This window comes from Meriones unguiculatus, chromosome 1, assembly GCF_030254825.1.
Source record: "Meriones unguiculatus strain TT.TT164.6M chromosome 1, Bangor_MerUng_6.1, whole genome shotgun sequence".
Classification (NCBI taxonomy): Eukaryota; Metazoa; Chordata; class Mammalia; order Rodentia; family Muridae; genus Meriones; species Meriones unguiculatus.
In genome coordinates, this window is record NC_083349.1 from 134,763,848 (window position 1) to 134,869,069 (window position 105,222).

General features: G+C 43.8%; 2 protein-coding genes and 2 pseudogenes across 3 annotated transcripts; 2 read left to right on the forward strand and 2 right to left on the reverse strand.

Moving 5' to 3' along the window:
- Positions 1-1,547: 1,547 nt before the first annotated feature.
- LOC110557179 (protein transport protein Sec23B-like) lies at positions 1,548-3,403 on the reverse strand (annotated as a pseudogene).
- A 10,640-nt stretch (positions 3,404-14,043) lies between these two features.
- Positions 14,044-65,091, reverse strand: Bzw2 (basic leucine zipper and W2 domains 2). The gene is made up of 12 exons (XM_021651376.2): positions 64,935-65,091; positions 46,248-46,312; positions 41,672-41,848; positions 36,776-36,879; positions 34,010-34,075; positions 32,457-32,592; positions 27,637-27,746; positions 26,032-26,202; positions 23,815-23,961; positions 22,779-22,917; positions 15,646-15,768; positions 14,044-14,479 (listed from the first exon to the last, which is right to left on the reverse strand). Exons 2-12 carry the CDS (start codon positions 46,303-46,305, stop codon positions 14,451-14,453), a joined length of 1,260 nt encoding a protein of 419 aa, XP_021507051.1. The 5' UTR covers positions 46,306-46,312; positions 64,935-65,091; the 3' UTR covers positions 14,044-14,450.
- A 320-nt stretch (positions 65,092-65,411) lies between these two features.
- Ankmy2 (ankyrin repeat and MYND domain containing 2) lies at positions 65,412-99,982 on the forward strand. Of its 2 annotated transcripts, none has more exons than XM_021651377.2 (10): positions 65,412-65,687; positions 71,553-71,617; positions 77,197-77,335; positions 82,199-82,297; positions 86,648-86,808; positions 90,146-90,360; positions 91,149-91,284; positions 96,400-96,528; positions 97,626-97,755; positions 98,935-99,982. In XM_021651377.2, exons 1-10 carry the CDS (start codon positions 65,621-65,623, stop codon positions 99,117-99,119), a joined length of 1,326 nt encoding a protein of 441 aa, XP_021507052.1. In that variant the 5' UTR covers positions 65,412-65,620; the 3' UTR covers positions 99,120-99,982. The 2 variants fall into 2 exon arrangements, with proteins under 2 accessions (XP_021507052.1, XP_021507053.1); XM_021651378.2 differs by having other exon boundaries at positions 98,938-99,982.
- On the forward strand, positions 78,589-80,458 carry LOC110557177 (non-POU domain-containing octamer-binding protein-like; annotated as a pseudogene).
- Positions 99,983-105,222: the final 5,240 nt, after the last annotated feature.

Sequence of the window (105,222 nt, forward strand, 5' to 3'; positions counted from 1 at the left end):
ATACATCAGAACAACTAGATAGCCACAAGCAAGACTTCAGAACAACCATTGAGAGGAGTTGAGAGAAGAAAAGAGGCCAAATACTCCTGTGGTTATGAGCAGTTTGTGTGTATGTTGTATTTGCAAATCAAAGCCTTAAAAGAATAAGACTACAGGACATGACTGTCTGGAATGACTGAAACTTTTTTATCTTCAGTTGTCTGGATGAACATGACAGGGCCAGTGATGTCACAGATCACAAGACTGGTGAGGAACTTCACCCTCGACAAATATCATTCACGCCGTAAGCAAACAAATACAGCTCTCTAAAACAAATACTGGTTCCCACAAGCCAAAATGATTCTAAGGTCAGCAATACGCAGAGCCTAGCTAATAAAAACCAGTGCTGATACATATGTGAGGAAGACAAAACTTTAGAGCCAGGAAGGAGCCCCTGTCTCTCCCCGTAAACAGGCTAAGACCCCCGAGTTTAGGAAGATGGAAGCTAACCAAGGGCCAAGCCGCCTCATTCTTCTCCCTTGCCTCCCTCTGGGTGGCTGACCTGGGCTCTGCCTGCTCAGGGTCCAGTGTCTCAGCACTTTCAGTTTGCCCTCAGAATCCTTTGCCTGAGGGGTTTTTAGCTTTAACTTAATCAAAGCTGATATCAAATTCCCAAGGCTTATAATTCCGTTGCCTTCTTTTGCTGTGAATGAATAAAGCTGTTGTGTATGTGTGTTGCATATGTGCATATGCATATGTGTGCACTTTGTTCTTAAGCCAGAGGGCAGTCTTCACATGTGCTATGACACACCTGCTCTACCAGGCTTCTGTTTATTCTTATTAGCCTTTGGATAACTGTATGTGTCAAGATAGTCTCAGGTGTTCGCATCCCAATCCTGAGCCCCCGTGAGCATCAATGGCTTTGCACAGGTGATCTAATGAGAAGCCTGAGATGGAGAGAGTAGGTGATGTCCTGCTGGTGGCCTGCAGCAGCCACTTAGGTCTTAGGAGAGAGGGCCAGGGGGAGCAGAGGTCTTTATGCTGGCATGAGAGATGGAGGGAGGGCTGGAGCCAAGGGTGCAAAGCGCCCTCGGAAACCAGTGATTCAGGGGCTTCGTAATCTACCTGGATCTTGTGGAAGGAGCATGGCCTGGGCAGCCCATTTCATACTGCAGCCTCCAGAACTGTTAAATGATAAACGGCTATGGCACTTCTTCTGTGGTAATTTGTTCTCACAGTGCCGACAGAAAACTTACATGACCACGCTGTGTAATGGGCCTTCAGGAGCCCTGTTTGCACAACCTGTGCATTTAGACTGGGATGGTGCCTTTCTGTGTGCTGGTGAGGCTGCCCCTGTCCAAACCACTGCCTGGTGCCGAAGGTTATTGCCCTGAAAGACAGCTGGAGTCTGCAGTGAACTGTGTTTGCCAAACTGCCTTGTGTTCAGTAGCCGTCTCTTCTCATCTGATTCAAGGCACAGGTTCGAAGGCATATTTGACATAATGAAAACACCCCCATGTTAGTGTTAAAGATAGGTAATTTGAAAGAGCATTCAAACACTATTTTCTTTAATTAAATATTGATCTGTGATGGACCAATGGCTCCTGCAATTTCAGTTCTCTAGAGGTCTTTACTTCCAATGTAGTACGAAACACCATTCTGAAATCTCCGTCGAAGTCTTTACTAAAAATTCTTTGGAGTGTCTCATGAAAGAGAAGTGTTGAAAGAATCTCCCGTCACCGTGCGGCCTCCTCTAAGATTTGGACAGCATTTCACCTCCAGTCTGATCAAGAGCACAAGCATAAGAATCCATGCAGTGACCATTTGTAGCAGTTCGATTAGCAAGCCTCTCTACAATGCTTGGTTGCTTTTTTCATGAATCTTTCTCAATATCGTGCCAGGAATGAAGAGGAGTCTTCAGTTCATCTCCAACTACCATGCCAGCTCCTTGGGTGAGAACCCCTCCAGTGAACAGCATGATCCTGGCTCCGGTATTTGGGAAAGTACCCTCCCACATGCCAATGGCAATGGACAAAGCAACACCAATGGATCTCATCCGTCTCTTCCTGAGTTACTGGCCGTGGTTCCCACGGAAGCTCTCCCAGAGGATCTGTGAGGTTCGTGTCAGTTTTGTGAATGGGCTGGAGGAGTCTGCTTGTTGTTGTAAATAAAGACTTTGGCTATATAAAGTTTATTATTAGCCCTACGATTATCACGGTGGTATTATCTAACCCACTATCACAAAAAGTAAGGCACAGATACCTGTTAGATTTTGTAAGTGTCTTATTTACTTTGGGCTGGACAGATATTTCTACCTATGCTGGCTGTCTCGATAACCTCACCATTCACCTCCCAGCCCCCATCCAATGCCATCCTTCTTAATCCTCCTCATCTGAACTATCTTCCATCCATAATCTTATAAATACTTGCTTTTATTTTTCATCTGGGTCTTTCTAAGCCATTATTGGTGTTCTTTCTCCTTGCCCTTGTAGTTTCTTCTCCATGCTAACCCATCGTGGCATCCTCCTTCCCCCTTTCTTCCTGTCTGTCTGATTCCAGTGATTCTCTCTTGAACCCAAAAGTGGGGGAGAACCTTAGCCATGCCTTTCCCATTCTGCCCTATCTAGGCATAGGTCATTTAATCAACTAATCAGGAACATCTTAGGCAGGTTTACAAAACAAGGATAGGCATAACTAGATTTTGAGGGCCAGTAACACTATCAGACCAACTTCCAACATGGGCTGGAAACAAAAGGCTGCTCCTGAGGTTGAACAGGTCTTGCTTGTTGCATGGGCATAGTTGGCTTGGTCAGTCCCAGCCTCTCCTGAATTTGCTTGCAGTTAGATCCTTGGTCCCTCGGAAGACATAACTGTTAGGGATTCTTTTATAGCTTAGCTCGTAATCCTGCACCATTCTCCCAAATGTGATAAGATCAACCAGGAGGAAGGAGGAAGGAGGAAGGAGATTCAGGGATATCTGCAGAGACTCTTTGAGTGTATGAAGGTCATCTTCCTCCAAACACAGGTAAAACATAAAGATTGGAGGGGACAGAGTACCTTGCTGGATCATGTACTCACTTGTGGAAAACTGGGGCACCAGTTCAGCAGGCTGATTCACCTCAGATATGCCCGTGGATGATGAAGGAAACTGATTTCTTTGAAAACAGAAATTACAGGCCCAGAGTTTTGCTCAGTAATCAAATTGACAAAGCGGCTTGAGAATAGCTTTGCAGGTTGGCCTGATGCAAAGCACAGGTTCATACTGTACAGGAGGTAAGGCTGGGAGTTCTTTTAAAGGAGTGAGGAGACAAACCAAGGGAACAAGCATTCTTGTGGCTTCAAGGCAGCTGGAAGGCCACCCGCTCCAACTAAAACGCATACCATCTTGTTCTTGATCTTGAGTGAACTCTGGATATGTTGCCATGGTCTAAAAGGAAACTGGACAGAGCCTTCCACATGCCACAGACACCCAAGACAAGTGCTCTTAATTGCTGACTTATTAATATCTCTGGGACTCTTCACCCAATATTTATTTATTTATTTATTTTTGAGAAGGGTCTTACCTTGTAACTGGCTGGTTTGGAACTCACAGAGATCTGCCTGCCTCTACCTTCTGGGTATTGGGATTAAAAGTCGTCTACATCTTTGCTTGACTCCTCAACCTCCTTTGAAATTGTTTATTTAATTGTGAGTGTGAGCATGTGCTAGAGGACAGCATTCAAGAGTTGGTTCCTGTTTCCCACCATGCTGAGGCAGGTACCACTTTGGTGTTACAAAGACATGGAGTAGATGAAGGCAATGGGTAAATTACAATTATTAGTAGCATCATTATTATTGTTATTCTAAGATGTCGTCTCTGTATGCAGCAATCTGGCCTCAGACTCACTACATAACTTAGTCTGGCCTTGAATTAGAGATTCTCTTGTTTCAGCCTCTCAGTGCTGGCATTATAGATGTAAGCTGCCACACAAACCTAAAATGAAATTCTGAAGAATCTTCAGGTAATTTAAAGAGAAGGCAGGAAAGGAGAGATGGAGGAATAAATGTAGCGGGGGACAAGGAAAGTGTACATTTGTAGATTTAAATCCAATGGTTTAAGATCATAGAGATTTTAATATATTTTCCCCAGCATTGCTATAACTAGGCAGGGCATTTTCACTCACCCAGGTCTTGGTGATATTTATACAACACCCCACCTGTCCTCCTCAGCCTTGGCAACTCAGCATAGCCTAGAATCAGGAGAGGAAAACATCAATGGACAACTTGCCCAGTTTAGACTGCTTCCCTGGAATGTCTTAATTGCTTACTGATACTTGAGGGCCCAGCCCCACCTGGGCAGCCCTATCCCCTGGACAGGTGGTCCCAGGCTGCATAAAGCTAGCTGCACGTCAGTCCAAGCGAGAAATCAGCACAGTCCCGCAGTCTCCGCTGTACTTCCTTGGCCCTGAGTTCCCTAGAGTAATGCTGCATGGAAGAGCAGGCAGATTAGCTTTCACAATCCTGCCCTGACTTCCCTCAGCACTGTGACCTGGAACTAGAGACCAAATAAATCTTCCCCTCCGAGTTGCTTTTGGTCTTATTGACAGAGAGCATGTTAGACCTTCCTTCAGAACTGCGCAATGCATGTATATAGTACACAAGGTGCCTTTATCAACCATGTGGTGGGATATGAGGTAAGTCTCAGTACTTTGAAAGCACTGAAATTATACTGTGTGTGTTTTCTGGCCACAATGGAATTAAACTAGAAAGCAATAACAGTGATATATTGGAACCCCCCTACATATCTCCAAAGTAAATAACGTGGGCCCTTGTCATTACTCACAATGGTTAGAAGTTATTCAGCCTGTACACACTATAGTGTGATACGCAGTTTGACTTGAGGCAAACACCACAGGCTGCATGGGTAAAGGAAACTGCCTCTAAAGCCCATGGGAAAACTCTGAGGTCGGACCACAAAAAGAGATGCATTATCAAACATTTGTGTTTTAAACATTTCTTACTGATGATTGCCACACGTGTGCACACACACCACGGCATATAGGTGAAGGTCAGAGGACCACTTTGCGGAGTCGGTTATCTGCTTCCAGTTTTACACGGCTTCTGGCGACTGAACTCAGGCTGTCAGACAAGTGTGGTAGGTGCTTTGCAACCGCAGAGCCACCTCCCTGCCCCAAATACCTGATTTTTGGAGTTTTACTTATTTTTATTTTATTTTTATTTTATCGTGCTCGGCATTGTGCTGCGTTAAAACTGTGTATGGGTGTGCATGCACGTGTGTGCATGCGCTATCCAGAGACTGAGGCTGGATGTCTTTCTGCCTCCCGCCTTACTTGTTGAGGCAGTGTTTCTCACTAACCTTGCAGCTGAGTTTGCCTAGACTGGCTGGCCAGCCAGCCCAAGGCATCTGCCTGTCTACACGGCTCCCTCACCCCTCCTGCCACTGGGGTTAGACTGCGCCATGCCTAGCTCTTCCTTGTGTGGGTGCTGGGGACCCGCTCTCAGACGCTCATGATTGTGAGCATGGCGATTGACCAACAGTAGTTATCTCCCACGGCCTGCAGAAGAAGGCTTAGAGCTTTCGTAATCCAGGTATACTGTGCTCCACGGCCTCAACTCCATATTTGAATCTGCATATAAAAATCACCTGTCCTTCACTCGTGTTCCTCTCTGTCGTTATCTGAAGTTTCTTTGCAATATGTTGTAAAATATTCATCAAAGGGTCACTGTGTTTTGAAAACCTGCTGTTATGAGTGGTGGTTGAGGCTACTGGATAGAGGAAGAAGAAAGATGAAGATGAAGGAGGAGAACAACAACAACAACAATAATAAGCCTGAATATATTATCTTCTTGTTCAATAATAATTAAAAAGTTGGTCAGGCAGTGGTGGTGCAGGCCTTTAATCCTAGCATTTGGGAGGTTGAATCAGGTAGATCTCTGAGTTAAAGGCCAGCCTGATCTGCAAAGGGAGTTCCAGAACAGGCAAGGCTACAAAGAGAGAGCTTGTCTCAACACCCACCCACAAAACAACAACAACAACAACAAAAACCCAAAATTAAAGTTGAGAAAACCCAGCGTTTGGAAGGTGTTCCCACACACTTGAGGATGAGGTCATAGCAGCTAGCAGCTATTTCTGCAGCTCAGGCTGAGTCATACAGCCACAGGACACTGACCTCTATTTTCTGACGTCAGGTAAGAGCTACTGAAAGATGCCAGGTCACCTTGTCCCCAGAAACATTTCTTGTTTTCCCCTGTCTGTCTCCTTTAGTCTGTCCTTCGGCTTTTACGAGGAAAGTGAAATACACCATCTCCCCAGTCCCTTACCTTGTACCAATGCCTGATCCTCTCTCTAGTCTCATTGTCCATTGCTCTTCGGCCTCTTTAGGGATATGTGTGTCAAAGACAGGTTGACATCGGAGGCCTTGTTCTCAAGCCAATCGTACCTCAGAGACCAGGAGAGCCTGAAACTGGCTGGTGTGGCTGCAGTGTCTGCTGGCAGCCTGAGTTTTTAGCTAGCTTCTAGATGGCTGTGATACTGCCCACCTGGGACCTGTCCTCAGAAAACCCACAGTGTCTCCTCACTAACAGGGAAAGAGAAGGCTGACACGGGGCCTAGGATGTAGTCAAAGAATTTTGCCTATTGTAAGAAGTTGAGATAGTTCCAAGTCTGTTCCTCTTGAGATCATTTTAGAGACAGACAAATTGTAGAGGAGGCTGAGGCTGGCTGTCCTAGAGTCAGAGACTGGGATTTAGAGCAAACTCTAAGAAAGAGTTTGGAAGAGCTAAACCAGAAACTGCAAACAGTCTCATTGTTGGGAATCAAAGTTGCTCCAGTGTGGTTTTCCGGTAAAGGATTAAGAAGGCTCTGTCCCAGTGGTTCTCAGCATGTGGTTAGTAGGCCAGAAGCGACAGCATCATTTGGGAAGCTGTTGGCGCGGTGCGTCCCCAGGCAGAGGTTTCCATGTCAGACACCATGGGACTGTTGCCAGCGGTCTGTATCTGTAGGCCCTCCAGATGATTCCAGGTACAGTGTGGAGAGCTCAGTGACACGCTTTAGAGCATAAGGGGTAAACTCAGGACCTCGGTGGATGACAAAGGTATTAGCTGGTACAGAACCAGGTGAAAACACATGACATGTAAAATAGCGTTGGGATGATATTAAAAATACATGATGGAAACACTGCAGTCTATTTCAGAGCACAACAGTAAAGCAGTTTGCCTCCATCAAAACACTAAGCAGTGCTCTGGTTGTGGTCCCGATACTTTCAAGCTGGTATAGGAGCATTTTAGGATAAACCAGTGTTCAACCTTTCAGAAAGGAATTTTTAATCCACATTTGCTCATTTACTCATTCAGATATTTACTGAACACCAACTTCCTGCCAAACTATGAGCTGTGCCATATGCCAATCAAAAATACAGAGCTGATAGCAGGTGTGGTGGCACAAGCCAAGAGCATCTGCCGGCACTCTGGAGGCGGCAGCAGAGGGATGATGAGTTCAAGGCCAGCCTTGGCTATCTGACAACCCCTGGTCACTACTAAAGAAATAGACAGAGTTTTGCAAACACAGTGCCCCCACCCCCACCCAGGTTTGCTGGCATGCTCTCCTCCTAGGAGCTACGATTTCATCCCTAACCCCTTTGGCTGAAGTCATGAGGACTTCAGAAGATCTGCACAAAGCTGGGTCTCGGAGGCTATGGAACACAGAAGAGATGAGCATGCAGCAACACCCCAGAACTTGTTAGAGAAAGGGAACCCCGAGGCCTGCCCAGGCAGACTGAGTCAGACTCAGGACCTCAGGGCACTCAGCTCAGGATGAGGCCTGAGGAGCAGCAGTGCAGCCTGACCAGATCTGACCCATCGGCCTCTGCTCTAAGAACACGAGGCAGACACTGTTTGCATGCTGCCTTCTGGGGTTCACAGTCACGGTTTAAGGACGGATCTTCTCTAGGCCCTTATTTTACAATTAAGCAAAGTAAATACCAAGTGTTAAGCGACTTAATAATTATCGAAACAACTAATTAGAGGGCCGTCTTCAAGCCCAAGGCGTGCAAATCCAGGCTTGTCTCCCCTCTCCATCACTCACAAGCAGCAAATGTCAGAAGGAATGCAAACAGCTGAAGCAACAGTAAGCTGTGCTTTCTTTCATTTTTACAGTCTGTTTTGCTCATACACAATCCATATAAATTATGAATGGCTTTTCAGAGAAGGGAACAGGATTTCCTTTCTTCCTTCCCATCTCCTCTCCTCCCCTCCATCTCCTCCTTGAGATAGAGATGGTTTCCTTCTGTAGATCTGACTGGTCTGGAACTCGCCATGTAGTTGGGCCTGGTGATTCTTCCTGCCTTAGCCATCTGAGTGTCAAAATTATAGGCATGAGCCACTAGGCTGGGCTATTTCATTTTGTTTGTTTTAATGACTAGTAGAAAGGAAAGCACACGCTCCAAAATTATCTCTGAAGACCAGCCTCATGTCTCACAATTATTCTTGGTCCCAAAGAACATTTAAGATAAAAAAAAAACACACACAAAAACAAAAACAAATAACAACAACCCAACCCAATATTCACAATGGAGTATAGGAGGCTGAAGCAAGAGGATTAAAAGCTGAAAGTTGGCCTGAGCAACTAAGAAAAGTGTGGTCTCATGATAAGCGTGAGCTGGTGAGATGGCTCAGCCTGTTGCCAAGCCTGATGGCCTGAGTTTGATCCCATGGACCAACACGGTGAATGAATGAAGAGAACTTACTCGCACAAGTTGTCCTGAGACCTCCACATATATGCTATAGGCCTCATGTGCTTCTTCCTCGTAATTAAATAAATGTAATAAAAAAATGTGAGTGAAAAGGGATGGGGCTGTAGCTCAGTGGTAGAGCACCTGTCTAGTATATGCAGTCTTTGGGTTCAACCCCTAGAACTGAAAAACTTAACAGCATTTTTTGATTTATGTATCCATGTTGAAAGATCTGGCTATTATGGCTGGTAGAGCAATTATGTTCACTTAAATCATATACCAGGAAATAGCTAGACATAGAGAACAGCAAAACAAGGTGTCATGAAAAAAAAAAACATAACAAAATAACATTATCTAGTCATGTATCTCAGACAAGGATAGAATCAATGCTGTCAGAGATCAACCTAATGATTGCCCTGAACTGGGAGGGCCTAGGTGTGGCCTGAAGGAGCCTATATTGGGGATCTTCATTTAATTACTGACAGAACGTTTCATTTTTCCCTAAATAATTATAGAACAAACATTTAAGTATAGAAGCAAAAGTTATACAGTTCCACATATAGAACAGAATGATAATTATATCCTATTCATACCAATAGTAACTATCTTCTACTGATGTTTTCGAAGAATACTGTATTGATACGATAAAATATTACAGAGTACTGTTAATGGCAGGATATAGAATAGACTTAATTCTTAAAGACTCAAGCAAAACCTTGTTTATAGCTGGGAGTGGTAGCATATGCTATTAATTCCAGCACTCAGGAGACAGATGGTTCTGTTTACAGGGAGAGTAGGTTCTCAACCTGTGGGTCATGACCAAACACAGACTTTTATATTATGATTCGTAACAGTAGGTAAGTATCAACAAAAATTATTTTATGGTTGGGAGTAACCAGAACATGAGGAACTGTATTGAAAAGGTCAAAGCATTAGGAAGCCTGAGATTCACTAAAGTTTCAAGCAACAGCCAACTCTATTCAGAGTACCAGAGAATTTACACTCTGAGGGTTAAGAAGAGCCACCAGAGGAAAGTACACAGCACAGGATGGCAAAAACATGTTTTTCCATAGAGGCTTAAAAATAACAGCTGAAGTAAACTCACTCCTATCCGCTTCACCTGGGTGGAACACTAAAACGCATTCCAAGAACAATTTTTCATGTTCTGAGGAAACTGAGGTCAGAGGACTCTCGTCTGTAGCCTTGGAATTTTCTCAAAAGCAAGCACTCAGAATCCTCACAGACTCCATTCTTGGCCTGTGAGTTCCAGGTCAGTGTGGTTTATACAGTAAGTTCTCGGGCAGATAGGACTGTACAGTAAGAGCCTGTCTCAAAGCAAGCATGACAATAAGCAAAACAATATAAACATATAAAAATATGAGAACATGTTTCTCTCCAAGGTTTCCAATCTATTCCCTAATAAACATTTTCAAATAGGCATACAGAAGAAAAAAGAATTTGTGAGCTGCTCCATGTATGCCAGGAACCAACACAGGGCCTCTGTGAGGCCAAGTGCTCTTAACCACTGACCAGCTGTCCACCCTCTTCAACATTCCTTTCTACATGTTTAGTAAAGTGACCTCTTTCGTTTGCAGAAGCCTCATGCCATCTGTCATTTTCTCAGTCTGTTGAACTCCAGGGATTTCACAAATATATGGTGTTTATCATTCAGGTACTTTTCAGTGTGCAAAAGTTGCCGAAGTTATAAAGCTTTCTCTATGTATTTTTTGTGCTTTTATTACTTTATATGTGTATCCATATATAAATATTACATATCTACATACGTAGAGCTAGGTCACTGTTCTGCAACTGAGCTGTACCCTAACCCTGTTTTTATTATTTGAACATTAGGTAGATTTTAATATCTAAAAGTTAGTTTTGTCTGCCCATTTTCCTATAGCAGCCAGTCTCTCAGATAACTACATTATTCCTACTTCCTGGGATTTGCATCCCAGTGTATTGTACAGGTTTTCACATTCCATAGGGTTGGCCTTGAAGAGCAGAGAAAGGATGCAGCCCTTTCTAGGATTGGGTTATTAAAGATTGCCTTCTTCCTCAGGCTCCCCCTGTAATCGATTAAAGTTGGGGGAAAGGCAGATTGTGCTGTGAGGGCATTCAGGTATCCAAGAGGAGGGTCTGGTGGGCAGGGGACTGAGGCATCCGAAATAGTGAGTCAGCCTGGGAGCAGCTCCTACAGCCTCCAGAGGAGGGCAGCCCCAGCCAACTGTTTGACCGTAGCCATGGGCGGGTCTAGGATAGTCTGGGAGCAAAGCCACTCCCAGATAAGGGCCCGAAGAAACGGGGAAATTGTAAATGTGTACTTAAAGCTGCTTAGTATTAGGGTGATTTATTAGCTAATTAAGTTTACCACTTTTATCATTAGTTTGAATTCTACTTTAAAAAGGAGAACAGGGCTGGCTATAGCTGTTAATAAAGTATTTGCCTGGCATGTTCAAAGTCCTAGCTTTAACTCACAGCACTCCACAACTCCTGGGTGGTGATGCCTGAGCATAATCGCAGTACTTGGGAGGTGAAGGTAGGGACAGCATATCAAAGTCATAATCAGAGATTCAATCAGTAGAGTTCAGGCGGGTCTTGCAATCCCAGGTGAAAGGTGTCCATGAGGGAGAGTCGCCACGAGGACACGGATGAAGCAGGAGCAGCCGGGATGATATTAAGATGGCTGGTAATGGGACGTGTCTGGGAAGTAGGCTGGGCCAGTGTAGACATTGCTGAGTATCTGCTCAGCTTTATTAAAAGCTATAAGCTTTTAAATAAATGTAACAGGTCTCTGTGTCACTACCAGAGTGGACATAGAAAAGCCCATACTTATAATTTTAGTATGTAACTCTTTTTCCAGGTGATCTGACACCCTCACAGACATGAATACAGGCAAAACACCAATGCAAATAAAAAAGCAAATAAATTATTTAAAAAAAACCCCAAAGCAGTAAATGTGAGATGCTACAGATGTAACATCTAGCTCCATCTTGGTCACTGAAGACCTCAGATTTTCTGTCTGGCTACTTCTGAAAAAGGGAAAGTCAAGTATACTGCAATTCCAGTGAGCTTCAACTTTTAACTCATGTTCCCCTAAAATGAAGGGAAAACTTTTTAAAATAGTGATATAAAATTAAATGTGAAACATTTAGTATGGAATATATGAGTCAGCATAAAATATTCTGTGGTAAGGTCTGTGTACTATGTAATATTTTATGTTAGATTTATTCAAAATGTTTTTTTAAAAATGCATATATTAGAGAAACAAATTTAATTTACTGTTTATGAAGCCTGCCTGCTGTGTATTCTAACTAGCAGTAAGCACCTATCAAGCTAGTTGACCAAATTTATTCTTCTTCTTCCCATGTAGCCCAGGCTGGCCTCAAACTCACAATTCTCCTGCCTACACCTTTTGAATGCTGAGATTAGCATGTGGCACTACATTGTTCTGGAATTAATATTATTTTGGTTAAAACAAACACAGCAATACAGGCTCTATGATGTGACTACAATTTAATCCCACAGTTCTCATTTTCACGTAGGTGGGAAGGAAGCTAGATAACAGACCTATGTAAACAGACGGTCTAGAAGAAATCACATACTTTCTTCCTTGCTTCTTTTTCCTCCTCAAAGGACTATCTGAAAATATCAGATTCTAGGGCAAGATGGCTCAGTGGGTACACCTCCCATCAGGACTGTGACCTCATTCAATCCCTGGGACCAACATTGGTGAAAGCAGAGAAGTGAGTGCTGCAAGCTGTCCCTGAGTCCGAGATGTGAGCACCATTCGCATTTGTATGCAGGCACATACATAACACACTCACTGAGTAAATGTAGTTAAAAAAGAACACGCCAGGAACTGAGACATGGCTTACCAGTTAAGAACACTGGAATCTCTTCCAGAAGACTGGTTGGGGTTCAGTTCCAAGCACCCACACGGTGGCTCAGAATTGTTCATGATTCCATTTCCAGCGACTCTGATACTTTCCACTGGCACTGCGACATTGTGACACGTGCAGAGGAACGCACACATATAAAAAAACGGACTGTCACATCATCCTACACAGTACCACACGCTTCTCATCTCCAATGCAGTCATTTTTTTAGTTTCAATGTCCGCTTGCCACAAATTAGCATCACCTGAGTAGGGTGCATCACCTGAAGACCAGTCCTGACTGATGCGGGAAGCCCCACCCCAGTTGTGGGCGGGACCTTCTGCGGGAGCCGGGATTTGCAAAGGCCTGCTGCTGCCCTGCTGCTGCTGATTCCTCCTCAGCCGAAGCCTTCAGTGACAGAGAGCTGTTCTGTAATGGCTCCAACTGCGGGCATCGCAGCCTCACAGGCTTCTCCACATCTCAAGCGTGATTTGGACCCTGCTCCTGTCTAAAAACCCACTTAATAAATTATATCCATACAGCCTACATACATACATATACATATTCATTCCCTTGGTTCTGTTCCTCTAGGGGACCTAAGTGAAACAGCAGCGAATATACTGCCTTAACTCAAAGGGTCTGCAATTTTTCTTATCCGGACCTTGGGGAATATTACTTAGCCACGTTCCCTCCTTTTGTTTCAGCTGTCTAAGTAAAACTTTAGCTTTCTTGAACCTTACCACTGCCCTGACAGCAAGAGCATGTCATGGTTTCCAAGGATCCTGGAAAGGAGAATAAATTCACCCGACTATACAGAATACAAACAGACCCTTTAAAACGCACACTTCTTTATGCTCTCAGGAAAAATAAGACACAAGGAAAGCACAAGTAGTATGGCTCCATACGTTTACTTGCTTAACACTTACTTGTTCGTAACTTTGAGGTGTCACTGGCAGCAAACACACATATTGAAAGTTAATTTCTACTTTACCACAAAGATGACCAAAATAACAGAGTAAGGTATCTCCCCCTCCCCCACTAAAATTTTCAAAATAGGGTCTTACACTGTAGCCCAAGCTGGCCTGAAGTTCATTATTATTGTGGCCTGAAGCCACAATCTTGCAGCAAGCCTCCTGCCTTAGCTCCCATAATGCTGGGACTTTAGGTTTGAGTGACCGTGCCCCACCACAGCAGTAAGAAATGAAACCGTTTAATGTTTGAACTAGAAAAAAAATAAAAAACCAACCAACCAACCAACCAACCAACCAACCAACCTCTGGGGCCCTAGAGATGGCTTAGCAGATAAAAGAGCTTGTCTGGTCTCAAGTCCAAAGCCCAGAGTTTGATCCTCGTTGAAGAACTGAACTGAAATCCTCTGACCTCCATGTCTGGGCCTACTCTCACATACCCCACCACATACTATACTAATAAATAAAAAGAGCTTTGAGAATATACACGAGGATTTTTAAAAAGCCATTTATTTTAAAAAACTGGTTTGTCAAATCACAGACACGAGCAGAAGAAACACAACTATTGAAATGGCCCTGTCACGGACACCAGTGGGCGTTCACACAGTACCTGAAAATACAGCTAAAAAAAGGGGTCAGCGGAGTATGAAGCTTCAGGTTTCTACCCGACCCCTTGTTGAATGGCTTTAGTTAGCATACAGTGAGAGGTAGAGGCCCAAGTGTATTAGCTGATGCCTCAGGGCTCCGTTTAAACAAAACAGAAATGAAAACCCCTTCCCTTCCGAGCAGGGAGGTCTATCGTTTATTTCCTCGGTGCAAACAGAAGCCAAGTTTCCCTCCCCAAACGCTTCAGCATTCCCAACCGCAAGTGTGGGTGTTAGGCAGTGTGCTTGTGACAGTTAGTTTTCTTCACCTTCTGACTCAGATTCTAGGAGAAAAGAAAGAAAAATCAGGTGTTTTTATCAGGCTCCTTTAAATGAGATCACAAACAAGCTTGTAGCAGCCCAATGCTGTGGTCAGCCTGGCACACTCTTTGCTTTTTCTAAACCACAAATTAACTAGGCAAAACAGTTACACATGACAGCGGATCAAAATCCCTCCCTCAGTTTTACTTCCCAGTGAGCCTTGGCCTTCTAACAAGGCCACATGTCCACATAGGTTACTCGTTCCGGGCTTCTACCTGAAGCACCACTCATACGCAGAAGGCGCTGAAGTCCCCTCCAACCCCACCACACGTGGCCAGCCACATCCTTTCATCCTCGTCATCTTCCACCAAGTGGATAATCTGAATCTGTTCTCATTTTTGTTTATTTATTTATTTTTCTTAAAAATTGTGTTGTGGACGTAAACATATTTTTATTTTGGTCCCAGGTATGGGATATGGGACTGATTCAGATGGTCCACAGCAGCAGACTATTTGTCTCATGTGGGCTCTGAAGGAAGCTCTTTGCCAGCTGCAGATAGTTTGAATCTAAGGACTCTGGAGAGAGAATAAATGCCAGAGCCCAGAAAGTGTGGAACCAAGAGAAAGAATAATGCTGCTCCTCTTGCTGTTGTGAGACAAGATGTTGGCAATCGGATTAGACAGCTCCAAGTAACCTGACGACCCTAACCAGCAGAAAGCAGCTAAGAGAACTGCGGCCTCCATTCTCCCACTAGCCCTTTCTCTCTCCTACCTGGTGTTGGAAGGGACTGGAGTAGAGTAGGGGGAAAAGATAAGAAATGTAAATAAAAGAGTTTTTAAAAATAGTAAGCCCACAAAATTGTATTACCCTGTTTTCAGAAAGATGAAGGCTGGATAAAATGTTTGTGTATAAGCACGGCGTGGTAGCACACGCCTGTGATCCCAGCACTCAGGAAAGCATAGGCAGTCGGATCTCTGTTTCTCTGAGTTCGAGGCCAGCCTGGTCTACAGAGTGAGTCCAGGACAGCCAAAGCTACATAAAGAAACACTGCCTCGAGAGAACAAAACAAAACAAAGAGGTTGTGCACAAAGACACAGTAAAAATTTTAAAGAAAGTGAGAGGGAGAGGAGCTGAAATAAAGTGATAAGTATCCATCCAGTGACTACCAGAGTTGTTAAATGGAAGGTACCTTCTTCAGCATTTTGTAGCCACTCGACAAATTTCTTCATCTGGTCAAGAAAGACACTTTTGCCTTTGGCGGCGTGTGCTTCTTTATACCACTTCAGTATCGCTTCTTCGCTCAGAACATCGGCTGCAGTTAGAAAGCAAGGTTGCCAGGTTACCGCAAGAATGTCAGGTTTTAAAATAAAGCCTCTGGGTGTGGGGGTGGTTCTGGAGAGGTGGCTCAGCAGTTGTTTTATAAGCATTTTCTGTATCATGACGAGGACAAGAATTCAGACCCAAGCATGGATCTGTGTCCAGAATATGCCTACAATCCCAGCTCCAAGGGTGTGTGTGTGTGTGTAAAAGATGGGAGGATTGTTGCAGCCTGTTGACTCCTAGAGCCATTGACAGCAGACAACCCAATCTTCTATACTTATGCTGTCACTAAATTATTACCATGCTATAATGTGATAGCCTAAATCAGTGGTTCTCAACCTTCCTACAGCTGTGACCCTATAATACACTTAGTTCCTCATGTTGTGGTGACCCCAACAATAAAATTATTTTCATTGGTGCTTTATAATTGTAATTTTGCTACTGTTATGACTTGTAATGCAAATATTTGATATGCAGGATATCTGTTATGTGACTCCTGTGAAAGGGTCTTTCAACCTCCAAAGGCCTACTGGACTAAATCATAGTGCAGTATTTTCCCTGTGCCACAGTAAGAGAAAGACACAGCAAAACATGTTAAATATCTATTATCTAAAATTTTCAGCGACACACCATTAAGTTATCATTAATTATTATTGAACATTTAAAACATCAGTACTTTTATAACAAAACCATTTAGTTTTACTTTCCTTAAAACAGTGCAAAAACAAAACAGAACAAACAAACAAACAAAAAAAACCAAAGCAACAAAAAGCCCTGGCACTTAGAAAGGGCTCTAATTGAAGAAATGGGGAGGGGGCCACCGGCATGATGGCTCAGTGGTTAAAAGCTGTGGCTGACCTTCCAGAGGACCCAGGTCCAATTCTCAGTACCCACATGGCTGTTAACTCCAGTCCCAGGAGACAGAATGAGATAGGATGACCTCTTTTGGCTTCCATAGGAACCAGACACACATGGAACACAGACATACCGACGGAATAGCCATACATATAAAATTAATAAAAGTTGTGGCTAGTTTAGAAAACAGGTGTTTTTCTCACTTAAAAAAATCACTTAATATACTATATTTTGCAAATAGAAGATGTGTGGGCTTATTAGTGTGTGAGTATGGGATACCCTGGCATATAACAGTCACAGCATTATTCTAACCCCCGAGCCTTGTCATTGCTTCTATTTGCAGCTTTCTATAACCCCTACCACTCCAGTCTAAGCCCCCCCTTTTTTTTTGTAAAGGGAGAGAGCAGATGGTTATGGCCTCAGGAAGTGGCTTGTTGCTATTCAGGGCTGCTTTGCAGTAACTTTTCAAGAATACTGATCAGGGTGTTGAGAACCCTTGTAAGTGGTACAGTGTCTTTAAGATACTTCAGGTTTAGATTTCAGTATTTTCCAAACTCTTTTGACCACACACCCTCAGGAATATAAGAATTTTCAGCATGTATGCCCAGCCATATGCAGGTTTTGTTTGGCTCTCTCCTGAACTACTATTGTTATAAAAATAGATTATAAGACACAACAAGTAGGGGGCCTTGACAAATATATAAATGGAAACTGCATTCTTTCCACACATTAATGAACAGGGGGGCCATACAGAATGAGGCAGACAGCTGATTTCAACGGCTGCTCGGAGATACTGCTTGTAGGCCTGAGAGTTCATGCTTCTGTGTTATCACCCCACAGAGGACAAAAGGTGCCATGTACATACTAAACTGTGTCATTGACACCAAAAGCCTGGCAAAACCGTATCAAATATTTTGTTTGCTAAAATCATCTAACAGTACAATGGAGAAGTTAAGAACCTCAGCTATTAGTAAATATTTTTTGAAGGACCAAATTTCTAGTACTGCGAAATTAATAATGAAAAGAACTAAAGCCTCTTGCCATCTGGGACAGTTAGCCACACATGGATATGAAAAAACTAAAGAGGGAGAAACAGTGTTGTGTTGTCCAACCGCCCCCCACCCCCGCCAAGATCCTTTGGTTTCCAGCACGTACATGGGGGGTGGGGGTAGACGGACTCATGACTGACCAACTACACTCCTCCAGAGAAATCTTAGAGGCCATCTGCCTACACACAGACAGGTATGGCATCACTGGGGACACAGAGGTAGGTGGATTTCTGTGAGTTTAAGGCAAGCCTGGTCTACGTGGTATTTTCCTAAGACAAGGTTTTATTCTCTATCTCAGGCTGGCCTTGAGCTTGTAATCCTCATGCCTTAGCCTCCTTGTGTAGCAGGGATTACAGGCAAGAGCTGCCAGGGTTGGGTTTAAAAAGGAATTAACTCTTGGGGAATGAAGAAGGGGACACTTCTGTCAGGCTGAGAAAAAGTGGGAGAGGGGTTTGCTAACACTACTGTGCACTGTATGCCTTTAGGCTATTCCGATAGACTGTCCTTCCATCTTCCGGTTCAGAAAGTTGGGAACTCCTTTGTCTATGTCATTTCTGGCACTGACTAGGACAGTGGCCATACAGCATGTATTCATCACACAAAGAGTAGACAAACACAGGAGCACGACAAAGAGGCTGGAGACTACTTAGCTTTGCATGTTTTTTATATGGTCAAGTTGAAAGCAATGCCAGTGGAAACTTGGAAGATTCAGAATTTTATATCACGAGTGTCATATAGGACACAAGTCAAGAGATAATTTTCTCTAAGAATTTTGGTTGTGTCTCCTGAGATGGGCATTTGCTTTCTCTCTCTCTCTCTCTCTCTCTCTCTCTCTCTCTCTCTCTCTCTCTCTCTCAGGCAAGCTCCACTACTGCCTGGCTCACTCTTTCTTAAACAAATCAAGACTAGAATAAGAAACTCTGTCTTAGAAATATTTGTATGAGGCACAGAGTTTAACTTTTAAGTTTTCTATAAATGAGAAAATGACTGGGAGAAACCCCACCATCAAAAAGAAAAAAAAAAAAGCCCCAGAGATTAGAGAGGTTAGAGGCATGGGGCCCCTGGAGGTGTGGCTCAGGGAACTGAACCCAGGTCCTCCGCAGAATGTACTCGCAACTGCTGAACCACCTCAGTCTGCATTTTAGCATGGTCTCCAGAGTTGAAAGAGTTTTAAATTCACTGATCACCCAGCCTTTTCAGGCAATGTACAAGAGAGCCTATAAGGAAAAATATCTCCTGCCATACAAGTGCCTGTTGTCTAAAATAACAGCAAAGTGAAAAACAAGTAAAAAAGATAAATATGGTAACTTAGCAAGGCTCTTAACAGTGGCAGGAACAGCCATTCTTCGGATTCCTTGTTCAAGAGAAAATGAGCATTATTTTACTTAACAAAAATGCTGAATTTATAAACTCTCATGGGAAATTACCTAAAAAGTAATAATTTTAACATCTCAGTAATGTATCTTTAGGTACTATTCTCATTTCCATTGAATCTAGCAAAATAAATGTGAGGCTGGTGCTCATCCTGCCATAGGCATGTGTTGGTATAATGTTCTTGTGGAATGTATACAATTTACCCTTGTTCCATTCAAATGCTGATTTCAATCGGGATATTGCATTGTGATGCTTATTCTAAGCATCATCTATCTCAAGTCTGTGCAAACATGCTACCATTTGTTCTCTGTTGCCAATAAAATAACCAGCCAATGCTGAGCAATAGAGAGAATAGGGTGGGGACATCCTGATCTAGAGGGGAGGAGAAAGAAGTGAGTGGAAGGAGGTTCAGGGAGACAGATCTGTGAGGAGAGGACCTGGAAACATCACGAGAGATGAACCGGACCTAAGATATGACTAAAAAGGAAGTATAGTGTGGGAAATCTGAATGGGAGGAAGCTATGCAGGCTTGGAGGTTTAGGATGGAGTAACTATTGCCCAGCATTGTGCTCTAGGTTAATAAATCCTAGACTCTGTATGGTGATTTGTGTATGCAGCTGGCTTAGGAATAACCACTGTTTAACTACAAGATAAATCAATATTAAATATTAATAACCAGCAACAGGCATGCCTGACTTCAGGGTGTCTGTGAGCCGATTGTCCAGTTAGTGAAAAGCCTATGGAAGAGCCGCCTGCCTCTGCTGCTTATGTTCTGGGTGATTTCACAATTCCAGGTCACTGCTCCTTGCATTTGAGTCTGGTGACTAATAACTCAAGCAGCCGGTTTTAGTTCTTGTCCCCGGTCACGGTGAGGAGCATGATGGGGAAGGATGCTGGCACTGACTGGCAGTGAGAAGTCAGAAGGGCACTCACATGCTGCTGGTTCTGAACCCAGGCCCTCTCTCCAATAGACTCATGTTTTGAATGCTTGCTCCCCATCTCACAGTGCTATTACAGGCTGCAGAGCCTTTCACCAGTGTGGGCAGGTGGCAGAGATGTCACTTGGAGTGGGCCTTTGAGAGTTAGGCCTGGCTCTGGTGCTGGTCTCCCTCTGTGCTTCCTGTGAACAGCTTCTGCCATGTGCCTACTGTCATGGGTTGAAACCCACTGGAACCATTTTCCCAAATGAGCATTTCTTTCTACAAGCTGCTTCTGTCAGGTATGATAGTTACCACAATACAAAAAGCTGTGACAGTGACCATGTAACAAGTCCTTTCCTTCAGAACTGTTGGCTAGGTGCTGGCAGTATAACCTGAACATTTCTTTAAAAAACAAAACAAAACAAAAAACAAACAAACAAACAAACAACAAAAAAACCAACAACTCATTTTATACAACAGAGGGCTCTGCCTGTGGATAAATGCACAGCACACGTGGATACCATACTAGAAGAGACTGTCAGACCCCCTGGGACCATTGTTATAGACAGTAGTGGACCACCATGTAGGTGCCAGGCACGGAAGCCATGTGCCCTGAACTGAGCCACCTCTCCACCCCCCAGGTTCTTCTTTTGAAAATTATTTATGTATGTGGACTGGTGTTTTTGCCTGCATGTATGTCTGGAGGTCATGTGCATGCGGTACCTGAAGAAACCAGAAGAGTGTGTTGCTTCTCCGGGAACTGGAGTTACTACTTGCCAGCAACTGTACGGGTGCTGGAATTGGATCTGGGTCCTCTGGAAGAGCAGTCACTGAGTGCTCGTAACTGCTGAGCCACCTCCCAAGCCCCCAGGTTTGCTTTTCATAAGACACTCACTTGGTGAGCTCCAATTCTGAGACACTAATACCTTTGGTGCACATCCAAAAAGAACTAATAATAAATAATTTCAAATGAGATTCTGCAGTGATTGCATTTTTAAAATTATTATTTTAAATCAAATTATATCCAGTTAGTTAATGTATTGTGTGTGCATTACAGCGAGCCACATGTGGAGACCAGAGAACACCCTGAGAGAGTTGGTGTTCTCTTTCCACCATGTGGGTCCCAGGGACCTAACTTCAGCTGTCACCTTTGGCAGCAGGCTCCTTGACTAGTGAGCCACCTGGCGGCATGGATACTCTACTCTTTTACTGAAATGATAATCATTGTGACACACCTCACTGTCTTAGAGTTTCTGTTGCTGTGATAAAACACTGACCAAGAGCAATGCAGGGAAGAAAGGGTTTACTTCATCCTGCGTCTATCATCCAGAGAAGTCAGGGCAGGAGCCTGGACGCACTGGCTCCTGGTGGCTCACTCAGCTGCTTCATTCCAGCTCACAGAAGCCCACCGGAGAGGTGGCATGGCCCACAGTGAGCTGGGTCCTCCCACAACAGTCACTTGTATTAAGAAAACGCTCTAGAGGCTGGCCCACAGGCCAGACTGGTGGAGGCACTTTCTCTGTAGAGGTTCCCTTTCCCGAACGACTCTAGCTGGGGTCAAACTGACATAAAACTACCCAGTACACTTATTGTTCTACAGACATAAACACCACCCTCAAAGACTTGCGGGGAACATGTGTTCATGTTAGGAATCTGGGTGGCTAATTAAAATTCATAGTGAAACCCCTCTAAGCATAAAAAAAAAAAGCCACCCATTAATCAAATCACCCATTACGTAAAATATTCATAATACTAAGTGTTAGTTATTATTCAAAGCAGACAACTTTGCGGGGCAGGGGTAAGGGACGCATCTGAACATAATCCTAATTAAACTCACTTGGTTAATAAGAAAAAAAGATGTGAAAGGCAAAGGGGGGAAGGGGGGCTGGCCGGGATAAAGGAGGTCAGTAGGAATGGGAGAGGAGGAAGGGGACGGGAGTGGGTAATGGGATATGTGTGATTATGATCAAAATACATCATATATTCAAGGGATCCATGCTGGTGAAAACCCAAGAAAAGCATAGCAGGTACCTTTAAGAATACAGAGGGGAGATAAACATTTAGCTTATGTTACTTCATATCTGTGATGTTTTACTACTTATGTATGTAACAACCTTTGTAATGTTCAAAATATATCACCCTCATATAATCACCCTCCTCTCCCCCTCATATAATCTGGCCCCCAAACAGCCCAGAATCACTTCTGTATGCTCTAGATATGGAGACTTGGATCAGTCAGAGCATTTAACATTCATTTTTAGTGCTAGTTGTCATAGCAACCTGAACCTTACAAATACAATGAAAAGACAGTAAATGTGAATACTTAAAAATAGTCTTGCCTTAGAAAAACAGAATGGCTGGGCCGAGCAACTTAAACGACAAGTGAAAGGTTAATTATTCCAGCAATTTTCAAGTCAGCCTTATGGCACCTAAATGGGTCTGAATACAGTATATATAGCACTCGGATAATCACTGTTATTAGAGCTAATTGTTTCAATTTAGACGCAGACTCGATTATCTTATATAATTACACTTGTTCCCTATAGCCAAGAAACAACCGGCTCATCCCTCATCCTCTGGCAGTTTTGACCGGTAAGCAGTGTTTAGGTAGGTGCCTAACTAGCAAGGGTTCCTGATGCAGGGCATGCAAAATGCATGCCGTCTCTCCTTCTGCGATAAGGCCAATGTCAAAACTTTCTCCAGTCTTTGGTGGTCCTCAAAAGGACAGGCTCGCGACCTCTGCCTTCCCCATCTCTGCCCTCAAAGAGCTTCAACAAAGAGAGAGGTGCAATGGTGATACTGACCTTTATAGAAGAGAACCACGATCTTCTGGAAGGCTTTCATGAAGTGGATGTTGTCATAGCAGTATTCCTGGACCTTCTGGAGGAGGACCAGCTCTGACTGGCCTTGGGAACTGAACACAGCCAGCAGGGGAGCATATTGCTAGAACGGAGCAGAGGGAAAGGTATGACCCGGAGCCAAGACTATTGCAATCTCAGCAGCAACTTGGAGGTTCATTTCGGGGTTATTATGTTATGTCCAATTTTATACCAGAGCATCTCATTAGACTTTCTTCACTGTATGCACTAAAAAGAGGCCAAATGAGGCCCATCTATGTCACAGACAGCTGCAGAAGCCCTGTGTACACTGGGCATTGTGGAAGTGAAATCACATCTTCACGGACCGTGGTGAGGCTAGCCCTACCATTAGGATGCTGGGATTCTTCTTCTCCAAGTCCCATGTGCCATAAGCCGCCTGAAGGGCCTCTATCTGTTGTTCCCACATCCGGACACATCTGCTTTTCTGTTAGTGCTAGAGAGCCATTGCTTTTTTCAAGACCTACTCATTTCCCTTTCACAGAGATGTCCCCATCTGGAACGGACGGCTCACTCCTCCCACCCCACAGCCACCGACAGCCACCATCCATGACCACTGTGTTCACATTCCAACCTTGACTGCCTAACTGAACTCTCTGGTTCTGCAGTTTCCACTCACCTTAGTGTGGGGGCATGCCAATCTACACCTCAGAATGCACAGCTCACAGTCAATCCACTTCTCCCAGTCTAGTGTCTACTCAGCTTACTCACATATGATTGGGCATTTCCCCCCGTATGGAAAAGTCAATAGTCAGCTCATCTGGATATTCCAGATGTTTTCAAATGAGAACATGTTTCATGTTCTAACATTCGAAACTTTCTATGCAGTGCCAGATTTGAAAAGGACAAGTGTTAAGTCCCAGGGGGAGATGCAGTTGTCATCCACTTGCTCTTTTGCTTTGTTACACCCTCAGGGCATGCAGCTGATCTACCACAGAGCAGCTTCCCACTCAAGCCCTGTTACCTTGAGGTGCTTAAGAGCCTGTTCCGCCACCAGCTCCTCCTTCTTGTTCCATTCCACAGCGTTCATGACACAGGTCCACAGAAGGCCAATCACAGCAGTCTCCGGAAGGTCGTTCCTTTTCATTTCCTCTTTCACATAAAGCACCACCTACACACAGAAAGAGCGGCAGAGAGCAACAGCAGATCAAGTATAAAACCTAGGGGCTGGGGTTATTCCTCTCACTGGCCTGGTCAGGAAAAGCTTTGGGGTAGGGTGGAAATTCCTAGACTCAGATCCTTATCTCTAATACACAGCCTCAAATGATAAAATGAAAGCAGAGTATAACATCTATTTTTACTCCATAAGCTTACTTCCATACAAAAGCTGCTAGATGGCATGGAATAAGGGAAAGGTTTTGTTTCCTGGATAATAATGAAATGGTGAACCCTTTGGGCTCAGTAGAAAGGGCGCTTGGTTCAGACTGACTTTCTTTGGGTTTGAAGGAAAACAACAGGTCAGTGAATTTTTATCTCTAGCTCTCAAAATTAAACTTGTTGGTGGGTATGTCTTGGGATTCTACAATCCGCTCTCTACAATGTATCCTTTAATTCCTACTCTTGAGATGATTCTCATGTCCCACATCAGGAAAAGTCAATTGGTAAAGACACTGCAGAGTGCAAAGGCAGCTTCCCCCGCCCTTCTTTCCAGACGCTTGCATGGGGATGACCTTGAACCTTCCCCGCCTAGCTGCTAGGATAGAACTGACGGCTTACACACACCAACCAAGCATCCTACCAAACAAGCTACACCCCAAATTCTACAACTTTTTCTTTCTTTGATTTATATCAGGCCAGCAACACTAAGCAGGTTATTTCCCCTTTCAAATTACATAAAAACTTATTCTCAGTTCTGATCGTCTGGAACGTGAGTCTGCCCAGTGACAAGTTCCTTATCACACTCAAATGCTACACCTCATTCTTACTGAGAGGGAGTCACAGTTACAGGGAACCCTTAGATGTGACTGAAAGCCACACATCATCTCAGGTATGCTATTCGGTAACTAGCAACACACCCGCTTTCCCTTTTGTGTGTGAGACGGTAACTGTTTTTATTAGTTCTGAGCTGAACTTCAGAAATAGAGAGCTGGCTGGACCACCAGCCAGTGCCTGTGGTTCCTTGAATGAACAGGAACAGGGACAGGCCTGCATCTAAAGGCGTCACTATGATTTCCCTGTAGTTCACCTTGCTCATGGAACGCCTCGCACAGCTGTAGTGTGAAGAATATGGCTGAAATCACTGCGGACCGTGTGGCTGTGGATGCACGAGCATTTGCTGTGCTAACACCCCCACCTGGTGGACAGCTGCCAGTCTGCGCGCAGGCAGCTCTCAGCCCAGCTTAGTGCGCAGCAGAAACAGCCAAGGCTCAGGGACTTGGGAGTAGAAGGCCCCCTGAGCTGCCATCGGAACTGATCATATAGAAGGGCTGTTTTTCTCAGCTTAAAGAACTGCCTTTCCAGATGCACAAACAGTTACTGCTATCTACAGCACAGCAAACTATGCACAGACATGGTTCCAAACCCTGCAACTTTTACACAGCTACTGGAAAGGGCTGAACAAGACGCTGGCCCTATCTGATGTCTACCAGCATGGATTTGTTTTCTTCTTGGAAGGTGCTGGGACTCAGTTCAATGGCGGAGCTCGTGCTGGGCATGCATGAAGTCCCTGGTTTGACTCCAATCTCCATGAAAAAGGAGACAAGCAACATATTCACACCCTGTGCGGCAAAACGCCCAGCTTTGACGCCAAACTCTAGTTAGTGCGCAACACCAGGTAGAGAACCCACAAGAGAGCAGAAACGCCACAGTGTGGGATAATATAACAGCAGAGAGCCAACTTTGCATGTTCGTGAAACAGTTCGGTAATCATCCTGGTAAAATGAGCCAGGTGAGCCAAAATATCATTAATTTCTGGAGTACCCCAAAATCCAATAAAGGAGGATTTTGAGTGAGTACGTCGTGCCAACTTAAATGCTAGGAACAGGGGAATAGTGCATAGCAATAAACTCGAGGGAGGAAAAGCACGCACGCACGCACGCAGTTTTTGCAGGGCCGGGGATGGAAACTACGGCCTTATAGATACTTATTCAAGTGCTCCACCACTGAACACACCTGTACCCATCAAATGTGTACACTTTACTGGTGCTCCCACGGCCCCCCACCCGTTATCTGTGTGTCGTACCTCCTTGATGGGGCACTCCTGAGACAGCCGCTCTTGCAGCTCCTTCTGCAGCTCCTTCCTGGTGCCCAGTGACTGCTGGACTCGAAGGAAGTCCGACAGCTCCTTCAGTCCCGCATCAGTGAAGTACTTGGCAAAATGGTCCACACTCTGTCTGTTCACCGGGAAGAGTTCCTGGAGGAGAGGAGGAGGTGTGTAAAGCACAGGATGGTGTTCACAGGTTAACACCACTTGTGATCTCTCATGTCCAGGTGAGGAGGACCCTTCCACAGAGGAGTGAGACTCCCATAGATTTACTGAGCTGGCATCTTTTAAAATAACATTTTATAGAGAGGACTGGGCAAACAGACACTTTTGCTTTGGCTCACTGGAACCAGCAGTCCCTTTTTCTTTCACTCTAATCAATAATAGAACTAAACTTGCTTGACTAAATGAAGATGATAAAAAATTTGATTAGTGTTTTAAACTGAGAAGAAAAAAAAAAGGAAACCGTTAGCTGCTCATACGGCTTCTGTAATTGAGTTAGCAAGTCTCTTTCTGTAAAGCAGAAAAGATTGAAAACACTAGGAAAAAACACCACGCCTCCCCAGGGACCCCCATTCTCCTCCTGAGCAAATGCTGCAGCTATTTAGAAACTGAAAAGGAGCAGTGTGTGTGCGGGGTGTGTTTGTGTGTGTGTGTGTGTGTGTGCCCTTCTTCACTAATGATGGCAGCGCTCAATTAAGTTCTGAGCGAGACCCAATCCAAACCGCCTCATCAGCTGCTCAGTTTCTTACATAACTCTGATGGAATGTTTTGTTAAAACAACAACAAAAAAAGAGCAAAACTCCATCGTTGCCTTCACATTTTCATCACTCCACTTTACCCTACGCAGCTTGGCACCTGGTCAGGAACACTTAGTCACGATCTAATCCTGTGTGAGTTCAGCAACCAGCTATGGAGCTAAGGCGATTTTCAAGCTCTCACATTTCTCAAACGGCTGTCGCGCCTGAGAAACAGACGCGTGCTCTACATTGGTTACATCTGCATGTGTGCCGCCACGCAAGGCGCTGTAGCTCCACCTCAGCGGACAGACCCGCTGATAAATGTCAATACCACGCCAGCCAACTTCCAGATAGGAGTGTTTACGCTCCTTCTAGTTTTAAGTGGATATGACCATATATCCAACAAAGAGCAGCTTAGAGAAGGGTGGAATTTGGCTCTCAGTTGGGGGTAGCACGCAGTAGGAGTGTATTGGTTTGCATCGCCATCCAGGGAGCACAGAAAGGACATGCCGACAGTCAGCTGGCTTTCCCTCCCCCCCCCGCTTCTTATTCAGTGCAGTACATCCCCCCATTGGATGGTCTTACCCGCATACAGCAACCCCAGCCTGTGCCGCTATTCCTCTCTAGCAAAGCCCTCAAACATTCCCAAAAGTATTTCTCAAGATTGGCCTAGGACTATTTTATTTATTTAAAATATCTTAGGGTGTATATAAGAGTTAAATGAAATTATTTTCTCTGTAATAATGAGAAGTAAAAACACCCCAGTTCAACAAAGACCCTGGCACGTCCTGACAACACTCTTGATAGCAGCCACACACACAAGCTTTGATGCAAAAACACTTACAAGCAGCCTCTTGTCCAAGTTGGCTTTTCTCAAGGAAGAGGTAACAGAATTGGCATCTTTCTCTGCCATCCAGGCTTTGAAAAGCTTGACAGCAAAGGAAGCTGCAATGCCTGTTAAAAGAAAGCGAGAATGTCATTCCTGTGTACTGGAGACTGCTTGTGAACACGTATATTTCTGACTAGGTTTCCTGAAATGAGGAACAGAGAGAAAATTTGGTTTGGAAGCGGGGAAAGCGGTAGACAGACCTGCATGCATAGCTTTCTTCTCCTACTATAAACAAACATCTTCCTGAGCAAGAACCCGGGCAGAGAGGCTCATTCCCATGACAACAGCAGCAGAGGTGGAGGCAGGAGCATTGCTACAAGTGACAGACAGGCTGGGTCTACACAGGAAGTTTGAGGACAGGCAGGGCACAGGGTGATATCCCACTTATAAAAACCAAAACAAACTAACAGCAACAAATCAACAAGGAAAATAAGTGAAAACAGGCTCTGGCCACGCAGCAGTAGAACACGGCCTTTAATCCCAGCACTATGGAGGCAGAGGCAGGTGGATCTCTTGAGTTTAAGTCCAGTCTGGTCTAGAGTGAGTTCTGGGACAGCCAGGGCTATATACAGAAACCCTGTCTCAAAAAAACAAAAACAAAAAAAACCACCACCAACAACACAACAAAAAAGTTTTCATATCAGGACTGATTCCAATCTGGTATAACTTAATTATTCACATGCTTATTAACTCATTCACTCATGCTTACTGAGTGCGTGTACTTGTGGCCACCCATTGGCCAGAGTCAATGCTGGGTGATGTTTCTCACCCAGCATTGGGTGAGAAACCCTGGTTTTCAAAGAAAACCCTGGTTTTCTTTGTTCTTGTGTTCAAGACTGGTTTCTTTGTGTAGCCCTGGCTGTCCTTGAACTAGCTCTGCTGATCTCACAGAGATCAGCCTGCCTCTGCCTCCTGAGTTAAAGGTGGGAGCCACTACCTCCAGCTCTTTATCTTGTCTTCTGAGATAGGATCTCTTCACTGACCCGAGGCTGGCCTAGCCTAGTTTGGACAGTAAGCCGCAGGAACCTCCCTGTTTTTGCTTCTAGGTACTGGAGTTACAAATATGTACCCCCAGGTCTGGATTTCTACATGGTTACTGGCTATTCAAATATAATATGGCTAGGCAAAGTACTAATCCCACGAACTCAAAAGTCCATCTGATGGCTGCTAGGGTTTGTAAACCTTGATATTTAGAGGGCTAAAGCTGTACTTAGCAAATTCAGGATAAGCATTGGAGACTTTAGGGGGAAAGCTGAGTGACTTACTTTCATGGTATGGAATACGTTAGGGCAAAAAGTGTTCTACAATGAAAAAACGGCAGACAATGATTTGTGCTCAGGTTGATGCCAAGCCTATGGCTGGGTACTTTTGCCATCTGGTCACTGTGTTGTTTTTACTAGAAAACAATCAGACCTGGGGAAAAGTATTCAGCACCAGTAAGGGAGCCCACTGCATCTGTATGACAACTGCAGAAATTATGATCAAGAGATACAGGCAAAGGACGAGACAGAGGTGGTCTACAAAGTCACCCCAGAGAGCCTGGCAGACAGAGAAGGCTTCCTGTTCCGTCTCATGACGTCCTCATTACAGAAGGGAAAATAGAGAGGAAGTCCAAGTTTGATGTGTGGGAGAGCCCAGAGACCTTCATGGCAGAAGGTGTGGCTCCTGAGTGGCCACTGAAATTGAGATGGGTGCTGGGGGTAGGGGCAAGCTGATGTCCCCTCTTTTAAAGATTCAGACTTATGGTTTTTAATGTTTTGGTTTTGTTGAATTAGGGTCATGCAATTCTCCTGCCTCAGCTTTCCCCATACTAGAATGATAACGGTGTAGGTCCGGTGACAGCTGATTTGTTAAGTGATGCCATAAGGATCGATAGTGACTGAAGGGAACTATCAATGAGGATGACCACCAACCTTTCAGCTTAGGTTTCTCTTCTGACAAACAAAAATAAAATAAAATAAATCGTTGAATTAATACAGTATCAGGGCTGCTTAAACTTAAACACTTCTAGAATTTTGAATAGTTTTGATGGATGTTTAGATGTTAATCATGAAACCACTCAGTCGGTTATCCAAATCTGAATCAAGATTATTTCCAAAAGTAAACAGGTAGCTAGCTAGGTGACAGTTTTTCTGCAAACACTTCTAATTTCCAAATTTAAATTTATATTGCACATTTGATGATGACATAAGATATAGTTGAAATATTTAACTGATTTTCCTAAATTGAATGTTCTGCCTAGCATTGGGGGCATAAGCAGTTACCAGTATCTCCTTTACTCCTTGCTGAAAGGATTTGGTCAAACCAGGCTGACTTCTGATTAGTCTCAGTCCTGGAGCTTCCTCCTTAGTTGTTAGGTCAGTGACCTCAGCAACCTACGTCCTGGGCCATTATGGTAAGTGATTTTCTGCTGAACGTGAAAAAGAAGATAGGTGCCATGGCTGATCCGGGGACACTGGATGATGATCAGGGAAACCACTCTTGGGATGATGTCCATGCTACGGACCATGTTCCTCTTTACTCCTACCCTTACAATTAGCAGTTCATTAAAAAATTGTATTTTATGGGCCAGCAAAATAAACAGCAGTTAAAGGTGCTTATGTAAGCCTGCTGCCATGAGTTCAATCCCTGGAGTCTACGAAAAGTTAAAAGAGAGAGCTGACTCCATAAAGTTGTCCACCAACCAACACTTGAGTTCTGAGAAAGTAAATACACATACACATGCACACACGCATGCTCATGCGCGCACATATACACTTCTAAAGAAGTATGTGTGAGTATTATGCTGACTGCTTTTTAAAAAGCTTTTTCTTCTTGGGCAGTGGAGAGAGAAAATGGGGCTGCAGATCTGCTGGGCAGGTGCTCTGTCCCCGAGTACCTCTCAGCCCACAGCACAAACCTCAAACATTCTGAGCAGTTCACGAAAATTAATACAGCTTTAACAGAGTTAGGTGATGAAATAAAAATAAAACTATTCCATAATCTGTCTTGTAAGATAGAAAACAAAGCAGAACTCAAGATTTTGTATTAGAACACTTGGTGCTGTTTTTGTAGATACTCTTTAGTGAGTGGAATGGCCCTATTCTCCTGTGTGTTACTAGACAAGAGTTGAGCAAAGGCATATTCTAAACCTCTAGTTTCTAAGGATGGTAAACGATGAGGAAAAAGCATGATGCAAACTCAAGGTCACTCCCATAGCAAAGGCACCTTCCTTCCCAATTTACTATCAGCAACTATCACAGAAAGGTTGAACACATGGAGCTATATAACTACCTCCTAAATTCTACAATGGTTGCTGTTAAAAACTTATTATTTTTACTGTGTATGTGCATATGCCCATGAAGCTAGAAGAGGACACTGGTTCCCTTGAAATCATGAGTTGTATGCAGTTATGAACCCCCCCCACGATGATGTTTGGAGCTGAGCCCTCATCTTCTGCAAGAACAGAAAGTGCTACAAACTGAGCCCCACACTTAGGTTTTACATTAAGATGATTATTTTACCTTCTTTTTGTGAGCAAAAAAATGGCTGTTGACAAGATACATGAAGTGTCCTCCTTTCAGAAAAATACTTTCAAATATCCCCGTACTAACAACATACTTGTGACTCCAGAATCCTAAGCGAAACACCGTGGACAACTAGCATAATGCCCTTGTCTCTTGACTTACCGTTTTTTGTTTTGTTGTTGTTGTTTTTTTTTTTTTTTTTAGATACGAGAGAACTGTAAGCCCCCTCAACAAGGGCCTGAATGAAGTTCGGCCTTCCTACACACGGCAGAAAAACTCCCCAGAAAACAGATGTTTTCACAAAAGCTCCTTTAATTTATTTTTAAGGAAAATAGCTGTTTTGAGTCTAATTGTAATTTACATACCATTACCCTCCTACAAGAAAACAGCCTACTTTTGTTTTATTCTGCAATCAATTATTTCAGTAGTGCCTCTTAATACTTCAACATTTGCACAAGCCACTTTCTGGTGCTGCATTCTTGACTTTGAAATTACTCATTGTCTTTTGGACAATGAATGCCTTTAAAAAAAAAGATATTTTCTTATTTTTGTGTGTGCTTGTATGTGTGTGGGTCCAAGGTCAGAGAGTGTGGGATTTCCCAGCTGTGGTTACAGGGAGTTGTGAGCTGCTGGGAAGGGCAGTCTAAAATGAACATGCAAGAAGGGTGGCTACCAGATCTTTGTATTTGTCTAGTTTCTCTCATTGAGGCAAAGCATTGCTATGTTGTTCAGGCTAGCCTGGAATTCACTAGGTAGCCCAAGCTGGCCTTGAACCCATAGGACTCTTAGGTTTCAGCCTACTGATAGGCCCACAGATCCAAAGCAGAAACAGTTTAGGGACTATTTTGAAAATGATGGGAAATTTCTGGTTCCTACATAAAATTGGAGTTTACTGGCTGATATTTTCTCTCCAAATGTTAAAGGGTCCTATGAAGCACACATCAGTGCCAGACAATGAAGGGTTACTCATACAAAGAGGCTGGGAGCACCTGAGCTGGTAGAAAAAGATTGGATCTAATCAATTTCAAGCTATCCACAACTTGTCCAAGATTTTAGATTGCAAGTAGAATTGCAAATGCCAACATATAGCATGCACAGTCTTCTTCTAATTCCTTATAATAAGCGTATACTTCAAACATTATTACTTGGATGTATGCGCGCGCACGCACACGCACACACACACTCATATATGGAGGACAGGCAGTTTTCTAACTGTCTCTAGTGCTCCTTTTTTTCCCCACCCAAGTTCTAAGAGCTCAGTGCCATTACCTTCTTTGACTAAGCTGTCGGTGAAGAGGCTGGTGAGGATGGTGGCTGGGAGCGTTCCGTTGCCTAGCAGGATCCCGGACAGCATCGCCAACTTCGTCTGTTCTGCTTCAGAAAATGCTTTAAGGAAGAGGAGAAGCTGTGGGTCAAAAAAAAAGAGACAGCATTTCTATAAACCCGGACACCAGGGTAGGCAGAGAGTGATGCACCGACGCCATCCATCCACACCGAGGGGTCACCATACAGTGCAGTTGTCATGCTTTGGAAGTACATGTCCAGTCACTAAAGATCGTGTGGAAGGCAAGGCTGCCTGACACAGTACTTTCCTAGTTCCATGCACATGTAGCTACAGTTGATCACAAGAAGGGACATTTGGGGAACAGTGTGTCTACATAATGTACATTTGCCTATGTGCATGGAGAAGAGGAAGCATACAGCAAACGTGTTTTCTGAAACATACTGACTTCCACATCCGCCCAGCCCCCACTTCCTCACCATGGCTTACGCACCCATTCCTGGAATGAATAAAACTTTATTTTTATTAATTTACATGCAAGTATGTCTCTGTGTGTATATGCCATGTGTCAGTGGATGCCTGGGAAGGCCAGAAGAGGCTATCAGATCCCTCGAACTGGGATCACAGATTGTTGGAAGTTATCTGATGTGAGTTCTAGGAATTAACCTCTCCAAGAGCAGCAAGCATTCCTAACCGCTGAGCCACGTCTCCAGCCCTAAGAATATAGCTATTTGCAAAACACAAAACACAGTGGGAAGGAGTCCATGTGAAGCAAGACTGCTGAGGGAGAAGAGGGCTGTCAAGTTCTGAAAGCATTCAGAATCAAACACAGTATTTCTTGGATCAAAGTTTAACCACTAGCCTTTGCAAGGAGGCAATGAAAGACACAAGATACAAAGACACCTCTCAATAGAAAGTGAAAAGTCTCTTGACTTTAGGAAAGGGACCTGTGTGGGCCACAACAGTTCTAATCTTAAGACCTTAGAGAGCAAGAGAGGATAGCTTACAAGGTTTGAAACAGGCCCAAGGCAGAGGGGATTTCATGTCCCTCTTCACAATGAGGTTTAAATCCTTGGAGCTGTAGGATGTGCTCCTCCTTGCCAGGACTCTCCTTTGCTCTGTGCTGTGACTAGATTTCCTCATTCCCATCATTTCTTAGGTATGGCACTGAGATTCCCCAGGATACTCTAATCCCAACAGGGACCTGCTGTGTTTGCATTACTCGAGACCAATGCAAAGTTCCCAGCACCCACCCAAGTTCATGTTTACACGGGGATGACATGACTTTCCTACCAGCAGGCCACTCTCTGGATATTTATACTGAGTGGGAGAAGCTTAACCAAAGCATTTGACTTCTACTCCATGTCTAGCAAGCTCCAAACAAAAAAGACATCCCCTCATGCTAGGGAGTGAGTGAAAATACTGGAGTTAAAAGTCTCTGTGTGTATCTGTGTGTGGTCTGTTTTTGAGATATGGTCTTGTTTTGTAGCCAGGCTGACACCAAGTTCAGGATCCTTCAGCCACGGATATTTGAATTTACCTTTTTCATTTCATCTTCAAACGCCTTTTCCAAATATTTGTATCTCCTGATGAGTTTATTGAAGACCTAAACATAAAACAGAAGCATTGAATTTTGCAAACAATTTTAAAGGCCATAGAAAGAAGGGTGGAAATATCTACCATCATAGGCCTGCAATAATACAAAGATAAATGTGGTTGGTACTAAGACACGGGAACTATAAGCACTTCAGAAGAGGTACCATGATCTCAGGAAAAATTAGATTAAATACACACATGGGATAATTGATTAGAAACAGGCTGGAGAAGTGCATCACAGGTTAAGGGTGCTTGCTGCTCTCCCAGAGAACTGAAGTCAATTCCCAGCACCCATGTTGGGAGGTTCAAAGCACCTGTAACTCCAGGCCTAGGGGAATGGCATATTTCTGGCCTTAAAGGGCACTTGAACGTGTGCCTATATGCTTATACAAACACATAAGCAGAACCATATTAAAACCAAAAACACAGGCTAGAGAGATGGCTCAGAGGTTAAGAGCACAGCCTGCTCTTCCAGAGGTCCTGAGTTCAAATCACATCAACCACAGGGTGGCTCCCAACCATCTATAGTGCCCTCTTTCGGCATGCAGGTGTACAAGTAGACAGAACATTGTGTACATAATAACTTAAAAAATCTTAAAAAAAACCCACACAATGTAAAGAGGAAAAAAAAAAGAATAAAATAATACAAACAGGTAGAGAAACAATATACAAATAAATGCTGGTAAAAATAAAATAGGATTTTCAATCTTCGGGGTACAGAAATTGGAAACAAACAAAGTGGTTCCAGATCAGATCACTCATGGTACTGTCAGGAGAGCAGGGTTTGGGGCGCGTTGCTATCCAGGTGGGTCACAAATGCGGTTTTGGCAGATGAGCAAAAAACATAAGCTACTTAACTAGCCACACAATCCCTACCGACCCCTGAAACAGGGCTTGGCCCCTGTCCCAGGTCTAGACCGTCCTGTCTGTGGACGATGTTTTTACTGAAACAGGGATCTTGTAAGTACTGGTTAGCTTTAGTCGCCATGGAAATGGTCTGAACCCATTTTCTTTATCTAGCATCCACACAACATACTTTTATAATTTCGGTGTGTTCCTTCGTGTAATCAAGAGGACCCAAAACGATTGCCTAAAATCTCCCTAGGTTTTTAATCATCATACTATGAGAGATTTGCCAATGATCTAACATGGTTTATATAAAATTAATCTCCAATGCAAAAACTCTTACTTAATTTTTCCTTCTGTCTGAGCATCCAGTTGGCCAGCTTTTTCTGTCTATCTCTAATTAATCAATGATTTAAAAGCTCAAACACAGACCAGATCTTTGGTTTTGTAATGGTTTATCCATGCATCCACCCATCCCTCTCTCTCTGTGTGGCTGCATAAGGACCATAGCGCTCACGTGGAGGTCAGAGGAAAACTTTTGGGAATTAGTTCTTTCCTTCTGTCAAATGGGTCCAGGGAATTGAACTTGGCTTGGTGACAGTTGCCTTTACCCTCTGAGTCATCACAGGCCCGAAAAAAATCTTAGACTTAAAACTGATATTAGGTATCAAAGAAATCAGACTTAGAAATTATGTATGATGCTTCCAGCTGTGACCGGGCAGTAGGCACACCAGGAGTTTGAGGCCAGCCTGGGCTATAGGAGACCCAGCCCTAAACCCCAAATATATGAGCTGCAGAACTTAGTATTATTATTTAAGCCTAAGCCTTCTCAAGTACTTATAGCTTATACACACAGTAGAAACAAACACATCTGGAGGACGGAGTAGTGCCTGAGCGATTTGATCCTGTCTGCTTAACCTTTTGTTCCATATAAAAATATCTCCCCCAACCCCCATTTTGGTAGTGAGGTTTGTGTAAGCTAGCTATGTATGCAAATGCACGCTCCCGACTGAGCCACACTGCCAGCCCACAGCCGACTTGTCCACATAGGATCAGAACAGGAACAGCAGGCCTGGTTAGCTGAACTTGCAGCTGTTCACCTCCCAACCTTCTGCTGGACCTTACTGTTTTACCAAGCTAATATGGGCAAACCAACACCCCCTAGTTTTATTTAATATTCCCCTGAGAACCAGCGAGTTTGAACTTTGAACATACTTCTTCTCCTTTGAAATGCCCATACGCATCCTCTCTTATAAAGGGTCTAATCCCACTTTACTACCGACTCAGCAGTCTCTCATAGGCTTTATGCTACACAAGTGTCTCTTTACCGCTTCTTTGTTTTTGAGACTGGGGCATCAAACCCGGACTTTATGCACGCTAGGTAAGTACTCTACTAGCTGGACCACACTCCCGGCCCCTTCCTACTCTGCGATTTTTTAAAAGTTGATTTATTCTCTTTCGTATATCGGTGTCCTGCCTGTCTGTATGTCTGTGCACCATGTGTGGGCCTGGTGCCCTCAGAGGCCAGAAGAGGTGGTCTGATCCCCTGGCACTTGGAAGCTGTAAGATGTCTAGAGAACAAGAAGCAAAATCAACTAGTCAAAAGGTCTGGACAACTTCAGTATGACGAGAAAGAGCAAAACTGTTCTCTCCAAAAAACAGGATGAATTTACACTGTCAGAGACAGCTGCGGCGGGCACTGCAGCCGAAGGCCAAAGGCGTTCAGACAGCCAATACTTTCTGTTCTACCAGGAACACAACCGTGTGTCTTCCCACTCTTAGCATGACAGAGTGTGTTCTGAGCAGCCCTTTCCCAGCCTTTTCGTTCAGGTGCCTCCGTTCCACACACCAGCCCGCTCTCTACCTGAGCATAGTTTCGGATGGTTTCATGATCTTCATTTGCTGAAAACACACAGTGGTTGGTCATCTTCGTCTTGTCACCGTCATCTATGCGCGTTCCCCCTGGGGCTGAAAAGACACGTCATGAGGGTTAGGACAGAGCTGAAGGATAAGGGCCAAACAGAGAACAGCAAGGAAAACGCTGAGCAGATGAACAAATGAGTCACAGTGAATTCCACGAGATGCACGCGTGTCAACGAAGACAGGTTGCAATGCATGTGTTTCTGACACAATTCAAGTAGGTTGCTCCACGTCAGACACTGAGCACACCTGTTCCCCGGCCTGCCCCTCAGAATATCCTTCTATTATAAACCTAGCATGTTCCAAAGTGGGGACTTAACTGTGAAAACTAAATTCTGTTCAGTGGAACAAATTCCAACCTTCTCAGTGACCGCTTCTGATGCTTCACTCGCTGGGCCATGTGTTTTCAAAACTGGTGAAGGCCTCTCTGGGCCTCATTCACCTCACAGTGGGAGCACACAGACTCAGCTTTCTTTTTTTTTTCTTTTTTTAAGCTTTATTTTTTCAATTAGGTGTGTCTGTGCACATGTGAGTGCTGATGAACTAGAAGAGGATGCCAGATCCCCTAAAGCTTCAGGTTGTACACATGGCTGCAGGGATCTGAAACTCTCTAAGAGCAGTGTGCACCCTTAATCGCTGACCATCCTGGGTTGGCACAGGACCTGGGTCGGCACAGGACCCGGCTCCTACCGGCGTGGTGGTGGGTTATCGGTAACAACTGTGCTGTCAACCAATGAACCAACGCCGATGGGCCCTCTTGGCTATTACTGGGCTACAGGAATGTTCCAAATCCCATTTCCTCTTTTGCTAACACAATTTCCCACAAGTGACTAACAGTCTGTGCCGAGTTCTTGGATTTGCACTTAGTCACCCAGCAGCTGCACTGGTTAGAACCGCCCTTTTATCTTCTTACTGGTTTTGCTAGTAGAATAAATGGACTGGAACACGAGTGCCCTTTTCTGAGGGTTCAATTTTCCATGGTCCCATAAGGTCCAACAATGGCTACCATAAGCACTGACTGATTACAAGGACAGAATGGGAGCGTGCAGCCTTTGCTTTTCAGCTCGACTTCATTTTAGTTAGGACGGTTTGGGCGGCCTGGTTTAGAGTGACGCCTCTCCTCTACTTAGCAATGTCTGAAGTGCATGGTTTCATAGCAGCTGCTTCCTCTGCACCCTGGGAGCAGCAATGAAGAGAGCCGCGCTGTTATCTACGCAGTCACTTCCTTGTTTAATCTAATTTGTGACTGGGTGAAAAGGCCACGCATAGCCACTTTGGTTACTGCACGTAGGCAAATGAGAATTTCGTAGCTTACCGACTCTTCCAGGGGGCTATAGAATTCTGCAAATAGTTTCGTAAGTAAATTAGTTTTAGTGAAGTCAGCTCCCGCAGGAATCCATTTCCCTTAAATCAACTTACGCACGCAATTTAATTAGCCCCCTTTAATGAACACAACCACCTGGAACAAAATTATATTAAGATGATAATCGTCTCAAACCTCTGGACTAATTGTTCCTTCATGCTAAAAATGACAGAACTGGAAAGCCTGACCATGAAATTGCAGACTTTGCCCTGAGGAGGCCAAGGTTTTAAAAACTGCATTCATCCACACAGCCGATACACTTTTCTCATGCTGACGGCAGGCTTGCATTTAAAATGTTTTCATTAATTATATTAGAAGCAAATGTTAATTGTTTTGGAACACAGGTACTAGTAGTAACAGAAAATGCATCCCTTGTAGCCACCTTTTCTCAAGATAGAGGTAAAAGAGAAAAAGACAAGTATTCTTTGAAGACAGACCAAGAACAATTGGAAAACCGTTGGGTGATAAAGGACCTTCCCACGCAACTGGTCATTTAACAAAGGATTCCCGTTGAAAGAAGGTACTCATTGTTGTATACCTGGACTACGCTGTGCGAAAAATTTTGCCCTACTGTCCTGTTCCATATATTGACACAGTGTGAAGGCCGAAGCCTGGGCTGCAGAGCTAAATCGGCCATTGATTGTAAATAAGGCCCAGAGATAATCACCAATGCACAGTGGTTTACCGGGCAGGGGAAGAAAAGGACAAGGGTGGTGGGAAGGAATGTCAAGCAATCTTATAAGAGTAGAAGGAGACAAAAACCGCTCAGGAAAGACAGAGGGGTTACAAGTGCTGCTGGCAGGCCGCTGGGAACCCAAAACACAACATACAGGTGTGATGTGGGAGCTTAGTCTGTGGAAATGAGCTGGCCGCATGAGCAGTTACAATAACAAGGTTCCCTGGGACTGAATGCAGGGATGTGTGGTGTACTTGCTGGTGGTTATCACTGCACAGCGTTCCTAGTATACTGGTAAAATATATAACCAACGAAAGGTCGTGTTACAAAATGCTGTATTTCATTATTAATTTAAAAATATTAATTAGCAACCCACCCACAAAATCTTTGACCCTATGTACAGAATGTGTAGGGATAAAAATAGAGCAGAGATTGAGGGAATGTCCAACCAATGCCTGCCCCACCCTGAGACCCACCCCATGTGAGAGAGCCAACCCATGACACTATTAACGATACTCTACTATGCTTGCAGACAGGAGCCTAGCATAGCTGTCATCTGAGAGACTCCACCCAGCACCTGATCGAAACAGGTGCTAAGAGCCAAACATTGGGTGGAGCGCAGGGAGTCTTGTGGAAGAGTGGAGGAAAGGATAGAAGGTCTGGAGGGGACAGGAGCTCCACAAGAAGACCAACAGAGCCAACTAACTAGAGACCAGGGGGGCTTGCAGAGACCGAGACACCAACCAAGTGCCATGCATGGACTGCACCTAGGCCCCCTGCCTATAGGCAGCTTGATCTTCATGTGGGTTCTCTAGTAAGGGGAGCAAGGCTGTCTCTGACATGAACTCTGTTTTTTATTACTTTCTCCTGGTGGGGTGCCTCACCAGGCCACAGAGGAAAAGGATGCTCTCAGTCCTGATGTAACTTGATGTGCTGAGGTGGGTTGTTGTTGGTGGGGGACTCCTCTTTTCTGAGGAGTAGGGCAGTGAGAATAGAAGGAAAAGGGAGGGGAGATGGGAGGGAGAGTGGGAGGAGAGAAGAGGGCTATGATCAGGATGTAAAGTGAATAAGCAAATAAGTAAAAAAAACAAAACAAAAGAAAAATAAAATACAAATTATTAATTTAACTGACAAAGATCTAAAAAAAAAAATCAATGTAAGTAGAGACTCATGATTTGTAGTAAAAAATTAAGTAAAACCTTCCCTTTGGCTGCTAGGATCTTCAGTATTTCCATTCTTTAATCCGTGGTGCTTTGTGAATTACACAGAGCAGGATACCGGGATCCATGTCCACAAACACTGGGCCTCAAAATTCCTTAACACTGCTGGGCTGTAACTCTTAAAGCCACCCCAAATGTAATAGTCATGGAGGCGACAGGCAGACCACATGGCTTAGCAAGCACAAATTAGCACAGCACCACATACACATACTGTTACTCAGTTTTCAAATATGTGTGAGGTGAGGGAGTTCTAGAAGGGAATCGGCCAAAATCTTATGGCTCTTTCTAGGTATTGGGATTTAACACACTATATGAATTCCACAGTGGTTTGTATACATGACAACACAAAATTAATTCAGGACAGTGACAGTGAAAGCTGGCAATGTGAAACAAGGCCTGGGGTGTCTGGGGCCATGTTCCACATCCTAGCATGCTAACAGGCTCCGAAGAGGCTAGGCCTCAGAATGGAGGAATGCGCTCACCCTGTCCCACAGGAGACTGGCTTGGCCAGAGTTTTTCAATTGAAAGCACAGAGGACAGGAACTTTGCCTTTGTATTATGGCAGCTGTCTTTACAGTGCATCCAGCACACTTGTCCCCACTTCCAAGGATTTGTAACAACCAAAAAAATTACACAGATTTGCATATCTCTTTCTCTTAAAAATAAATAAATAAAAAGAGGCCACCTCATTCGTGTTTTATTTGTGCAGGTGCTCTGCCTGCATGTATGTAAGTGAACTACGTGTGTGCGGCACCTGTGAAGTCCAGACAGGGCACCGGATCCCACAGAACTGGAGTTACAGATGTTGTCAACCACTATGTGGATGCTAGGAATCGAATTTGGGTCCCGCAGAAGGGCAGTGACCTCCAGCTCCCAAATATCTCTGAAATAACTGAAAATCAGGAACACTGACTACTTCTAATGATTCAGCTACCATGGAAGTCCTCGATAGAAACTCAGATGCAAAGGGCCCAGGAGATAGCTCCGTTGTTATGAGGACCAGAAATTAGTCTCAGAACCAACATAAAATACCTAGGAGTGTTAGGAAAGCAGGAATGTGGGATTCCCTAGAGCAAGCCGGCTGGCTAGAGTGGTACCCTGCTACCAAGCTTTGGGATTGATTGACAGACCTTGCTTGTCTCGTTGGATAACTTGGAAGAGCTATAAAGAAGGATTCCTGACCTTGGGCTTTCACATGCATGCGTGTGCAGGGAAAATAAAAAGCTGCCACTTGATATCTGGGTTCATCAAGCACATGGGAGTGCTGTAGAAGACTTACACACATACTTAAAAAAAGTACAGCCCTCTACAGACACTTTCAGATTAGGGGCACATGAAGCAGCTAGCTTTGGCTAAAGAAGTGGGCTGTGTTCTAATGTCAATAGAAACTCTCTGTTCCATGTTCTATGAACCAGTAATCATTTTACATCTACATTAACACCACAATGTAGGTAAAAATTAGATTTTTTTTTAACCAAATGTACTGTTGTAAGCTTTGAAAGATTCTGTCTTAAAAGGGAACATGATAACAGAATTGAAATACATGCACACTCTGAGAAAATGCTAAACCATATGGCTTACCAAGCATGCTGCCAGCCACCAGGATATCAAAGAGCGTGTCTGCATAGCGGCGGTAATCTAATCGTGAGCCAGTAGAATCCAAAAATTTGGCTACAGCTTCAAGGTCATCACCAGCTTCATTAAGCCCCTGGACAAGTGTATCCCTGAAGACTGTGGGTTCGAATTTCTCTTTTTCATCTGAAGTTAAAAAAATAAAAACATGTAAAGTGATTTCATGTATGTGTTTATCCCCAAAGCCCTGAAAGAAACAGGCCACACAGACTTCCATGTTCTAAAACTCCTATTTAAACATTTATTCAAACAAATTGAATAACCCTGTACAATAAGGCCACCAATATTTAAAGTATCTAACACATAATAAGTTTAACAATTGTTCACTTATATCATTTGTAGTCTAGGCTAATAATATATGTGATATATTAAGTTTAACCATGGGAAAAATTAAATTATTATTTTGTCTAAGATAAAGAAATGAAACAGAGAATCACCAGACCATAGAAGATGAAAATGAACAATAATAAGATGGAGGAAATAAGAAATACTTCCAGAGTAACAGTGAGCTCTTGGAATAAAACACTGACAGAAAACTGAAGAACTCAATGGGAGAAATTAAGGAAAAAGCTGAAAATTATCTGCCAGAAAATAGAAAAAAAGGTGAACAATCTAGAAAATCTTAGTCAAAAGAGACAAGAGGGCAGACCTGCCAAATGTCAAAATACTACTGCCAAAAGACAGCAAAAGCAAGTCAATGGAAATTACTTTTTAAATTTCTAGAACATTTTTACAGAATTGAAGAATATGAGTTCTCACTTGAGGAGTGATTTGCAGACTTTAACCGGACCTGCACAAGCTGTACTCGGTGCCATGAAATTTCCCAACACTGGAAACAAATAAACTATCGGAAGCTTCTGGGGCACACGACATCAAACCCATACCGCCCATAGTGCAGTAAGGAACAGAACCACACGGATTCTGTTCACCAAGTCATGAACAATTCTGGTTCAAAAATTGGTATCTTCAAAAGTTAGGCTAAAAGCAATTTCCATCTAGAGTCCCAGGGTACAGCCAAATGTCTATTCCTCAAGGACAAGAGCAGAGGGAGGATGGGTTGAAACATTCAGAGCCTCAAAGGGTGGAGTAACTCCGGGCTAAATGGGATAAGCCATGAGGACCTACAACAACAACAACAACAACAACAACAAAACAACAAAACACAGGAGAAGGAAACAATGCTAGTGTACACAGTGGACAGTCCAGCTGCCGAACACAGCAATGTGTCCAGGAGAGCTCTCCAGTAAGATCAAATGTGAGGGGGGAGGGAACTTACGTAGCCCCCTGCAAAGACTCAGAGATCACTGTAGAAGGGGGTGGAAAGAACTAAACAGCCAGAGGCAGTGGGTAGATGCCAGGAAAACTGTCCGAGAAGAAGCAGGGAAGACGTACATATGAATGAGTGCCCGGTGGCTGTGACAACTTGTGACAGGCCCACAAAAGCCTAAAGGAGCAGAAAGCCAGCGTCAAGAAGGGAGGTGGGCCCAAAGCTCCACCTCAAGCTGAGGTGAGACAAAAATGTGAAAATCGGGGAGAAGAAGGGTCGGCTTTCTTGAGAAGTGTAGCCCTGATAACTCTTCCCTGATTCACTGGAAAGTCACACACCCACAAACATTGGGCAGCACAAGCTGGTCTTGATGGGTTGTTAAGAAAAGAAATAGATGCAGAAATTGTGTGAGAAGGGAGTGGGGTAATATCTAGGAAGATTCGGGAAAGGGAGGCAAGGTGAATAGGATCAAAATAAGTTGTATGAAATTCCCAAAAACTAATAAAAAAGTAAGATGATGCAAGAATTCCTTCAACCTACTATCACCGTTATCAATTCCTTAATATAGCAAAGGGAAAGTTAAGGGTGTCTATGCTTAAGCCACAGAAAATAAGGCCAAAATTAGAACACTAAGTTCATTTAACCACAAGGTCACATAATGATAAGAGCTGGGCTGTGAGGACTTTGTCCCAGGCATAGGAGAAGGAAGGACAGGAGGTATGGAAGCAAGCATGGACAGCCAGAGAGGAAAATGTGATCTGGCTTCACAGGTTAGAGTCGAGCAGGCCCTGGCTGCTGTAACTATACTTCATAGAGCTGTTTGCTTAAATTACATGCTTGCACAATTCTGTTATCATTAAAACTGTCTAGCTTTCACAGAAGGGCCTCTTGAGTAATGAGTAGTTAGCATCATTTATTCCAACATCAGAACCAGACTACTGGTCAGCGTCATGGAAGGCGGGGGTAAAATGCCATAAAGACGTATATAGATTAATAGCAATAGTGTTTGCTATAAAAGAGATAAAAGACCCTTTGATGCCATAACAAAAAACATTAGGTAACCACCCACATGCAAATGGAAACAATAGGAAAAAGTATAATTAGAGTCTTGCTGTGTAGCAGGGGAAGGGAAACAGTCAAAAATCTAAAGGAACAAAGTCCACAGGCTGCAGGGTAGCGTAATCATAGCTCTGAGCTAGAGAAAAACCCACGGAAAAGCAGAGAAAACATCACCTTCTCCTCAGAATCTAACCCAAGCATAAGTCTCCTTCCTCAGAGGAGACAGATGTTTTCTTCCTCATAATATGAAGAACACAGGAAATACAAAGGCCACAGGCCATTCATTAAGTCTGCGACTGACCTCAGCTGAAGCCATTCTCACAATGATACAATATGCTTTCATGATGACTGAGGTGGTAAGTCAGATTTTCATAATCTGAAAATTACAAACGGAGGAACTGGGAAATAGTCTGTGAAAAAAAAAGGGGGGGGGAGGAGGAACCCAAACTTTGCTAAGTGAGAATCCACACAGCGAGAGGATTTTTATATGAGAGAGAACTTGAAAACTTGTGTTTGGGCAGGACATGGTGCTGCACGCTTTGAATCGCAGCACTCAGGGGGCAGAGACAAACACAATGCCGAGCCTACTGTGTTCCAGGACCGCCAGGGCCACACAGAGAAACCCTGTCTCAAAACCAAAAACAAACAGAAATACCAAAAGCTTGCGTTTCTAAGAAGTCTTTTATCTCCCAGTAATTTCCCAAAGGACCTGTGGAGGGAAGAGTAAGATAAGAGACAGCCCAACTTGGTTAGGGATGCACTAGCGTGATGTCAGTGTTCACCGTCATCTTGACAAAATCTAGAGTCACCCGCAGGGAGTATCTGTGAAGGATTTTGTTAAGCGTGTCTTCAATGGTATCTTGACTGTGGCTATAATGTGACTATTTCCTTTAAACTACCGATACCCCAATTTCCACATCATGATGGACTATATGCGGATTAAACCTTTTCTCCCTTAGGTTGCTCGTGGAAGAGTATTCTTACCACAGAACAAGAAAGGGAACACAGACAGTGAGAAATAGTGCAGGACAAGTGATCTCTAAGCTTAGAAATCCTATGTTAGGGCAGTTTACAGGACGAGGATTTCTCTTTCAGGCTAACACGCCTCTCTTGTTCATCATGGCTGCTGAGAGCAGGGCAGAGTACTTGTAGCACGTGTGCATGTGTGCAAGGGCCCGGGCAGAAGAACAGTCACTAGCTCGGGAGGGTAAAGAGTTGAAAAGGACAGGAACATCACACAGGTACAGTGACTCGTGCTTGAAGATTTCGGCAAGTTCAAAGCCAGCTGGGGCTCTATAGTGAATTCTAGGCCAGCCTGGGCTATGTGATGAAAACCTATCTAAAAACAAAACCAAGCACACCACCACCACCAAGGACAAAAAGAGAACAGAAGACTGCTGAACAAGAACAGGGCAAGAGCACGGGCTTTTCATTAACCTTCACTTCCTTCAGGATCAGTACTCATCTTATTTTCCTGACATACCTTCTCACTTCTCTTTAGTTCAACCTTTATATCCAAAGACAGAACTGTGTAAAACCAACAATAAAAATTAGATACATGACATAACTATGCAAAACTATTACTTTTTACAAAGTGTAACCACAAAGTTGACAATTCCTAAAACTGCGCAAGATGAAATACAAAATCATGGTTTAAATACCCTACACAGAGGGCAGCAATTAAAGATTTTACTTAAAAAAAGGCATCTTTACAAATAGAAATTTTCCTGCTCTTTATCACCCTGAGTCTGCTAGTACTACTCACGTGGAAATGAAAGTCCCAAGCATTTTTTAATCTGACCTCAAATTTCTGCAACACTTTTCCCTTAGCCTTCCCATCTTTGTCATGACTATTTTCTCAAAAAGAAAAAAAGAAAAAAAAAAGAAAAGAAAAGAAAAGCAGGGAACAGAAATATAAACAATGATGTCAAAATCAGTAGAGTTTATAAAAGGCAGCCAAGCTTATCAACTGTCTTCATTTTGTCTCTTAAGAGCACAGTTCAGGTAGGATATAATAAGGGCCACTCAATACTAAACATAAGCAACCCAATTCCATGGCTGCACCACAGAATAAAGGCTAGTCAGAACTCCAGCGTTCAAGGAAGGGAAGGTAGGAAATCAGTAACACTGTTCTCCATGCTAATAATTTCATCAGAACACACACACACACACACACACACACAACACATCACAACTTACCCCTTTTCCGGGTTTTGAAGCGCTGGCCTGTTAGTACTGGCTTCTGGTGCTTATTCATAAAATTACTGAAAAAAAAACCCAAAACAATGTTTATGTACTTTAAATCAGCAGTCCAAATAAACCCACGCAGATAACCAACCTCGACTCTGGGGGATGTCAGCTTTTAAGCTACTGGGTCAGCAAAGGTGAAAGTTTGGGCGAGGTTGGGAACAGCCATCTGCATCGACGTTGGCAGAAGTTAGACTTCGTGCCATGCTTTTAGGGAGTGTGTGGTGGCTGTCTGTAAATACTTATATGTGTACACCTGCAGTCTGCCAACTGCTTTACTGGTCACACACACACACCAAGGCACATATGCATGTATGTGAAGGATGCAGCTGCAGCGCTCAAATAAATCGCAACTCCACCACTGCATGGAACACTCGCAGCCTTATGAGCTGCTGTAACTGCTGCAGCTCAGGTTCTGTCTCTGATGATGAAATTACATTGAGTTCCTGCTACTTCCCATCGTACGCTGGGTTGTGACCTCACTGCCCTCTGCCTTTGCTCCAAAAGACAAGATGAAGCCCAGTGTCTGAGGCCTCATACCTGCCTCTTTCAGGTAGCACTCCCCCCTCCCCCACAGTTCCTGTGGCTTACTCTCTGCACACACCCTAGGCAGGGCACTTCCTGCCTCTAGAAGTGCCCTGGCTTTGTGTTCACGTTGGCTATTTTGTTCTTCTTCTTCTGTCTTTAGCACTGGTCATTTTGTTGTCATCTGATTGTGGTTGGTCCTCCCCCAGCCCCCCGAGTGTTTAGTCTCAAAAAGGCTAGAAAACTTCTAGGTTTCCATGAAATTTTCTATCCTTAACATCTAAAAATTAAGTTCCCTATAAGCATTTAAATACTTAACTGGTTAGCTGCTGTGCTAATATGGAACAATGTTCAATTGTTAATAGGATAAAAAATTCGTTAGAGAATTTAGTGCAACTTATTTGCCTAAAAAGAGGGTCTACATAATATGTGCCTTTTCTATGTAAGAAAAATTTAAGTATTGATACATAAAATTTGTTCTCTGGGACCTTTTAACACTTAATATCCTGTTGGCATGAATATATATTGAAATTATCTATATTGCTTAAATTTTAGAGGGCAGCTAAGACGGTATGTGTTATTCACAGTTGCTGTGCCTATCATCTATCATTTAAAAACCTGTGACTTGAAGCTGATCTGGTGGCGCAGGCCTGAAACCCAGCTACTTGGGCTGAGGCAGGAGGATTCCAAGTTTAAGTCCTGCTTGGTCCACAGAGAAAAAACTCCAGGCCTGCCTGGGCAACTCAGTGCCTGTCTCAAAATGAATGAATAATAAAGAATAAACAGGGGAGTGTAGCTCAGTGGTAGGGCACGGGCTTGGCAAGCAGGAAGCCACATATTCAGTCTTCAGTACTACAAAACACTTTTATTCGTGGTTTGAAAAATGTCTAGATTTATTACTTCCTGAAGTTTAAAAGAATCATTAGCAATATGAAAAAATTACATATGATTCGGTTAATAAAATAAATGTTCCTTTGTGGGGCTGGGGCTGCTGCTCTGGGGAGGAACCCTTGCCTGGCAGGCTCTGAGGTCTCATGCTCCATCCCCAAGTCACCATAACAAAACCAAAACTTGTCCTTCCCACCAAGAACTTCAGACCAACCATTAGCAAGGGACAAACTACCCACAAGTAAAGCAACATTTGCAAAACACGACTTATTTCACTGCCAGAGCTGAGTTTTTAACGGCTTCACAAAGCGAAAGGGACTGCTTTGAGATACAATGATGGCGAGCCTTCTTCGGCTCGAGGAGGAGGCGCAAATTCTTCAACGATGGAAACAGTTACCTCGCCAGACCCCTCACCAGTGGCCCTGGTGTCACCTGACAGATGTTGGAAAAGTAGCACCCACACACGGATTACTTCTGTTAACTGCCAAATTCACTCAGAAACCTCCTGGCTGACGTTTTATCAGATGTACCCCAGATCAGCAAACCTTTAATTGGTGCAAAAGTGGTGACACCAGCACGTCCCTCAACACGCCCACACCTCCCAGTACAACAAACACCAGCGACCAAAACCTCAAGAGGCTTATTAGGAAACGTGGGAACAAAAATAAAACGTAAAATGTAACCATCTGTAAAAAAAAAGAAAAAAAAAAAATTGTTTTGTAACTATCTAGAAAAATTCAAGTGTGAGCTTTCTCTAAAAGTTTTATTTTTGACCCAGAATGCAAATTCAAGGAATTCCCTAATTAATGCCATCTTTGCACCCTATTCTCATTCTTTTTTTTCCCCTATTGGAGAATTGCCACAGCACAAATTTAATTTTTTAAAGCTTTAGCTCTTCTATCAACTTCAGCCTAAGTGCTTACGTCTTTCTTCACAGCCTGGCTATGAGAACTTATTGTCACCACCATCTACTCGGTGTGGAGAGTAACTGAGTAGCACATAAACATGCAAAGATTCATGAACACCACCAAAGACCAAAACACAACCCATCTCCCCCAGAGCTCGAAGGCTCACTCTGCTCACTCAGAGTGCCTGTCACTGGGCTGTTACTATTTGCAGCAGAGGCACGCTTCCCTCTAATTTTAGCTCTCCGTGCTCCACTATAATCTGCTCCAGTGAGGGTCAGCCTGCATAAGGCCCTCACTGAGCCCTTGGGAAAATCCTGGCCTGAGAAAAGCCAGGGCACTAGAGATTAAAAAATGGATGCAGCTCACACCTAGGCCAACACCAAAGACCAGGCAGTAAAGGCTATCCAGCAGGACGATATTCAAATTCAAAGCACACCTCACTATTACTGTTTATTGTGACTTAGCATTATATTTACCACACTGCATTATAATCTGGAACCCACTACCTAGCCACAAGCAGTATCATTCGCTGGAAAACCCGGCCGGGGTGGCAGAAACACACTTGTGATCTTACTAGCACTTTGGAGACTGAGACAAGGCCACCAGTTTGATGCTAGCCTGAGCTACACAGAGCCTTTGACACATGAGTTAAGACAGACACTTGGCCAAACACAGATGATCTACCAGAAAAGGCCTTAATCCTCTGCTGTCTCCCTGAGTGAGTGACAGTTTGCTCCAGTCCTTGGAGGTTTGTTCCTGTGCTCTGGCGTCATCTGCGCTAGTTTTGTCTGCTTTAGTTTATCTCTGACAGCCTGCCTCCCAGGATGTGCTAGCTCAAGCGACAGTGACGCTCCTCACACGTCTTCAGCTTAGGAATACAGACACTCTAAAACAGACGTCACATTTTTTTTCTCTTTTCTGTAAAAGGACAGAAAAACATACTAGCTTTATGGTCTCCTCTCTATTCCAGTTACCTTGGTCTGAAGAAGCCATATGCAAATGAGTCACGTAAGATTGGACGTGGGTTTGATGTCTGGAACCCGTTACGGGGGTAGGAGAGAACTGACTCCATCAAGTTGTGCTCTGCTCTTCACACCCGTCCTTTTCTCCTGTCCCCAGGCATGCCCACCTTGCACACGTGCGTACACAAAGATGGCAAATAAAAATTTTAAAGTAGAAAAGATGAAAAAAAAATGGCTATGGCTATACTTCACTAGAACTTTATAACAAAGTAGGTAGTGAGCCAGCTGAGACCCTGCCCTGACAATGGACGATGTATTCAGCATGGCTGTCTATAAGGAAGGAACTGCTTTGTTCATAACCTCTAAGATCGGGGCCAGCAGACATATTTGACCACAGAGCCTCTTAGAAAACATAAATGTTTAATTTTATTTTGTTCTCATTAATTAAAATTTAAATAATCAATCTGACTAATGGTTAGCACATTAGGCAATGTTTTTTAAAAACAATTCTTATGGCTTCAAATAGTTAATAAAAAGATAACTAAAAAATATCTATGTTTTTGTTGTTGCCTTTTGGTTTTCAGAAAAGGGTTCCTCTGTGTAGCCTTGGCTGTCCTGGACTCACTTTGTAGACCAGGCTGGCCTTGAACTCACAAAGATTCACAGTATGTTGTGGGCAAGAAAAGAAGCCTTGTAAAGAAACATCACAACGCAATTGCTCCATATTGCAACAGCCAACACTGCTTGCAGCTGTGTTGGGAAAAGACTTTGGTCTTCAAAAACACAGGAGAGCAACCTCACCCACACAGCAGAAAGTGGTCCCCAAGGCCTCACACCAACACACAAGTCAGCAAGACTCTTCTCAAGAACCACATTGGGTTTTTTCCAAGATTCGAGAATTAGCTCATAGCATAGCCATAATTACTAGTGATTCTCTTTACAAGCAGCTACTACAAGAACAAGAAACATCAACTCTTTAGCATAACATGTCTGATACAGAAAAAACGTCTAGGCTGACAACATTGTAGCAAAGTTCTCTTAAACTGAAATTGATCCTAAAATGCTAAATTGTTAACATTAAAGCAAACAACTAAATATGCGTGTATAATACTGACACCTGAGATTTCTGAATATAAGCCGAAAGCTAGGACCAAGGAACAAAGTCGCCAGTTGGAGATCGAGTTCCTAGACTCATCACCAGCATTCCTCAGGAATGAGTTACTAAGGCACACTCTTAAGTTATTAAGAGCTTTTAGTGACTTTGCTTTTTCTTTTTCTTTTTTTTTTTTTTTTTTTTTTTTTGAGACAGGGTTTCTCTGTGTAACAGCCCTGGCTGTCCTGAAACTCTCTTTGTAGACCAGGCAGGCTGGCCCCAAACTGGGGGATTAGCCTGCCTCTGCCTCCCAACTGCTCGGATTGAAGGCATATGCCACTACACCTAGTGATATTATTATTTTCTTTGTCCCTTAGTTTATTTTTGGGGGGAGAAGGGGTTACTTTTGAGATTGTTCCCTTTCTCCTCCCTCCAAACCCTTCCACATACCCTCTCTACTCTCGTTCAAATTCATGGCCTCCTTTTCATTGTTATTATACACACACGCTCCTAAATACAACCTGTTTGTTCCACATACTGTTATTTGTACGCACGTTTTCAGGGCTAACCATTTGGCACTGGACAATCAATTGGTGTGTTCTCATAAACTCTGGTCTGTACCGAATAATTTAACCAGGCTCCGGCTCCTAGGGCTTCCTAGCACGTCTTGTCCAAGGTCTGTTACTGAGCTGGGATGGTTTTCTACCTTTTCAGAAGACTGGTGCACCTTCTAGGAAGAAGCACCAGAAAGGCTACCATCTGTGTGAGGTGGCAGGTGACTGGGGGCCACTATCACTGTGGAGCCAGCTGGGTAACACAAAACCAAGAGCTGGGTCTTTTCCTGTTTCAGTCGGAACAACAGAAGGAACGCTGAGGAAACAGCCAGCGCAACCTCTCAGGACAAGAGCATCAGCTACCCCATCTCCCTTTATCACCTGGAGATTAGTTATCTGCATACCTTCCCTGTGTACACACAAGACAGCGACCTGTGGCTGTGGGAGGCAACTGAGATGCTGCTGTCTGGGAGAAGGCGCCAAGAGCGCCAGCATGGCTCCTTTCTTTTCCTCCGCTGTTTTCTTCCCCTGGGCTCCAAGCACCCTCTGCAGGGTCTATATTACTGTAGGTGCAGAAGGGTACCTCCGGCCATCTATTTGAGGGTTTGGGCTCCAAGGAACAACCTTTACGTTTTCCAGCAAGGTGGCACACGAAAGTTGATTTTGCTCAAGAGACTCTCAAGACGGAAGGCGGTGGGAACAGATTGTTTCCCACGTGTGGGAGGTAGATACAGGGAGAGCTAGTTAGGGATAATCTGAGATCTGGGTATACGCCCAGGAGTGGAAGAGCTGGGCCGTTTGATAGTTGTGGCAATGCTTTATGATGAAAATATCTTACATTCTAAGAGACTAAAAATTTTTCTGGACCTCACTCACAGCCAGATCGAATGATACATTTTAGGCTCACTTGAAACGGCTAAGTCTGCGTGTACTCAGCCTGTTTAGCCTGCCTTCAAGAAACAATGTAGCAACCAACCTAACTTGCCCTGGATTTCCTTGTAATCAACTTTGACCACTAAGCTAATACATCGCCATATTCTTACATATATTATGTATTCTCTGATGCCTTTGACCCAGACAGGAGTGTTTGTGTTATGACACTCATTTACTGGAAACAGCAAATAGGATGAAAAGTGGCTTTATAAAATGAATATGACCACCACGTATGTTGGATGGGACATGCAGATATTGCTTGATAAACAATGACACATATTATTGCTTGTTATCTGGGTCAGTTGGGGTTAGTTGGTGTCAATGACCTCATCCCTTATAAAACTCTGTTAAAGATTTCTGTAAAGCACCCTTCATTCTTTCCCTATGAGATGCTTTCAGTGCTGTTCAATAAAAAGAGAACGAAGTCCTTTGTTAGGGACAGACACACAGACAGACACTGAAGACAGCATTCTTGGCAGGTACTCATGCAATCAGACTCGTGAAATCAACAGGCAGGATGAACAAAGAGACAGAGAGAGTGAAGCAGCTAATTCAAATCTAGGCTCCTTCCTAGTCAAACGACACCAAGGAGAAGAGCTTTGATACCTTTCCTTGATGAGACACCAATGTAGTACTGGTGACTCTGAGTTTATTATTAATGCATTCAAATCCATCACAAAAACGTTACTCACATCTGTAATACTGATACATTTTGTCCACAATGGTAATTTTATATCCTATGATATTCAGGGAAGAGGGTGGAAGACAGAAGAAAAATAAGAGATTTGTGAAGAGAAGTAAGAAGAGAGGGGAGGGCTGCTGCAACTCAGAGGTTATGAGTACTGCCTGCTCTTCCAGAGGACAAGGATTCTATTCCCGGAATCCACATGGTGGTTCACAACCATCAGTAACACGAGTACCAGGGGATCCGATGCTGCAATGGTTTGAGTGACAATGACTCCCATAGGCTCATATGTTGGAATGCTTGTCCCCAGTTAGTGAAACTGTTTGGGTAGGAGGTGTGGCCTTGATAGGAGGAGGTGTGCCATTGGGGATTGGCTCTGAGGTTTCGAAAGGCTTTCTCTTTCTGTCTGCCTCCCTCCATGATGATCATGAACTAACCCTCCAAAATCATAAGCAAGCCCCCAGTTAGGTGCTTTCTTTTGTAAGAGTTGCCTTGATCAGTGTCTTCATGGCGACAGAAAAGTAACTAAGTCAAATGCCTTTCTGGCACCAGGCATGCAAGCGGTTCCTATGCATGCCTGCAGCCGAAATGTCCATACACTTAATACAATTAAATTAAAATTATTTTTAAAAGAAAAAAATAAGTAAGATAATATCATGTTTTCTCTTACTTATGCTTCCTGAGAGTTCTCTAAGAACAGACATAGAATGTACTCGAATCCTCAGACTGCAGACAGTGCTTTCAGGGATCATGTCTAGAGCCTGCAGCTAAATGTGCATGTTACTTAAAATATTTAACCTTTGCTGAAATGTAAACCACTTTCAAAAGGACCACCGCAATATTATTATTACACATCTACAAGAAAGATAATTACAGAGGGATTAGATAACATTTTTTTAGCATCACACCACTGCCTACTAAAAGAAATCAAGAGTCCCAAGGAAAAATGACTGATATCAAGGCTGGATAGGATAGACTCCCTAAGATCCCTGGGCTATCTGATTTCAGAATAAATAAATATTTAAAAAAATAAAATGATAACAACTTTGAAAATATTTCTTAGCCTAGTTTGGGGCAAAAGGAATGTCAATGATTAAAGGAAATGAAAGACCAATAATCTGAAAAAAAAAAAAAATCAGAGCCGGGAGGTCTATCCTTATCCCTGTATTTTACAACTGACAGGGCAGAGGAGAAGGGAAAATGACCCTGGAGGAGACAGGGTCTCCGGCAGCCCAGACTAGCCTTGAACGTGCCACATAGCTGAGGATGGACCTCCCAAGGACTGTGATGACAGGTGGGCACCTGGCTCTGGGGATGGGACACCAGGCTTCATGAATGCTAGTAACTGAGCCATGACTCCAGCTGCAAGGAATCTTTTTTGCAGGTTCAATGCCAACTGATCAACAGGAGTCAAGGGATTAGAAACTTCACCATTTTGTAATTATTACATAAAAACAGAGGCATAAAAATCTATACCAAAGATATGCTATAAGCTCAGTAGCATAGCCCACCCTTTAATCCCAGCATTCAGGATGCAGAGGCAGGTGGATCGCTTCATTAAGGCCTTCATTAAATTTAATTGTTGCCCTGTGTTTCTATATGAAAAGTCTTATTCTTTTAAAGAAAAAAAATTAAATTACATTTATTTCTTTATTTAGTGTTTGTGCCCATGTGTGTTTGGGCACATCCACGGTACTATGCATGCGTGAACATCAGAGATAACTGTGTAGCTGGTTCCTTCATACTGTGTATGTTCTGGGGACTGGCACAGGCTATGAGGTTTGGCAGCTAATGGCTTTCTTTTATCAATGGAACCATCTCAGGAACCCACTACCTAACTCTTCAGAAATACACACTGAAGTAGCAGATCAAGGCAACAAGTATACATAAACTAGCCTCAAATCGTTCAGAAATAAAAATCATGCACACAGAGCCATGGAGGTAAGCCTCACATAGGAAACAGTAGGTAGATTATATACTCCAGGAAAAACAAAACACCTCTTCACATAAACGTTTATAATAAAGATTTATGTAGTTTATACATATAAATTTAAATATGTATATTCTCGTATTTGACTGTCCTTATACAAGAAAAATGATTTACTTATTTAATTGGTTGCTTTCTTACTTGTGTCTACGTATGTAATGCTCTTTGTATGACAGGGATGGTGCCTCCCTATGGGGCCAGAGCTGTTCTCCAATTCATTTCTTTTGAGAAAGGGTCTCACTGATCCTGAAGCTAGCTCACAGACATGGCTAAGCTGATTGGCATGAGAGCTCTGGAGGTGCGCCTGTGTCTGCCTCCCCAGTGTTTCTGTCCCACAACAGTGCTAACCTTACAGATGGTCTACACCATGCTTGCTTACGTGGGTGCTAGGAACCCAAATTCAGGTTCTCCTGCTTGCATGTAGGTGCCTCACTGACTCATCCATCTCCCCAGCTGAAGGGAAGAAGGATTAAAAGCCCCTTTTCCTATAGCAGAATAAATTTGTATCCTCCTGGTAACTTAGATATTTAAAAACCTTGCATCACAGATGTAGCCCATGGCAGCTCAGTGTCCAAGTGGCTTCCCCGGTAAGGGGAACAGGGACTGTCTGTGACATGAACTCAGTGGCTAGCTCTTTGATCAGCTCCCCCTGAGGGGGGGGGGAAGGGTACAGCCTTACCAGGCCACAGAGGAAGACAATGCAGCCAGTCCTGAGGAGACCTGACAGGCTAGGGTCAGGAATGGGAGGAGGACCTCCCCTATCAGTGGACTTGGGGAGGGGCATGGAAGGAAATGAGGGAGAGAGGGTAGGGTTGCGAGGGGATGAGGGAGGGGGCTACGGTTGGGATACAAAGTGAATAAATTGTAATTAATTAAAAAAAAACTTGCATCAAGTCAACAATAAACTGTGTGATCACCACTGAACCAACTGTTTTATTCCTGCCATGGAAACAGTTTTCCATGGTTCAGGCTTGATTGAGTAGAAATATGGAAACATTCATATTGGTGTGTGTGAGCATGCGTGCTGTGTGTAGAACTGATTATTAACAAACATCGCTCTAAAAAGAATAAACAGTCAAAAAACTGAGGAGGCATGTGGGCAAAATAAGATACGAGGCTCTTTAAGAAAAACATTCCAACTCTTGCTAATTCAAAACAGATTCCTAAAGGAAAAGCTATGATGAACAGAAAACCCATTGTTTTGTGTGGATTTTAAAAATACTTAATACAACAACGCACATTTAATTACAAAATGTTGTATAGTTAAGCAGTTAGTAAGCCCATATTCCAAAATTTACCCATTAACTTCTCCCCTTATTAAAAAATACTGTCCTTAGAACTTGGAATTACGTGACCTAACTCAATGGTATAGTCTAATTTTTTTTTATTTTTTTATTTTTTATTTTCTTTAGCTTAGAAAAGATAACTTAGTTTCTCAGTAGCTTTTAATACCGTGAAGTGATAATACGGTAAGGGTGAAACACCAACAAACTAAACCAAAACAGAAAGGCACAGAGTAAAACTGAAGCTCACATCTCAACCTTTCTTACTCTGACCCTATGTCCTATAGAAATAATAATCTTAATGCTTTCACACTGCTTTATGTATCCTTACGTAAACAAAAAAAAAGTTTTTATGCATGAGAATTTCACATATGAAAAACAAAAGACAAAAGTTATATTGTAATTGTTTTCAATGTTCACTTCTTTAGAAAAGTGTTGCATCCTTGGTAGACAGCTGAGCAGAGTGGTGCGTGTGAGGGTGTGCTGCATGCCCTAGACTAGGGGTGCCCAGAGCAGGCTGCAGACGTCTTTCTCTGTTGCTCCTCTGCATTACTGTCTTGCCATAACATCTCTCACTGACTCACAAGCTTGCCGGCTGAGCTGGACTGGTGGGTCAGCGAGCTCTCAGGGCCACCTGCCTCTGCTCTCCTGTTCTGGGGCTGCAGGCATGGGCACCCAGACTCCACTATTTTCAATGTTGGTGTTTGAGATTCAAGTTCAGGCCCCGTGCCTGCTGAGCAAGTGTTCTTCCCCAGTGAACCAACTTCCAGTCTTGAGAAAGATGACTCCTGGTAGGACTAAGGGATGCTGGGAGAACCCGGTGGTCAGGTCCACTCTGATATGTTAAATAGGTGCCTTGCTCATTTGTCCCACAGTTTGAGAGATTGAACATGTATCTCCCTGGCTTGTCTGAAACTCACCATGTTAAACAGGCTGGCCTGGGACTCACTGAGATTCCCCTGTCTCTGCCTCAGGAATGCCAGAATATTGGGATTAAAGGCATACACTCCACACCCAGGTGAAAAGTGACTTTAATACAAGATGTCCTCCTCCCTTAGAGGGATGGAGCTTACAGATTTCACAACAAAGGACTCCCCAGCTGAAGAAAACCAGGGGATGAGGATCAGCAAAGAACAGAATGTCAAGTACCACACGGCAGCTCATAAAGGCTGAGAATCACAAAGCTGGCGGGCGTGTTTGTGCTTCTAGTTCATAGCTAGCACAGTAAACACCGAGGCACATTCCACTACTTAAGAGGGTTTTAATCAAGGGAGGAAAACACAATCGCTGGGGAAAACTACTGTAATCAGTAGGAGAAAATTTCAACATCTTGGGAACGAACCTTCAGGAAGGTCAAAGATGGTGGTGGCATGAGTCCAAACACAGGCTTAGTTATTACTTCTTTCAACCTAGAAACTCCTACCCTATTCTCTGGGACAGGGAGCTGCCCGAGCCTGCCAAGTTGAAGGCTGAACACACACACCCATGCGTATGCTTTAGTCAAGGGAAGCACGGGCTCGGCAGAACTGCCGAAGCCCAGCCTAGCACTCAACGGACACAGCCCGGCACACCAGACACAGGTACTGTGTCCATCAATACAGCTTTATCAGCGGTCACACAATGAAGTCTAAAGGAATTGGGCCTGGCACCCACAGAAGTCAGACAAGGATGTTGGATCCTCTAGCTAGTGGGTGTAGCCACTGTTTTGGGTGTTGGGAAAGGAGCCGGAGTCCTTCACAAGGGCAAGAGTCCTAACTGCAGAGCCATCTCTCCAGCCCCCAAATAAGTAGCAATAAATATCCAAACCAGTACAAACTGTTTCAGATGTAGGGAAGGAAGCCAAGCAATGGCAGGAGATCTGCCCCTGATACCCACCCTTCCGCACTCATACTTTTGCGTGGCTCAGCTATATAGTAAATCTTTTTACCTAATATGCCAGGTCTGGGGGCAGAAGGACTAGAGCAGACAAGTTTTTAGGTGTTCACTTGCCAGCAGGTGCAGCTTTGTCCCTATTTACTAAATTGGCACCAGCAGACAGAGGCCCCGTGACAGATAATGTACCAAAATACTTTGTATCATTCACTTGAACAGTAGCTGGGCTGGTTACTGTTCGAATAATTGTGTGGGATTTTTTTCTTTTCCTTTAACTTTTTAGTTCACAGTTAACATCTAGAAGGAATCAATACTTTGAAAACCCCAGCTCTAAACCCAGGCTCCCAATGACCCCCCAGATACAGGTCAGCAGTCACACAGTTCCTGTTAGCTTTGGTGATATAGCTGAAAGATTCTTGTCCCACTGGAGCTGACACAAATGGAACAAGTCCACTGACTCCATCAGAATACCGGCCAAAGAGCCAAGTTGTCACAATATCTTGGAAAGATATTTATATGATTCCTAAAAGAAATGTTGTCATTATTGGTTCCTAGAACTTATAGTTTAGAATTTGGCAGAGTAGAACATAAATATTGAAGTCTAATGTCAGCACTTGGGTATATTGAATTAGCATGTTACCATCAAAATGGCAAACAGTTCTCTTCAGACTTTTATTAAGGAAAATGTTCATGTATCTTCAGGGAAAGGAGCTAAATAGTCTGCCTCTTGGGGACATCCAGATATTGGGAGATTTATGGCTCTAATCTTTCTGTAATATTTGGGATCCAATTTTCAACCATTTCCTGCAGGAGGCTCAAACTGAACAAAAACAATCTTCGTATTCCCAAACATATTATGCGACATCCTTTTCCTCAGGCCAGGAGTTACCTTGGCACCATTAAACTCAGAGTTCTTTTTTCTTTCCTGTTCATAAAGTCCCATTTTATTACCTTGTAGTCTGAGGAAAACATAGGCCGTGCTCTCTCTGTCTTCCTTAGAAATCACCACAGTTCCAGGAAACTTTACAGAGTAAAACACTGAAGTCTTTTTGTATGACTATATCTGAAGTAAAGTATGGCAGTGGAGTGCCGTAAAACTGTATGCTCCACAGTAATTACGACAGTGCTGTGTGCTTGTGGCCCTTCTGGTCCAGAGAGGCTCTTTAGGTTTCCTAAACAATAGTACACCTAACAACTGTCTTTTAAAAGTCCTGCTCTGGAGTGGGTGAGGTACCTGTGAACCCAGCAGAGGCAGGTAGAACTCTCTGAGTTGTAGGTCAGCCAGGTATATAGTGAGGTCTAGGAGTGCCAGGGCTACATAGAGAAAACTGAAGAAAAAAAAAAAAAGGCAAGCCAAAGCCAAGCAAGCAAACAAAAAGGTTCCTCTAACATAAAAAAAAAAAAAATTGTTAGAAAGGGAAAACTGTAATGTTCTACTTACGCAAACTGATTATTTCCATTAAACATTAGTATTTATAGAATTAAAAGAATTACAGCTAGGCAAGTGGCTATTTTCCTTTGATATTAAAATGGGGCATTATTCTTATCTCTATCATTACATGTTTCTGTCACACACATATATATAAACAAACAAAAATTAAAAGAAAATAGCTAACATAGGAAATCAGGTTAGAATAATGACAGCACTGTATCTTTGGCATCGAATACAGAACAGCCATTCATTAATCTACCTTAAGCTTGATTTTCAAAGCAGATAGCTTACAAATGGGACTATCTGAGCATTTCTGGCACTCTTCAGTCAACACAGGCCAAATTTAGAACAGGCCAAATCATTCCACTTGGCACCTAACCTCCCAAAAGACACTTGCTGGAGAGATCTGTCCACAAGAAACAGACTGCAGAGAGGGCTGAGACTGAGAAGTACAACTGCACACAGCTTGCTCATACTGGCAGCTTCTGTTAATTAAACAGTGTCTAAAAATCCCTCAACATCGTTAAGAAAGTAAGGTTAAAATAATATAGAATAGTGTCAAAATATAAAAGAGAAACTTTTTTTTTTTTACAATGTAGGGGCTCCAGCTCAATGTTCCATGCTTGCTAAGTGATCCCCCAACCACCAGAAAAAAAAAATGTCAATGTCAAGAAACTCAAGCTATGAATTTCCAAGAATTAGAAAGCAGGTGTCCATGAAAGCATTCAGGTAAGCCAAGTGTGAGCAAGACTAGGCACACACGCTGTCCTGACCCTCGTCCTGGCTTTCCCACACTAACCAACCCGTCCTAGGAGCGCCGATACTGCTCCAGATGGTTAGCAAAGCAGACAAAGCTCTCAACATTTCTGCCACTCCTTTTTTGGGAATGACTTTAGAAGACGAGAATCAGTGTCTACTCTCCGTTCCATCTTGACTTTTGTCAGATAAACTATGTGTCTTTCTTTAGACTTGGTTACAAATGACTTTGTCAGTTTTAGAAGGGACAGTAACTGACTGCCAGTAAGATATCCACAAACCTGTGAAGAAGCAAGGAGCAATCCCGGTTTCCTTACAGGTGTGTTGAAAAGCTGAGCCACGACGTCGTGTGTTTAGTGCTCTGCAGCATCAGGAGTGACTGTCTTGGCACACCTAAGCACCAAGCACCCACATTATTTTATGTTGCATGGGGCTTAATATCTTAGGAACCATGATACTTCCGGGTGTCCATTTAAAAGTCTCACTGGAAAAATTCCAAACAATCTTTAAAAGTGAGAAGGACGCTTAGACCGCATCAAGTTCTCCTTGAGCATCTCAGAGCTCATCTCCGAATGGTAAGGGATCTTTTGACAATGGAAGCACACTGCTTCAGTCTATGAAGTTTAAATTACTTAACAGCATTAAAGTTCCAGCCAACCAACCAACCAACCAAACAAAAAGTACCTCGAGTAAATCCAAGGGAAAAGCTTTCCTATCAGATAAAAGCCTCAAAATTAGTTGTCAATGACCTTACAAAGTAATATCTTTAAGAGACAGTGAATAACCAGGGCCTTGAATGGGGGAACCAAGAGTGGCATGCTAATTATATGAGGGTTTTGGTTTTTTTTGTTTTGTTTTTCTCCCCTTAGCTGGTAGTACTGGAGTGACTTCAAGAAGCCCAGAGACTCCAAATGTCTGAGACTTCTGTGCTTGGTGTCACCTCATTTCACACTGCCAGGATGGATCAGTCAACTGGGGAAACAAATCTACCTAAAATAACTTGGAGATCAAATGAATTCAACTCAGCATGCAGTGAGCTCCTACTAATTGCAAGATATGAGCTTCTATCTCCAGAAACACAGAGAGCTGACCTGGTGAGTTTACAGTCGAAGGAGAAAAGGGGTCCAAACAATTATTAAAAATAAATGTGTTTGCTAAATTAGATTATTTTCACGTGGAATGAAGATCCAGAAACAACGGTGTTAATTTGAAGGCTGGTCTGAGGGGGTTGGCTGGTTTCCACAGTATAGATAATTTGGAGGGTTGCCCGTAATAGTACCAGCCGCATGTCACCAGTGCCAAGCTGTGCAAAGACTGTATGTCCCAGCAACTGTTTGGGGGTCTGGACTCCCCTCTTTAGACAAGGTGAAAGATATGCACGCATGCTGGAATTCCAAGCAGGCAAGGGGAGAGAATGGGCGCACAGGAAAGGCAAAGAATTCCAGGAAGAGAAAGGAGGAACACAGGGGTGGGTGGAAATTACTGGCAGGTTAGGGAAGCAGCCTATGGGGACCTTAGGGCAGAGAGTGGGTGGAGCTGGACTGGAAACTCCTGCTGGGATCACAGGTTGCCTAGCCTTACTTGGTGGCCAGAGAAAGGACAATTATGCTAGAGTTTACTCAGAGGAGAGTTCCTTGAAGTAGCCAGTTGGGGAAGGAAAAAAGTTAGGAATCCACAGCAGAGGCCAAGGACACAAGTAGTAAAAAAAAGAAAAAAAAAAAAAAAGAAGAAGAAAAAAAGGTGATTGCACATGCATAGCATTTCCGAAATTACTATTTTCTAAAAAGGTGAAGACAGAAACAGGAGACGATCAGATACACACATATATATGAATCTTTTCCATTATGTAGATGTGTTAATATGCTTCCGTTTTTTTTGTAAAAAGAAAAAAAAAACATGGAACTAGACCCATAAACTACATACATCTATCTCAGGAAGGCTGTGAGTAAAGGAGAAGGGCCCAGGCAAAGAGGTGGAGAGGAGACTTGCACACATGGCATGCTAGATCTCATAAAACAGCTAGTCACCAGCCCACAGAGAAGAGAGGGAAGGTTTGTGTTACGTCTCAAACCCTGGGACAAGTGGCTGAGGTTCCTAGTTAACATGTCACAGCAGACTTGGAGGCCGGGTTCTCCCAGCATTCCTCAGTCCTTACCTGTTACAGGGCTGACTGGCACACCCTGCCCTCTACCTGGACTCTCCAGCCCAAGGACTGGGCAGCCTTTCCCTCGCAAGCTCTTCCCTATAACCCCAGGCATGTTGGTTACCTGTCTATTTTATCTTTTGTCCTCTTGGCTGCTGTGTCTGGTTCCCCTCCCCTCACATGGCTCAGGGGCATGTCCACTTTGGACTCTCCCAGATGTCTCTGCCAATAAACTTTCTTCTCCACCATACCTGTTCTTATGTTTTCTTTCTTTCTTTCTTTCTTTCTTTCTTTCTTTCTTTCTTTCTTTCTTTCTTTCTTTCTTTCTATCTGGTGTTCCATCATATCTAGGAGCAGCCATGTTCTTGCTTTTTATTTATCATTCAGTTTGGCTGTGTTCTAACTTATTTTACTTTTTAATCTCTGAGACAGAGTTTTACTATGAATCCCTGGCTGGCCTGGAGCCACTTATGTAGAAAGATAGGCCCACCTTTGCCTCCAGAGTGCTAAGGATTAAAGGTGTGTACCACCACACCCGGCAAAAGGTTCTTAAAGTCAGATCAAAAAGGATGTAATCCCAGCTTTCTAACGGTGGGGTTCTGTGCAAATTAACCTCCTTTAGTTTCTGTTCATATTTTCATAAATGAAGATAATACTGGCTAATTTCAGTCCATAATAACAATGATTAAAATAATCCTATGCACATCATCTGGCAGAATATCTGAAACAGATTAGATAGTCAAAATGAATAATTATTTCATTATCAATAGAGTTCTTTGATGAGAATACATTTCAATAAACTCATTAACTAATCTTATTTTGACATTAAATATTTATATTGAACAGTGCTAGCACTGGAACACTTCTGAACACTCTCTATTAGGTATCTGTTTCCAAAATTCAAACAAACACAGATTTATCTTCACTTCTAGGTGGATGTTTTCCTTTGTTCTTAAATACCATCAACTCTAAATTAAAGCCATGCATTCAGAAGATTAAATAACCACCGGCGAGTCAAGCTCCAAGAACACCCATCCTATATTTCTCTCCTCGAGGAACTGACAACCCAGAGAGACAAACAGGTGTGACCTTCAAGTAACCATGGCCCAGATCTGGCACCAGAGATGGAAATACTGGCTGTTAAGTAGCCAATTCTGTCTATGCATCTGCTGGGAGGATGTGCAGTCACGTGGCAGGGTTACTCTCAGGCACTCCCTTCCTTTGGGGGCTCCTCCGGCACATTAACCGCTGTGGCAGTAGCACCAACGTGTTACACAACGCTGGTCACTCTCAGAAGCCCTACTGCTTGTTTGAACAGCTACATCATTTCTAAAACACCATCAAACAAAAGTTTCTTTGTGATACATTGAGAGGAATAATCACCAACCATTTTCATGTGAGAATCTGCTCCTCCCTCCCCAAGCTGAAGCTCTGTGTGTCTGTGGCTGTTGGGGGGTGGGGGGGATGGGCAGCAGGAGTTTAGAAAAGATTTTGGCTAAAGACAAGAAAGAGTGAACATCATCCCTGGATCTCTGACGTGTTTGTATATGCTTCTAGCAAAAGGAAGTGTAGGGCCAGAGGAAAAAGCATTTTACTTTATATATGGCACTGCGGAACGAAAGAGTGGTCCCGGAGATATTTAATAAAAAAAAAAAAATCTACATAATTATCCAAGTATTTCTCCCCAGCACAGTTCTGTCTTGGGCAAAACATCAATACTAGTCCGCAGAGAAACAGTAAAACGAAACAGCCGTTTCTGAAGAAGCTGTGATTGACGCTGTCGAGCGCTACAGATAAGCACCTTGGAGGAATGATTGCATATTTCAGCAAGCATGTCTTGCATCTGAGCCACAGAAAGGTACACACTGTATCCACCCTTTCTCTACCTACGGGGGACGCTGCAGGCTTCACATCACAGTTGAATGAAGGCTGGATTAAGAAGCTAATCTAAGGCTATATATAGACAGCAACACCAATTTAATCTCCGCCCTCCGCACCCTCCCCTCCCTAGTTCCATAAATCCCCAAACCCGAGTTACAAAGACAGGCAACTCTCTCAGAGCAAAGATACCCCCCCACACACACACCCCAACGAAGTATTAGTGTAAGAGTAAATGGCTTCTACATATCCTTAACGAACAGCACAGATCCAGGTTTTCTGGCTTCCAGAGGCCAAGCGATGACAGACAAGTGGTGGGGAGGACGAGGTTTGCAAAAAGAAAATTACCTTCTCCGAACCTCTCCCCCTCACAAGCCCACCCCGCTGGTCCCCCTCACCTCCCCGGAGCCGGCCTCTCTGGGGATCGCCACGAACGAGACCATGTGCACCCGCCACTTCCACCGCGTGGCCAGCTCGCGGCCCGCCTGCGGTGCCCGGGGCTCCCGGGGCGGCCCTAAGCAGCGAGGTCTGGGTCTTCCTCGAGGGGCGCCGACACTCGGTATATGCGGGGATGATGGGGCGGCGCAGGGGCTAGTCTACCGAGAGGTCGGCAACCGCCCGGGGAGGGAGGCACATGCTTCCTCCACGCCAGCTCCAGCCCGGTGGGAGCCCCTGGCTCGGCGGCGGCCGCGGCTCCCCCGACCCTCCGGCTCCCGCCGCCCCACCTGGCCCCGGCTCACCTGTCCAAGGAGGGAGCGACGACGCGCGAGACTGGAGGCTGCGGCGGATCCTGCAGCAGCAGCGGCGGCAGCGGCGGCGGAAGCAGACAATGGAGGAGTGAAGGACAGACACATTGACACAGACTCACGGAACCCGGCGTGGCTCCGCCTCCCGCCCAGGCCCCACCCTCTCCCCGCCTCTTGCCCGAACAGAGCCACTCTAGGGGGGATGGAACCCGTCCGGAGGCATCCCGCTGCCTCCGCGCGTTTCCTGCGAAGCCACTGCCAGGCAGAGAACTACTTTCTTATTAATTAAAGGAAAATCGTGACTGTATGTTTTTAAACAGGCTTGCACAGTGGCGGAGAACCTAGAAGATACATGGATCCCCTCCTCCAAATTTCTTCTTTTGGTTTGGACCTTGAGTGCTGCTCCAATTGGAGTCTGTTGCTGCCCCTTGCAGCTCCTCCTCCCGACCTGGCCAATGAGGCGCGGGGGCCGGGCTTGCGGAGAGCGCCGGCCCGGCTCGCCCGAGCTCGCCGCACCCGCCAGCCCCCAGCCGCAAGACCCTGGCTAGCGCCACTTCTCTGGTCTGCTGCCCCCAGCCTCGAGTTGCCTAGCTGTGGCGGACCTCCACACCCGCACACCCGTCTCTCGTTTTTAAAAACCTTCCCATAGAAATAGAATAAGCCTCAAGCTGGCGGGAACGATGGGGCACATAAAGAAAGGCGAGCTGACCCAGGAGGAAAAGGAGCTGCTGGAAGTGATCGGGAAAGGTACGGGTGCAGGGCTGGTACCCGGGCGCTGCAGACTGGTCGCGGGGCGTTGAGGAGCCCGGGGCACCTTAGGCTACTTGCAGTCCGGAAAAAAAAAAAAAAAAAGCCTTTCTGTCTCTGCCTGGGGATCGATTGCAGGGGCGGGGAGCTGGGAGACACAAGCCTTGGCACTATCAGATCTAGGTTGCCGAGTTTAGACCTCTAAATCAGCTTTTTAGAAATCGACCGACTGTCACTACCCCTCGCGGGCTGTGAAGCGCGGCGCAGGGGCGCTTGCCTCCGCGTGAGCATGCTTGCCAGCTTCTCCGATGTTTTGACTTCAGTCAGTCCAGACCACAGTGGCCTGGTAGTTCTAGGCTCTTAGGCGGGTGTCTGAAGGGCCCCTTGGACTTCCGGAGGCCGAAGGATCTGGATCCCTAGCGGATCTCCGCCCCTGCTGGGGGTGGAGTGAGCTCTCGGCGAGAGGGGTTCTTTATAAGGGCACAGAACTCTGTCTGTAGGTACCGCTTTGAGCTTTCCGAATCCAGGGCCTCTGTGGCTGGCTTCTTGTAGACCGGACCGCCGCAGGAACCCGCAGGAAGGCGAAGAGCTTGGCTAGACACTCACTGGGCCCTTGGTCGGGAGTCAGACCTCTGTGATCTTGTGGTGATCTTTGGTGCTTTCCTTTCCACTCTGCGGATTCGAGTCCCTTCCCCGCTGTGCAGCTTTTGGAAAGGAAGCCAGAAGCCGTGTCCCAGATGAGTCCCCAGACGCATCCCGTTACCTGGCAGGGGACATCAGTGCGTACACGTGCACTGTCACTTTGCTGAGATGAGGATGCAGGGCCTGTGGGCATGGCTGACGTGGATGCTTTCAGTTCAAGAATTAAACATATGCCCTCGAATGGCAGAGAAGCTGGATATTGTAGCACAGGGCCCCTGCGTTTACAGCCTTCTACTCGGCCAGACGAATCTAGAACCACTGATAGGAAAACTCACAGATTCTTCCTAACAAGGAATGCCCATGTGTCGAAACAGTATGAGAAAACAATATCAGGCTTGAAACTCAACAGGCAACTAGGAACTGATCTCACTTCTAAATCAATCATGACTAGATTTCTCAGGGTGATCGATCTTTGCCGGAAATCTCAGAGCCTGTGTTGGATTTTTTATTCTGTGAACTGCATGGCTGTCGGTGGCTTCTGGCTTTCTGGGATGTCTCTGGGCCACTTTCTCCCTGCCTTTAGTAGGTCTGGGATTTACTTTAGTGAACAGGAGCCCCAGCTGCCCGCTAGGAACTGTACCAATCAAAAGTAAGAGAGGACAGATCAACGCGTAATCCACCAGGGACGGGAATTCTGATTTTAAACAGGCCAGAGCTTATCACATGTTCGCTTGAAAGTGAAAACCAGTGAGCAACTGGAGTAAAAATGTGTCTGAAAGGAGGGGTCTAAGTTCGTGGATGTATTTGGACATGCGTACAGCTAAGGTTGTATCAGGCAGAATTAGTGTATTTACCTTGTATTTCTTAGGCCACCCTATGGTCAAGGCTTGTGAGTGGGTAGACGCTGGTTTTCATTGGTTTAAAAACCCCAAGCCAATGAATAAAGAAGCAAGGTGAATTTAGTTTGTGACGCGTTCTTGTCATATCAAGGATTTTAAGCTTCTCTTGCTCTCAGGAAAGTACTGGGAGATAGGAGAAGACAGGCCGTCATTAAATGCCATTCTGAACACATGGCATGCACTCATACCTTTAATTTAGAAGATCTAAAGGTTTGTTTGTGCTTCTGTTTGTCCGTCTGTTTTTGCTGAATTGTCGCATGAAGCACCAAGCAACGGACGTATACTGTGTGTCTGGGTTTTGGGATTTTGGTGTTTTTGTTTTTGTCAGTTTGGCATAAGCTGGAGTCATAAAGGAAGAAGAAGCTCAACTGAGAAGATACCTCCGACAGGTGACCTGTAGGTGAGGCTGTGCGGGCATCTCCTGGATTCATGGTTGATAGGAGCAGGCCCAGTCCATCAGGGCAGTGCCACCATTGAACGTTTGGTCCTGGCTTCTATGGAAAGCAGGCTGAGCCAGGGGAGTAAGCCGGTAAGCAGCGGTCCTTCTGTGTTAGCTCCTGCCTCCAGCTGCCTGCCTGGAGTCCCTGCAGGGAGGACTTCCTTCATGACGGATTGTTACTTCTCCCCAAGCTGTTTTTGGCCATGACCTTTTATCACAGGCATTGAAAACAGGACACCAGGCCATTCTGGTTGTAGCAGCACCACTGCTGTGTCCTGGTGGCGTGGACCTGTGCAAGTTACATTTTCTGTGTCAAGGTCTCCTACCTCGCAGCATTGCTGTTAAGGACGAATCAAGCTAGCACAGGCAACACGTTAAACATGCTCTGCTGCCTGAGGCCTTGGTAAATACCTTCCCTTTATAGAAGAAGAAACCAGAGTGGAAGCACTTTCAGAAACCTTGTAGAGAGCTACAGTTTCAAAGTGCAAGTCAAAGTAGACACAGTAGAGGCATCTTGATTTAAAAAAAAAAAAAAGATTTTTAAAAGATTTTATGGGTATATGTGTTTGTGTTGGAAAGTGCATGTACTCTTGGAGGCCAGGGGGTATCAGATCCCCTGGAACTGAAGTTATGGTTGGCTGTGAGCCACCGGATGTAAGTGCCGTGGTGCTGGGAACTGAACTACAACCCTCTGCAAGAGCGGTGTGTGTTCTTCTCTAATGCGCTGTGTTTCCAGCCTCTAACTGTCTGCTTATAAATATTTTATAGCTCTACATCTGATGGTAGCAATTTATACTCTATATTTTTCCTTGAACTTTAAAGCGCTTATGGGCCACACAAATGTGTATCGTGTAACGTCCTTTCTCAGCACACTAGACAACCTGAGTGTGATCCCTAGAACCCACATGGAAGGAGAACTGTCTCCATGAAGTTGTCTCCTGACCTCCACATATGTGCCATGGCATGTTCACACCCCCTCCACACACATCATACCGTTAAGGTGGTTGAAATATTTTTATATAATTTTATTTATTCATAAGCACTACAGCAACCACCAACTCCAATCATATTAAATGTTTAGTTGGGTACAGATGCCATCAGGCATCCATTTTGGATGCCTGGGGTGATGGATTAATGGCTAAGAGCATTTATTGATCTTGTAGACCTGGTTCAGTTCCCAGCACTTACAAACCGGCTCACACACACCCGTGACTGCAGTTCAAGGGGATCCAGTACCATCTTCTAGCTTCCACAGACACATGTGGTACACATACATACATGCAGGCAAAACACTCATACACATAAATAAATACTTTTTTAAAATACATTTTTTTTGAGGTCCACTAAATAGCTATTCAAATCTTTACACACCTAGGGCATAGCTCTGTGGTACAGCTCTTACCCCCCGTGTGTAAACTAGGACTTACATTCAATCCCTAGCACCGTAAAATAACGATAATTGCTCCAGTTGTAAACTAAGAAGAGCGTGTTGGGACTGGAGGGATGGCTCGGCACTTAACAACACTGGCTGCTCTTCCAGAAACCCAGGTTCTATTTCCAGCACCCACATGGTGGTTCACAATCATCTTGAACTCCAGGTTCAGGGGATCTGATGCTGATGCTTTCTTCTGGCCTCCGAGTACCAGGCAAGCGTGTAGTACACAAACATAAATGCAGAAAAAAAAAAATCATACACGTAAAATTAAATTAAAAAAAAGAGCATATAATATGCCCTGAGTATCTATATTAAGTGTATCTATATTAAGACCAGCCCCGAATCTTCCTCAGAATTTCCTGGGATTTTGCTTCTTGTTAATTCCTTAACAAAGTCAGGCAGGGCTTGGCGTACTTCGCTGAGTTTCTCAGTAGCCCCAGAAATGTCATAGGTGGTAGAAGGGGGTGGCAATGGGAATGTCATTCTTTGCATCACTTGTTTACCAGTGGTGGTGTATCTGGATAAAATCGATCAGTCAGACTTGAGTGAGGAAAGCTGGGTTCTGTTTCTTCAGTTTGAGCCGTTTGGCGTAAACTCAAAAGGAGCAAATTGTTACTCGCTTTCAATAGCTTAGCTCCATTAATTTGTGTCTGCAATAAAGGTTGATCCGGTTCAATCCATTTACTTCTCACAGGGTTGCCTCCCACTGCAAGAGTTTGTTAGATTAGATAAAGCACATTTCTTTCCCCTAACAAAACAGCTTCTTAAAAACTCAGTTGCCGTTTTTAAGACAGTAAGGCATAAGTAGAAGCTGAATTCCTGTATGAGCCATGTGCTTTACACCTCTGTGTTATTTAGCGTGTCCTGTAGTTTCTTCTCGGTGTCATTAGATTGGGAACACCAAATGAAAAGTCGTATTACCTATATTTTCCCCTCGGGATCGTTCACTGATCCGTTTTCACTCTGCAGAAGCATAAACTCTTTCAGATATATATATTTTTTTCCTGCACCTCAAGCGGCTGAGGTTAACAGATTGTGTGATCTATGTGTGTGCATGTATGTGTCTGTGTGGATGTCTATAGTATGTATGTGCTCTGTGCCCTTGTTTCCTGGCACACAGCTCTTAAAGACCTCATACATCTAAGCCCGAAGAGTGCTGGGTGTATCTTTTATTCCAGTAGCTGGTCTGTAACTGTGGTTCCTGGGAACAGAGCTCCCTTGGCATGTCTGATGTGACAGGCACGTCTCTGTTTTTCTTAGGTGCTGTTTGTCAAGCTCCTAGGTAGCTTTACAATATGGATTAGTCACTGGAAAGACCAAGACTCAATTACAGGCTTGGCACTTTCAGCTCTACCTTGATCCCATAATCTTCCAGGAAGGGGAGAGGGGCAGAGACTGGGCTAACAATTGATCGTAGCTATGTGTCAAAGCCTCCAAAAGTATTTCCAAAATAGCAGGTCGAGAAGGTGTTCAGATTGCCAGAAGACAGGATGCCTCTTCCTATATAGTATGCCTTAATCATCTGTACCAGCGGTCCTCAACCTTCCTAATGCTGTGACCCTCATGTTTTCTGACCCAACCATAAAATGATTTTTGTTGCTACTTCATAACTGTAATTTTGCTACTGTTATGAGTCATAATGTAAATATCTGATGTGTGACCCCTGTGGCTCCTGCTGCTTGTTATCTCCTTTTAGTGGAGAAGGGTATCCCTTCCTCGAATGCTGAGGACACTCGGTTTCATCGTTCTCCTTCCAGTCAAGCCAGGAATGATTCGGCAGGACGTGTGGCTGCCGTGATTAGCGGAGATAATACTGACATTCCCTTCTGCAACCACTTTCTTTCATGTCCCACACAAAACTGGAAAAACCTGATCGTTCTGACCCAATTACAAACTCAGCAGAGGGCTGAGTTTTCAGTTTTCCTGTGATCCCTTCCAGCCCAGGAGCCTGAATACTGACCGGAGAGCACTTTTCCATAGCAGGAGACTTTGTAGATACGTCTTACCTATCGGTTTCCAAACCAGGCATTCTACTAAAAACGTGCCGTCATTCACCAGACCTGACAAATCATGTAGCTCCAGCTGCATCTTGGATTTCAAGCTTTACCCAGAGGAGACTGTCAGTTCCTGATGGTGACTTGGATTAGATCGTCTTTAGGATTTGCTTTGGCATTAACTCCTGTGCCGAGTGGGTATAACATGGCTGCCAAGAGAAAAGTGGGGCAAACTAATAAAATTTCAGGTCGCTGGAATGGAATTATGTTAGTTTGTATAAAACTGTTTCTCTGGAGGAAGGCTGGTGGCTGGGTGCTTTCTGTGTTAGCACCCAGCCTATCTAGTCTTAGTTTTACAGACAGCCCTCTAAAGTTTATTGCCTCCTCCTTAGACCTTTTCCTCTTTTCTAGTGAGAGGTGATCTTACATCTCACCACTTTCTTTCTTTTTTTAAAGGTACCGTCCAAGAAGCTGGGACACTGTTGTCTAGCAAGAATGTTCATGTCAACTGTTTGGATGAGGTAAAAATAATGTATTATTTTACTTCCTGGGAGAATGAATAGCTAGGCACTGGGGACATGACTCAGCAGGTGAAGAGCTTGCCATGCAGGGCTGAGGGTGTGAGTGCAGACTGCCAGTGCCTTTGTGAAAACCAGGCACGGCATACATAATCCCAGCTCTGGTAGGGTAGGGTACGGTTGGCAGAAACGGGGATGGATGCCGAGAGCTCACTGACCAGCTCCTAGTTTAGCCTAAAGCAGTGAGCTCCAGGGTCAGGGAGAGATGCTGTTTAAATAACGAGGTGGAAAGCAATAGAGTAACACACTTGACATTAGCTTCTGGCTTCTACATGGGCAAGCACACCTGCATACACACACACACACACACACACACACACACACACCACACACAAAACCTACATATACACACCCCCATATACACACCCCAAAATGGATAATGCAAATTGTTTTCAGTTGAAGTTGTTTAGTAGAATTTGTTATACTCAGGTTACATTACTTAAACCAAGATTAGAGACAATAAAATTTTGATTAATTAATTTATGAGCAATCAAATAAGTACAAATTAAGCCTAACTTGTAACCCTGTTCTTTCTTTCCCTTCCCCCTCCTCTCTTCATCTTCCTTCCTTCCTCCTTCCTTCCTTCCTTCCTTCCTTCCTTCCTTCCTTCCTTCCTTCCTTCCTTTCTTTCTTTCCTCCTCCTTCTCCTCCTCCTTCTCCTCCTCCTTCTCCTTCTTCTTTTGAATTTGATTGTTTTTTTTTTTTGAGACAGGGACTTAATACTTTATAGCCCAGGCTGCCATTTACACTCTTGGGCCTCCTGTCTTGATTTTGCAAGCACTGGGATACAGTTGTGCAAATAAAGGTGTTTGCTCCAAATAATTCTTTCTCCTTCCTTCCTTCCTTCCTTCCTTCCTTCCTTCCTTCCTTCCTTTCTTTCTTTCTTCCTTCCTTCCTTTTTGTATTTGTTTTGTTTTTAGTTTTTTGAGACAGGGTCTTACTATGTAGCACTGATTGGTCTAGAAATCGCTTTGTAGTCCAGGCTTGCCACTAATTCACAGAAATCCATGTGCCTCTGCCTCCCAGTATATTGGGGTGAAAGGTGTGTGCCACCATGCTCAGCCTCCATTTTTTTTTACAAAATGTGGAAATACGATATTTTTTATGCTGATAGGTTATATATGTTATACTATTTTTAAAAATAAACTTTATATAACATTAAACAAATTTACCAAATGCAGTGTGCTAGATTTTAAAATAAAAGATAAGTGAACTAATGAAATGCTTATCTTGGAATGGTTTTTTGATTCAATAATTCTTAGGTTCACAAACAAATTAGAAATGTTTATAAGTAGAAATATATTTATCAAAATGTACTGTTTATTGAAAGCTATGAGAGGTGGCTAAAGCAATGATCAGAAGCCACTTTGTAGGTACTATCATATTTTAAATCTCTGTGGTACTCTAAGTTTTCAAATCATGAAATTATATTAGTAAAATATGCAGAAAGAAATAGAAAAGATAACTTAGGAAAAACGAGATTGATTAAAAACGGTGGGATGAGGTGAGGTATTGACTACAAGAGGGAAAATAGGGGCTGGAGAGATGGCTCAGAGGTTAAGAACACTCACTGTTCTTCTGAAGGTCCTGAGTTCAATTCCCAGTCAACCACATGGTGGCTCATAACCATTTATAGTAAGATCTGGTGTGCAGGCAGAATGTTGTGTAAGTAATAAATAAATCTTTAAAAAAAAAAAAGAGGGAAAATAGATGATTGGAAATCTGTGCAGCTGGAAGCTTTTATGTTTCAAAGAATACAATCATACCCCGTGGAAGTGTTGAAGGGCTTCACAAATTTTAGGATCCGAGGATGGACTTGTAGCAAGAATACTTTAAGAACTTCTAACTTAAGGAAAACAGACATAGAACTCAGTGGGAGAAAATGAGCAAAGGAGACAAACAGGGCTGCAAAGAAGATTTTATAAATGACCAGCAAACCCATGGGTAATCCTCGACATTACTGCCACCTACTTAAGATGACAACAGTTGAAAGGGACTCAGGCATGACATGTGGGAACAAAGATGGATGTTCAGCAGTGGTTTTCTCCATACCAATAAGTCATTCCGTATCTGTAATGGGAAGGTAGCATTTTAAGTTTGTCTTAGGTGTTTTGTTTTGAAAATGCAAATATTTTCTTTTGGCAGATTAGCTGTTTTTGTTTGAGATGTTCGTCTCTCATTCTTTGTTTCTTGGGTGTTTATTTTTGTTTTTACACTGACATACAATGAAAACAACTAGAAAGGCTGATGTAGAAGCTTTTATCTGAGAACACAGAAGTGTGCTGATAATCCTTCAGGTCTTTTCTTGGCCCACTGATACTGTATCAGAAAGTGTAACATTAGAACCAACATAGTAATCATTGCATTGGGAATTTATAATTCCACTTTGCATTGTTCCACATCTGAGTAATACAAGGTGGAATGAAGAAGATAAGAAAGCTGGAGTGATATGCAGAGCTTTGAAGAGCTAGTCTAACTTTTCACAGATTCTAATAGCCTGGGATAATGATACAGGCAAAGCACACATCACATGTGGACATGGCAGACAGCTGGCCCAGACACCTCAGAGCTAGTGAGAGTCAGGAGAACTCTTTATGCTTTTGGAAACAACCTTTCCTGGATTTCAGACCCTAAATCCAATCTTGCTAAGGTGGTTACTGCTAAAAGAGAAAGAACAAGAGAATAATGACAAAGAAAGAGGACGGTAACACTTTAAAATAAGGCATGAGTAATAAAGCCGGCACAGAAATGGGCAGGAGTACCTAACAACCAAAGCAGAAGGATGAGCAAAGCTTGAAACCTAAGGCCTAAGGTTTTGCACTTGTGCTTTGAGGTTCACAGATTGTCACACTGTATTATTTATTGAGAGCTTCTGTGTTAAAGGTGAAGCAGGGCTGTCCTTTCAGTATTATTCTCTGCAGATGAAGCCTCCCTGAAGGGTAGGATTCCAGAATTGCAGCTTGTTCTGGAAGGAAAGAAAAGGTCGAAATCTGAGTGAAGTCTGTCTCTTAAAAAAGGGTTGTTGTGTGTGTTTTTTAGTTCGCAGTCAAAGCTTCCTTCTGACATTTTCAAACATCATTTGCTCTGGCTGATCCTCTTACCCCATCGTTTCTCCTCTTTTCCTGCTTCCCGTCTTAGTATTTTTTTCACTTTCATGTCAAAAGTTTTGTTACCCACCCCCCTTCCTCAGTGGTTCTCTTTTGTGGGGACTGCTCATCTCTCACAGCTCCTTGTCTGGTTTCATGACCTAATCCATATCCACATGCATGTGTGCACAAATGTACATATGGTTGTAGTTGTTGTTGTAGTAATTGTTGTTTTGCTACTGAAGATCAAAATCAGGACAATACTCATTGTATAAACACCCACTTAAGAGAGTCGTAATATAATATTGTGTCATCTCCTTTCTTTTCAGTTCTTTGTCCCAGGAAGCACTGATTACTCCCACCAAGTGACCTCTCATACATTGACCCCAGAGGACCCAGCGTCCAATTGTATTGTCAGCTTCCCTCTAAGATGGTGTGGTTTTAAGGCAAGGTAGAAAGACAGGACAATGTAAGTGGACATAGGAGGGAAAGGATAGGAGCCTCTCAGAGCCTTTCCTGTTGAGTGCAAGACGAGAAACTCCAACACTACTGATAAAAAAAAAAAAATTCCCTTCAGAGGTAATGGTTGGCTTGAAGGCATCTCAGAAATGGACGTTCAAAACAATAAATGAACTGTGTTTACTTAGAGTATTTATGATCATGAGCTGAACCATGTGACCACCCACCTCATTCCTAACCTGAAGGCACACACCTCATAAAATCAAATTACAATTTCATTAACAGTTGGAAATGTTTTTTGTTTTGTTTTGTTTTGTTTTGTTTTGTTTTTTTCTTTTTACTGTTTTTTTGAGACAGGGTCTCGCTATGTAGTGCCAGCTGGCCTGGAACTCATACTGAGATTTCTCTGCCTCTGCCTCTGCCTCTGCCTCTGCCTCTGCCTCTGCCAAGATTAAAGGCACATATCCTGCCTGATAGAAAAAAAAAATGATTAATATAAAATAAATTAACTAAACGACCTCACATATTTTCACTAAGTTTTGAAGCTTTGTTTAATTTTTAAATTTTGTTTTAAATTACACTTTTGGAGCAATGTTACCTAAAAAGCTGCGGAATCATATATCTTGTTAATTATAAATTTCAAATTGAAGGTATCAGGAATAATTCAAACATAGTACAGCAGTAAGAAATGTACAGCATAACCATTCAAGATAGGCAAGGCTAAGGGCTACAGTCAGACCTTCAGACATAGCAACCCTGTGCCCAGAGTACGCCAGGACTATCAGGAAAAGCTGCGACAGCCACACTAGGGACACGAAAGTTCTTTCGTTCTTGGGCAGTCCTTTCCCAAGAAAAAGGTGAGGCAAGTTAACACAGGATTTTTTAAAAGATATACTAAAGTGAAAATCTCTAAGAGAAAATGTCTTCCTTAGGACATGAAGGGACCACACATGAGCTATAACAGAACCATGTGTATGCAATCATATTATTACATTATATGATCTTTCATTAGATAAACACAAACAGATGGAGGCCAAGCAATTAGTCTAGTTTAAATATCACCAGATATGTTTGCAATCATATGTAAACAAATCGTAGTGTAATTAAATATGTGTGTGATTTGGGGATCTTTGTTTTAAGATATACGTCACAGCAGTAAATATCCTGTAGCTGCTCTTTCTCATTGGCAATAGTTAGAGAATTTCCAGTTCACTACACAGAAGGTAAATTCATTTCAAAAGTTTTAAATTGTGTGTGTGTGTATTTGTGCTCCAGAACAGATTTTGAAATTGGTTCACTTCTACCAAGTGGGTCCTGGTGATCAGACTCAGGTAGCCAGGCATGTGGCAAGTACTTTTACCCACTGAGCCATCTCACTGCCTCCAGATTCACATACTGAAAAGCTTTATAATCACCTATCATGTACATGCTGTACTTTATTCATCTTTCCTTTTGGCAAGTGCTCTGCTTGTTTCAGATTTCTTTTGGTTTTTGTTTGGTTTGCTGTTGCAAACCTAGGTCTGACCCAGGGCCTTGCGTATGTTACGCAAGTACTCTACCAAGAGGCTACATTCCAAACCCTCTTTTAACTTTCGGTTTTTGAGATCAGGTCTCGATAAGTGACCCAGTTCAGTCATTCCTTGACCTGGTGATCCTCACGCCTTCTACTCCCATCTTTTGTGTGTGTGTGTGTTTGCTCATTTGTGTCTTATGGATATACGCGTGAGGGGAGATAAGGAACCTGGGTGCTGGCTTCTGCTCTTTGCTCTACTTGGTTGATTGTCTGTGAAGTTGAACATGCCTTTTCTTTTTGCTAATCTGTTTTAAAAAATACTGTTTTTTTTTTTCCCTTCAGCAGTTGAGGTTAGGATCTAAAAGACAGAAAGAATATACTTTGTAGATTTTAAAGATTTTATTAATTTATGTTTATAGTTTATGGAAATGTGCATAATTAATATATCTTTCCTCCTTTTGAAGAATGGAATGACTCCTTTAATGCATGCAGCATACAAAGGAAAGCTTGATATGTGCAAATTACTCCTGCGACACGGAGCTGATGTCAACTGCCACCAGCACGAGCACGGCTACACAGCCCTCATGTTCGCTGCACTTTCCGGTAAGGTTTTACTGTTTACGCTGTCAGTGGTAATTACCTTCACAGTCTAAACACACCCAGATTTTAAATTCAATGCCTGTTCTACTTTAGTAATTTTTAGAAGTTTAATAGAAAAGAGTGGTGAGAATTGACTTCTGAACAGCTGTGATGCAGCCAGATGTTGGTGTCACACCTTTAATCTCAGTGCTTGGAGGCAGAGGCCGTGAAGCCTCTGAGTCTGAGGCCAGCCTGGTCTGCAGAGCAAGTTCTGGGAAAGCCAGGGCTGCACAGAGAAACCTTGAAAAACCAAATAAAATAAAAAGAATAAAAGTTATAATGCCTGAAACAAGTTATGTAGTTAGTGATCTGTTTCTTTTCTCATTTTAACGTATATTTACTTATTGGGGTTGGAGGATACCTCAGCACTGGCCTGCAGGTTGGACAACTTTCAGGAGTCAGTTCCTTCTTTCTTCCATCGTGTTGCTTGTGGGGACTGAACTCTAACCCTCAGCCTTACCCACTTAAGCATCTTGCTGGCTGAGGGACCTGTTTCTTTAGGGACTTAAAATCAATTGGTTTTCTATACATCTCTTTTTTCAGTTGGCCCCTTTGAGTCTTGATCTTTACATTTTAGTGAAATCCAAGTATTTCTTTGCTTTTCTGATCAAACAGCTATGATGACAGTGCTGGCCATTTGCCTAGATGGATCATCCATGTAGAAACTTACTCTTACATGCTTACACTACTGTTTACAGAGTAAGATAATTGAAGATGTCACTGAAAATAAAATAGGGGTTAAGTGTTGAGGCTCCCCTCTGACCTCCATCCCCTTTTTTGGTTGTTTTCAAGATAGGGTTTATCTGTGTAGCCCTGGTGTCCTGGAACTCACTCAGTAGACCAGGCTGGCCTCAAACCCTCAGAGATCTACCTGCCTTTACTTCCTGAGTGCTGGGATCAAAGGCCTGTGCCACTGTGCCCGGCTCCCTTTTTTTGTTGTTGTTGTTATTGTTGTAGTTTTTCTTGTTGCTGTTTTGAGACAGGATCTCAGTGGGTAGACTTGGCCTAGAACTCACAGAGATCCTGAGATCTGAGTCTAAAGTTCTGATTTTAAAGGCACTGATATGTTTTAATTGTTGAGCACAAAGGCATTTCTAAGTAGTGTGTATAATAAATAATCCATAAATAATAAAGGCATCAGGGTCTGGAGAGATAGCTTAGAAGTTAAGAATACCTACTAGAGATGGCGGAAGCCACACGACGTCACTTTTCCTCTGAGCAAAGAACTATGGGCAAATGGGTACAAAATTGCACAGCAAGAAAACCTTTAACCTGGAGAAGTAGAACCATACCCAAGAGGGCGCCATCATCGGCATCTGAACCAGCAGCAACAGCAGCAGTGAACACCCTCGCCAATACCTGTGAATGGACACCAGGCCAGCAGCCAGAATGAAGGCTTGACCTGAAGAATTGTAGGAAGCCAGAAGAAATCCTCACCTGGCATAGCCATCCCTTTGTGGGCAATCTTCCCCTGATGTCACAGAAGAGGAAATGAGGAACCTTTCTGAGAAATATGATAAAGCAGGCGACGTTTTCATGCATAAGGAGAAAGGCGTTGGCTTTAACCCCTTAGAAAGTTGAACCCTAGTGGAAATTGCCAAAGAAGAGCAGGACAATATGCCTGTCTGTGAAAAGCAGCTGCGCAATTGCCTTGCTTGTACTAGGGCCTCCCTTTCAGCCTGCAGTCTTTCTAAGTACATACCACAGAACTGCTTGAATAAGCCATTTCTGTGTTTGGCCAGGAGGAGAGGGCTGTGGTCGTTGTGGATGACTGAGGAAGGCCCTCAGAGAAAGACACTGTTGAGTTTTCAGGGAAGTCAGCTGCTCAGAAAGCTCTGGACAAGTGCAGTGGGGCTCTTCCTTGGCCTGTGACTGTGGAGCCAATGGACATGATGAAGAGTGTCTTCCAGAGAAGCTGGTTATAACCTGCCCCTCCTCTGCCACCCAGCAATTTCACATGGAGCGAGAGCAACTTCCCAGATGTGCAAGCCTGGGTCTGAGTATGAATATGCCACATGCCTTGAAGGTGCTTCTTGAGATGGAGAAGCAGCAACAGGGTCAAATGGGCCGAAAGATCAAGAAGGCTCGAGAGAAGCCAGAGATAGAAGAAACATGCCCTAAACACCAAGTTATGCTAATAAGGGAGGATTTGATGAGATGTCGAGAAGAGCTTTGGAGAATAGAGGAGCTGCATAACTAAGATGTTCAAAGACAAAAGCAGGAGGAAGGGTGCTGGCACTGTGAAGAAGAGGCAGCAGGAAAGATGTAAGGGAACCTTCCCTGATATGAGAGAACCAGAGATATATGGCTGGGCCGAATGGCTATGGGAGATGCTATGAGCATAAACAATAGATGAGCCATTACCTTGTTCCTGTGCCAGCTGGTGCCCTAGCTCCTCCAGAACCTGCCACTATGATGCCAGATGGAACCCTGGGATTGACCCCACCAACAATGCAACGTTTTGGCCAAGCTGCTACAACGGAAGGAATTAGAGCAATTGCTGTAACTCTTCCTGCGTTCAGTCATCCAGCTCTGGGAGCTGAATTTGCTCCAAACAAATGCTGCTGGTATTAACTAAAGTTGCAACGTCAGGTTACCTGCAGCCCTTAAAAGAAGGGCCCATTTTGGACTAGCCAGAATTCTACCCTGGAAAAATGCTAGCGGTTCTTCCCAGTAGATAGGTCTTCTCTGCTGTACTACTTAGAGGCAGAGGGCAAGGGAGGGGTTGGTACCAACCAATCAAAATCTGTGGTATAGTGCTTTCTCAGTTTGTCTGGTGCATTCCTGAAGTGACCCGGAGAACCACAGCAAATTAGACTCAGAGCACCACTAATCTTGACCACTCCTGATTTCTGGTTTTTGTTTGTTTCTCTCTTTTCCCATTGTCCACCGTGTTTTAATTACTCTTTCATCTTTAATCTCCTCAACCCCAGAGACACTGCCATATATACCACAAAACCTAAGCATCCTCCAGTGATCTAGCCCACTTCCTCCATTCACTCCCAGGTTAGAATTCAGGCAAATGTCCACAGAGGTTACAGCGTACACACAGTTTTGTTATAGCTCATGTGACCCCTTCATGCCCTAAGGACACATTTTTCTCTTGGAGGTTTTCATTTTAGTATACCTTAAAAAAAAAAAAAAAAAAAAAAAAAAAGCCTGTGTTAACCTTCCTCCATCTTTTACTTGGGAAAGGACTACCTAAGAATGAAAGACTTTTGTGCCTATGGTGTTGCTGTTCACAGGTTTTCTCGATAGGCCTGGTGCAATCTTGGGCACAGGGTCACTGGGCTGAAGGTCTGACACTATCCCTTAGCCTTGCCTATCTTGAGTAGTTATGCTGTGCATTTTTTGTTGCTGTTTCTATGTTTGATTTGTTGCTGATACTCTGAATTTAAAATTTTCCTGAGGAATGGAGCAGTAATGCAGCATCACCTGATTAAATTTATTTAATAGGAGTCATTTCGTTGACTTTTTTTTTTTCCAGTTGTATTTGGTGCTATGTTAGGTCTGTGGGCTGCTTGGCTTGGCCTCTGGTTCACAGCCATCCAGGCAGTGTCAGGCATGGGCTTCCTCTGTGGTGTGGGCCTCAAATTAGACTAGTCCTTGGCTAGCCCACAGTTCTGCACCACCATTACCACAGCACATCTTGCAGGCAGGACAATTTGTAGGTAGAAGGTCCCAGTCCCGCCACTGTGAGCCTTTTCTGGTTACAGAAAATGCCTGGTTCAGGCTCTGTATCCCCCATTACTAGGCATTTAAGTGAAGGTCACCCTTCCAGGGAGTTTTCTCTGCACTAGATTTCGACATTGCTCTCCAAATGCATCCCATTTAGATTGTTGTAGATGGCATACTCCATAGATAGAGTTAAAATACCAATAAAAATGAAGAAACCTATTTATTGTGTATCTTTAAGAGTATCATTGCTATCTACAAGGAGTTCTTATGACTCAACTAGAGAAAGACAAATACTGTAATAGACAACTGGACAGAAAATGAAAGAAATAGAACCAGCCAGTCAATATATAAAATGATTTCAGCACTAATCAAAAAGGACAGAATTGGAGCACATATGACCATTTTGCACTTACCATATTGCCAACAGTTAAAGTGGTAGTGCCCTGGTTTGTGGAATGTATTCCCTCTACCCTTGCTGGATGGCAGCCTGGCAATATGCGTTTAAAACACATGTAACCTTCATCTGCATTTGTCAGGAAATATTCCTAAGAAAACTATGGTTCATACTTGCAAAAATGAAACAAAAAATGCTGCTCAATCAGTGGAAAAATAGCAAAATATCTGTAGTGATTTGGAAAAAGGAGAATGAGCTATAGATGTTTCACATGGAAATGTGTAGAAAGACCCCAGTGTTTAATAACTGCTCCAGAGTCTGTGGGTGTGAGAGAAGGAATGAGTCACCAGTGTTCAAAGCAGGGCTTCTGTTGTTTTTCTTGTGTTTTGTTTTTGACAATTTTGTATGCATGTTTTGACATTAGACTAAGCATGACCGTTAGGCAGACATGCTCTGTTTTGTTGTTAAAAGTGATACCCCGTCCTACTATGTTTGCATTACCAAACATGGTAATTGGCTTTGTAGGAAATTAGGTTGACTAAATGGGTTTGCTCTACTTTATTTTTTGTAATTATGATTGGTATTTTTGGAAAAAATGAAAATATCCATGCTGTAGAAACTTCAAAGTCAGTTAGGGAGTGAGAGAGAGAGTGAAGAAAGAGAGACAGAGGGAGGGAGAGAGAGGGAAGGCAAATTTGAAAGAAGCTCCAATTGGCATTTTGTATGGTTAACAGATTTGTTCTCTGTAACTATAGGTAATAAAGACATCACATGGGTCATGCTGGAGGCGGGCGCAAAGACGGATGTTGTGAACTCAGTGGGAAGAACAGCTGCTCAGATGGCAGCCTTTGTGGGTGAGTGTTTGCTACGTTCACAGTGACTTATTCTTAGTTTCCGCTCATATATATGTATATGTTTATAATGTTTATTTTATTTATTTGTTTAATTAATTTGCTTTTTTGAGACATGTTCTCACTATGTTCTCTGTCTGTCCTGGAGCTCACCTATGTAGACCAGATCTCAGAGATCTAACTGGCTGCCTCTGCCTCTTGAGTGCGAGGATTAAATGCATGTGCCACCATGCCTGGCAAAATGATCACAATTCACTGTAACACAGTGAAATCCCGATGGCTCTCTGGAGAAAATGAATGGCCACATGGAGTTGTCACCCTGTGGGAGACAGAGTGGTAGCGACATTTCATTGAACTTACAACTTGGAACTAACGTGCTTCATTTCTCTGATGGAGGAGGTTTGGTGCAGTGATTGAGAACATGATGTGAAGTCAGCAGACATCAGTTGAAACTCTGGCTGCCATCACTCTGTGGGAAGGTTCTTAACGTTTTTCCTCTTTCAGCTTCTTCATTGTAGACCAGTTACAGGGCTGTTTTAAGGATTAATAGAGATGATTGACTTGAGATCTTCATGTGTAGAGCCAAATAAGTAGCTGTTACTTCAGTGAATCGTTGTCAGGGCAGTGATGGCAGTGTAGGAAAGGCTTTCGGATGATAACGTTAAGCTGCTTCATTATCTTCATCAGCCTCAAACATTGATTTTGCACGCCCACTCATTCTTGGCATGTTAGTCCTATTATTTGATATAATGAAGGGGTGTAGGGGAAGTGAGCGCTTGGTCATTGGTATTTTAGACTCTGAGCATGCAGTTAAGAGCCCATTGATGGAAAAGCAAAGTCAGAAACAGCTGATTTAGTGGGATCACCATAGCTGGCCTTGTGACGACCAGTAATGACTTAAACAAAGTCTTCGCGGTCACACCCTGTCAAGTGTCTTTGCAGGTCCCTTGGCTACAGTGGTGAGCAAGCAGGAGCTAAGTTGCTCGTGTTTTCACAGTGTTTAAAGGCAACTAGCAGTGGAAAAATGGTGTGAGACTATCCTCTAAGAAAGAGTTTGAGTCCCGTAGACATGCATTGAAGAGGAGGATTTTCAACCCTTTCCCAACAGGTTTTTAAGAGAGATTGTTTAAGCTAAGGTACAATAGGAATTGATCAGGTTTGGGCAACATTAATTACATACTGTGTTAAGTTTCATAATCACTTTTTCTTGGAGTTAGTGGTTGCTTCTATTATTGAGCCTGGCAGTCTATTTATGTTGGCTTTGTAATGACACATATTCTCATTTCAATTCACGAATATTTGAGGAAGTTCTAGCCTTGCTGTACCAACTTCGGAGAAGTAGTTTAAGTCTCAGAGAGGTTCTGGCTTCCCCCACAGCTAGCTACTATGAAGGGTGCCAGCTCGGTGGATATGAACACTCAACTAGGAATCTGAAGGTGGGCATTTTAGTTCAGATTGTTGCTAATTAGGGTTATGGAAAAATCTCATCGCTTTCATGGGCCTCAGTGAAGAGGGGGTCAGGTGAGCTCCAATTTTGTTTAATCTTACAGTTTTTAATTGTGTCCTACAGTTTTTGATTGTGAAACACCTCAAATGAAGTCAGTTTTCCCAAAGTCACAGCATTGGAAATGAAAGAAACTGTTCTTTCAAACCCATACAATGTTGTCTTTTTTTTTTTCATAAAGCTACATTATTACCGAAACTTAAAAGCACAAATTGTCTATGATAGCATTCTATTTTAACGAAGAGGATGAAGTTCTCAAATCTCATTTCTCTCCTTTCTGTATTCTGTATCTGTCACACTTTTAGGCCTTTGCTCTCTGCCTTCTACACTACCATAGTCACTGTGCCTGAAGCTTCTAGCTGTGAATTAGGTTAACCAAGTCTAGGTTAGGTAGCAGATATTTTATGTACCAATATGGACAGTTGTCAGCTGCCTTCTCTGACTGTCTAGTTAGGGGCTGGCTGTATTAGTTATTTTTCTTCTTCCTATGACAAAATACCTAACAAAAACAATTTGCAGGAGGAGGGCATGTTTTATTTTGGCTCGTGATTTGAGGAGATGCAGTTCATCATTGTGAGGAAGCGGTGGTGGTTGGAGTGTGAGGCCAGTCACGGAGTGTCTACAGTCAGAAAAGCAATGGATTCTGGGACTCAGCAGCCTTTCTTTTATTTACACTGGGACTTCCCTTTATTTACACTGGGACTCTGGTTCATGGGGTGGTTCCAGTCACAGCGAAAGAGTGGGTCTTCACTTCCCCCTTTCTGGAAACACCCTCACAGACACACCCAGAGTTGGCTCTGAGGTGATTCCAAACAGTCAAGTGACAATGGAACTTAATGTTTCAGGGCCGGCTGGAAACAGAGTAACTTTCTTCTGGTTGTTTACGTTCCGGTTTGATACTTTTGTTGAGATATTTGAACACTGTTTTAGGCGTGAGAACTCTGTTTTAAGAGCCTCGATGGAGGTTACACTGGAGAAACAGGGCATCGGGCCTCAGCCTTCTGGTTTCCTCACCTGCTCTGTGAGTTCACACTCAAGTTCACAGTCAAGTATTGACTGTGGAGCTGTGATGTTTGTAACCTGCTTGGGTTAGGAGACTTGCTCGTCTGAATGTTGTTTTTCTCCTGGAAGATTCTGGAAGCAGATACCATTTTCTAAACATAGCACTTTGGCTGATTTCAGATGGTTAACTTCTCAAGATGTGAATAGACATTTCTAGTAGGCAGAAAGAAGACATCAAAGACGGGGAAATGAAAGACAGGAGAAAGGGCTCTGCCTCTGATTCCCCCCCCCCCCCAAAAAAAAAAAAAAAAAAAAAAACAGAAAGGCACTGATGGTTTGGCATTTAGTGCTAGCTTACACACGAATGATATTATTGTCAGGACTGAATTCTTTTTTTCACATCAAGGATATTGTCTTCTAGCACTTACTTTTATCTCTATTCTTTTGTTTTTCACTCTGGATTTTTACTCTTTTCAGTATTAGATTTCCTGGGTATGGTGAGCCCCCTCGTCTTTCCCATTATAACTTCTCTCTGAGTGATTTTCTGCTCTGAAGCATTTTTCCAATGGATACGTTACAAATTTAGTGCACAGAAGCAAATGGGATTCTCTCTTTGAAACTGCTTATTAATTTTCAAAATTTGAGTTTTCCGGTGAAAACTTGAAAGCTTTTGGATGCTCTTTTGGAATCTTCTTAGGTGGCTGTTTGAGATCTGTGGTTGTGGTGGCAGCTATGTTGCTGTCAGCAGAGGTCAGACACCAGAAGCTGTCTTGTAGGGGCACTGCACAGCTGCTTTACATCAGCTGGCATCTCCTAAGCAATCAGGGAAAACCTCCAGAGTTGTGGGCCAGAGGAACAGAGACCTACAGGCCTGAAGGCTAAGGTCTGGCAGGAGCCATTCTAGTCCTCATTTTCTCAAGAATGCTAAGTGACAGGCAGAGCTCCCTGCCAGCTCCCTGCCAGTGTGGGGGCCTGATGGCCAGGAGCGTGGTTCCCTGCCAGCCACTTGTCGGCAGGATTACAGCTACTCCCAGGACCTTGCACACAAAGACAGGAGCCAGGGAGGCAAACCAGCGTGGTCCACTGTCTCCAGGACTGGCTGCCTCTGATCCCTTAGCCCTTAGACAGGCAGAGAGGGAAAGGCTGTCTTCTAGAGATGTTGGGAGAGCTGGTTTCTAGGAATGTGCCCTGGCGGTTCTACTGGCTCGCCCAGAGTGACCACTCCCTGGCTCTACAGGGGTAGTGGAGAGGGAACTGTGGATGGGATAGCAGGAGCAGGGCCAGAACACCAGCTTTCCTGGGAAGACTGTGTAGTAGGAGAGCTCTTATTTAAGCCATGATATATATGGCTCAAGGACGTGGCTTAGGAACCTGTCAGGGACTGGAGTGTTGATTCTAAGCTCTGTTCTTCATTCACAATGAGGCCAAGCTTCTCTCCAATTCTGGGGGATGGGAGGAGCTATTACTTGACAATATTGGTGATTATAACAAAGATACTCTGCACAGAACTGGAGGAACCAGTTCTGCACGTCATTGGGGGAAACATGAGTGTCATTGGTGTCAGGGTGGGATAAAAGATATTTGAATTGTAGTCAGTTTTGTTGTTTTTAAGTTGATAGTCTGCATAATCCTCAAATTCACTGTGTATCCTCTCTTTTAAAGTTTTCTCTCTGGAGTGCTTACAAATGTTCTCTGAAATATTTTGCCTCTCCTTCTCTACTCTTTTCCTGAAGAATAAAAACATTGATACATGTTTTACTTCAAAAGCAAACAGTCCTAACATAAAAACAACCCATACTCTGTATTTCATGATAAAAATAACAACTTTTCTGTTTTTCTATTTAAAGGTCAGCATGATTGCGTGGCTATAATCAACAATTTCTTCCCCCGAGAGAGACTGGATTACTACACTAAACCCCAGGGACTGGATAAAGAGCCAAAACTGCCTCCAAAGTTGTCAGGGCCACTGCACAAAATTATCACTACAACAAATCTCCACCCAGTCAAGGTAGTGAGCTGTCTGTTATTTCTGCTTCTCAAATCACTGTGGTCTCAGGGTCTAAAGTGCTCTCCCTCCATGGGGTCAGATGTCTCAGGCTGAGGTCCGTAGATGACGGGTTTGCAGCAAGCTCCCATGTCTGCTTGAGTCATGGCAGGCGTGCCCTCACTGAAGGCCTGGAGCTGATGAGGAAAACCAAGAGAAGTGGCTGCAGACAGCCTGGCTCCAGCTGTGAGGGAACATAAGACTTCCAGTGTCATTCGGTCTGCCAGTGGCCCAGGCCTGTCCCCAGGGGAGAAAGGCTACCTCCTAGACAGAGGAAATCAGGGGCTCCCTAGAGTGAGGGAAGGTCTGTGGAGGAAACTGTGCTGTGCCCTTGGCCCATGCTGAGTATGGCAGGCCCAGTGTGAGGCCTGGTGACACAGTCGTACACTGATTACTTCCATGGCAGTCCTTACTGCGCGGGGATGCTCAGAAGTGTAAGCATTCCATTACACATGAGCATGCTTTCGGTGCAAGTGACTATGCGACGCCTTTAAAAATTCGGTCAGCGGAATCAGACAAATGGTCAACTTTGGCATCAGAGTTTAAATTGTTCAGTGTGAGCTTCCAGCGCCATCCCGAGCTATTTTCTCCATCTTCAGGATTTTTTTTTGGGGGGGGGGTTTGGTTTTATTTTGTTTTGTTCTGGAACTGTGTTTGTAGACCAGGCTGGTGTGGGACTGACAAAAGATCTACCTGCCTCTGGCTGGAATTACCTGTGCTACCACTGCCTGGCTTTGTTTTGCTTTTAACAATGGAGGCTATGTAAGCAATCTGAAAAAGATGAGACTTTGTGTTTGCCCGTAAGCCCCTCTGTTCTCTCCTAGGCAGTTCAGCAGTTCTTGAGAACTATCAGGAGTATCACAAGATCCTTTTTGCTGGGCTTCTAGGCACAGGCCAGCTGGGCCAGGAGACTAGATTCAATGCTGAGTCTGAGTGAAGTTCCCTGCTTTCTCACTGGCTTTCATACCCATTTCCCTTCTTCCTCAGAGACTTCCATCTCTGTTTCTTTGCCGTCAGTTTGCAGAATCTAGAATCATCTGACATTTATATGGCGCTCACTGTTTCTGCTAAATGTCTTAAAAATTGTCCTATGTTTAGGACAATACATAAAACTGTATGTATCCTCTACAGATACATTCTGAGTAAATTGGTGCATGTGCCTACTTACGCAGGCGATATGCAGGCGAATGATCTGAGGTGCGCTACGTGACTGACTGTTCAGAGACACTGTTGGAGCTGTGGTCCTTTCTCAAGACCCAGCCTTGCTCTCCTCGGTAGGATTAGTCAGGCGGTTCACCTGACCCTCTGCTTCCCACCTCTGCTTTGGACACAAAGGCCGCTCCCTTGCTATTGTTGCAGTGCCCTACTTCACCGCTTCACCCGTCTCAGAGGGTTCTGAGAGAGGAGCAGGACACCCACGTGAAGACAGACTTCCTTTAACGAGAAGCACAGAACCTCTCCCCACGCGCCGCTCACCTTTTGGGGGCTTTTGTGCCTAAAATGGCCACGTCCGCATCTAGGTTATGTGGCTGCGTAGCAATACGCATGTTTTCAAAGGGAACCTGGGGAGTTGTGCTGGTGCCCAGACAATCATGGCCATCTGGGAGAAAGCAAAATCTCAGGCAACATCAAAATAGCACTGACAAGGGCCTCTGAGGAAAGCGCGGGCAAGCGCGACAGCAGCAGTCCGGTCCTTCATTGTTCAGGTGGTTTTCAAGCCCAGCATTGATGACTAACCAGTCTGAAAAATAGGGGATGAAGTGAAAAGAATTAAAAATGCTGCTGCAGGAGCATAATCCGTGGAGAGATAAGACTCACCTTGCCCTTATGCCGAAAGGAACACACTGACCTTGGAAGCGCATAATGAAGATTTTCTCTCTCCCTTTTTACAGTGCTGCAGGTAGCGAGGAAGCTAGTGCAAATAGGACTTTGTGCGCAGCATGTTTCGGGAATTCCTTACTTACTGATCGTAGTCCTTGGAAACCTTTGTTCTAATTTTTAAAATAAATAAAGCTAGTGTCTTGATTTTTTTCCATTTTTTTTTTCCTATTTTTTTTTTTTTTTAAGACAGGGTTGACAGGGTTTCTCTGTTTCCCTGGCTGTCCTGGACTCACTTTGTAGACCAGGCTGGCCTCAAACTCACAGCGATCCTCCTGCCTCTGCTTCTCAGAGTGCTGGGATTACAGGTGTGCGCCACCACGCCCAGCTAAGTGTCTTTATTAAAAAAAAAAAAAAGCTTTAATGTAGGCTTTGTTTTAGATTTTTAAAAAGAATTTTGCCTGTAAGTTTGAGTCTATACTCTTGATTATTGACACCATATATAAAATGTTGAATAGTTTTAAGTGATCATAGTTAGCAGAAGCATAAATGGGTAATTAATGAGTCCTCCATATAACAAATTAATTCTTTCCACAAATTTAAAAAATACTTATTGATTTTATGTGTATGTATGTGTACCTGAGGTGTCACCCAGCAATGGCAGTTCTGCAGGTCCTGCGTCCTGAGGTCTACATCAGTTTTCCCAAAGCACTTCCCAATCAGATTTATATTGTTCGTGGACATGATCGCGGGTTACTCATCAGAGAGCGTTAAATGAAAATATGTGTGAAGTTCTTATTTTCAATAAAAGTTTGGATTAGCAGAAACAAAAACAAAACAAAAGGATTCGAGGCCTAGGGCTCTAGCTCAGTAGCAGAATGCCTGCTAAGCCTCCAGGAAGGCCACAGCTCACCTTCCAGTACGTCATAAATGCTGTAATCCCAGCACTTGCGCTGTGGAGACAGGAGGATCAGGAACTCACAGTCATCCTCACATGCAAGGTTAGAGCCAGTCTGGAATACATGAAACCTCTTTCAAAAATCCAAGAAGGAAAGAAGGGAGAGGAGGGGGAGAGAGGGAAGAGAAGGGGAGGGGGAGACATCTTCCTCACTGTGGGATTACTGGATTTAACTGAACACAGTCGGTTCCTCAGTGATATTGTCCAGTGTGTAATGAAGGGCTGTGTGGGTGCATGATGTGGTCATTTGTAAAAGTGCTTTTCAGAGGCGGCAGCTCACTGAGCTCTGGGAGGAGGCATGCTAGCACCTCAGCATGGGCAGATGACAGGAATGTGAGCGATTCCCCAAAACTGTGTTAGCTTTACAGCACGGAGGTATAGCAAACTGCCTTCTGATTTGAATAGTGCAGTAACTGTGATCCCAAGAAAAACCTGGACAGTCTGGGTGCCGGGCACACTGACTGCTCCTCCATACGTGAAGATTTGGGTCCATGGGATTTCAGCATTCGGTGGCATCTCTTCCAGATTGTGATGCTGGTGCTCGAGAATCCTCTGCTGGCGGAAGCAGCCGCTCTTGGTAAATGCTACAGGGTGATGGATTTGATCTGCGAGAAGTGCATGAAGCAGAGAGACATGAATGAAGTGCTGGCTATGAAAATGCACTATATCAGCTGCATCTTTCAGAAATGCATCGCCTTCCTCAAGGAAGGGGAGAATAAGCTGGACACCCTGATCAAGAGGTACGTATGGCTTCTGCCATCTCCTGTAGACATATGCTCACCATGCCTTCTTATACGAAGCCTGATGACACATGCAAAACATGAACATTTTAGCAGCAGCTGTCACTGTCAGGGTCACATTTGGTCTCCCAGAAACAAGGGAGAGTATTAGACTCAGAGTTTTAGTAATTGTTTTTGTTGTTGTTTTTAACTGATGTACTCTTGAGGAATCTGATAAATCTGTTCAGAGGGTAAGTGATATGCATAGGACCACACATGGCCCGAGAGATGGGGTTAAGTGTATTGTGAGGTAGGCTGCAGGACAGACACTTCCTGTCTCTGTTAGCACATCTTTTTAGAACTGTGTGTAACCTTTGCCCTCTGCTGGATTCCTACTGGCACTTCCTTTGTCCGTTACCACACCTGACAGAACTCGGTGTGACCTTTGCCACCTGACTACAGGGATCTAACGCGTGTGCAGCGTGGCTGAGAAAGAAGACTGAGTCACGAGTGCTCGGCTCACTGAGAGTTTCCATTCTCCCAGAAACAGCTGACTAGGTCAACAGTAACTGTTCGGCCTGAGGACAGTGCTCAGACCTTTGAGGGCAGCCTTTGCCTGTGGCAAACAGCTCCTGGAAACAAACTCAGGCCTACTGTTCTGTCTCAGTACCAACCCAGACTGAGTCAGTCCTTGAGATTTGGGGAGATACTGACAGTTTTAACAGGAAACTAGTGAAAGCGTTTAGGTCTTCCGAGGAGGGAACTGCTCTCTCGTGACTCAGCTTGAGTGGTTTAAAACTGTCTTTCAGCTTGCTGAAAGGCAGAGCGTCCGACGGCTTCCCCGTGTATCAGGAGAAGATCATCCGAGAAAGCATCAGGAAGTTTCCGTACTGTGAAGCGACCCTCCTCCAGCAGCTGGTCCGAAGTATTGCTCCCGTGGAAATTGTAAGGCTCCTCTTTCCAGTGGGACCCCACCTCGGCACACCATGTCCCCTAGGACAAATTCCCCTTACTATTCATTATTTTTATTGTTTCAGGAAAGTTTTAGGAGCAAAGCTGGAAATAAGTTGACAGCGTCTGTCTCCATAGGAACTCAGTTAGTCATAAAGGGAGCAGGTTTTTAAATAGCGCTGTGGATGCTGCACTGTTTGGATACCAATGTACTGAGGGACAGAGACACACGTGTGTGCATTGGTGGCTGTAAGGGGTCCTGGTGGAAATTTCCAGGGTAGATGGATGCACAGACTGGTTATCTAGGGTACCAGGGTTCAGGCAATGGGCCACAGCGGGCCACAGCTGGATAAGCCAACAGATGGCTGCCAGTTGTTCCTCACAGCAATGTCACAGTACCCCTGCTTCTTACGGGTGCCTTAAGGGCCTCTAATTAGGAATGTTCCATACTTTCAAAGAATCCATATATTTTAGCTGTAGGAGGTAAATTTGACTTTTGTTTTGAACTACTTATTGCCTCTGGGCCACGTATTTAAGTGCTGTTTCCTGAGACACTTCATGCTGTCCTTGTTTTGAGTAGTTTTCTGTTCACCTTAGCCACACTGATTCCACACTTCTGTAAGCCTTTCAACCAGATCTTGTATCGGCCTTTAGCCTGATGCAGTCCCTGTAGCATAGCTTCCTCTGCTCCTTTGGTGATTTCTTTCACTTCTCGGTCCCTACCATAGGCTGTGTCATTATCCCCAGTGTGGAAATCAAGGTAGACGTGAGTTCCAGTTGTTCCCAGCAAAACGATTAAACTCACACAGGAGTTTGTCCACAAGCTGCTGGTCCTTTCACACAAAAGCTCTTCTTCTTTCTTACCACAGTTGGCTGTTTGCCACGTAAGCTTTTCCAGACCTAGCAGACCAGGACTGGCACAGTGGCTGAGAAGTAGACTTGGAGTTTCTTCCATCTTCCTGCCCCATATTCACACCCATACAGGCTCACATATGCACGTATGTGTGCACAGATGTTCAAGGCGTTAGATGCTTCCTATAGGACACATTCTCATCTCAGGCAGGCAGAGAGAAGAGAGGATCTTCTACCCCTGAGGGTAGATGGAAGATGCGCTCCACACAATCTCCGTGGCCATGCTGAGCCACACATGTGCCACACCGGTGTGGCAAATTAAATCACACTCTGTTGGTGAGAAGTTTGGAGAGTTATGTCGGAGAAGCGACCAGCAGGGGCTGTCACTCAGAATGCCAGCACTGATAGGTAGAGACTGACGCCGTTCCTCCAGGAGAGAAGTCAGAAAAGCAAACCCAGCAGACCTGAGTATTCACACCCAACCTTGATGCCCCAGCGGGTACAAGCCTGATGACCTGAGTTCAGTCGTTGAATCCAGGAAGGAAAGAAGCAACTCCCTAAAGTTGTCCTGTGCTCTCCATGTGTATGTCATGGCACACATGTGCCAGTGCATGTACAAACACACACATATATGCAAATGCTCACACTGAAGTGCTCAATCTGCATGTGTGCCTGCATGCCAGAAGAGGGTATCAGATATCATTACGTGTGGTTGTGAGCCACCCTGTAGTTGCTGGGAATTGAACTCAGGATCTCTGGATGAGCAGACAGTGCTCTTAACCACTGAGACATCCCGTCAGCCCTAAAATTATTTTTCATAAAAGGTTTAGCTTTCTGTTTATAGGCCAGCAAGAAGGCTGAGCAGGTAAAGGCACCTGCCACCAGGCCTGCAAACTTGATCACCACAGCCCACATAATTGCATAAATAGCTAAGGTAAAATCTATATGTGGTTTTTGTTTTGTTTTGTTTTAGTTTTAACGATTTTTAAAATTTATTTATTTTTTTATTAATTTCAGTTTATTCACTTTATATCCTAATTGTAGCCCTCTCCCTTGTCTCCTCCCAATCCCAGCCTCCCTCCTTCTTCTCTTCCATGCCCCTCCCCTAGTCTACTGATAGGGGAGGTCTTCCTCTCCTTCCATCTGACCCTTGCCTATCCGGTCTAAGCCAGACTGGCTGCATTGTCCTCCTCTGTGGCCTGGTAATGCTGCTCCCACCTCAGGGGGAGGTGATCAGAGAGTCAGCCATTGAGTTCATGTTCCCCTTACTAGAGAACCTACTTGGAGACTGAGCTGTCATGGGCTACATCTGTGCAGGGGTTCTAGGTTATCTCCATGTAAGGTCCTTGGTTGGCACATTGGTCTCTGCAGGAATCCTTGGGCCCAGATTAGGATAAACATACTAAAATCTATAGTTCTAAAGAAGCCAAACAACAAGGAAGATCCTAGGGAAGAGACTGAAACCTCATTCAGAAGGTCAAACAAGGTCAACATTGGAAATAGGAGAATAATACAAGGAACAGGACAGCAGCCTTCCACAGAGGGTCTCTGAAAGACTCTACCCATCAGGGTATCGAAGGAGATGCTGAGACTCATAGCCAAACTTTGGGCAGAGTGCAGAGAATCTTATTAAAGAAGGGAGAGATAGAAAGATCTGGAGGGGACAGGAGCACCACAAGAGAGCAACCAAGGCAAAAAAAAATATTTTTAAGAGTCAGGGCAAGCCAGCATTTCATCTCTGTCCCACAAAAGAGTAATTACATCTTACAGAGCATATTACTTAATGTTTTTCCTGCTGATTTACATTTTCAGGAAAGGTTGGTTTAAACAATGAAATAGTATTTAAATGCCATTTAGAAAGATTTTTCTTTCAAACATTTTTGTCCTTTAAAGGTTATGTAGTCTGGGTTGGAGAAATGGCTCAGAGGTTAAGAGCATTAGCTGCTCTTCCAAACATCCTGAGATCAATTCCCAGCAACCATATGATGGCTCACAACCATCTACAATGAGATCTGCTGCCCTCTTCTGGCATATAGGCACACAGGCAGACTACTGTTTAAATAATAAAAGTAAAGAAATCTTTAAAATTTTTAAATTAAAAAAAGGAGTTATATATTCTAAGCTGGGCTTGATAAGTCATTCTAGCTACTTGAGGGACTTAGGACAGAAGAGTCACAAGTTCAAGGCCTGGCTGGGCCACAGAGTGGATTCACAAGCAAGCGAAGTACTTCATAGGGTCTTGTCTCAAGATAAAAAGTAAAAAGAATACAAAGATATACCCCTGTGATTGAGCACCTGTCTAGCATGCACAAGCCTTACCTAGTCCCCTGTGCAAAAAAACTCTCTAAAACTTTTTGAGAACTTATGATGGGGCTTCCCAAACAGCTGCCATTTATGTTTTGTTGGTACTGCAAGGCTGACCCATTCCTGGAATGTGAGAGTCTCTGGATGGCGGCCATGACAGTTTGTTCCTGGGCCGGTTCAGAACCCTGAGTTGCTCTTGCACAGATTTTGGTTCCCTTTTAGAGGGTAGAACTCTGGCTTTTCCTCAGTAGAGCTCAACAGGAAGTGGCTTTGGCGTTCTTTAGGGAATCTCAGTTGAGCACTGTAGCAGATTATATATACTTATCTTTTCTACACATTAGCAACTCACGTTTTAACTTCAAGGCAAGTAGCTTGAAGGTGGTGATACCCTGGCAGTGTGTGGACTGTCAAATAAGAAAAAAAACAGAAGTACGGCTTATTAGATACACCACAGTACAGCCACAGTGAGGCAGACCACAGAGAAAAAGCAGAGACATTCTGGGGGCCACTCAGGCAGTGTGTCAGTATCACAGTGCCTTGGTGGGCTAGGTCTGTGGGATAGAATGCCTGTGCGAGGCTCCTTTCTGGAGGGTCAAACAGACACCCCACCATTCAGACAACTCTGGCGAGTTAGTCTTAGGTGTGGCTATCTGTGCATTGTGTCATAAGTCACTAGGGATCAAACTCCTGATGATCTGATCGTGTCTTTAAAGAACACCACTCCTGTTATTGCTGTCAGCGTCTGCATGGCCAAAGGTAGATTGTAGCCAGTATTTGTTAAGGTTGACTCTCTCTGGTCCTACTCTAGGGAGCCATGCCCTTGCTCTGAGTCCAGCCTGCTTTTAACTTGTAGCTTTCTGATTGGCTCAGCCCGGCCACCTCCCCGAGAGCATCATCCAACATTGTGACATGTACCCAGTTAAAGCATCTGCTTGTTTCCAGGCTGATTAGCAAAGTAGATGACAAGGTTACTTGTCAAGAAACTTCTCTTCCCTCAGCAGCGGCAAGAAAGATCCTCTGTGATCACGCCTCTCTACTGTGATGACATTTTTTTTTTCCTGAGGCAGTAGTTCACATGCACAGCCATGCTCTTAGCAATATAGCCTGCATTTGGTCCCGTTTCAGCCAGGTGAGAGTGGGTGTTGAGTGACTCCCACTAAGCTCTCATCTTCATCTTCAGGATGAGCATGTCTCAGGCAGTTTTGTGAAAGAATGTTTGAACGTGAAATTGTCATGGTTGTAGTGCCCATCAAATGTGCCATGCTTTCATCCACTGGTGGGCAGAACTGCATTTTGATGCAAGACTCTATTTCTGCATGTTTTACCTGTGTGTGCTGCCGAGACCAGCAAGGGTCTTTGTGTGAGCAAAAGAATTATAGATTTATAAAGATTCGGTATATTATAAGGTACTCCATCAAAATTTTTATAAACTTTCCACAACCTGTTCTTTTAGTAGTTCCTTATTAAAAAAAAATTCACACATCTTAAAAGCGCCTTTACATTAAAGAGGTGTGTTTATTAAAGAGGGTAGAACATTCAAAAGTCATTAAAACGAGATAGATATTAGCAAGGGCTCTGTGCTTATTCTGTGGGTATTAATAGCGACTTGAAGGCGCATCAATATTGAATCAATGTCTGTTTTTAACAAGAAAAAACAATCCACAAGTTCTCCAACTGGTTTTCTGAAGTTAGCATGAAGTTACTAACACTAGTTGGAAAATGCTGGTATTTGAGAATATTTTTTCTATTGTTTATGGAGATCCAAGCCTTGATTGCTGTATAGTTTGTGTAGAAGAAGGTGCACTCAGAAGGCTGATTCTTCATCCCAGTCTGTGCTTTCAGGAGCATTAGCAATTTCTTCCTTCTCTTTCCAGTAGACACTTTGTGTGCATGATCCTCTGTGCTCTTCCATGGGGATTCCAGTGGATTTTTCTCCTTTTCACATTCCTCCAGGGTTCGGATCCCACTGCACTCTCTGTACTTACCCAAGCCATCACAGGACAAGTGGGCTTTGTGGATGCTGAGTTTTGCACCACCTGTGGAGAAAAAGGCGCCAGTAAAAGATGCTCCGTGTGCAAGATGGTAAGAGCGGAGTTCTTTTAAGCTCATTGGTGTGTAGCTAAGATCGCACACGGGCTGACTGCTGAATTCCACCAGCACATAGGTGCAGCAGTTGGTGCTAGTTTTTTAATAAATCCTAATGAATCGACAAATATTAATTTTAGACAATAGCTCAGAAAAAGAACTGCCTGTATGCCTGGGTTTCTGTGTTCACGACCACACAGAAAAACAAAAATAGATGAAAGGATGGAGAAGAGAAAATAGATCAGAGAGCGCCGGGACGCGGCCTGGTGCAGGTGGGAAAGTGCAGACTCGGACAGTGCACAGACGGGTGCATCTTGGGTTGCTCTCCTGGTGTTTCATCAACTCTTCCTTTCAAGCTAGGACTTACAGACGATGTCCTAAGAACTCCACTTCCCCATGTTCTAGAGGGAACTCTGTAAAGTACGTATCTGAGTGTGTTCTTCTCACATCCTCACCCTGCACACTTGTGTGTGTCTGGTACCCTCACTAAATCCCACAGGTAATCTTGACCTGTTGGTTTCAACGTTGAAACTCTTCAACATATTCTGAACATCAGCATCTGCCGCCATCCTCTGCTTTGACAGCTTTACCTGCTGCATTGACTTCCTCAGCCTGTTTCCTCCTGTGCAAAACGGGCTCAGGATGTCAGGACTAACGTTTTTTAGATTTTTCAGACAGGGTTTCTCTGTGGAGCCTTGCCTGTCCTAGAACTTGCTCTGTAGACCAGGCAGGCCTTGAATTCACAGAGACCCACCTGACTCTGCTTCCTGAGGGCTGGAATTAAAGGCGTGCACCACCGCCGCCTGGCTGGGATCACAGGTTCTCAATATGCCAAATGAATATGTTCTTAATTTACCAAAAGTCTTTTATAGCCCCTTATTGTATATCATTATTGTTTTCAAGTGTAAGGTTAAAATTACAAATCTGGACCAACACACAGCTACAGTGTATACAACCATATGTCATAGAAAATGTTTTTCTTTTTTCAAGTATGAGAAACAACATTTTTATAGAATAGTCCCTGGTTTAATGTTTGTTTGGAAACCATGCAGTTCTAAATCTTAAAATGTAAACAAAACTGTAATTGCTTTCAGGTAATATATTGTGATCAGACCTGCCAGAAAACACACTGGTTCCAACATAAGAAGATGTGTAAGAGTCTGAAAGATGTTTATGAGAAGCAACAGTCTGAAGCAGCGAAACGGAAGAGCCAGGAGGAAAAGGGTACGTACCATCCCACAGCGCCCACCTCAAATGCAGCCTAGTTTACACTGATGCTGTGCGCAGAGGAACTGAGCTGCTGCTCTCAGAACAGAGGGGGCCTGGGGATAAGCAGCTCTTGGGATACTGCATAGAACACAGTCAGCTGAGACATCACCAGCAATCAGACACACCAGCAGTCAGATTCTGACATGGTTTACTCCACATTTGACTGCCATGGAGTAGTGGTAGTGTTTACCGTTCACCCACAGAAGATCCCAGGGTCGTTGAAAAGGCCTTGAATGTCCCTCATTGGCAACCAGAAGACTTTAAAGTTAGGAGCCTGTGCACTTTTAGTTACAGTTCGATAGTATGAATGAAATTGTAGTTCATTCATAAGCTGCAGTTGTAGGTCCAATACACACACTTACCTCTGCAAGCATGAGAGTAGGGAGTTACATTTTTCCTCTTCTCATGAAATTTAAGTGACTGCTTTTTCCGGAAAGCTTCCACAGTGATTCTCATACTATAGGAACTTGTCAGCCCTGAGCCATAAGCCCAGAGGATGTATCCTGCTTTCTTGGCAGCGTGTAGTGTACAGTTGGAAAAAATTAGCTGTGTACAACTGACTGTTTCTAGCCGCCTTCATCTCTCCTCACTAAGTGTGGCTCTTTTTCACTTGTGCGGTTGAATGATTTGCACAAAGTTCTTCTTAAAAAGAGACATTTGTTACTAAGAGACTAGTTGGTGTTCCTGCTTCGCCTTCTTTGCTCTGTATCAAACATCGGTACCCTGTGCTGAGGACAGGAAATGGGTAGGCTTTTATTTCTGAAACTCCATTGATAAACAAGTAACTAAATACAGTCAGTTACGTTAAGGACATCAAGTTAATTAAAAGAAAAACTATTTAAAAACCAGATTTTTGTCATCCCCAAGTAATTCCAGTGTAGCTTTATGGCCTTAGAGCCACAAACTCGAATTCTGTGCTGGCACTGCTCCTGTCACTGTAAAGCTTAGAACAAGTACCCAACCCCTCTTTGCAGTGTGACTGTTGATTCGTACAACGGTGACTATATATATTATATATATATATTATAATAAAAGTAACAGTCTGCCTCGTGTAGTGATAGTGGTTACTAGTGTCAGTGTGGTCAGACTGCCTGGCACATAGCAGCAACAAAGACTTTCATGCTCTCTTTTCAGTAGATGGAAAACTTGATGTCAACTCTAACCATGTGAATGAAGATCAGCTGGAGGCTGCAGTGGGTGTCCCCCGAGAACATTCTGCTCCTGGTGATTCTGTGGAAGGGGAGAGAAGAGACGGAGTTGAGGCTGGACTGGCCAGTGCACAGGACGCTCCTTCAGGGCCGCAGCAGTCTGAGGAGTGAAAACTGTCCACCGTGGCTGGCCCGGGCAGCCTTCATCCTTGGCAGATAGCTGCAGAGCTCGTGTGACTGTACCTTCATTTGCTGTGACGCTGCATGGCACAGTGGCAGGACTGCACATCCCTAGAATAGAGGCTTTCAAGCATCGCTGCCTCCCACGCCTTGATTTCCTGTTGATTTCTGTTGTATAATTGAATAGGCCATTTCTGCGGAAAATGTTGTCTTTCAAAATACACAAAAATAAGTCTGTTTCCTTTCTGGCTCCCTGGTGATGGTACACAAAGGAAAAGAAATCATTTTAAAGAAGAAATCTGGGTTTGAGGGAACAAAGAAAAGAACAGGGAAGATGTGAAAGAGAAGGGATGATTAGGGAAAAGGGAATCATGGGCCCAGAGATGGGCAGTCAGAAAGGGAAAACTTACCCTTGAATATTGCCCTGAATATTGTCGGACATAGGAAGCTGTAATGAGGAATACTCTTTGTTCAAACAGCTTTGCCGTAATTCAGCCTGGAGTAGTTTTGACAGAAATTATCAGGAGCCCTTTGACCTCTGTGTTTCTTGAAGGGATTCTCTCTGCAGTATTTGAACATTCAGAACGGTGGGGTCAAACACTGGGCGTTCTCTGTACATGCTTCCTGTAGACCCACCTCCCACTCCATACTCCACCCAAAAGGCCACCTTTTATCTTTTCATGAGCCTCATCCTTTCCATAAACTGTAATTCATAGCTGTCGTTCCAAGAATGTCCAATTCTGCGTTTTAGTGTTTGCGGCATGTAAGCAAAGCTGGAGTGTCATGTCTGAAGAAGGTGCTGTGTTTCAGTTCCCTCCGTTGGCTTCGGAATAAATCTACTTATGTACACAGTTCATCTTCTTTTGTAATTTGTGTTGAGAGGCTGAATATGAGAGAAGGGAACAAGCACAAAGGCTGACAAATATGGGCGAGTGAAGTTAAGATTATGTAATGTGTGAAATCACTGACATTCTCCCCTCAACTCCGCCTTCAGGTTCCTGCGTCCTGTTGATTCTAGTCTTGCTGTGGCCATTTTTCTTCCAGCCCCAGCACATGGGTATTCTCCCATATACTACCATCATGGTTCAGTGTTGACCCCATGTGAGTAAATCAGTGTTAAAAAGTTAACTATCCTTTTTAAACTCGTCAGTTGTACAACACTTCCCTTGCAAAGCAAAGTCATTCAGCAACGCGCCTGCTCATCTGCACCGCACAAAACTCTTATCTTTAGGTTGTGAACGGGCCTTCCGGCCCCCTCTGCATGTTAGCCAACTCCGTATGTTAACAATTTTGGGTGCATGCTCACACCGTTCTCATTCCTTCCTCACTGAGTTCTCGCCCACATACTTGCTAGGTTCTGGCAGTCTGCGTAGGAACCCTGGGATCCATGCACTGACAGTTTGTGTTCTCTGAGTACTCTTCTGCTTCATGTGTCTCAAAATTAAGGGCTGAAGAAGCCTGCACCGTGGAGGAACTCAGAGCACTTGTCTCACTCCCAGAAGTTCCAACAGAAGCCTGCTGTCCCTTAGCCTGCACTGTGTTGCAAACTCAAGATGGCCTCAGCTCAGATCTGAATTTACAGCCACACTACCCACTCTGAACTCATCGGCCCCGACGGTGGCACGAGCAATTCCGCTTTAGATATAGGTATCTATCTGCGGGTGCTGTTTCTCGGGGAAACCCTAATACATCAAGTGGTCTTGGCCAGTTTGGGCTTATAAAAGATCTCACGCCAAGTGGCTCAAACCACAAATATTTGTTTCTAAGAGTTCTGGAATCTGGGAGTCCAAAATCTGGGTGCTGGTCTGATTGGACTCCCCTTAGGATTCTTCATTCCTGGAAGGCCCATCTTGCTCTATCATTATATGGAGGAGGAGGTCAAAATAGCGCTGTGGTAAGAGTAACCCCATCCATGAGTTTACGTGAGGGGCCTGATTTCCTCTAAACGTTCCCAATTCCAAATGCCATTGCCTTGGATTTAGTTTTTGCACTTTGGGAAGAGACTAACACAGGCTAGACCTGCTGACCACACTGCTCGGCTTTCAAGCCACAACTGTCTTTTATACCAAGGGTTTTTTGTACATACCAGGGATTTGGGGTTCTTATTCATCTGACCTCCCAATTGATCCTGAGATAAAAGTTCTCCCTGGAATCAGTCTTAGTGGGTCTCCATTATTTAAAACAAAAAGGATAATTAAAAAGTCTCTTTTATTAATACGTTCCATTTTTAGTATATTTTTATCTAGTCATATCTTCTATTTTGTGTTTAATTATCTTTTTTAATTGTTAACTTTTTTTAACTTTTATTAATTACACTTTATTCATTTTGTATCCCCCCCATAAGCCCCTCACTCCTCCCCTCTTGGTTCCACCCTTCCCCCCCCTTTCTGCATGCATGCCCCTCCCCAAGTCCACTGATAGGGGAGGTCCTTCTCACCTTCCTTCTGATCTTAGTCTATCAGTTCTCATCAGAAGTGGCTGCATTGTCAGGGTTCTAGGTTATCTCCATGAATAGTCCTTGGTTGGAGTCTCTGGGAAGTTCCCTGTGTTCAAATTTTCTTGTTCTGTTGCTCTCCTTGTGGAGTTCCTGTCCTCACCAGCTCTTACTATTTCCCACTTCTTACATAAGATTCCATTCACTCTGCCCGTCAGTTGGCTATCAGGCTCAGTATCTGCTTTCACAGTCTGCACGGCAGAGGCTTTCAGAGGCCTTCTGTGGCAGGTTCCTAGGTTGTTTCCTGTTTTCTTCTTCTGGCTTTCAGAAGTCCTCTGTGGCAGGTTCCTAGGTTGTTTCCTATATTCTTCTTCTTCCGATGTCCTTCCTCTGCCTTTCAGGATGGGGATTGAACATTTTAGTTAGGGTCCTCTCTTTTGCTTAGTATGTTTAGATGTACAGATTTTAGTGGGTTTATTCTATGTTGTATGTTTATATGAGTGAGCATATACCGTGTGTGTCTTTTTGCTTCTGGGACAACTCACTCAGGATGATCCTTTTCAGGTCCCACCATTTACCTGCAAATTTCATGATTTTCTCATTTTTCATTGCTGAGTAATACTCCATTGTATAGATGTACCACAGTTTCTGCATCCATTCTTCAGTTGAGGGGCATCTGGGCTGTTTCCAGCTTCTGGCTATTACAAATAAAGCTGCTACAAACGTGTTTAATTATCTTAAGGCAGTACTTTCCAGTCACAGCAAGTCAGCTGTCCATTAATAAAAAAAATTTTAAAACCCGATGTAGAAGAATGTACTTTACAAAAAGTATTTTATTTTCCTACATTGAAAAGATTTTTTTATACAACGTATCCTGATGATGGCTTCCTCTCGTTCTACACTTCCTACTTCCTTCCCACCCCCTCTTTCATCCAGATTTACTCACTCCCTTTCTGTCATTAGAAAACAAACAGGCTTCTAAGGGATAATAATAAAATATGATATAATGAGATAAAACAAATACATTGAAATAGGACAAAACCAACAAAGTGCTCAAGAAAAAGCTTGAGAAACAGCTATCAGTGCAGAGAACCACTCGTTTGTAGAGTCAGGAATCCCATGAAAACACAAGGGCAGAATCTATAATACACACACACACACACACACACACACAGAACTATAGAATAAAAAGACGAAAAAAGTTTTTAAAAAATGCCTTGACATGATGTTATGCATAGGCTTTGACTTATTTAAACCTATTTTATTTGTGGTTCCTCAAGCCTCTCTCCTTCCAAACCACCAACCCTAGGTAGAAGAGAAAGAAGGTCAGGGGATGTAGACCTCTTCAGACATAGTTCCTTGGGTCAGTACCACTCTTTGTCATCAGGATATCCAGGAGTCCAGCAATCCAGCAATAGCAAAAGCCGCAACAGCAGGGTTCAGTAAAAAACGGCACAAAGAGTTCTCCGGAGCTTTTCTCCAGAGCTTTTCTCTATAGGAGCAAAGTGATATCAGGATATTTTTTAGCTGGCAAAAACCACGTCCCCTGCACAAGGCAGTTCCCTGTTGACAAGGATCCTGTGTTCTTTCAGGAGGCTGTTTACCAGCTGACAAAAATTAGGCACCTCTCAGGATGCTGCTATCAGCTATGGACAAAGCATCCCGTACTTGGGACTACAACAAAAACATCTACCCAACACAACCAAAACTTCTGCTACAGATATGAGACAAGGAACCTCCCAAAACCCTGTTGAATTCCTTTCCTGTTGGCCTTCCACTACTGATGGCCTACCCTTAAGAGAAATTGGTTCCCCCAGTGAGACTCCCTTGGAAACAAATTTGCATTTGCAAATGGTTATCAGTTGGAGATAGTATCTGCTTGGGGGCTCACATTTACTTCTTTCTGCTCTAGAACCCCTTCTGGAGCTGACTAATGCAGGCTTTGTGCCTGCTGCCTCATTCTCGTTGAGTTCTTGGCTAAATGGGTGACCAAGCACCTGAGACTAGATAGCCCAGGGACCTAGGGTAAAACTAAATACTAGTAGTTCTACTAAAGGAACTTAACAAGGAAATGACTTGTAATGCCATTCTGCTGTGCTCATAGATCAGTGCCCTGCTCAGCCACCATCAGGGAAGCTTTGTCCTGCAGTAGTTTGGAGCAAATACAGAGATCCACAGCCAGATAATATGCAGAGAATGAAACCTTGGAACACTCAGCACTAAACAGGATGGCTCCATCCAATCCCTCCCCTCGGGGCTCAGGAAAGTGAGAAAGATGCAGAAAGCGCATTAGAGCCAGGAGTGGAGAACACCAAGACCTTCTAAACAGTACAGGACCAATGCACATATGAAAAAAAAATATTTTTCATCATTTAAGGGAGTCATGCTTCAAGTTGTCATGTAACATGAAGAATAAAGTAAAAACAATGCTAAATACTTTAAAAAATAAAGTGAATTTGCCATTCTTTGTAGTCGCTATGGGGTTAAAATAAAATAAAAAATAAGACAAAAGGCTACAGTGTGCATTCTTTTGTCACAAGGGGCTATACTATGCATTCTTGTTTCAAAGGATTACAGCACACATTCTATTGTTACAAAAGGCTAAACCAAGATTCTATTGTTGACGTAGTTCTTTGTATCTTATTCTTTCAGTGGCTAATCTAGAGATTACAATACTTTGACTGTCACTAACTAGAATAATTTAAAAATACTACCTATATGATTTACAGGCCTACTTAAGCCTAATCCTGATTAAGCTGTTTTTATCGAAATACATTCTTCACGCACACACACACACACACACACCTGCCCCTGTATTGTTATTTGGAGGTTCTGCTTGAGCTCAGGTCATGATTAGCAGCTTCAGTTCTTAAGTCCAGGTTTTCAGTGTGAGGACAGGTGCAACAGAATATAAGTATTTGTAGAGCAAGAGGGTCTCTGCTATGTCCATGTTATCTTGCTGAAGGATCTGTGAAAAATACTGTCAGCCTCCTTTTTGGCACTAACAAAATGTGGGCCTCTCTAGAAGACTAGATGTCACGACACACTTCCTGGACTACCCCAAAGTGATCTGGGAAAGAGTAAGAGAAGAATATGCTGATTCTGTCTATCACTTGACCTTGAAAACTGTACAGCCACTCCCACAAGATCACACACCTTCAAACAGACACTCAAATCGTTACTTTTCCTTATCTTATCTGACCTTTTGGCTAGGAACCACACCTGACTCAAGCCAGGTACAGGGTGTCAAGAGTTGATTCACCATTTCAGCTGTCATGTCTTTCCCTGCGCTATGTCAGTGAATTTTTCTGGTGTGTCTTCAATCTCTGAGCATGGGTCGGCTAGGGAGAAATGCCCCCGCATTTTAGAAGCTTCCGACAGAGATCTTAAGTTAGAGAAATCGGCAATGAGGTTGAGATGAAGCGTTTCTTTTGTCACCAGGCACCAGGCAGTTGGTAAAGGCTGTCTAGCTTCTTTACTATCCGGCACTGGACTTCTGGCAAAGCTGATCCAACACCATCAAGCCTATACCCCAAACTGGCAAATGTCCCAGGGATGAGAAGACAGTGTATTGGATAGCTGAATTGTGGTGGGCTGCAGTGTGGCAATGAGAATGGCAGAACCATCAGTGTGGGAGCTGCCTCAAGACAGCAAGTGCAA

Bases quoted from the DNA above. Each gene is read 5' to 3' on its own strand.
- Bzw2 (XM_021651376.2), bottom strand. From the start codon at position 46,305: ATGAATAAGCACCAGAAGCCAGTACTAACAGGCCAGCGCTTCAAAACC. The intron at 26,203-27,636 runs GTAAGTGTTTTT...CCTCTCCTCCAG, and splicing joins ACTTGGACAAGAGGCTGCTT to GAACTCTTCCCGGTGAACAG. The intron at 15,769-22,778 runs GTCAGTATCACC...TTCTAACTGCAG, and splicing joins CGTGGTTCTCTTCTATAAAG to CCGATGTTCTGAGCGAAGAA.
- Ankmy2 (XM_021651377.2), top strand. From the start codon at position 65,621: ATGGGGCACATAAAGAAAGGCGAGCTGACCCAGGAGGAAAAGGAGCTG. The intron at 65,688-71,552 runs GTACGGGTGCAG...CTTTTTTTAAAG, and splicing joins GCTGGAAGTGATCGGGAAAG to GTACCGTCCAAGAAGCTGGG. The intron at 91,285-96,399 runs GTAAGGCTCCTC...ACATTCCTCCAG, and splicing joins GTATTGCTCCCGTGGAAATT to GGTTCGGATCCCACTGCACT.